A 144,179-nucleotide genomic window follows, 5' to 3' on the forward strand; every position below is an offset into this window, starting at 1 on the left:
GTTGTTGAAGTTCGTCTGCTTGGTAGCGTCTAGACTCGTGTACCAGATCCGCCGACCCTTATCTCCTAAGTATAGACCAAAAACTTGTGATTGCTGAGTCAGATCAGTGAGACCGTTGGCCTTGCAGACTTGCTCAAACTGCTCTATGAAGCTATATGGATCATCGTTTGGTTGATACTTGTCTAGCTGCTTTATGACTATCGAGATTTTAGACTGGCTCTTGGAGTTCTGAGTAACCCCTAATCCTGCAAGCAACAAGGTTGCCATCGCAATGGCACTTCACTCGGCGGAAGTGTTGTCCAGCAGTCACTTCGTAAGAAGCTCGCTCACAACATGAGACTGCCTTCTAGAGCTCTTTCCCTCTCTAGATTAGGGCATATCGTATTTCTGCTTGCTAGGGCTAGCACTCGCTGAATCTCGTGCATTTCTATGGTTTGCCGCAAGCTTCTGGCTTGATTGTAGGTCGCTATGCCATACAAAGCTTCTCGCGCTAGTCTCCTCTCCTCTTCGAGGTCTACTATGATGTCCTCGGATATCCTACTGTGGTGGTCGGTCCGAGTATGTAGATCGTAATTGGCGACTAGCTGTTGGATTTCAGTCAAACCCCCAGCTACATTTTAGGGCCTTCTCCTACTAGTGGGTTCATTCTAATGGTTAGGTCTAAGTGAGTTCCTTATTATTTATAAACAGTCTTGATCCGATTGGTCCGACTCTAGGAGTCAGACGTCGAATGTTGGTCTATCGATGCGACGATGCTGGAGATTCCTAGGGTTCGTCACCTAATTTGCAACCCTCCAGAACTACTGATTAGAACACAAGGAAGGCCGTGAACTACCTAGACTGCAAGATCGGGCTTGAAATCAGTGTGCTCGATTTGTCATGTACCTGCAACTCTCTCTCTCTCTCTCTCTCTCTCTCTCTCTCTCTCAAGCTCTCTTAGAAGGCAACACTTGCAAATGAACTCCTCCTTGACCTCTTGGGTCATAAACCCTTCCCCAACCTTTCTAGTCATTCTCATAATGATGTAAATCCTTCCAGCACTCTTTTTCCCTAATCTGTGCCCTGTTTGGGCCTATTTCATAGCAGCAAAACGCAAGTTATTGGTCCTAACCTACTCTAAATGGAACAAAAATTCAAAACAGAAAACAGTAGTGCTCCCTCCTACTTGCCTAATCATCAACAACACAAAATACTTACTTGTTTCCAAGATTAATCTCCCAAATATCCTACCTACAAAGAGCACAAGTTTGGGGGTAAACCCTACTTCGATAGTCGATTCAAAGCGCGCAAGCGCTCAAGCTTGAATCCGTTGGTCCCGACAATGGAACCAAAATATAAAGGGAGCTCTCATTCAACCGCCAAGACCCACGGATCACTTATTCCTTCAAGTGTCTCAAGCCAACACTAATCGTTACCTCTGACATAGCTGACGTGCTATCCCTTTATACAAGTGTAGTGAGCTTACCTTGATGCTCGATTGAGTTGCTTTCTCTCTCAAGCACTCCAATAGCTCCATGATTCGTGATGCAAGCTCAAGCATCCTCAAGCCTCTTTCTCCAAGCTCCATCCTCCATAGCCACGCGCAAGAGAAGAGAAGAGAAGAAGAAGAGAGGAGATGGTGGAGGGCTTCACCTCCAAGATCCCTCACCCTCACACACTCACACTCCCTCCCTTGAGCACTCACAATTAAGCAAGCAAGAGAAGAGAAGGAGAGAAGAAGAAGAGTCCCTTTGCCACACACCAAAGAATGAGCTCTCATTCACTTTTTGGAGTTTATATACAGGCTCTAAAATCCATTGGGCACCCATCCCTTTTTTACATGACAAGCCATTGTGGCAAGGTCCTCATTTCCATTTCCATTCTACCTGCCCTATTCTTTAGCCTATGCTTGCCTACCTTTTACATTTTGCACAGGAGGGAGCCTGGCACTCTTTTACAACAGTTTTTAGGGTGCCTTGCATTTAAAAACACACTTTTTGCCTTTGACTTGATTTTTGAGACCACCCTTGCACCTTGCTTGTTCTTTGTCCTGCTTCTTCCATTGCATCTGTATTTTTTTTTTTCTTTCATCTCAAGCTGGGGTTAACAAAAACAATCCTTTGAAATACAACTTCTTTGTTTATTGGAGAATCTTAAACAAGTGTTTACATTTCACCCACATAGAAGAATGACTTGAAGACCTTTATTTTACCAATATTTTTGCCCCTAAATAGTACTGATGCCGTTAGGAAGTCCATCCTGAGTCATGCAAGGTTTTGGACAGTTTCTAGGAGCCTAAGAGTGTATTGACCAACGCCCCTTGGCATCCTCAACTCTGGCCCAAGGATCCTCTATGAAGCGACATCTCACCATTAAGGTCGATTCAAACTCTCTAAGGCGGTAAAAAATCGATCCCCCTTGGTGAAGGGATTCGTACCTAGACTTGGAAGAGGTCTAATCCGCTTTTCTTTCATCCTATTGTAAATTTTGTGCATTAGGGTTTTGACTAACTCAATCAAACTTCCTAAGTGCATCAAGTAAACTAGTATGCACCATTTGCAATTACAAGCAATTCTTTTTCAAGCAATTTTTCTACACAATAGGGAGGTAATCAAAGTAAGGCTTTAACCTAGCTTCAATCCTTTCCAACTTGGTCTTGTCCCCTCCTTGGATTTTTCCCAGTTTCCCTTTAGATTTTTTTAGGTTCCCTTCAAATATTGATCCCAATTAGTCCTCTTCATTGGATCTTTTCTTGGTTTTTAATAAAATTTCCAATGTGTTTTGACATTTGCTCGTAATCTTCCTTGACCTAAACGTTTGTTGAAGGTCGGTTGATTGACCTTATTATACGAGACCTTTGCTCGCAATCTCCTCAACCTAAACCTTTGTTGAAGATTGCTCGATTAACCTTATTATGAGTTTTGACTATTTTTCTAGACTTCTATTTGTTGGGATATGATTAAAAATTGTCTTAATTTGTGGAGTTGGAAACCTTGGAATCTTGAATCTTGAAAGATATTCATATCTGATTTTTGATTACTTTATGAGCTAGGGTTCGTACTTCAATTTGTTAGGTTGGTAAAGTGAGTTGATTGGAATATCTTAGACTTTTAAGCGCATGTAATTCAAATGGCTATATACGCAATTCAATACTTTTAAATTAACTAATAATGATTGAATTTTCTTTATTAAACAGGGTACCTCTATTCAATGAATTTAATGACCTACTTTTGATTGTCTTAATTTACTTTTTTCTATTTTTACATGATTCATAAATGCTAAGAAAAAAAAAACTATTTATGCAATTACTTGACTTGTAATTTATTGTGGATTCTTATAATGATCCTTCATGAATGAAAAATTGATTTATTTTATGCACTTTGCTTACATGCAACTAAAGCAATAGTTTATTTAGTGCATTCATATGTCGTGTAAGTTATCATTTTTTTCAAAAATTAAAATATAAATTAATAGTTTCACTTTATTCTAACATTTCTTTCTTGTTGAATTCTCATTTCTGCCTATTTGTTAAGCTATATAGATTTTTTATCGAATATTGAAGATCTTTTATTTAAGTTCTTAATCCTTGTAATAAACAAACATCAACCTACGAAGGAACCTAGGTTTGCATTGCATGCAATGGTGTGCTGTCTATGCTTGCGACTCTGTTTGTAACTCCATGCTCCCCACTCCAGAGTATTGTCTCTTCGAGGCCATCGCGAATAAGGTCCTCGTATGCTAGCCTTCCAAGCTTCGTCAGGACTTGAAGAGACGATTGGAAACCTCAAGAGGTTAGATGGATTTCTTGCGAGATAGAGATCCTGTAGAGAGAACAAGGAGCTGTCCCATAGATGCTAGAGGTAAGAGGGTGGACATAGTTTCTGTAAGCTGGAAGTGGCGCTCTTTTACGTTGTGTTTGTTGGTGATGATGGACTCTTCCTGCTCTTCTCTTTCCTTACTACTGCCTCTATTCCTCTTGTATTTCCATTCTTCTCCTACTCTCCTTCCTCAATTATCCAAGTACAAGATCTATGGGCCCCCATTTCCAAGGTAATCAAGTTCACCTCTGCTTCATAGTTTTCAACCAATTGTATGTGAACATGTGGACACATATGGGTGTTGATTTCCTCTTTACCATTGGCTACTTGTCTTATGGGATGTTGTAAATCAGTGGGGAGACAATTTAGCCTATCAACAACGACTAACTTATTTACAAAACTATGTGTACTGCCATTGTCTATCAAGATAAACACATCTTCCCCATGAATGGTACCCTTTATACGAAGTGTATTAGGGCCCCTAGAATCTATCTAGGCATCCATGGAGATAGAACAAAGCGTCGTGGTAGTAGTATGCAAATTAGTCCCACTCGAATCAAATGGAATATGCCCACATGGGTCAAATGGAAAGCCATATGCTAGGTCATAGGACTGGTTCTACTCAATATCCTCATCATGATCCTCAAACTTTAAATGTGCGTCCACAATTGATTCCTCAATTTCTTCCTTATCAAAATATTCAAGCACAATCATGTTGTAATTTTTGACTTTTGCATTCTTGTAAGTATATTTGGATGCATGGTTAGCCATGTATTTTTCATCGCACTTAAAACATAGACCCTTCTCTTTCTACTCTCTAAAGAGATCCTTAGATATGGATCTCTTACCATCGGCCAAATTATTCTTGGGTCTACTATCACCTTGTTAGGCTTACTTTTATGGCTGATTGTTGGCTTTGAAGGACTTGGGATCTTTAACACTACCAAATGAAGTGCTAGATCGACCAAAATTGAAGGACTCGGGAACTTTGGGGCTACCAAATGAAGTGCTAGATCCACCAAAATTGAAGGAATCGGGAACTTTGGGGCTACCAAATGAAGTGCTAGATCCACCAAAATTGCCACAAAAGTTGCCATATCTATTTATAGCCCTTTGTTGTCCAAAAGAAGCCTGGATAGGGATATCCTTCTATACTTGTGAGCATACCTCTCAGCTAACTCAATAGCTTGGAATAGTGTGGCAGATTTTTGGACTATGACATTAGTTGACAAATCAGGCTCTAGACCATAGATATATTTATGCAATTTTACATCATCACTCACACTCTCTACATACATGATGATAAGATTCAAGAATTGGTTCTAATTGATAGGCTTCTTTGATCTACATGATACTGCCTCCTAGCCAATTTCCCTTTCTCTATGGGAGATAAAAACACTTGAGCCATCTTTGCTTTGAAATCCTCCATACTATCAACATGATGGTTCTCACTTTTCATATACATCCACTATGTATGAGCAAATACCTCAAGGTGAAGCATAGCAAAATGGATATTCTAATTATCAGACCTAGGGAAGATATTAAAGTAAGACTCTAATTTGGATGTCCATTCCTCCAAATCTGCTAAGTGAAGTTGAATTGCCACTATATTTAGTTAGCACTATCATATCACGAAGCTCCCATTCTATAAAGCCTTGCTACCCATTTGATTCTTGGGGATGCATGTCCATATATCTACCAATGGGAGTTGAATCCTGTGATAGTTAGTTTGAAATCTTCTTGGAGGAATAGGTGGCTGACTTCTAGCTCTTAAAGGAGGGTTAGACTCATGAATGCTCAAAATCAATTCATCAGCCCCCCTAAAAGATGTCTCCCCAATCTCATATGTAGTATGTGGTATAGCTTTCTTTCCAATGATACCAAGTTATGGATTAGGATTTGAAGGTTGAAATGATTGCTTGTCCTTACTTTCCTTGTCTACCATTTGTGTTGCCATGAGTATATATATGTGAGCACTAAGCTTGTCCAAAGACTTTTGTGAAAGAAGAAAATTTCTTCAGGGAGTCCTTAGTAGAGTGGGCCATTTGCTCTATTACTTCCTTGGTTTGGATATTTGATTGAACCATCTACTCCACCACTTGGTCTAATTAGAAACAAGCTCGATGTGTCTTATGGAATGTCTAGTTTGATGGTTATAAGGTGTGGCATTTAGAGTATTATATGCATCATACTCGTGATTTCTTTTCATCATGATGTGGCTCAATTATTGTTTCATGTCCTTCCTTGATTTGTTATTGGAGATCCTAATTGGCTTTGTTCTTTTCTTTTTTTCTAGCCATTTTTGTTCACTGTCAATGTGCAATCTAAATAGACCTCATGTCACAAAAATGGCTATAACTTTTCACCACAATATCTGGATGAGAAAGTTTTTTATTCAAAATGAAGCTAAGAAGTAGATCTTCGACATGAGCTATATTTACTTCAAAATCACATTAGAATATTCTAAAAATATTTTTTTCATATTGTATAAAACAATCTAGCACCTTGTAAACTCATTGTTTTGGCCTATCCACTACCTGTATGTCCGAACTAAGGTCTTAAAACCCTGTAGCACCCTAGATAGGACCTATAGGTATCGAGTATCACCTAGAATGACATGTATTAGCCCTATTTAAGCTCTTAGATAGCGTGTAACGCATGTAATCAAAGTGGGTAATTCTCCTAAAGTTACTCCTAGTGCCCTATTTCATTGCAACAACTTGTAAGCATCCTATACATGATGTGGAATAACCTACAGAACCCATAGATGATTGAAAATCTTCCTCAATAAATGCCCAAAGTGCCCTATTACTCCTACAAGTACTTGTACCTTGCTATTAAAGGAAAAAAGAACATGTGATCAACCTGTAATCCTTGTAATATGATCAACAAGTGTCCTATTTTAATGCTCTTCAGTTGAGATATTCAAGTCTTTATTAATAACTCCACTTGCAGTACCTATGCAAGGGATAAAATGATGGGATGGGCTCCCTACACAAGCTCCAAATCACTGAGAGGTGGGCAAAGTTCCTCCGAGTCGGTTGGTTACACTCCTTTGGGATCTTTGATAGTGAGGGAGGCTCACATATTTTTTGTCCCACCATCTCCCCCAACATCCACCTTTTTCCTTGGATGGGTATATCAATTGTAAGAGCATTTTACTGTATAAAAACAAGGATGAAATGCATATTTGAAATGAATCTTTTCGCCTTTTAATGAGATGCATGGATAGATTGATAAAAGAGAATTGAAATTGGAGATTGGATGAGGGCCTTACCACTACAAATTGGTGACTCACAGATTGCAATACTTACATTTTACAAATTATTTATTGGGTACAAGAGAATCAAAGGCACAAACGAGGGTTATGCATTAAAGCATGAAAAATTGAAACAATCATAGAAAATGAAATGAAATCAATGCTAAAAATTGATCTAGAATCTCTAATTAGTCTAAAGAGATCATTGATCTTGTCAATATCTCAACTAATCAAAACCCTATAGATTTGCTCACTAAAAGTCTCTCATTGGAGCGAACATTGCAATGTGTGTTGGGCACAAATTTGGGAAAACCCCCAAATTTCAAGACACAGATTTGCCTTCTGTGCTTGCAGGTGTGAACACTCGGTAACAGGAAGAGGAATTTAAAAATATTTGAAGGAAAAAAAAAGTTGGATGACGGGTTCGTTGACCCGTTAGGGATGACAACGCCCGTTTGCGAGAGTCAGCTGCCACGTTCATCGTCAGCCCCGCCGCGCACGCGAGTGCATCCACTTCCTACGAGGTTAGGCATACCAATAGGAGATAATGGCATTGCTCTTCCAAGCTTGGGCAAACTCCACTAGGATTTTAGAGATTAAAAGGAGATGAAATACCTCTTTAAAGCTTGAAGAAGATTCATGATTCAAAGAGAATCAAGCTTTGGCCACCACTCATTGAAGAAGAATCCCCTATTCAATCCATAATGCTCCATAATCCATAAGCTTCATGAATCAACCCATGCATTCCTTGAAGACCATGTTAAAAGCTTTGAAATAGAAGTGCCTTGAATCTCCTTGAATTCCTAAAGATAATAAATTCAAGCTAAAGATTCAAAATCCCCAAAATGTAGCTCCATTATGCTTGAAGTGTTGAAATCTCCTTCAATGTCTTCAATCTTGATGCCAATGTTGGATTATAATGGTAGTAGGAGAGCCTTGAAGGTTAGAAAGTGCCAAAGCTTGAAGAAATTTGAAGCTTCAAGGTTGAAGCGATGGCTGCACTGTTGTGTTTTTTCAAAGAGCTCTCACCAAAGGAATGAAGGAAAATGCTAAAGTTCACATAATTCTGGAGGTCCTTTGCTTGTTTAATGCCAAAAGAAGTCGGAAATGAAGGAGCAATGGCTAAGGACAACTAAAGCACATAGTACAAGCAATGTATTTTGTGCCAGATTTTATGGGCTGCTATTATGTGTAATTTGTGAGCAAGGTTGCTTCACATTGGTTGTTAAGATGCTTGGTAGGAGTTGCAGCATCTTTGCCCCAAGGTTTCATGAAGAGAAGGAGCGATCATAGAGCAAGGAGAAGGATCCTTTGCTATCCACCATGAATCACAAAGCTCGAAGGGGGAAGAAGAGAGAGAAAGCATGTCTTCAAAGAGCAACTGGATTTCTAACCTTAGCTAACTTCTATTACCCTTTCTTTAACCATTTTACCTCCAAAATGCTTTTTTTAAAACCATGACTTGTTATTTTGTCCATTGTGTCTCTATCTTGACCTCCATCTCTTGCATTTAGCTCTAACTAGGCTATTCCCTACACTTGAAAGCTCCTTGGTCTCTGCACTTGTCCACTTCAAGAGCTAGATACCTTGTCCTTGAGTAACTGAAATGTGACTAATTTGAGAGAGAAATCTATGGTTAGATTGTGACCAAATGGATCAAAGACTAATGCTTTGATGCCACTTGTCAAGAAAAGGGCTGAGAGTTGAGAGAAGAGAGTGTAGAAGAGAGAGAAATACAAGAAAGATAGAAGAGAGGTGAGAGAAGCCATAAAAATTGTGAATAAGAAGGTAAGATGGAGAGACTGTAATTGTATTAATGAAATAATAAAAAATTACAAGTCTCAGTACCTTATATACCTATGCTATTGTAACAAGGTATTATTAATAAACCATCTAAAAATAATGTCTCTTCCCAACTCCTTACAACATCAAAGTCAAGTGTGATTTGTATGAACAAGGTCATGTTTTCTGTTTGTTTTGGACTGAAGGCAATTAACATCTTGTTAGGCCTTGAGATGTATGAATCATGCATATTGTAGCTAGTTATATTGGAAATTTAATGCAAGGAACTATGTTGTTATGTCTTGACCTACTTGAAACTCTTTATTAGTCCAAGTCCTTTTCAACAAGTAAAGTTATATTGGGAATTCGATGCAAAGAACTACGTTTTTGATGCCTTAACCTACTTAAAATTCTTTATTTTGCCAAGTCCTTTTCAACAATTGAAGTATTGTCTATTGTTGTGTGTGCACTTTCTCGTGTCCTTTCGGTTAGAAGTTCAAATAGATTATGTATGTACCAACATAGTGTCAGGCCCTACAATGGGCCCAACAGTGGTTCTCACACACTCAAGGTCACTAACAGGCTTCACAAGACCAACCTCCACAGCCCTGCAACCATGAGCGGTTGGTAATAGACTAGGAGCTCTCTCTCTAAACCTTGACAAACTCCGTTGTAGTCTAATCTCCTATCTGCCTACCTTGAAATTAGGCCATCTTGCCACGCATCAAACTCATAGAGACAACTTACATTATAAGCAATGGGCTTTTGCATCCACTGCCCGAGTGTGAAATGGGCCTAAGATTCCTTACTTTGTAACTGTCATAAAATTTTAATATACTAAACAATCTTTTCTCGCGAAAAAAAAAGGCATTCCAAAATGTTAGTAACACCTAATTATTTGTGGTACACAACATTGATGCACACTATTAGTTAACGTGACATAAACAAAGTAAATAGAAAAAGGACCGAATGCTGACGTAGATTGTATTCTGCCTGGCTCCGTCTAGATTCGAAGTTCCTCCATGGGGAGCATCGACCTTCGTAAAGCTTGTCTGAATTCTCTGTCTCAGGTAAATTCGCACAGCTGTTGCGTTTTTCTCCAGGAGAGATGTAGCAGGCTAGTATTGCATTTTGAAAAAAATGGTTTCAATTCTTCGATACTTGCATTCGTTATACTATGGCTTCATGGATCCAAAACCGGCTCCAATTCCTGTTAAGCTTGCGTCCATGATTCTATGGCTTTACGGATCTATTGTTTCTGCAATGTTCATGGATCTGTTCGAGCTCTAAATCTTGCGATTTTGCTTACTCTCACACTCTATGAATGTTTTTCACGGTTGTGTGTCAGAACAGATTGCAGACGACTTACAGAATGCTCTCGTTTATATGGATGCTGGCTCAGGAGAGGCCTTACATTTTATTGGCGGTCTCAGTGCATTGCTACCTTTCTCCCCCAGAGCTGTGTGTAGCCTGGAAAATGCCTCACCTCTTGATGGGGTATGTTGATATTTCGCTTTGAAAATATGCTTTCAAAACTTAATTCCTGCCTTCAAGCAAATGCTCAAATCGATCAATAAGACTTGTTTTATAAACGAGGATGACTAGTTCTGTAAATAAGGATTCGTATTATCATGCCTTGAAAGCAAAACAACAACCATCAAAGTGAAGATCGAAAACCAGTTTTTGAAGGGATCAAAAATCTTATCATGTTGTCCTTTCCTCATTAATCGTTTCACTGCTATCTCAAAGATTCAGGAAGTCATATTGGAGTGTGCTCTTATATGGAAATTGGCACTTTAGGCTGCAACCAAGGCAAAGCCAACTTTCAGTCAGTAGGCATTATACTAGTCCTCCATACATATTGGCACATGAGAGTGAGTGGTGGCTTGTTGATCTTTGAAGCTCAACGTATGTCAGGTGCCTCCATTCCTTGTCTTTGGATTTCTTGATCATCTTCATTACAGGCTTTGTACACGGCCTCTTTCCTTTTCAACTTACCATTGCTATTGACATCCTCTTCCTCTATTACCATGAAGACTGTTATTTACTAGGTCTCTGGCTCAGTCTAATAGGGTGCATCATACACCTAGAGGCCATTCCCATACTTGACCTGCTCCTTCTCACATGCAAGGGGGGACTCATTTGGTTGATTTTCCAGAAGTAGATGATTCGTGTGACGAATATGCATTTATGAGCTCACTCATAGATGATGAGTAGGATGTACATTGGATGTAGGCCATGCAAGAAGAATTGGATTCTATTGCCACCAATCATACATGGGATCTTGTTGAGTTGCCGCATGGCAAGAAAGCTGTTGGAACCGAATGGGTCTATAAACTAAAGCGCAAGGTTGATGGTACTATAGACAGGTACAAAGCACGTTTGGTAGCCAAGGGATATGCATAGAAAAAGGGCATTGACCATGAGGAGACATTTGCTCTTACATCCTATACGAGTATAGTTAGGTGTATTATTGCAATGGCTACAAATTACGGATGGAAGGTACATTAGTTGGGTGTATTATTGCAATGGATACAAATTACGGATGGAAGGTACATTAGTTGGACATCAAGACGACATTCTTGAATGGTGACCTACATGAGAATGCTTATGTGTCACAACCATTAGGGTTTATGGTAAGAGGCAAAGAGCACATGGTTTGCAAGTTGCATAAAGCTCTTTGTAGTTTAAAATAAGCTTTTTGTGTATGGTATACCAAGATTGATGCTTACTTGGCCAGCATTGGATATGCAAATCCTCCAATTGCACCCACTCTCTACACTAAGAATGAAGGGGGGGGGGGGGGGCTTGCTAGTTATCATTCTATATGTAGATGATATGCTACTCACCGGACCGAAAGCACATAAAATTGTAGATTTCAAGGCTGAATTGAAACATACTTTCCCTATGTCAGATATGGGCTGTTTACATTACTATTTTGGGATTCAATTCACCCAAAATCAGCATGGTATTATCATGTCACGATTGCAATATGTGGATAAGCTTTTGCATAGGTTGAAGATGCAAGATTGCAAGTCTATGTGCACTTCTATGGAGTTAGCTCTTAATTTGTCCATGCATGATGGTGAAGAGATGTTTGATGTCATAATTTACAGCTAGGCTACTGGCTGCCTTATTTACCTTTGCAACATGTCCCGACATCATAGTAGCTAGGGGTTTTGAAAACGGCAAGGTAGGAAACGAGTTTTCTATAGTATCAATTTTTAGGAAACATCTAAAAAACGTTTCTTATCTATATAGTAAAAAATATGGATTATAGAATCCATATATATGAAATATTCAAATAAATATTCCTATCTATCCATTATCTACATCACCAATGATCAAATTGTATGTTATAAACATGCAAACAATGTCAAACCTTCAAGAAAATAGATGTTATGGGCTATTTTTAAATCACATTTCATTATAACTAATAACATCATTATCAATTGTTATCAATATAATATTTAAAAGGAAACATTAAATACCATTTTAAAACAAGGATAAAAGTAGCAAACCTGGATAGAATTATAGAAATAACAAAGTGTCATACAGTCCCAAGCCTCATGAACCTTGTCAAATATTGAATACATAGATGAATTATCTACTAAAAGTCAAATCCTAAGTCCTAGAGAATGTAGCATGAGTCATGACTCATGTTGAATGTCCTTACTACTATCCTCCTTCTCCTCCTCCTCCTTACTCTCGTTACTAGAGTTGGAGCTCTCAAGTAGATCCTCATTGGTAGCTTTGGTAGTACTTGTGCTAGCTACATTACGAGTACAAGCCAGTAATCTTGTAGCTTGAACATGCATCATAAGCTCCTCATAAGTTCATAGAGTGCAGATTTTCATTGATTGATTGGAAGGGTTGTAGTCTGGCACGATTCATGAATCCCAAGGTTTCAGGTAGAAGGTATGATTGCAAGGAAAAAGATGCCACTTTTAATGCTTTCACAAGGAAAAAAGGCGCTTTCATGATAGGCCATACTTTTTTGGGCCAAAACGTTACTTTCCAGCCTCATTGACCTTTTGTTGGTGTATAAGAAGTGCCTTAAAAAGATAAAAAAACGTTTCGTAACTTGCGAAACACTTTTCCATACAAGTATGCTTGACATATAATATGTAATATCTCACGTGATCAAGTTTATGCACATCCCATGGACAATACATTGACAAGTTGTCAAGTGGGTCTTCAAATATTTGCAAGATACTCAATCATATGCTTTATTATTTTCCAAGGGAGGAGACTTGCACTTACAAGCTTACAGTGGTTCAGATTAGGCTAGTGATTGAGACATAGACAGTCTATTGGTGGACATTGTTTCTTTTTGGGCCGATCATGCATTTTGTTGAGATATTTGCAATCACACCTACTTCAATCTATTTGTGAGAAACAGTGAGGGCTCAGGAGTAGAATCCCATATGCACAGTAGGAGAAAGTACCACCACTCAATTCCTATAAAGCATTGTACTTGCACTCTTTCTCTAATGCAATGATAGTACTCTTTTCTTTCCAATAAAGTATCATGCCATTGTCAATATACAAGATTGTGTTTAGGAGTCCAAGTCTCAATCTTAGAACCTAATTCACTTGTGTAACAATTTGTCCTTGCCAAGTTCAATGTCTTCATGAGTTCCTTTTTTCTCTTTCAACCTCCATAGCTTCCGTATCTGCCATGCTCTAGATCCCGCATATTTTAACATGGTATCAGAGCTCAGACGGACATGGCACTGCTCCTCCACCTTCATTCTAATCTCATCTAGCTCAACTTGAGCTCAATTCAACTCAGGACAAGTCCAAGTCCTCATCTCCCCCTCTTTCTTCTCCACTTGACCTTGTGGCAGCCATAGCCAGCAGTACCCTGTTTGCTTGAAGCTCTCATAACTTCCTCTATCGGCCAAATCTTACCGAGCTTTCTTCTAGAGAAGTGTTCCCTCGCTACTAATGGTTCTCTGTATCACATAAGATCCTGACATTGCCCTACCTGGAGCTCAGCATTGCCACTTCTGTCAGTTGTTGCCATAACCTCAGTCTGTGGCCTGCAGGACATACCCACCTTGGAGGAGCTGGATCTCTAAATATAGAGCATATCTTCTTGAACTTTCTTCTAGACAAATCATCCTCAACATCAGGCGCTCCTCTGTGGCACATCACGCTATAACATTGGTCCTTCTATGCTTTAGCATTGTTGAAGATTCGTCATGCTGTCAGAATCTGCGCCCGTGCTGATTGAAGGCTCTAATCCATCTTTGCGCAGCACAATGTCAGTCGCCATCATAGGGCAATGATAGCCCTTGAAGTAAGCTTCATCCTCATATAATTTTTTTAAAAAATGATCAAGTATAGCTCCCGCAATCAGGAAAAAACCAGGGCTGGGTTAAAACCCTAATCCAGGAAGCCATAGCCAAACTTCATCAAGCTCAAAAATCTCATCACTTTCTCTCTCCTGCCACCTGGAACAACCCATTGTCACTCAGATTTGAAGGTCCCAGTATCAAATCAAAAAGGGGAAGATTTGGATCTGAAAGATCTTGAAGGATTTTGCAGATTTGGAAAGATTTAAGGAAGAAACATAGTGTCTATTGACACTCATTTTAGTGCTCTAAGCACTTGCGTTCTTTGACACATCCCAACCAACTCTTTTGCTACTTAAATCTGATAACTCCGAAGCTGATTTGCTATTGTTCCCGCAAGTTTAACATGGGCAAAGATTCTCCAACTGCCCGTTTCAAAGGAGTCGGGTTTCATATCTGGCAGACCTGCATCAGACTCATCCTGATGAAGAAGGGCCTTTGGGCCATTACCACTGGAAAAGAAAAGAAGCCTCGTGATGCGGATCTTGCTGTCACTTGGCAAAAGAACGATGATAAGACTCAAGCCATTATCAAACTGGAGCTAGACGATAACTATATCCACCGTGTGGATAACTGTGAGACCTCACAAGATACATGGAAGAGACTTGACACTTTGTTTGGTGCACAGTCTAAATCATCAAAGTATGGTCTCGTGATAGAGTTTTTCAGGCTTGAAATGAAGTCCAACACATCACTTGCCACGCATCTAAATTACATGGAAGGACTTCTAACCCAACTTGCAGGAATCAACATTAAAATGGAAGAAGATGCTTGCATTGGTGTTCTACTTAAGAGATTGCCTCTTAAATATAATAATGTATCAACAACTCTAATTAATATGCCAAATCCTGAACTTGTTGATATCCAGGCATCACTGTCAGAGGAGGAAAAGAAGCTAAAAACTAAGGAAGGACCAAGCACCTCTAGAGATGAATATGCATTATATGTTGGCAACAGGTATAAAGGCAAGAAGGATCAGCTCTTCTGTGACTTTTGCAAAAGGACCGGACACACCAAGAAGTTTTGCCACGCCAAAAAGAGGTCCCAAAAGGCCTATCTAGTTGCAGTCAAAGAAGAAGAAGAAAACGGAGCAAAGGAAGAAGAAGAAAAAGAAGACCACCAGGAGAAGGACAAAACTCATCAGTCCTTCTATTCAGTTAGACTTTTTTAGTTTTGTATTTCCTAGCCCTAATGCCTCAAACATAAACTTGTAAACTCCTTAGTTAGCCTTGTACTGTAGCCTCTGTACACTTTGTGAGGCCCCTGCTACAGCCTTTGGATGTCCATCATGTTTGTGGTACCCACACTTAGCCTTTTCTGTGGTAGCCTTTGGTGTTTTTGCCATGTTTATGGTGTGCCCACACTTTGCAGGTGTTGCTTTTACTAAAGCCTCGATACGCTTTGTACTTCTAGTTGTGCTTGAGGAGGGGTGTTGAGATATTTGCAATCACACCTACTTCAGTCCCTTTGTGAGAAGCAGTGAGGGCTCAGGATCAGAATTCCATATGCACAATAGGAGAAAGTACCACCACTCAATTCCTATAAAGTATTGTACTTGCACTCTTTCTCTAATGCAATGATAGTACTTTTTTCTTTCTAGTAAAGTGTCATGTCACTGTCAATACACAAGATTGTGTTTATGAGTCCAAGTCTCAATCTTGGAACCTAATTCACTTGTGTAACAATTTGTCTTTGTCAAGTTCAATGTCCTCATGAGTTCCTTTTTCCTCTTTCAACCTCCATAGCTTTCGCATCTGCCATGCTCTAGATCTCGCGTATTTTAACACATTTCATGGCTAAGTAAGAAGCAACTTATAGTGGCTACCTCATCTTATGAGGCTAAGTACTACGCAGCCTTCATCGCAACAGTGAAATGTGTATGGTTGCGTAGATTGTTGGCTAATCTACAAATTTCTTTGGAGGGTCCTATATCCATTCTTTTTGATAGTCAGAGTGCTATTGTAGTGGCACAAAGTCCTGTGTTTCATGCTTGCACGAAACACATTGAGGTACATTACCATTATGTCAGAGAGAGGTGCTATGTAGGAGAGATCAATTTCATGTATGCCCCTACACATGAGAATGTTGCAGACATTTTCACTAAAGCATTTCCTTGTGAGAAGTTTGAGGCTTTTTGAAAGTCCTTGGACTTGCTATCCTTTGGTGATTGATCTTCTTGTACTTCCACCACATTGGCACTGCAGGGGGGGAATTAGAATTTGCCAATTCTATGGGTAGTGCCCAATGTTTTAGTTAGTTGGTTTGTAGTGTGAACACGGCTATGTTAATAAGTTGTGTCACCACTTCTAGAGTTAGTTCTAAAGTTAGCTAACTTGAGTTAAGCTAGGGGTTTGGTCTACCTTAGACCTAAGGTTGTACCTACACTCTATCACTTTTAGTTGAGCAAGTACAATCTATTGTTTTTAGCTCACACTGTCTAGTATTGTCTACTCTTACTCTCTTGTTTCTCTCTCTTCCATAGTTGGTCAGTTTCAACAGAAAGGATCATCTAGATGATATGCCGAATTGGAAGGAGTATTGTCTTGATGTCCAATTGGTAGGCCCTGTTTTGCTTGGTGATTGATTTGTTGTCATTGTGATAACTCCAACATATTCTTCAAGAGTGGGTGCAAATATCCCCTTGGTGGGATGACTTGGAAGAGGAAGAATGACTTGGAAGAGGAGGAGCATTTTTGATTTTAGGAGGTAGTTCCCAGCCGCTCAGAGCTTCCATGGAAGCTATATGTGCTGAAGAAGTTGGCTCTCGAGGAGATTACTTTGGTGATGGTGGAAGAGACATCTTCCCTTTTTGCATTCGTTGTTCACTTCAATGTCGAGCTTTCAGATCAAGGCTTACATGTCTTCAAAGCGTACCTAGCTTTGACAACACGCAAAGAACTGCTGAGCAAAGAAGATAACATAAAGTATATGACAAAACACAATGATAGACAGTAGAATTCAAAGGTAAAGAGCAACTCAGAATGAAGATGAATGCTGGAAACAAACTATGCAAAGCAAATACGAGATCTTGAACCTTTGTGTCTCAAAGTGGACCAGGGTAGAGATGAACTGGAGGGTGTGTCATACTCTGAACAGATGCTGAATTGCAGCAAGCAGTCTCTATATGCAATCAGCTGCTGTAAATGCAGATTAGAGTGTGGAATTGATATGGACCGGCCTGGTCAATAGCAGTGGCAGCAGGGTGGCTTGCATAGGTGAGAAATGTTAGCCTGCTCTATTATGTATCAGTCTGTCATCTCCTGGTTGTGAGCTCCAGAGTCTGGCAAGAGACAGAGGAGCTCTATTAGTCTAGTGTGTTGCTGTTTTAGTGTGCATTTCTTTTTTGGGTGGCAGTCTGCCCAATTAGGGCATTTCGTATGCAGTCCGCCCATTTCTTGGGCAGTCTACCAGTTTAGGGCTGCCGCCAGCAGGTCAGCCAGATCTGAAGGTTGGGGGCTATATATAGCAGCCCCCCCAGTCATTCTCATTCACTTCTTCTTGCAGATTCAGCACACACTGCTCCCTCTCCTCTCTGACATTGGTGCTGCCATCTTTTCCAGCCTGATCTGGTGCCCTCATTGACGCTCCGGGCTGCGTGCAGGGACTGATTAGTCCACAGCTTTGTATTCAGCATTCATTTCAGTCAGTGCAGTGTTTCTTCCTTCATTTTCTGCTCTCTCTCTCTCTCTCTCTCTCTCTCACAGCTAGAGCACGAGTTTTATCAGCTATTCCCAGGGCAGGACAGCAAGGAGGCATGGAAGGCGTTCCAAGCACCTTGAGTAGAGACACCCATTACCTCCCCACAGACGTGGCATAGCTATGCCACCTCACTGTACCACATGTCAGGACAACCCCCCCACCTCGGCCGCTAGAGGACATGCCAATTGCCTCCACCTTCTTCAGGACCGAAACGGTCCGTGATGCCATTGACAGACTCTAAAATGGTCGGCCCAGGACTATGCAGGACTAGTAGCAGAACACCTCTCATTCGCTAGAGATACATTCGCTCCCCTCTTAGCCCACCTATTCAATAGGGCACTACGTGAAGGCTTCCTAGCCAGTTGGTCAGCTAATACAATAGTACCAATCCTAAAGGCCGGAGTGTCAGAAGTAGTGCAGCAATGGAGCATAAACATGTGCTGAAATAAACTGCTGAACACAAGACAAAAGAAAAGAAAGAGATAACACAATGCAGATGAGAACTTAGATATATGCTCGGGAAATGGAATCCATATACCAAGACATGAGACAATACAGATACAATGTGAGTCACCGGTTGTGGAGGCACTGGCACCTGCTCCCTCTCTCCAAGAACTGTCTAGTGATGAATGAATTAAGTGGAGAAGGGAGCCAGACAATATATAGGATAAATAAATGCCCAAAATATGATTGGTCGGCCAGCATTAAATGTTGGCCGACTGGCTGCAAATAATGCCAATCCATAATAAACAATGGCACATAAAATGCCTAAATAATCTCTGATGCTAGCCACAAGTCCAAACTCGACCATGAATGGACTAATTTGCTAACACCCTCTCTTAGATCATGGGGGATTTGATACAATAAAATATACAATGATAATGTCGAATCATAGTACATACAACTATGTCCATCAGAGTAGAACCATGGATACCCAAGTAGTGGGTGTGCAAGCCACTACCTAGGTGCCTCAGAGAGAATCTGATGTCAATGTCGAGCGTACTAGCTCCTGAAGATAGAGAAGATCATAGCAGCTCTCAATGTCTGTCAACAATGCCTCTGATGTAGCATACCTGACCATCCTGTCACCAATGCCGCAGGGCATAAATGACCATGGATTCTGCCAAAGTGTCCCCTCATGTGAGCTCCAAACAAAAGCCACCCGCTCTCGGTCAAGAAACTAGCCCATCATGAACCTGGATGTCAATCCTAGCTCCAAGATTCGTACCTGCCAGACTTCGGTCAATGTGTCAGGGATGTCCCTCTTTGGATCATGTGGATCTGTATAGAAATATAGATGAGGCGTGGCTGCCCCATCTCACCACCCTCTCACACTCCCTCTTTGGCACTGGAGAGTCGTGAGGGATGACTGCGTCACCACTACTAGAAAGCAGCTGAGGAAGGGGCCACTAAGCCCTTTCCATGATCCGAAGAAGAGGATCCCTTCTGTGCCTTAGACTTTGCCTTGGCTGGAGGATTTGAGTCGAAATCTGAGGCAGATGATGATTTGTTGTTGGAGTCCGCATCCAGCTTCATCTTCTGCTCCCTTTTCTTTCTAGAAGCCGCTAACTCTGTGCAGTTCTTCCTTAAATGACCTTTCTTGCCACAGTGGTAACATTGGGCATTTGACTTCGTTATCTTCAAACCCCTCTCTGAAGCTGCAAGAGCCCCACTTGAACCTCCATGGAGCTTATCATCAGGGGATGTGCAGGGAGGAGCCATTTGGAGAGGATTGAGAAAAGAAGTAGAGAAAAGAAGGGATTGGGAGAGGGAACTCAGCCAAACCACGAGCACAGACTGCAAAAAACAAGAGTTCACATACAGTATAACCCAAAATCTAATCAAAATAAGCCAAAAGCTACTTCACAGAGTCAAAAAATTAGTGCAAAACTACCAGAAACAGCAAAAACGGCCTGATCTATCAGTTGCCCAGCCCAAAAGAGTGCTGAAAACAGCAAAACTCAGGCTGCACACTGCATAAACAGGTGTAGGGAACTGTCGCCAGCAGCATGATGATGAAAACACAGGCAGCAGGAGGTGTTGGACAGGCGAGTGATGCAAATGCTGATCAAAACGCAGAGTATGGAAGCCAAAAACTAGTCGCAATCAGGTTGACAGCAGTCACCAGGGCAGCAGAGGGTCAAATCAAATCTGATACCATATCAGAAGTAGTGCAACCATGGAAGCATAAACATGTGCTGAAATAAACTGCTGAACACAAGACAAAAGAAAAGAAAGAGATAACACAATACAAATGAGAACTCAAATATATGCTCGGGAAATGGAATCCATATACCAAGACATGAGATAGTACAGATACAATGTGAGTCACCGGCTGTGGAGGCACTGGCACCTGCTCCCTCTCTCCAAGAATTGTCTAGTGATGAATGAATAAGTGGAGGGAGCCAGACAATATATAGGACAAATAAATGCCCAAAATATGATTGGTTGGCCAGCATTAAATGCTAGCCAACTGGCTGCAAATAATGCCAATCCACAATAAACAATGGCACATAAAATGCCTAAATAATCTCTGATGCTAGCCACAAGTCCAGACTGAAACCATGAATGGGCTAATCTGCTAACAGAGACCCCATGGTTCCCACAAACTATTGGATGGTCATGGTCGGAGGCTGGCTAAGCTCTACGGATCCATCATGGAGTATGAGCTAAGAAAATGGGTGGAGACACACTATCGGGCACGGGGGCAAGGTGGCTTTAGAAGAGGCTATGTCAGCGGTGCGGAAGCGTAGGACTGAGAGAGAGAGAACACAGAGAGAGAAGAGAGAGAAAGAGACAATGGACGATGAAGATCTGCTGTATAAAGAATGCTGAATACAAAGATATACACGGGCGCAATGCGCTGGATTGCGTGTCTCCACCTCGACGATGCAACCTGCTGTCCACCTCGAAGTCCGCTGCAGTCTGCACGGTCTGCTGTCTGAAATCTGTGAACAGAGACAGAATCTGCGTGTCACCGGTCTGTAATCTGCGTCAGAGAAGTGTATGTAGACTGCTGGGAACGTCGGGTATAAATAGCCGACAACCGGGGCAAAAAGAGGGCGCCAAAAATAGGGCGCAACCAGAACAGGTCGGCTGCATTAAATGCAGCCGACTGGGCTGCAGGCAGTCGGACTGCCACGTGGCAGTCCGACTGTGCAGACTGCCACCAAACCTGCCCTGCTGCCCCTGATCCCCTGATCAGGCTATGATCTCTAACACCCCCTCTCAGAGCTTGGACAGGGCAGAAGCCTGAGGGATCTGGAATGTCTCCGAAGTAGAGCCTGAGGAAGTGCCTTCGTAAACAAATCCGCAAGATTGTCCTCCGTCTTGCAATACTCCACAGTGATGGTCTCATCCAAAAGCTTTTCTCGGATGAAATGGTACTGGATCTCAATGTGCTTCGTCCGGGCATGAAAAACAGGGTTCCTTGCCAAGGCAATGCAACTCTCATTGTCACATCGCAGCAATGTAGGACGAGTCTGGGGGCACCCAAGCTCCTCCAATAATCTCCGAAGCCACACAACCTCGCATGTGGTGGAAGACACGGCCCAATACTCCGCCTCAGTAGACGAAAGGGCTACCGTGGGCTGCTTCTTGCTACTCCATGAAATAACACCTGCACCCAAAGTAAAACAATAACCTGTAGTAGACCGCCTGTGGTCCACGTCACCGGCCCAATCCGAGTCGCTCCAACCTGCAAGTACAAGATCTGACCCATCTGTCCCTGCGGGGTAATGAATCCCTAAATCAGACGTCCCCCTCAGATACCGAAGTATCCTCTGAGCAGCCTGCCAATGCACCGTCTTAGGTTCACTCATGAACCCTGCCAAGAGCCCAACAGCAAAACATAGATCAACCCTGATGTTGAGAAGCCAAATCAAGGACCCAATCAACTGTCGATAGCGGGACGCATCCGCCAAAGGAGAAGCTGAATGGGAAGTGGCCTTCCAGTTCGGATCCATAGGAGTAGAGAGGGCCCGACAATCCTCCATCTCAAAAGACACCAAGAGCTCCTGTACATATCTCTGTTGAGAGATAAAGATCCCCCTCTGAGACTGATAAATCTCATGGCCCAAAAAGAAATGGAGTAGACCCAAATCCGTCATCTCGAACGTCCGATGTAAAGCTGACTTCGTCTCCTGGACCTGCTGTGCATCATCACCTGTGACAATCAAATCATCAACATATAATACAAACAGCACACAACCATCCGCGGAAGTGTGAACATACAGCTGCGGATCGGCCTTGGACCGCCGATATCCCAACTGAGACTGGAGGAACGAATCAATCTTCTCGTTCCATGCACGCGGAGCCTGCTTGAGGCCATACAAGGCCTTCTTCAACCTGTAGACTTTCCCATCTGAAGAACCAAAGCCAGGAGGCTGCTCAACATAGATCTCCTCCTTCAAATCACCATTCAGGAAGGTCGACTTCACATCCAACTGATAAACAGGCCATCTCCTATGGCTAGCCAAGGCAAGAACAACTCTAATGGTCGCCATACGAGCTGTGGGGGCAAAAGTGTCATGACAGTCAATCCCTGGGCGCTGTGCAAAACCTTTAGCAACAAGGCGAGCCTTGTGCTTATCCAAAGTACCATCACTGAGATATTTGGTCTTGAAGACCCACTTGACTCCAATCACCTTCTTCTTCGGGGGGCGGGGCACGAGTGACCAAGTGCCATTCCTCTCAATAGCCTCCAACTCGGCTTCCATAGCTTTCTTCCATGGGGCGGACTGTAAAGCCTCCTTCACGGAGGTGGGCTCTCGATCCTGCATAACACGGGTCATCAAACAATAGTTGGAGCAAACCAGCTCCGTAGAATGTGCCTGGTGCCTCCGTGACCACCGCGGACCATCTTGCGGTCCCCACTCCTCAGGAACCCCCTCGATCCCTGAATCACAGAGTGTGTCACGGGCCCAGCGAGGAGGAGGCCGAACCTCCCCTCGTCGTTCTCCATCAGCAGAAGACTCTGGAATATCCACCGGTGGTAACTCCTCAGAGGTGTCCGGTGGAACTGTAGACTCTGTGTCAGAAACAGAATCATAATCAAAAGGCACGGGCTCCAGTGGAACTGTAGAAGGAGCCCAACTCTCCCCTGGATCTCCAAGAACGGGATGCTCCTCACCCGTTGAAGTAGCCGGAACCTCCACAAACCGCACATCACGGCTAGTGTACACATCCCGCTTGACGGGATCATACAGTCGGTAGCCTTGGGACTGGGAGCTGTAGCCAACAAATACCTGTTTTCGGGAAGCTGCTTCAAATTTATCATGGTGAGCCTTGGGAATGTGAACATAGGCATCACACCCAAAGACACGAAAGTAAGAAACATCTGGCTTCGCCCCAAAATAAGCCTCAAATGGGGTCATCCCTTCCACGGCTGAAGTAGGGGATCGATTAAGGATGTGGACTGCAGTAGCCACAGCCTCGGCCCACAGAACCTGAGGGGTCTGTCGGTGCTCCATCATGGTGCGCGCCATCTCGATCACACTGTGGTTCTTCCGTTCAAGAATACCATTTTCTTGAGGAGTATTGGTATTGGCAAACTCCTGGTGAATTCCTCTATCTGCACAAACCGAGCAAACTCATTAGACACAAATTCACCTCCCTTGTCGGATCGCAAGGTCTTCAACTTCCGGCCTGATCGGTTCTCCTCAGAGAGAAGCCAATCCTTGAAGTGCGAGAAAGCTTCTGACTTTAAGGCCAAAAAATAGGCCCATGTCATCCTGCTATAGTCATCCACGATTAGCATGAAGTAGGAGCTCCCACGCAGGGACTCATTCCTCAGAGGGCTACATAGATCCGTAGATAGTAGCTCCATCGGTGAAGTAGACCGCCGCGAAGCTGTGTGGGGAATGGCATCTCTATGCTGCTTCCCCCGAATGCAGGAGACACATGGCTGCTGGCTCACCACTATATCCGGCAACCCTCGAAAAAGCTGTCCACGTGACGCCCTCCGAAGATAGTCATAGTTCAGGTGACCAAACCGAGCATGCCATAACTCAGACTGTGACTGTGAGGTAAGAAGAAGAGTAGAGAGGGCAGTGGAAGACTTCAGTTTGTAAATGCCGTTCTCCTCATATCCAGATGAGAGAACCTTCCTCGATCCACGATCAAGGACTCGCACCGTAGAACTGTCAAACTCCACCAAAAGACCAAGGGAGCAAATCTTATGAACTGAAAGGAGATGGTACCCTAATCCTGGTACATGCAAAACCTCTGAGGTATGGGTACCACCTCGTCCATCCGGAATAAGCTGCATCTTACCCCGACCTGCAACAGAAACTGAAGAGCTGTCTCCAATGAGAATCTGCCCACGCGAGGGTCGCAGCTAGGCAACACCATCTAATGAAGGAGTCATGTGCCGTGAGGCACCACTATCAACAATCCACTCTCGAGCTTGGGGAGCCGTCATCGCAGCATCAGAAGCATTCGGTGAAGCGTCCTCAATGACAGCTAGATGAAGAAATGCAGCTGATGAGGGTGCAGCCACCGCTCCAGAATCCTTGGTATCCTTCTTCTTGGTGTCCTTCGTGTCTTTGTCAGGGCAATCCTTCTTCCAATGGCCAGTCTTTCCACAAATATGGCATGTGGAGTCTTTGTCCTTGTCCTTCTCCTTGTCCTTCTTGGACTTGTTATCCCCCTTCTTCTTCTTTTGGTCCTTCCCCTTCTTCTGAGAGGCTTGACCTGTCAGCGCCTCCGACTTGGAAGCATTCTGTCCCTTTAACTGTTCCTCTTGGTCCAAGACCATAGGAACCAACTCTTCCCACCGAAGAGTAGACTCTCGCCCCGAAGCAATAAGGGCAGAGTAAAATGTGCCGAATCGTGGCGGCAACTGGGACAAAAGTGTGATCGCCATGTCTTCGGAGGAAATCGGCTTCCCCGCATTCTGAACCTGCATCTGTAGCTGCCTTAGCTTGTTAATGTGTTCCCGTAGCGAAGAAGACTTATTTACGGACAAGGTCCGCATCTGTACCTCCAAAGAAACCCTCTTCATTAGGGTCATCCGATTGTACATTTGATCAAGCTCTAGCCATATCTCACGAGCCACCGTCAAGTGCTCGATGTGAGCGATCACGGCTGTAGTGCATGATAGAAAGAGAAAGGATCGAATCCTGGCATTCAGTTTGTCCCAATGAGACTAGGCCTTGGCCAACTCCGCACGAGCATCGGAAGAGAGTTTGGACTTATCTCTTACCGAGGGCCGGTCAATCTCCTCCTGTACCAACTCCGCCAAATCATAGGACTCAAGGATGGCCAACATCATGACGCGCCAAATGCGGTAGTTGTCGCCGTCGAGCTTCTGATCTGTAGGAAGAGCCGGTAAGACAGGCACCTTCCGGTCCATAATCGCCTGGAACTCCAAGTCCATCTCTATAGACATCTTCACCTGCAATGCCTTCACAAACGCAAAAGCAGCCCCCTCTGACTGGGAAAACTCAGCCTGCTAAGGCTCTTCTGCGTCCTGAAGCTTCTTCACCTGCCGGAGGCGATGAAAAAGTAAAACCTGCACTTGTAGGCTGAAAACTCAAACTTCCTCCGCGTCAAACAGCAGCAAATCCAGCACCTGCTTTCCTGTGCGCCCACACTCGTTTCAGCCTTGTTCCAAGGCACAGCCCTCCTGTCTGCCCTTAAACGCAAAAAACACAAATTTGTGTCGCGATGGAAACTCCTCTTCAGGTTGATTCTGCGCTCAGTCAGCCCTCAAACACTGCTCTGATACCATGTCAGAGTGCAGCGGTGCGGAAGCGTAGGACTGAGAGAGAGAGAACGCAGAGAGAGAAGGGAGAGAAAGAGACAATGGACGATGAAGATCTGCTGTATAAAGAATGCTGAATACAAAGATATACACGGGCGCAGTGCGCTGGACTGCGTGTCTCCACCTCGACGATGCAACCTGCTGTCCACCTCGAAGTCCGCTGCAGTCTGCACTGTCTGCTGTCTGAAATCTGTGAACAGAGACAGAATCTGCGCGTCACCGGTCTGTAATCTGCGTCAGAGAAGTGTATGTAGACTGCTGGGAACGTCGGGTATAAATAGCCGACAACCGGGGCAAAAAGTGGGCGCCAAAAATAGGGCGCAACCAGAACAGGTCGGCTGCATTAAATGCAGCCGACTGGGCTGCAGGCAGTCGGACTGCCACGTGGCAGTCCAACTGCACAGTCCGACTGTGCAGACTGCCACCAAACCTGCCCTGCTGCCCCTGATCCCCTGATCAGGCTATGATCTCTAACAGGCTACTCTACACTTGACCACATCCTCACACTCCGAGCCATCATTGAAGAGAACAGGGCACAGGGAAAGCGGGTGTACTGTTGCTTTGTGGACTTCCACAAGGCCTTTGATTCAGTTTCCTGAGCCAAACTCATGCAGAGACTGCAGGCGCTTGAACTCCCGGCAGAGATGAGATGGGGAATCCTGGCTCTATTCGAGTCTATCATTGGATGGGTCCGAGCACCGGGAGGGCTACCAAAGGAGATTATTAGCACTGTTGGGCTAAAGCAAGGATGCCCCCTCTCCCCCACCCTGTTTGGGCTCTACATTGACGAGATACCAGATTATGTGGATAGATTTGGAGGGGAGGGGTCCTGCCTGGGGGGGGATACTGTTGGGCTAAAGCACTGTTGGGCTACCAAAGGAGATTATTAGCACTGTTGGGCTAAAGCAAGGATGCCCCCTCTCCCCCACCCTGTTTGGGCTCTACATTGACGAGATACCAGATTATGTGGATAGATTTGGAGGGGAGGGGTCCTGCCTGGGGTCCGAGCACCGGGAGGGCTACCAAAGGAGATTATTAGCACTGTTGGGCTAAAGCAAGGATGCCCCCTCTCCCCCACCCTGTTTGGGCTCTACATTGACGAGATACCAGATTATGTGGATAGATTTGGAGGGGAGGGGTCTTGCCTGGGGGGGGATACTGATACCCATGCTACTATATGTAGATGATATAGTTCTCCTCTCTAGCATGCCGGAGGGATTGTAGCACCACCTAAACGCATTATGGACCTTATGCCAGGACAGAGACCTCATAGTGAACCTGGGGAAAACCAAGATCATGGTATTCAACACATCTACCCAATGGATCCGCCGGTCAATGCCCCACTTCAAATACGGAGAGGATATAGTTGAGGTGGTCCAAAAATATGTTTACTTGGGGATCACATTCTTAGGGCCGAGATTCACCTTGAGGAAGGCCGCGGTGGACAGACTGACACGTAGCTACGCTGCCCTGGGATCCATGGAAAGCCAATGTGCACATATACAATTTCAGGAACATCGGATGAATCTCGACCTCTACCATACACAGTGAACCACACAAGATCAGCCATTGCCCGAAGGGGAGGAGAGATATAAAGGATGGGAGCAGATGGAACACCCCCTGGTGATGATGATCTCTTGGCTGATCAGGAGTAAACCATCAGTACCACACGAGATCGTGAGGGCAGAATTGGGAGCACCACCTATAGTGGCAGAGGCCCTATCCCAGATGGTGACTTTCTTGCACAAGCTTTGGAGCCTACCATGACACAGATACTCCTGCCTCGCACTAGAATCATCCAAACAATTTGCATCGCAAGGGGACACTGAATGCTGGTACGCCCGTACTCAGGCATGGCTGTAGCTGCATGGGCTACACATGGACCACCTCCTGCCCCTACAATATAGTTTGGATTGCCCCCACCTGAAGATTAGCCAGGAGGAGTTAAACCACGTCATCAGGGCAGATATTATTCAGCTACACACAGCCAGGACATGGGTGTTACCGGTTGAGGATCTGGGGAAGAAGATGGCCTTCTACCGAGAGCATCTCCTACGCCTCACACTTGACGTCTTAATTATATGCTCGAGATATATGGATGTACACTTGTCCCATGGGGTCCGAAGTGCCATCGGGCAACTCCTTACGGCATCACACCAGCTACGGATCGAGACAGGTAGATACGGAGCGGACTCTCCCCCCCCAGAGAACAGTGTTACATTAATAAGGTAAATTATGGGAGACAGGCGCGAGGGATGACCGTCCGGGGGCCTTGGGCACCCGAAAGGGGTCAAGGGGAGCCTAGAGAGTAAGAGAGTCCAAGAATAGTAGGACTCACCTGAAGCGGATGGCTGGCAGAGGAAACGGGGAGAGAGGTGCCAGCACTTATCTAGACGTGGTTGGGAGGAGAAACGAATGTCTCGTGCCATTGTTTTCAAGATCGTCAGATTGTTTCGCGAGTGATTCTGCTCTTCGTCAGTCGGGCTACCACGTTATACTCGTATCAGAGCTACCGGGTCCTGCTTTCGCTTGTCTCCCATGAAGGCTTTCTCCGGCGCCCACACGTCACACGTCACACGGGTATCAAACGAGAAGACGGTGGCCCACACGTCATACGGGTACCAGATTTGAGAAGACGGTGCCCACACGTCATACGTCACACTGGCTTGTATCTTGTTATACACGATTGAGTTCGTGAAGCGCAGCAATCGAATGGCAGTATTTTGTGAAGCGCAGCAATCGAACGGCAGTATTAAAACAATCTGACGAAGCCAGTCGAACGAAAGTCCGTTTGACACATAGTTGGGATACAATTGGTTCACGTGACCCGTTGGGGAGGGGGTGTGTTTAGTCCCCTCCTTATTCGTTGTTCCTGCCAGCAGGCTTTATTTTTTAACGTGACTGGCTCAGTTTTGGGAAAGACGAACTATTCCTCACTCTTCGGGTTATTACTAAAAGCCATCAACAGCTGCCCTATCACTATAACCTGGGAAGTACTTCACTTTGTACGCAAATTTCTTATATTTGCTTTCCAATTCCAATGTATTAATGGAGGGGAAAGGGAGAGAGGGAGTAATTGAGGGTTCTAGTTCTGGGGACCACCCTATGGTAGATCCCCATGAAACGGAGATACAAGAAGAGCAATGGGAAGAATTTTTTGCCACACGAGAATAAATAAAATCTCAATTAACTTTATTACTAGAAAGGGATAAAAATAGGTTAGAAACCTCGGATATTTGATCTTCATTGAAAGATTTGGATGTGACTATGCGAGAACCTAAAGAACCCCACCAAAAGTTGAGGGATAATCCAGTCTTAAAAGATACGAAACCCCGTCAGTTTCACAGGGAGGAAAAAGATATAAATAAAGACACTAAATTTAATTTTCTCCAAAAATGGGAGGATTACACAAACTTAAAAATACTCCACCACATCTCCAAGCGCTGGAGGCCAGTTTAACTTTGGGACCAAAGGCGTATAAATGGTGGCGAACTTTAAAGGAGGCAAATAAAATACCTGAAACTTGGGCTCAATTTGAATTGGTCTTTTTGAAAGAATTCCTTCTTGAAAATGGAATGGAAAGAAATTGGGAAGATTGGGATTATGTCAGACAAAAGGGAAGACCCCTACTGACATATTTGGAGGAATATCGTGAGATAATCCTCAAATTGGAAGGAATAGATGAATTTCAAAAGACGAGGATTCATTAGGGGACTAGATAAGGCCTGTAAAAAGGAAGTGAAAACGAGTTCATCTAAGATGCTTGAAGAGGCAATTAAATTTGCATTAATCAATGAAGATAGTACGCGTCCAGGTACACTCACTAGTCTCACTGATACGGAGCCCAAGACTAAAGAATTGGAAACCTCAAAATTTGTAGGCAAATTTAAAAGGAAAATGCCATTTCTTAAGGGCAAGAAACAACCCTTTGAAAAGAAACAATATGTAAGGCCAAAGTTAAGTCAAGATAACTTTGATAAGGCCAAAAAAGAAAGACTGTGTTTCAATTGCCTATCCCCTAACCATGTTGCTTGGAATTGCCCTCAAAGGAAAAAGGGGGAAGATAAAGGAAAGGATAAGGACAAGGGCAAGGGAAAAGAAAAACAAATCCATGTAGTGTAGACCCTAGAATTAAAGGGGCATGAAAAGTATAAATCTTTAGAGGTTTTGCACAAGGATGTACAACATAGGTGTTGTATGTCAACTTCTATGTGGCAGCCTACTTTTGGGCCACATGATTTAGTTAGAGTGCATGGATTGATAGTTGGAAAGAGGGTTAGAGTCATGATTGATGACTCTGCTACCCACAATTTCATAAATTATGCACTTGTTAAAAAATTGAAACTTCCCCAACAAAAGAGTGGGTATCAATATGTTGTTCGTATGATGCAAGGTCAGGATAATAAAATATGGGATACAATGGTATCCAATTTGGAAATTGAGATCCAAGGATATAAAGATAAACTTGATTTCCAAATTATGAATATGGAAAGAGCCGATATTGCTTTAGGGAGGGAGTGGCTATGGGGATTGGAACCATCCTTAAAACGTAGTTATCATCATAATACACTGGAATTTGAAAGGGATGGTAAGTTTTTTGTGATTCAAGGTGAACATGAAGTATCTGATGATCCTTTATTGTGTTCCACTGAAGTTCAGAAGCTGATAAAGAAAAAAGCTTGTGAGGTATATATGTTATGGTCTCTTCCTGTGCAAAACACTTTTACTTTCTGTAATATAAAGCAACAATTTTCTTATGTTTGTGAGTTAAATGTAAGTAATGAATTAAGTGGTTTATTAGATGAATTTAAAGATGTGTTTCCTTTTGATTTACAAGTGGCCTTCCACCAGATAGGGGTGATATAAATCACCCAATTGACACAAATAAGGATACACACCCTATTTCTAAACCACCTTATAAGTTAAGTGAAACACATCACAAAGAAGTTGAAAGACAAATTAATGATTACCTTGATAAAGGGTTTATACAACCGAGCAATTCACCTTGGGCTTCGCCAATTTTATTGGTAAAGAAAAAAGATAGTTTTATGCGACTTTGTGTTGATTATAGAGCACTTAACAAGATAACAGTGAAGAATAAATTTCCTATGCCCATAATGGAAGATCTTTTTGATCAATTACAAGGGGCAAAATTCTTCACAAAGATAGACTTAAGATCAGGCTATCACCAAGTAAGAATTAAGGCACAGGATGTTCCTAAGACAGCATTTCGTACTAGATACGGGCATTATGATTTTTTGGTGATGCCTTTTGGCCTCACTAATGCACCAGCTACTTTGATGAAGCTGATGAACAGTGTGTTACGGTCCTATCTAGGAAATTTTGTAGTAGTCTTTTTGGATGATATCTTGATCTTTAGTAAATCAAGAGAAGAACATTTGGAACACTTACGATTAGTATTCCAATTGTTAAGAACACATTTCCTTTATGCGAAGAAAACTAAATGTGAATTCTTCGCATAAGAGGTCAAATATTTGGGGCATATTATCTCGAAAGAGGGAATCAAGATGGATCCAGAAAAAGTAAAGGCAATTATTGAATGGCCATCTCCAAGGAACCTGGAAGAGCTGCAGATCTTCCCAGGATTATCTGGATTTTATCGTAGATTCATTCGAGATTATGCCAAAATAGATGTTCCAATGACAGACCAACTTAAAGGGAAAGGGAAGAGCTTTAATTGGGGAACAGACCAAATTGAAAGTTTTCAAAAACTTAAGGTAGCTATTGCTACAGCTCCAGTATTATTAATTGTGGATCCCAATAAACCATTTGTGGTTGAAGCCGATGGAAAAACGGAATTATTCTGTTTATGAGAGAGAGCTGTATGCAATAGTACATGTAATGAAGAAATGGAGGCACTATTTGTACGGTGCCAAACTTTTGGTCTTGTCGGATCATGAAAGCATTAAGTGGCTTAATGACCAACTGGATCTACAAGGACGTAAAGCCAGATGGGCCGAACTCCTCCAAGAGTTCGACTATGAGATAAGGTATAGAAAAGGGAATTATAATATAGTGGTTGATGCACTTAGCAGAATGCCCATCATAAATGAATTGAGTTTTACTCAGTTCACTTCTGATTTGCTTGAATCCTTAAAAGGGAAATGCCAAGTTGATCCGGCATATTCCAACATATGGGAAGCAATAGAAAATGGGGATCCAAATGGAAGGGCTTCCACCGAGGAAAGAATATCTAAGGATGTTCAATAAGGAAATGGAGCATCAAGGGTTGCTTAAATGGAATTCAAGTGGAAGAATTTTACCAACTCTACAAGGGTAGGGTATGTGTCCCGAAAGATAAAGAAATAAGGCGCCAGATACTCTTTGAGTGTCATGATACCCCTAGCGCGGAACATCCAGGAGTTAATAAGACTTATAGTCTTATTAAAAGGCAGTTCTTATTGGCTTGGAATGAATAAGGATGTCCTTGACTATGTGGTCAAATGTAATAAATGCCAGGTTAATAAAGCTGAAAGACTGAAAATGGGAGGACTTCTCCACCCATTAGAGATTCCTTCGGGAAAATGGGAGAGTATCTCCATGGACTTTATTGTTGCATTACCTAGAACATAGAGGGGACATGACTCTGTGTGGGTGATTGTGGATAGGTTAACCAAAATGGCTAGGTTTATTCCAACTTCAACTGATGTTAAAACACCAGAATTGGCTAGATTGTTCATAGAGAATATATACCGATTGTATGGCCTTCCGGCAAATATAGTTTCTGATCGGGATAGAAAATTTGATAGCCAATTTTGGCGTGCAGTATTTAGGAAGTTGGATACTAAACTTAGCATGAGTACGGCGGACCACCCGCAAAGTGATGGGCAAGCTGAAAGGGTTGACCAAATCCTTGAAGATATGCTCAGGGCATATGTAAGTAAAAGGCAAACTAATTGGGAAGACTATCTACTGATAGCAGAGTTTGCACATAATAGTGCCAAGCCCTCTTCCACTGGATATAGTCCATTTATGTTAATGTATGGGTTTCAGCCCAGAGCTCCTCATGCAGTGGGACTGCATAAGGAAAAGGTTCAGGCAGCCAAGGACTTTTTGGAGGATATGAATAATATGTTAAAATTTGCTCAAGAAAATATTAAGATTATGGGTTGAATCTATGTTCTTCAAGGCATCTCTTGTACGGATCAATAGGAAAATGTATTTATGTAGAAGAAAAGAAGGGCAATTTCTTACATAACTACAGCTTGATGAAGTCTCTCCTCCCTACCAAGAAGAGTTTTTTGGTAGATATTAAAATACTGATTTAAAACCTGTCATATTCAGCCCACTACAATCTTTGGGCTGATTTTTGATATTCCAAGTTTTACTCTTATGATTTATGATGAGAATATGCTCTACATACTCTTGAAAATGCTGCATCTAAACACTCTTGCCTTGAAAGGACGTTGAAGATACTCTTTGGTAGATTATTTGTAACTTCATGGTTTGTTCTGTGCTGCCCATAACAGGGAATTAACAAACTAAAACCATGAAAACGGGACAATGTCCAAAGCTTTCACCCAGGTATTGTGGTCCTTTCACAATACTTAAAAAGGTGGGAGAACATGCTTACAAGCTCCAACTACCTGCTAGTAGTAAAATACATCCAATTTTTCATTTAAGTTAAGGAGGAAGCTGGGTGATTTGGATAATTTGATCTTAAATGATAACATTGAGGAGCTATTAGATGACCAATCTAATCCACATGAACCAGAAAGAATATTAAATGTTCGTAACAGACGAACAAGGAATACTATTTATTAAGAATGTTTGGTTAAGTGGAAAGATTGTTCAAAAGAAAGCTCAACATGGAAGCAAGTAAGTACCCTAAGGAAAAGGTTTCCCAATTTACAGTTGGACCTTCCAAGTATCGTTTTTGAGGACGAAACCGATTCTTAAGGGGAAGGAAATGTTACATTAATAAGGTAAATTATGGGAGACAGGCGTGAGGGATGACCGTCCGGGGGCCTTGGGCACCCGAACGGGGTCAAGGGGAGCCTAGAGAGTAAGAGAGTCCAAGAGGACTCACCTGAAGCGGACGGCTGGCAGAGGAAACGGGGAGAGAGGTGCCAACACTTATCTAGGCGTGGTTGGGAGGAGAAACGAATGTCTCGTGTCACTGTTTTCAAGATCGTTGGATTGTTTTGCGAGTGATTTTGCTCTTCGTCAGTCGGTTTACCACGTTACAGACAGGATTTGCCAACTTTGTTAGTTGGAGCAAGAGACAGAAGAACATTACATATGTAGATGCCTAGTATACTATGAGATCAGAGGCCGCTTCCACTGTCTCTTCAAGGAGGGATTCAGGTCACGCTCCCAAACACTAGACTTCCTCGACCAGAAATGCCTCGGGCTCTTCCTCTTGGAGCTATGCCGACATAGAGACCACCTTCTACGAGTTCAGGACTAAACAGCCGGAAACACACAGCAACGCACCCTCCAAGAGTTCTATAGACCCTCGGCCACCCCCTCTAGAACGAAGACTGTAGCCAACCGACCAGTGGTCCCACCCTGAGGAGTCACCTTGGATAGAGCTACAAAGAGAGGTTGAGCTCGCCACCTGCACCTAGCAGGCCCACGCCCCCGCAGGAGACATCACCTACAAATACAACAGATACTACAACGCCACTGTGGAGCCATACCCCGCCGCTTCAACCTCTCCATGCTAGACAGGCCCATGTGGGACATCTTTAGATGACCATGCTCCATGAGCAATTCCACATTGCACTTGAAGTGCATCTAGATTGTATCGAAGTCTGTATACCATTTTGTACCTACTCACCTAGTTCACCATAACACTAGATAGTAGCTTTATTGGGACTTGGAAAACTTCCCAGACATTTTGTATCACCTTTTGGTCTCATAGGCCAACTTGGCCTTTTGTAGATGTTAATATAAATTTCTCTCTCTCTCTCTCTCTCTCTCTCTCTTCGTGTTCCTTCTTTTGTTCTGCTCTCACACATGGTATCATCGCCTAACTGAGAGCATGGAGGAGAGCTTCCATTGCAAAGGAGTGCACCAACCATCCAATCAGCCCTTTCTGCACTCATTGCAGCCAAGGCGGCGGTGCAGCTCTAGGCTCAAACACAGCCTCTGCAACCTGCGTTTTTCTTCTTGGAGGTGGAGGCGACAACTATTTTGGTGGTTGCAGCCTGTGTTTTCATCAAACGCAGCCCTTTGGGGCTTTGCAACATCAACTAAAGAGGAGGTGACTTCATTTCGAGGACAAATGACAGTTTTTCTCTCCAGTCGGCAAATTTTTCTCTCTCCTTTTGCAGGCGACAGCATTTACTGTAGTCTCTCTCGAGCAGGTGACCCATTCTACTTGTCTTCTGTTGTAGATTGCTTGGTGATTACAGATTTGAAGGATGTCTTACCGGTTTTCAGGCTTTGATGACTCAAAGGAGGAGCTTCTTTCTCGCCACTCCTCTGAACGGAGGCATGACTATCTGGAGTCTCATGATCGTAGACAGGATGAGCCTTCTCGATCCCGTCCTTTTGTCCAGGTCTTTCAGAGGGCTCCATCTACTGTGAAGGCCCGATCGGAGAAGCATCCATCGGATGTTTACATGCCTTCCTCAATTCCCTCTATATAGGTACCCATTCTCCCTTCATTTCCCAAGGAAGACAAGTTGGATGGTTCCAACTATTCCCTATGGTCATGCAAGGTGGAGCGCATCCTTGACACTTTCAGTCTATGGGCGCTTGTTTCTTCACCTATTACTCGTCCCAAGGAGGACCTTGCTGATAGGGTCTCCATGGACCATGTTGCCTTATGGGATCAGCTCAACTCTCGAGCATGTTCCTTTCTCTTCATGAGTCTATAGGATTTTGTTCTTATGCATGTTTGCAGGTTGCAGACTGCGGCAGAAGTGTGGGCGAAGCTTGCGTCTTTGTATCAGCACAAGACGTTTGCCCACAAGATCTCTTTGAGAAGAAGTTGCAGCTGCTCAGTCTTGATGATTCTCCCTCTTTGGAAGGAGCACATCATGAATATGGAGGATATGAGGGGTGAGCTTGCCTCTCTTGGACGGAAGATCTCCTGTGAAGACATGGCTATGATTCTTTTGACTCAGCTGCCATCTCCTCGGTTTGATGTCTTCTACACCAGCTTTATCACCTCAAGGACCCGCAAGACACTCTTATGGGAGGAGCTTTCACTGCTTGTCTTGGAGTATGACGAGCGACTCAGAGAGATTGGGGCCAGTGGTTCTGGCTCCATCAAGGCTTTTACTGCAAGTATAGGTGGTAGAAAGAAGAAGAAGAAGTAGAAGGAGAAGGCCAAGGACAAGAAGGATTCGAAGGAGAAGAAGCCCAAGTACCCACATTGTGGGAAGGGCACTCACCCTGAAGAGAAGTGTTGGCAGAAGTACCCTCATTTGAAGCCGAAGGAGAAGGATTCGAAGGCTACCCCCGCTACCACAGAGTCTACCTTTGTACATTTGTTTGAGATGGAGGATACAACCCTAGCTTCTACCACTTAGGAGAAGCCTTGGCTTGTGGACAACGGAGCATCTTCTCACATTACCTTCAGGAAGGATTGGCTTTAGGATGTATGTTCCAGAGGGGGCACTGTGACCATTGGTGACAATTCTACTGTCCTTGTTTGAGGCATGGGGACTTTACCTTTGTTCTCAGACAGACGGTGTTCTTCCGCCAAAGTTCTTTATGTACCTGATTTGTGTTTTAACCTCTTGTCTGCCCATGGTCTTACACAGCTAGGTACCCGAGTCATTTTCACCGAGGATGCAGACACTATGGAGGATTCTTCTATAGGTGTAGCTCTTTGGATAGGTACACAAGAGGGTGGGTTCTACAAGTTCACAGCCTTAGCTGCGAGGGATTCCCGCGAGCTTGGGCTGCTTTGGCATGCTCGTTATGGGCATCTAAACTTTGATGTGATTCGGCAGGCTTCTTGGAGGAAGATGGTGGAGAGACTCCTTGATTTCCCTCCTCTGCACACTTTATATCCCAATTGCTTGAGGGGCAAGCAACATAGGCAGCCTCACCCACAAGTTGCTTCTAGGAGGGCTTCTTCTACAATGGAGTTGGTTCATACAGATCTTTGCGGACCTATGGGCACGGCCTCCCTAGGGAAGGCCAAGTATCTGATGCTGATTGTTGACGACTCAGGAGGTGGATCACACTCGGACTATTCTTCGGTAGGAGTTTGACATGACGAATCTTGGGATCCTCCACTTCTTTGTTGGATTGGAGATCTATTAGATGGCATAGGGCATTTTTATCTTGTAGCACAGGTACATCTTCGAGCTTCTTTCGGAGTTTTGTATGGCCGAGTGTAGGCCTATTTCTTGCCCTATGGACCTTGAGTCCAAGCTTGTGGCAGATGGAGTTCCCCTTACTGATTCCACCCGTTACAGGTGCCTTGTTGGCTCTTTTATCTGACTTATCTACACTCCACCGGATATCTCTTTTGTGGTGGCTTTGTTGTCTTCTTTCATGCAGACTCCCACAGAGGATCACTGTGGGCTGGCTTGCATGTCCTGTATTTGCAGGGGACTCGATCCTACGGGATCATGTATTGTGAGGGGGTCACTCCTTCTGGATGGAGTGATTCTAATTGGGTAGGTGATGTGGCTTCGAGACGATCCACTATAGGTTATGCATTTTCCCTTGAATCAAGAGCTGTCTCTTGGAGTAGCAAGAAGCAGCCTACTGTGTCTCTTTCTTCTACAGAGGTTGAGTATCGAGCCTTATGTTTGACCGCTATGGAGGCGATTCGGCTCTGTCGTATGTTAGCGGAGATTGTCTTTCCACAGACAAGACCTACAGAGCTACGTGTGGACAACCAAAGTGCCCTTGCTCTAGCAGTTTGGCTCTGTCGTATGTTGGCGGAGATTGGCCTTCCACAGACAAGACCTACGGAGCCACTCATGGACAACCAGAGTGCCCTTGCTCTGGCTAAGAACCCGGTGTTTCATGCCCGTACGAAGCACATTGAGGTTCAGTATCACTATGTTCGAGAGCGGATTGTGGATTCGGAGTTGGCGGTGGCCTACTATCCCATGGCGGACAATGCGGCTGATCTCTTCACGAAGCCTTTGTCTTACGCTTCTTTGCTTTATCACATGAGATTGTTAGGTCTTCAAACCCTTCCAGGATCTGAGAGGGGGTGCTAGCCTGCCCTATTTTGTATGTCAGTCTGTCATCTCCTAGTTGTGAGCTCCAGAGTCTGGTAGGAAACAGAGGAGCTCTGCTAGCCTAGTGTGTTGCTGTTTTAGTGTGCATTTCTGCCCTCATTGATGCTCCGGGCTGTGTGCAGGGACTGATCAGCCCACAGCTTTGTATTCAGCATTCATTTCGGTCAGTGCAGTGTTTCTTCCTTCATTTTCTGCTCTCTTTCTGTGTGTGTGTGTGTGTTCGTGTTCCTTCTTCTGTTGCGCACTCTCACAAGAAAGTGCCAGGTTGCAACTGGAAAATGCAAACCGAACAGCTCCAAAAGATGGGCAGCAGGTTGAAGATAATATCTATGTTGCAGATGGCTGCAGTGTGCTGAAAACTCAGCCTCCCGCTGTGTCTGCAAGTGCTGGCGACTGCAGAGATGTTGATGTCAGCAGTCATGCTGCTCAGAACAAGTGGAAATGCAGCCCGAAAGGCTGGTGACAGCTGTAGAGTGATGTGGACAGGTTGTTTATGAAGCATCTGCAGCAAACACAGCAGTAGAGGATGTCTTGACAGGTTGCTTGGCAGCTGGGTGATGGCTGGCTGCACCTTAAATTGAGATATCGATGGATGAAGGGGTGTAGACAGGAGTGGATGATGGCAGCAACCTAATGGAGTGTCAATATATGCATAATAGGAGTGACCAAGTGGCTAGGCAGCCTCTTTATGTATAGATGTGGATCCAACCAGAAGTTTGGGTTTTTGCTTATGAGACATAGAAACATTGGCAATTTTCAGTTTTGGGGCTGTTTAAAATGAACTAATGAAGATTTAACTCATAATGCACCCTTTTTAGCCTAACACCCACACCCCATCTTGGAACATCTCCCCTTTTTCCACCAAGTAGGAGAGGGTCTTGATGAGCTAGTTGATGAGGCATACATTCTAATAGAAGTAGTATCCATATCACAATCCTTTTGAAGCACATGGTTTTTTCACCAAAGCAATGCTTGAAGGTCTATGAAAAAGGTTAATGGCGGTGCTAGCAAGTAGTCTCAAAACTTATTTCCTATATACCCCATTCCTAGTCCTTCCCTCTCAATTATAGAATAATTTTTTAAGTGCTACTTAAATTGCTACTTTGGATGCCTCAATATGAACATGGACCATTATTGACCAATCTTGGGCTTGTAAGATCAGTGCTATTGTAAGAGCCTTTTTTGTGTGTTTCCTAAGCAACATGCCCTTCTTTGGTGCACTCTAGATTATAAGGAGCTTGTAAAATGGACTTGCAATAGCTAGCATAATTTCTAATAATCTGCGTGGCTTGAGAAGCATTAAATCCATTTCAGATAATTGAGTGGAGGTCTATTCATAATAACCCATATCTCCATAGTATCACTTGCTATTGTTCTTGAAAACCACATGACCCAAGATGAGTCCATGTTTAACCCATTTTAAGTGATGGTACTAGCGACACCTTGCAAAGCCTAATCATAATTTCTTTAAGTGCTCTTCCCAAGAGAACTAATGTAGAGGTGATCACCAAATACTTTGAGCCGTTTTTCTTAGTATGTCCTTGAATATAGTGCACATCAGATGTTGGAAGGTTGTTGGTGCATTGGTCAAACAAAAAGGCATAACAATATACACAAACACCCCCCAATTCAATGGTGAAGGTTGTCTTGTGCCTATTGTCTGGGTAGGCTTGTAATTGGTTATATAAGGAGAAATCATCTAAGAAGCTACAAGCTTCCTTAACAACTACTCATTTGATCACGTGTTCAATGTTCAACAATGGATAGTGATCTCTCTTTGTAGCCATGTGTACCTTTTTGTCGTTCACACACTTAAAATTTTCCATTTTTCTCGAATACCATGATGATGAGTGATATCTAGTTCGTATGCTCAAATTTATAGATGAATTTGACATTTTAGAGCTGAGCTTATCAAGCTCTTCTCTAATGTGATGAAGATGGATTCATTGTGTAATGAGAGTTCCTAGGAATAGCATGAGTGAGAATACATGGCGGAACTCCCTTTAAATCCTTGTGGCTCCAAGAAAATACATCTTAATTTCTTTGTGCAGACTGATAAGTTTAGCTTCATCCTCCTTGATAAGATCTTCAGTTATATACACAGGTTGGGGTGTTTCTCCCCCTCGTGTAAGGTTAACCTCCTCCATTTGACAAGTCCTTCGATTGGTTTGCTTGTTTCACAATGTCTTTTGGCACCGAGCATTAAAATTACTTGATCCCCCTTCTTGAACTTTGTGAATCACTTTAGGAGATCACGGGCTTTCTTTAGCAGTCCACCTAACATGAGAAAGAAGAAGGATCAGGCACCGTGATTGTATAGCCAACCTCCATGACAAAGCAGAAAACCAACACAATTGAAGAATCAGACTGAATTGATTCAAATAGAGTTTTCCTTGCCAAATCTGCGACGTGAGATTTTCTTGCCAGGAAAAGTGGAGGAATAAAAATCAAAACAGCAAACACAATTTGAAAAACTCAAAGACAACTTCATTTTTACTTTTTCAATTCAAAAATTTTATTTCCTTAAATTTTAAAAATTAGAAAGCCACTTCCTTGTTCAAGATCTATAATTAAATCAAATGCCATATCATCATGTGATGTCAACAATGCTGTGGAACATATTTGAGTTCATAGTTAGATGAATCGTCTCGGAGTTCTCTTCCTATCCAGACTAATAACTATGTTGTCCACTATACATTCTTATATAATGACCAGTCTCTTTATCCTACCACTACTAGACATTAGGTGTAGGGAGTGCATAGTCACAATTTCCCAAAATTACTCAGGGTTGTAACAACTTCCTCTTATTGGAAGCCTGTACGCAGCTGTCCATTGAACACTGATCAAGTTGCAAGATTGGTCCAATTTGCCATCATTTACAGGCTTGATGTTGGTCTGCAATTTTCAGTTGCCTTGTTGTCACAAGGGGAAGCTTAGATTCTGATACCATATTTGAGGCTTACTTCAATTACTTCCTCAATGAGCACTCAAATATGCAAGGTGGACAACACTGAGATCAAAGAATGTGGTAAGAGGGAAACAATTGTTCCAAAGATGACATTTAATATTGGTGAGAAGTACATGGCTGAAGTTCTACACTGACATGGAAGATGGCCGGCCAGAATTTGGAAGAGGAGAGGCAGATGATAAAACTGGGGGTTTAATTTTGAGCCACCAAAACTTGCCTCTAATTTATCATATTTTTATAGCATTATTTGGCTCATCAAAACAGCTCCCAAAAGGCATTTAGCCATTTTGTATGACACGAGACTTCTTCTGGCTCCAATAGTCCCTATAAAAGGGACTTTGTGTGCACACCGTCGTTATCTCTGTTTATCCCCATTCTCACAGTTGTTGCCATTATCATCCATCATCAGTCTAACCTCCTCAAGCTGATGCTAGCCTGATCGTGGCTCCTATTTCTGCGTTTTTGCTGCCAGCACTTCATCTACTATTGCTACTGCCGGTTCATCAACAGTCAGCCTGTTTTGCAGTTGAGCAACCTGTTGGACATCTTAGCTCCTTGAGAATCTCATTTGTTGCGTCATCTTCTTCACTCATTCATATTCAAATTTCATTTGTTCATCATATTCTACTCTCTGTGCGTTTTTGTCTCAATTATTGTGCTTTAGTTTTGTTCGTACATTTTGTGTTTTCTCAGTGCAAGCCCTAGCATATCTTGACATTTCATAGTAGTAAAGGAGCCCCTTTTTTATGGGGAGAGAGGGATTGCTTCTTGTCAGCTGGTCTAACCCAGCAGCCAACCTACTGGCCTCCCTGTAGTCACAGACCTGCCAGTGAGATGGAATCCGCTAACTTGATGCCATGTGGCAGCTGCTGACCTGCAGCCCATGCCATCACAATCAGTCTGTCAAGAGTCTGCCTCTATGTCCACATTGCCAATGTCCTCCACTTCTGTGTGGCATATGAAATCCTGTCTCTCCATATATGAGGAAAAAAAGAGAGAAGACAGAGAGACGGAGAAGGAAAGTATGACATGATGAGGGATGGCATAGGGTGGGGAGGGGAAGGACAGGAAGGAGCGGGACAGGCGAAGAGAGGGAAGAGGGGCTGGAAACAAAGAGGAAAGGGAGGGGCTGGAAACAAAGAGGGAAGAGGGGCTGGAAACAAAGAGGAAAGGAAGGGTGAGAAAGGAGGCTGGAGGGTGAGAAAGGAGGCTGGAGGGGTAATGGGAAGAGAGGGAGAGGGATGCAAGAAGGGCAAAGAGAGGTTGGAAGTAGTGAAGTTAGAGATTGGGGGCCTGGGGATTTGGATTAATCAGTAGTGTCCATTTGAAATGAACATTGTGAAAGGAGTTTTTAATGTGGCCAATTTTCCTTGGTAAATTTAGTTTCTAATATCAGGATAGCAAGAATCATTCTGTAACAATAAGGTTCAAGAGGTTGCCATTTTCTGCATGCTTTTAGCAAAGGTGCTCATTGCATACAAAGTGGTTATAAAAAAAAGGGAAAGGAACCCTGTTTGAGCAATCAAGATCATTTACCGCCGATCAAATTCTCTTTAAAAAGCACAAACATCTAGTAGAATTTTTGTGTTTTGTTGAAATTTTGGAAATAATTTTGCAATGGGTTAGAATGCTATCTAGATGTATGCTTACTCATGGAGTCATGTTGTTTTCTGATCTCTCCTACAGATCTCCAACTTAATGGCTTGAAACAGAATATACATTTTGCATGTTGATAGGGTATTTCACCCTTTCTCCTCCAATTAACTGTTTCAAGTGTTTGTTTTAGGCATCGGAATGGAACAAAGATCTCAAGATGCCTGTTGAGAAGGTGCTTGTTATAACCAGTTGTCTTTTGAGCGAAGCACATCGATATATACTGCGCTGTTTACACACACACACTGCCATTAAGAAGTTTACAGTTCTAACTTCAATTTCAGAGGTAATGTGTTTACATTTCTGTTAGGACATTTAAAGGAGCTAATTGAGCTATGGCTGCTGTATGGTATCTTAGGGTTATGCTAATAATCAATTGGTAGTAGGAGATGGTTATTTATATATACTGGTATTCCTGCAAACAAATTTTACTTGCTCTTTACTTTACATGTGCATTCATGCAAAGAAAGTAAAACCTCAGGAGTCAGGGTAAAGAGTAGAGTTGTCAATATTCAAGCATTGTGGCGTGAGACAATGGTCACAAAGTAACTGTGTGCACTAACAAACGTGTTGCAGCCTTAAAGCTGCTGGTATGTAAGCTTAATAGACCCACTAAAAACAAGAAGAGAGACCACAGATGCACAAAATAACCACACATTATTGTTTGCAAGTATTTTTAAACTTTCATTCCTGGGATTGTGTAGTATGAAGATATTTTAAATGTGAAATGCATCTATGCAAGTATTGATGAAACTACTTGTGGATAAACATCATATAGCCTGGGATAACAGCTCCTGGAGTTATACTATTCTGTTTAAAGATTGCAAAAAAAAGAAGAAGGTGGTAAACCAGGGGGCAGCTGAAGCAGAGGAGGAAGATGCTTGTAGATTAAGTCTAAAAGTGGATGTGCTCAAGTGCTTGCTACAGTGGGAGACAGCAATTTGGGTTGGACACTTAGTCTTATTGATTTGATACTGCCCAAAATGTCCTTGGTTAGACATGCTGTTGGAGCATAGAGGATTCTTATCCCTACATGTTTAGATGGGCTTGGAGGGGAGTGAAAATGGGCTGTCATAGATAAAGAGAAATCTGCTGTACATTGAAGAAAAGCTGAAAAAATGAAGAAGACAGATTTGTAAACCACAGCGTAGTAGTAGGCAGCTCACAGCAAAGTAGTAGCAGCTCTTTGTTGTAATCCTGCCAGGAGAGGATAGGTTCAATTAGCTATTGTGATCCTTGGCATGTTTGTATTATTGTGTTGTGACCAGGGAGATGTCCAGCAAGTGGCTGCCCAAAATGTCCTTGGTTAGACATGCTGTTGGAGCATAGAGGATTCTTATCCCTACATGTTTAGACGGGCTTGGAGGGGAGTGAAAATGGGCTGTCATAGATAAAGAGAAATCTGCTGTACATTGAAGAAAAGCTGAAAAAATGAAGAAGACAGATTTGTAAACAACAGCATAGTAGCGGCAGCTCACAGCAAAATAGAAACAGCTCATTGTTGTAATCCTGCCAGGAGAGGATAGGTTCAATTAGCTATTGTGATCCTTGGCATGTTTGTATTATTGTGTCGTGACCGGGGAGATGTCCAGCAAGCGGCAGTGGTCTGTGCTGTAGTTCCTGCTGAATGTGGACCATAATACCTACTAAAGTTGAGCCATTGAAGTCCCATGAAACAAGTAAAGATTTATGGGGAACATGTGGCGCAAACAAATAGATTGCCTGCTCAGCATAATTGAGAATGAGAAATGGTTGATTTGGAGGCTTGGCTGCAGATTCAGAAGGCTTTCCAAACAGCAGTATGGCTGCACCTACTCTCCTTGTAACCAAAACCTGCATGTAGTCCTCCTTAGACCTTCAGAGACCAAAGTGTTTGAAACTAGCCTTCCTCCTCGGATAGGGTCACACTTTACCTCTTAAACCTTTGACAATGGGCAGCTTGTTGGCTCCAAAATTGATGTCCCTTTTAGTATTTCTTTATCTTTTATTGCAAATGGATGCAGTACAATTGAGATTCATCAATCTCCTCCGCTAATCCAAGTGCTATTTGCTGTCGTTAATGACTAGTAAGCCTTTGTCGAGTCTAGAGGGCACGACGATCGAGACATGCAATGCTTGCTAGCAGAGAGAGAGAGTGTGTAGAGTAGTGAGGAGAGTGAACATGATTTTTGGGTACATCTCTGTCCCGCCCTTTGCTTCCATTGTCCCCGCTATATCGTTTCCTGTTGTTTCTCGCCCACCCTCTCCCTCAATGACGAGTGTACCTCTTTAGGTTTTTAGATAGATATATATATGAAGTTTAAGTGCTAAGGGTGTGTTTATACCCAAGCACATTTAAAAGGCACGAGGGCCTTTATTCCCAACAATCTCCCACCTAAAGGCAGTGTGCCTTAAGAGGAGAAAAGAATTAGCTAAGTCTAGGTATGTACAAAGCTGAAATACATATATCTATCCAACTCCCATCATCTATCGGCAATGAGCAAACCGCTCTGCTGGAAGACCCTTCATGAGAAGGTTTGCAGGATTATCATCTGTATGAACTTTGACAAGCTCAATGCTCTTGTTGTCAAGTACATCTCTAATGAAGTGATACTTCACTTGTATGTGCTTCGTCTTTGCATGAAAGACGGGATTCTGTGCTAGCATGATAGCACTCTGACTATCACAATGGAGAATAGGTAACTCTGTAATGCCAAGCTCTCCCACCAGACATGAAAGCTATAAAGCCTCCTTGCATGCCTTAGTGACAGCTACATACTCTGTCTCTGTAGTAGACAATGCAACATACTTTTGTAGCCTGGAGATCCAAGAGACTGCTTCTCCTGTGAAGGTAAACACATACCCAGAAGTGGACTTTCTGCAATCCGCATGACTAGCATAGTCTGCATCCGTAAAGCCAACAACAGATGCCTTCTGCTTTTCAAAGCAGATGTACAACTCCTTTGTGCCTTTGAGGTATCTCATAATACCTTTCACTGCATCTTAATGCTTCTTGCCAGGGGTTGCCATGTATCTACTAACCACTCCTACTGCAAAGGCAATGTCAGGACGTGTAGCAACCATATCATACATAAAATTGCCAACAACTGAAGCATATGGTATCTTAGCTTTTTCAGCCTTCTTATTATCAAATGTAGGGCTGTCCTCTATACTAAGTTTCACATATGGAGGCAATATGGAACCCCGATTGTTTTTCGCCCCTCCATATTGAAACGCTACAAAACCTTGGAAATATACTCCTGTTGAGATAGATAGAGTAAGCCTTTTAATCTATCTTTGAGTATTCGCATGCCAAGAATGTGATTTGCATCACTAAGATCCTTAATGTCAAAGCTGCCATGAAGACTTTGCTTCAGTGAGTCTAAGGCATGAGTATCCCTGCCAGCAATCAGCATGTCATCTACATACAAGACCAAGATAATCAGGCTGCTATCTGCTGTCTTCTTAGTGTACAAGTAGTGATCCACTTGACTTCTATGGAAACCTTGAGACTGCATGAATGTATCAAACTTATGATACCATTCTCTTGGTGCTTGTTTTAGTCCATACAAACTCCTTTTGAGTTTACATACCATCTTTTCTTTCCCTTTTTCCACAAACCCTTCAGGCTGCTGCATATATATGTCTTCATGCAGATCACTATGTAAGAATGCAGTCTTTACATCCATCTATGTATGAGCTCCATATGTTCAGCTGCAACCAAGCCCAAAATGGTTCTCAAGGTAGTCATCTTGACTACAAGAGAGAATATCTCATCAAAGTCAATTCCATGTTCCCGCTTGTACCTCTTTGCAACCAATCTTGCTTTGTACTTTGGTGAGGAACCAGAAGTGACCATCTTGTAAACCCATTTGCATGGAAGTGTTTTTTTCCCTTTAGGCAACTGCACCAAGTTTCAAGTGCCATTTTTCTCAAGAGATTCCATTTTTGACAACATGGCTTTATACCATTTCTTATTGTCCTGTCTTTGAAAACATGGCTTTATACCATTTCTTATTGTTCTGTCTTTCTCAAGAGATTCCATTTTTGACAACATGGCTTTATACTATTTCTTACTGTCCTGTCTTTCCATTGCTTTCTAGAAGCAAGACAGTTCACCACAGTCTGCCAACATGACATAATCAGCCACATTGTTTGCACCAGGAATGAATCTATCAGGTTGTCTAGTAGCCCTAGATGATCTCCTAACCCAATGATCATTATTTGCTGGTTGTTGAGCATTTTCAGCTTGCTATCTTGGCATTTCAGATTGCAAATCAGCATTAACAGCTTGCTGTCTTGGCTGTTCCTGCATATGTAGTGGCTCATTATCATGGGCAATAGCTGGCTGATCATTTCCAACATTATTTTTTGCATTTACAGGTTCATTTATAGCAGGTATTTGCTGCTGTGTAGCGGGCACATTTTGCTGTCCAAAAGGTATTTCTTCCCCGAATACAACCCTATAGACCTCCTTAGTCTTTTCGGGCTGTTTATGCATGTGATCTTCCCGGAAGATAACATCATTGCTGCATACTACTTTCCTTTTCTCAGGATCCCATAATCTGTATCCCATTTCACCCTCGTTACCATATCCTAGGAAAATGCATTTACAGGATTTTGCTCAAATTTGCTGCGTTTTTCTTTACGAATGTGCACAAAAGCCTTGCAAGCTAAATATTTTCAGGTGAGCATATGAAGGTGGCTTGCCCGACCATGCTTCTTGGGGAACTCCCTCCCCCAAAGACCTATTTGGTGACTGATTAATCAAGTGTAAGGCTGTCATAACAGCCTCTGCCCAAAAACCATGGGATAATGCAGCATGAGACAGCATTGTATGAACCTTATCCTGTATGGTCCGATTCATACGCTTTGCACCTCCATTTTGGGGTGGATTATGAAGAGTAGTGAGCTTCCTTTGTTGTCACAAAATGCCTGAAAGGCCTTGGACACATATTTCCCACCATTGCCAGAGTGAAGACACTTAAGTGTCTTATCAGTCTGATTTTCAACCAATGCCAAGAATTTTTGTAACTTGTTAAGCATTTCGTATTTGCTACGAATGGGATAAACCCATACCTTCCGTGTAGCATCATCGACAAAGGTGACAAAGTATTTCTTTCCCCCTAAAGATAACCCTGGCATTTGACATACATCAAAATGTACTAACTCTAGAGGAGAAGATAACCCTGGCATTTGACATACATCAAAATGTACTAACTCTAGAGGAGAAGATTTGAACGAAAGAGACTTATCATGAGACGTCTATGCATGTTTACCATAAACATAATGATCACAATGCTTTAAATTAGCATAACGAAGACAAGGCAAGTAACCCAAATGAGAAAATACTTTCATTTCAGTTTGACTAATGTATCCCAACCGGCCATGCCACAAAGAAACACTTGGTTGCTTGGTCACGGCAACAATATGATCACTCACACTAGATACATGGAGAGGTTACAAGGTATCACTTTTACAACCTCTGGCAGTCACTCTAGATCCCTTACAGATCTTCCATTTCCCATCATCAAAGGTGGTATGAAATCCATCGTCATCTAGTTGTCCTGTGCTAATCAAGCTTTTCTTGAGTTGATTAGGACCAAAATCCCTAGGCTTTCGTCCAATGTCCTGCATTGTCATTTTGGATTCCAGCAAGTTGAATCTTGTGTCTTCATCTTTCTTTCTTCGTTCATGCATCTCTTTCAGAGAGTAGATATCCTCTGTATGGTTCTTCCTCAAACAGTATGAATAGAAGGCTCCAGGAATGGTTGGTTTTCGGGCACATTCAGTGGCTAAATGTCCCACTTGAAGGCACTTTCTGCACCATGTATTAGAATGCATCACATCTCTCCCACCTCCCACATGAGTGGATATATTGGTGGTATTCACCTTTAGCATATGTAACTACTCTGTAATCACATCCATAAGCTCTTTCTTGATACTTGCCACTGAATTGGACAGATAGTCCTTCAGATTTTCACCTCTTGAAGTACCTATAGTAGGATTTTGGGATGCTTCTGTAATTACTGCATATACGTACATGCCATACATGTTGAAGTGTGAAGACAGAACCATGCTGAAACTGCAACTGCACACTGCTAACACCTGCAATGTCACATGCATAGTTGTCCCCAAGATGGAAAACACCATGTCGATCCCCTGTATAGACAGAGAACCACTCACAATGAGGGGTGACATGAAATGAAGCATCTGAATCGAGGATACAAGCATGCATGTCATTATCTGTATCTGCAAGGGAAGCATGTGCACCAAAGTGTGAAGAGACAAAGAGTATGTCATTCCCACTGTCATTGTCATGAGTGACTTCATTCACCTCTTCGATTTTAACACTGCTCTTCTTAGGCTGACTCTCTTTCTTCTCTTCCTTGCTATAATTGGTCTTCTTGCCCTTTTCTTTTTCTTTCTTCCATTTGTAGGAGTTACATTTAAAGTGACCCTTCTTGCCACAATGATGGCATTTAACATCTTTGCCACGTGATTTACTGCGTCCCTTGCTATAAGATTTTCCTTTTTGCTGTGATCTACCTCTAGTATGCAAAGCATTGGAAGACTTACTGGATGCATTGTTCTGCCGATTCATTTCTTCCATTAGTAGAGCACTCTCTACATCAGCATACAAAAGAATCGCATTAGAATTGCTCATAGCAGTCTTGAATGTATCCCAACTCTCTAGCAGAGTGCAAAGCAAGAACGTAGCCTTAAGTTCTTCATCAATCAAGAACTTCAAGGCAGCCGGCTGGCTAAAAATGGAGTTAAACTCACTCAAGTGAGTAGACATTGCTGTACCCTCTTTTATATGCAAATCCATAAGCTTTTTCAGCCAATATACTTTGCTTGCGGCACTCTTCTATACATATAGTTCTTCCAGTCGAGTCCAAATAGCATATGTAGAATCCAAACCTTCAATGTTAAATAGCAAGGCATCAGAAATCGATAGCTCGATGGTTGAGCGTGCAAGCTCGTTTAACTCATCCCAATCTTCTTGTTCCATGTCTTCAGGCTTTGCCCCTTTGGTCTTAATCGGCCTACTTGCTTCTTGTGCAACAGGATATTGTAGCACTGTTTTTGCCAGATTGCAAAGTTATGTGCTCCTTCAAGCTTCTTTATGTGCATGAGATTACTGTTGTCACTGCCGCCAGCCATGATTTTCAGCCCAAATGTGACAAGAAATTCAGCAAAGCAGGCCCAGACTGTCACACAAGTGACCAAGGTAGAAGCAGAAATTTCAGATTTGTAAGTAAATTTTCAGAAGCACCAAACCATGTGCTACAACATTACACAACTGATTACAGCTGTTCTAAGGGCAAATACATCACATTACATAAAAAACCCAAATTTTAGCTGCAATTTCTGTTGTATATGTACCCATGGGCATCAAATTTGACACGCACGGTCGAAAAACCCCAAAATTTTGTGCTCAAAGCATCAACCATACATTTGCACTGTCTCTAACATGCATAGAACAGACCGATTTTGCCAAAATAGAGCAATTTCAGCAAAAACACCAAATTTCATTGACCGATCTGTCCCGATCGCATTAATATATGCTCCTGAAAGCATAAAATGGGCAAAATTAGCAAAATTTCACAAAATTTTGCAAAAGCCCCAAAATTCTCAGGTGCAAATGTGCACCAATGTCAGCCAATCTGGCCAATTGAACAGAATTTTACCAATACAGTAAAAGCCCCAAATTTATGGGTCCAATGTTGAGAAATTTTACTCAGATGAGCAAAATTTCAATAATTTTAGCGAAATCCCTAATTCAAACGCGCACAATGTCTGCAATTTCTGACGCAGATATCTCAATTTTGCATGAACAGTACTGAGTCTAGAGAAGCCCCAAGTTTCTGGGCCAAGATTGCACAAATCTGACCTTTTGTGCTTGTGTGTGCGAAACCCCGGTTAGGAATTTCCAAAAAAAAGATTTTTTGAAAAAAATAATGTTTTTGGATGATGGGTCCGTTGATGTCAGGATTGTCAGCGCCCCGTTGGTCCTGTCCGTCCTGCGCCCGTGAAGTTGCCCGCTGGTCTCATCGCGTGCTGTGAAGTCGTTGCCACACTGGTTAGCTCCTCGCTAGTCTCGTCCTGCTAGTCGTCAAGGCCGCTGGTCCTCTACACGACTGCTGTTAGTTTGTCGCGTGCCCTGTAGCCTGTCGACTGTCACACTCCACCGTCTGTTGACGCTTGCCTGTGCTTCTTCTGGCTCACTTGTCAAGTGCTGCGACTTGATTCTCCTTGGAAACGCAAACCTTGTAACCAATGCTCTGATACCAGTTTGTCGAGTCCAGAGGGTGCGAAGACCGAGATACGCAGTGCTTGGTAGCAGCAGAGAGAGTGAGAGAGAGAGAGTGTAGAGTAGTCAGGAGAGTGAACACGATTTTTGGGTATAATGACGAGTGTACCTCTTTAGGTTTTTAGATAGATATATATATTAAAGTACAAGTGCTGAGGGTGTGTTCACACCTGAGCACATAGGGTGTGTTCACACCTGAGCACATTTAAATGGCACGAGGGCCTTTATTCCCAATAGCCTTCAAACCAATTTGTCCCTTGGTTTGATTGGGCCCTTCGCCTTGATCCTTGAAAGACAAATTAAGTCCCGAATTTGATATGGGTTGACTGGCTTCTTGAATCTCCATGAAATTCTTTAATTTCAGTTGCCAGAATTCAAGTATTAGGGACCACTAGAAAGATTGCCGACCCCTCTTGTATGCTGCCACCTACACTAGGAGGACCTTGGGATGTTATCATCTGCACTATCTCCATCATTAGAGGCCGTGAGGAGGCATTATGGACTTGATGAGGAAATTGACATCCCACCTTCACCTTCACCTTTACCTTCTTTTTGTTCTCATGTTCCAGATTTTAGCCACATGAGAGAGGAGTTTTGAAGAGTACTTGTGCATCATGTATAGTTGAGTTTATATCCCTCTTACTAGCTTTGCTACTACATTTGGATTGGTTGGTGAGGTTGGCCACCTCTCCGATTGTGGTGGACGTATGACATTTGGAATGACTGGCGACCCCACCTTCTTCATCTCAGCTAAGGGCCCAGTGTAAGGTTCGTACTGTTAGAGATTGGTATTCCTTGGACAGGCAGTTCCAGTTCTGAACAGTTTTCTGTACCAAGCATGCCATGTGGCAGCCAGTCCGTACAGGTGATGTCAGCAGGCTATAGGTAGCGCAGGTGCCATGTGGCACAGCAGGACATGTTGGGTAGTTTTCTATAGGTCGGTCAAGTGCAGGTCGGGACAGCTGCTGTACAGTCGATTGCATTTAATGCAGCCGACCTGCATTATTTATTGCGTTTTTTGTTGGCTACTTATTGGTCCCAACCTCTACACACTTTCTCAATTCTGATCTTAGGTTTCCAGGTTGCTGATCGTGGAGATCGCCCTCGGGGTTCACAGAGTGTGAGATCTTCAAGGTGGAGACATACACAAACATACTCTCTGCACCCATGTACATATCTGCATCCTTATACAATATCCTTCATTGGAGATTTTCTATGTTCCATTGTCTCTTTCTCTCTTTCTCTTCTCTCTCTGTTCACTCTTTGTCTTAGTTATACGCTTGCGCACTGCTTCATTCTGACATGGTATCAGAGCATTGAAGGACATGCCAAGGGTGGACCTACTTGAAGAGGAGATTTTAGCACGACACAAAATTGCGTTTTCAACGTTCAAGGGCAAGCAGGAGGGCTGCGCATTAGAGTAAGTGTGAGGTGAGCGTGGGCGTGTGAGAAAGGAGCATGTTGCTACTTATTTTTTGTAAACGCCCCGAACAACGTAGTATGCTTAACAATTATGATATTCACTTGTTTTCGAGATTTAATATAAAAGAGAATGAACACTTAAAGCTGAAAATGAAAATTACTCACAAAATTACAGCCATGAAAATGTAAAAGTAATGGAGACAAGATTGAGGGTTGAAGATGGGCAACCCTCCCCCGAAGGAATGTATTTCTGCTCAACCCAAGTCCCTTAGGGAAGAGCTCAGTTACAATCAACCTGAGAGTGAGGAGAAGTAATTCTCACTCTCACAAGATCATGCAAAGATGTACAAACACACATGCATTATCTATTATGCAATGATAAGAACTGATTTCTTTACAGTATGAGAGAAGAAAGAGGGGAAATCAGCCTTTCTCCATCGTTGAACAGTAGTACATGGATAGGGCTTGCTTCTTGTTGCTAAAATGGAAGAAAGAGCTTAAGAAGGAGGTGCTGTAATGAATTTACAGGCTTGCTGTCCTGTAAAACAGCAGTGATAGAAGAGGGAATATGGAGGAATTTGATAATGGAGAAGTGGGGGATGATGATGGGGATGGATGGGGCCAGTTTCTGGCTATCTGTGGGTGCTGTACATGAGTTTACAGCAAAGAAAAATGATGCTGAATGAAGAAAAACGAGCTCTTATTTATAGAAGAGGGAAGAGCTAGTACAAAAGGGGAAAGTGGAGTAGCACAAGACAAGTGTCGAGCCACATGTCATGAGATGTGACAAGTGGTGGGACACTTGGAAACTTGTGTGACAAGTGTCTTGACACTTGTCTCTTCTGTATGGCCTTCCTTTTTGGGCTGAATACTGTCAAGAATAGAAACAATCAAATTTAGTAAGCACAGTCAGAGTACAAAACTTACTATTTTTAGAATGACATCCCTATTTTTTAGGACTAGCATTTTTAGGCTAATTCGAGGCTCCTAAAATTTAGGGACCTCCTAAAATTTAGGGATCTCCTAAAATTTAGGGACCCCCCCAATATGGGTGTCATATGAAAGCTTTTTCGGTGTACATCGCAAAAACGGTATCAGAATCTTCATGTGACTTTTCTATGCAAAGAAATGTGCATTTCAAGCTTTCAGCCCACACATGCACATTATACAAGCATTTCATGATCATGCCATCTTGTTGATTGTAACTGTCTGTTTTGGTGGATCTAGCCCAGACTTCAAGGCATCAATCTTTTCTATGTGCGAGTCTAACCTTGATATGCGTGAGTTCTGGTCACAGGCGCCCAATCGGGCCATATAGGTGGAAGTGTGAACTATCTTTTCTCTAACCCACCGCGTGGGTCCACCATAACCTGTGACCACTCATCAGTGGCCAGCTCCAATGCACTTTTCTTTATATCTAATTAGTGCAAAGGAAATAAATTTAATAAATCATTATATAGACAAATTAATGAAAAAGGATACAAATTCTGTTTCTATAGAGTTGTGACAGCCCTCTGGCTTTTATTCAGCTATCCTCAGCTGAAAAGCTTCTTGATATGGCTGAAGAATGTTTGGGTAATCCTTCATGAATTTTTCATCTACCCAGTGCATCTGTTGTGGGTAGATTCTTGAATTTTAGTAAGAATTTTCGTGTCACAAGGCCACTTCTCGTGGTTCGATCCTTGTGAAACAAAATCTGTTCAGGTTCCAAGAGTTGCTTTGTTTCTTCAACTTCTCGGGGATCTTCAGTAATGGGTTCCTTTGGTTCTGGTCCTATGTAAGGTTTTAGCAAACTTACATGAAAAGCATTGTGTATTTTTCAATGAGCAGGAAGCTCAAGTCGATAAGAAACTTCATTTATTTTCTCAATCACTTTGAAGGGTCCAAAGTATCTACTGGAGAGCTTTGGAAAAGATAAATTTTGACCGGAACCTTGTTTGAGCCTGCTTTTATCAAACTTTAGCAAGACATATTGACCTTTTTCAAAAGCCAAAGGTCTTCTTCGTTTATCTGCTTGCTTCTTTTGTCGTTCTTGGGAAACTTTGATAGTGGCTCGAACTTGATCCATTGCTGTTTTTAAATCTGAAGCAAACTTATCAGCAACAAAAATCTTATCTTTAGTGCGAATAATTGGAGGAGGAATCACTTTACCCTGTACTATTTCATTTGGAGCTTTCCCTGTGGATGAGTGCACTGTATTGTTGTAAGCAAACTCCAATAATGGAAGATATTTCTCCCATTGTGACTTATGTTTACTAACATAAGCTTTCAACATATCCAAAAGAGTGAGATTCATCACCTCTGTTTGGCCGTCAGTTTGAGGATGAAAAGCTGAGAACTTTAAAGTGGTTCCCAAATTCTCAAATAAAGCACGCCAAAAGTTACTTGTGAATTTGGAGTCTCTATCTGAAATGATCTCAGAAGGCATACCATGTAATCTGAAGATATGTTGAATGAAAAGTCTTGCAGCTTGTGCGGATTTCAATGTTTTATGACATGGAATAAAATGTGATTGTTTGCTGAATCTATCAATTATGACCCAAATCATATCATGACCTTGAGGTGTTCTTGGAATACTTGAGATGAAATCTATTGTGATAGATTCCCATGGATCTTTGGGCACTGGAAGAGGTTGCAACAATTCTTGGAATCTTCTGCCTATCATACTTGGATTTTTGGCATACCAGACAAGCCTCAATGAAGTTATGTGTATCTCTTCGTAATGTTGGCCAATAAAAGTAGCGCTCAATTGCACTTAGAGTGGCTGCCCTCCCTCTATGCCCTGCATAAGGGGGTTCATGACTTTCTTTAAGCACCTTTTGTCGAACAAGAAGAGTGACACAAAGGCGATTATTCATGAGAAGGTAACCGTCTTTGATGGAATAATCTGGATGAGAACCTCCTTGCTGTAAATTTGACCAAATTGTTGCAAAATCAGTATCTTCATCATAAGTATTCTTCATCGTTTGAAAATCTTCATGATGAGCCACTGTAATAGTTGCAATGCGAGGCACTCTAGAAAGTGCATCAGCAACTACATTTTGTTTCCCTGGAGTGTACATAATTTGAAAATGAAACATAGACAAGAAATTTTCCCTTCTTGCATGTTTCTCTTGCAAATACTTTTGAGTCTTGAAATACTTCAAGCTTTGATGATCAGTTTTAATAAGGAATTCATTGCCTAAAAGATAATGTTTCCATATCTTTAAAGCATGAACCACTGCTAAGAGTTCATTTTCATAAATGTCATACATTTTCTCCACATCATTTAGACGGCGGCTTTCAAAGGCTATGGCATGGCCTTCTTGATTTAGCACTGCATCCATACAATCACCGCAAGCATCTGCTTCCACCACAAATGGTTTTATCAGATCTGGAATGATAAGAACAGGTCCAGAAGTAATAGCTATTTTCAGCCTTGTGAAGGCTGCCTTCTCTTTTTCCTTCAATTGGAAAGAGATCTTCTTCTTTGTAAGGTCATGAAGTGGAGAAGCCATATGTGCAAAATGCTTGATGAAGCGGCAGTAATAAGAGCATAAGCCAAGAAACGATCGCACCTCATGTACATCATGAAGATGAGGCCATTCTTGGATTATCCTGATCTTTTCAGGATCCATCTGAATCCCTTCAGAAGAGATGACATGCCCAAGGTAATTTATTTTATGCAAGAAAAATTCACTCTTTTTACCATTTACCAAGAGTTGATTTTGTTGAAGTAATTGTAGAACAATTTCCAAGTGTTGATGATGCTCCTCTTCATTCTTGCTAAAGACAAGAATATCATCAAAGAAAGTACCGACATATTGTCGATGCTCTCTAAAGATGCGCTCCATCATTCGATTAAAAGGAACCACCAAGAATTCATAAAGACCGTATGAAGTGCGGAAAGCAGTTTTGTGTACATCTTGTGGTATTATCCTAATTTGATGATAACCACTCTTTAGATCAATGCGGTTGAAAACCTTTGAGCCTCCTAGACAATCCAAAATGTCGTCAATTCTGGGAATAGGAAACCGATTCTTCACAGTGATTTTGTTGAGGGCTCGATAATCAATGCACATCCTGAATGTGCCATCTTTCTTTTGAACAAGAAGAACCGGTGAACAAAATGGTGAGCTACTTGGCTTAATTAGCCCACGGTTGAGTAGGTCTTTGACTTGCTTTCTGATTTCTTGTTGTTGAGGATGACTCACACGGTATGGTGCTATATTAGGAGGAGAACTGCCTGGGATAATATCAATATGATGGTCTTCTGGCTCTCTGGGGGAAGCTGATAAGGAAGATCTTCCGAAAAACAATCTTTATACTTTTCCAAGAGCTGAAGTCGCTCTTGGTTTTCAGCATTCATATTATCTTTTACATCAGTGACATAAAGCAAATAACATTGAACACAATCCTTAATTGCTCTAGAGACTTGCATATGGCTTACCATAGGTATGGTGTCTCCAGAAACTCCAGCTTGGATCTTGTACTTCTTGCCTTTGTTGGTGAGTTCTACCTTCTTTTTCTGAGAGAAGATGGTTGAATCTACTCTATGATTCCAGATGACTTTGAAGAAGAGGATGAGCTTCGACGCGATCTCTTTCTTTGTCTTGAAGTAGAATGGGACTGCCTCTTAGAAGTAGTTGGACTTCTTGATCGGCTGCTTTCATTGGTATGGCTTTGTCTCCTTGAAGCAGATGGGCTTATTTCCTTGAATTCTTTGGGATTCTCAACTTTTTCTAGTTTGAGAAGTTGGTCACGAATTTGCTGATTCTCCTCTCTAAGACTTTGAATGGCTTGAAGGATAGCACTCGACTGATCCATTGAGACTCTTAAGAAAAAAAAAAGCTCAAGCACTCAATGCAAGGGCTGAAAACAAACAAACTTATAATGTAAGTACTAGCAGTGTTGGGGTGAGGACCGAGCCAAAGCTCTGATACCACTGTAAACGCCCCGAACAACGTAGTATGCTTAACAATTATGATATTCGCTTGTTTTCGAGATTTAATATAAAAGAGAATGAACACTTAAAGCTGAAAATAAAAATTACTCACAAAATTACAGCCATGAAAATATAAAAGCAATGGAGACAAGATTGAGGGTTGAAGATGGGCAACCCCCCCCCGAAGGAATGTATTTCTGCTCAACCCAAGTCCCTTAGGGAAGAGCTCAGTTACAATCAACCTGAGAGTGAGGAGAAGTAATTCTCACTCTCACAAGATCATGCAAAGATGTACAAACACACATGCATTATCTATTATGCAATGATAAGAACTAATTTCTTTACAGTATGAGAGAAGAAAGAGGGGAAATCAGCCTTTCTCCATCGTTGAACAGTAGTACATGGATAGGGCTTGCTTCTTGTTGCTAAAATGGAAGAAAGAGCTTGAGAAGGAGGTGCTGTAATGAATTTACAGGCTTGCTGTCCTGTAAAACAGCAGTGATAGAAGAGGGAATATGGAGGAATTTGATAATGGAGAAGTGGGGGATGATGATGGGGATGGATGGGGCCAGTTTCTGGCTATCTGTGGGTGCTGTACATGAGTTTACAGCAAAGAAAAATGATGCTGAATGAAGAAAAACGAGCTCTTATTTATAGAAGAGGGAAGAGCTAGTACAAAAGGGGAAAGTGGAGTAGCACAAGACAAGTGTCGAGCCACATGTCATGAGATGTGACAAGTGGTGGGACACTTGGAAACTTGTGTGACAAGTGTCTTGACACTTGTCTCTTCTGTATGGCCTTCCTTTTTGGGCTGAATACTGTCAAGAATAGAAACAATCAAATTTAGTAAGCACAGTCAGAGTACAAAACTTACTATTTTTAGAATGACATCCCTATTTTTTAGGACTAGCATTTTTAGGCTAATTCGAGGCTCCTAAAATTTAGGGATCTCCTAAAATTTAGGGACCCCCCCAATATGGGTGTCATATGAAAGCTTTTTCGGTGTACATCGCAAAAACGGTATCAGAATCTTCATGTGACTTTTCTATGCAAAGAAATGTGCATTTCAAGCTTTCAGCCCACACATGCACATTATACAAGCATTTCATGATCATGCCATCTTGTTGATTGTAACTGTCTGTTTTGGTGGATCTAGCCCAGACTTCAAGGCATCAATCTTTTCTGTGTGCGAGTCTAACCTTGATATGCGTGAGTTCTGGTCACAGGCGCCCAATCGGGCCATATAGGTGGAAGTGTGAACTATCTTTTCTCTAACCCACCACGTGGGTCCACCATAACCTGTGACCACTCATCAGTGGCCAGCTCCAATGCACTTTTCTTTATATCTAATTAGTGCAAAGGAAATAAATTTAATAAATCATTATATAGACAAATTAATGAAAAAGGATACAAATTCTGTTTCTATAGAGTTGTGACATTTTTGCTATTTGAGAAGGAGAAGGATGCATTTTGGGCCTTCAAGTGCAGATTTTACATTTTCATCGCCTCCGGCGGGTGAAAGAGGAGCGGGGCGAGCGGCGAAGAGCCCTAACAAGCTGTATTCACACAATCAGAGGGTGTTGTTTTTTGTGTTTTGTGTAGGCATTGTTGGTGAAGATGTCTTCTGAGGCCAAGACAGAGTTTTAGGTGATCATGGACTGGAAGGTGCATGTGTTACCAGCTCTTCCATCAGATCAAAAGCTCGATGACGAGAACTATCGCATTTGGTAGATTATGATGCTTGCCATTTTGGAGTCCTATGATTTGGCGAAGCTTGTTATGGAGGCTATCCATTGTCCTTTTTAGCGAGAGGAGTCCATACTCTCTTTAGGTGATAAGTTGGAGTTGGCAAAGGCTCAGGCACATTAGGACAAACTCAATGCTCGCATTTGCTCATTTTTATTTCTTTCATGCACTATAGCTGTGATCTCTTAAATAAAGCATTTGACGGTGGCCTGGGAGATATGGCTGGAGCTTGATCAGATGTATAATTGCATGATCATCATGAAATGAGTTTCTTTGGAAGTGTAGATGAGGACCATGAGTGTCAATAAGTTGTCTTCCACGCGGGAGCATATTAACAAGCTGAGGCAGCTTTAGATACAGGTGCAAAATGCAGGGAAGGTGATCACTTCTGAAGACGCTGTGATAGCTCTTCTTTCATAGTTACTGCCCCATTTAAGTGGTTTTTATTCCGCTTTGATTGCTTTAGGGTAGTCAGAGACTCTTTGGTGGAAGGAATTGGTTCCTATGGTCTTGAACCAAGAGAAGCAATTGAAAGGGACCAATGCTTCTAAATCCGAGGCCTTTGTTGGTTAGTCCTCTTAGAAGAAGGGGAAGGACCAAAAGAAAGAGGATAAATCCAAGAAGGACAAAGAGAAGGAGTCTACTTGTCACATCTGTGGCAAGATAGGTCAGTGGAAGGATTGCCCTTGCAAGGAAAAGACGGAAAAGGAGAAGAAGGAGAAATCTTCAAAGGATTCTGGAGCAGTGGCTGCTTCCTCATTAGTTGCTTTCCTCCACTTGGAGGTGGTTGAGGCATTGACCTTGAAGGCCTCTGATGCTGTGTTGACGGCCCCATATACTTGGGAGTGGATTGTTGACTGTGGTGCCTTATGGCACATGACTCCTTCTTTAGTAGGTGTTGCTCATTTGTGGCCTTTGCATGGCCAAATTCTCATTGGTGATAGTTTTTCTATTCCTATTCAAGGATGGGGTAATATGTATCTTATTCTAGATGGGCAAGGTGGTGCCCATACATCCGAGGTGCTTTATGTGCCAGCCTTGTGATACCATCTACTTTCGGTGCACAAGATTTGTGCCCTCGACCTCTTGGTCAAGTTTGATGTGGATTCCTTTCGGATTCTTGATCGTGGATCGAGATAGGTTCTTGCTTCAGGTTATGGGGAGAATGGACTCTGTAAGTTGCGGTGTTCTTTTGCCTTGACTTCTCTTCTTCTTACCTCTCAAACTCAATCTGAGCTTTGGCATGCTTGACTTGGCCACCTCGACTATGATTACATGCGGAAGGCATCTAATGGATAGCTTGTTTGAGGCTTGCTAGATATTGTGGTGAAGCAACATCCTTGTGTATCTTGCATTCGTGGAAAGTAAACTCGTGATGCTATTCCCAGCAAGGCTTCTAGGCCATCTTCAGCATCCTTGGAGCTTGTTTCTACCGATCTTTGGGGACCAATGAGGACGGAGTCCCTTAGAGGGAGCTTGTATTTCATGCTAATTGTGATGATTAAAGCAAGATGACATGGGCTTATTTCTTAAAGTTGAAGTCGGAGGGTTTTCTTCAACTTTTACTCTTTGAGGAGAATCAATCAGGTCGAAAACTAAAGACCTTATGATCGGGTAAGGGTGGAGAATTTGTTTCTAATGAGCTTACTTGCTTTTATACAGATCGTGGTATCCATCAAATGTTTGTCAATACAAACACCCCTTAGGAGAATGGCATATTGGAGCGGAATAATTGCAGTGTGATCGAGATGGCCTGTACCATGATGGAGTATTGCTAGCAGATCTCTGAATTCACTGTTCTTACTGTCCAGCATGTCTTGAATTCACTATTCTTATTGTCCAGCATGTGCAGAATTCACTGCTCTTACTGTCCAGCACACTATTCTTACTGTCCAACATATGTAGAATTCACTGTTCTTACTGTTCAGCATCATGTGACCAAAACTCAATGATTCGTGTGCAAAATTGCAGTCTATAGATCTCTGAATACACTGTTCTTACTGTCCAGCATGTGCAGAATTCATTGTTCTTATTGTGACCAAAACTCAATGATTTGTGTGCAAAATTACAGTCTGCAGATCTCTGAATTCACTATTCTTACTGTCTAGCATATCCTGCATTTTCTGCGATCAATACTCAATGATTCATGTGCAAAATTTTAGAGAAAACGTAGAATTGTACCTTTGATGGAATCAGCCCACCATGTGAAGCATTTTCTCTGAGAATAGAGAGAGAGTTGATCAGAGGGAGCATGCTCTACCTCCGTACTTGAGTTAGAGACATAGAAGTACTCTCCATGGCTGATTTTCTTGCAGCAATTTGCCCTCCACTCAAAACTTCATTTTCCCATTTGCCCCTTATGCCTATTACGTTTTTTTTAATGCTCTCTCTCTCTCTCTCTCTCTCTCTCTCGGGAATTTGTGCCATATAGCATACATGTAACAATTTTCCCGTTTAAACCTTCTGGTCTAAAATTCTCCATGATCGGTGCAAAATTTGACCTCGGTACAGATGAGAGAATTAATCCTTGTGCAAAAACGAAGACACAAAACAACAAAGCGATCAATCACTCAAACAACTAAGCTAGTAAAAATCAAACCTATCTACGAATGCTTGTAGTATTGATACTTGGGTGGTTGTTTCTTGGTGTAGAAGGCTGTCAGTATTGTATAAGCATCTTTGTCGTGCATTTTGTTGTCCAAAGGATGGTGACTATTTCTTCATATTTCATCTCTTGAGCCACCTTAAGAGTTATTACGGTTTCTAGAATTGTACTTATTTCATCAAGCTATTAAGAAGTATAGCCTTCTTATCATCATCATCCAGATGGCTATTGAGAGTGCTCAATTGTTGGTAAAGAAGACTTAAATGATCGAGATGTTGCTTAAGAGTCTTCAAAGGATTGTAGGAGATACTAAACAATTGCATCTTGATAAATAGTTTGGAATTAATAATATTTCTCCCAAATGTGGGTTGAAGGCCATCCCATACCTCTTTTGCCGTTTTTGTAAGATCAAGGTGATGAAGAAGGTTGTCAAACAAGTTGAGCCCAATGATGGTGAGTGCACTTTCGTTCTTCGTGAGCATTCTTCATGAAGTTGTGCGTTGCCCCGCGAATGTACTTTTGCTCGCTAGTGGAGACGACTCACCATGTCCCTTCTCGCATAAGTATGAGCTGAATCTTTGTTTTCCAGATGGAGAATCCGATACTTGAGAATTATTTAGTTGTGATGCTATATCTCGACATCCTGATGGTAGGTGCCATGGGGAGAGCTCAAGTTGAAAAGGGATGAAATTTCGATGAAGAAATTCGAAGAAAGTAGGCTCAGATTTGAAAAGCCCCTAAATATATTGGATGAATGACAGGAAATTTTGATAAGAATTGAGAATCCCCAATTTCATGTGAATTGCCTCTAACAAGCCAATGTTTCAATTTAATTAATTAAAGTTGAAGCTTTTAATTTTGAGCTCAACTTTGGATGATAGGTCAAGTTGGTGATGGGACGTCAAATTTGACGGGATAGAAGTTGTCGTCAACGTGGCGTTGAGACGTGATAGATCAATGGGTGTGATAGATTGCCAGGATGGGGCTGGTTAGGTTGCAAACGATGCTTCTAGAAGCCTGACTGATTGAACTAATAGGGTGATACTTCTGCTACTGCTGTTGTAGCAATAGTCGTGGGTTGTAGATCTCCTTCTTGTGGCATGGACAATGAAAAGAATAGAGGCCAATAAGTAGAACAAAGGAGCTGGCACAACAAGCTGAGATGACACTTGAACCTGCTTTGATACCACTATTGGGTAAGGAGCTCCTAAAGATGGACTAGTAGGCTATGGAGGGTGAAGCTCCATGGTGTGGGGAGAGAGAACTCTTGCAAGTACAAAACAAGCTGAATAGATTGATGCAATAGTTTGTGATAAAAGTACAAGTAATAGGGCTTGAATATATAGGATGAGGTCTCCACCTGCACCTTTGACCCTTATTAAATGCTAAGTGATGTAAAAGGTGTTCACACCTAAATATGCACATTTATACATAATAATGTGTATTCACACATAGGGATAAATAAATCTAACAAATCCCCCCTTTGGGTCATGGGTGACCGAACCCGTGATACGAAACATATGGAAAAAGGAAAAGGGAAGGTATTACCTCTAGGAGGTAGTGCCTAATCCTACACAATGATTCTAGAAAGGAGATACATAAGTGAGAGAGATGCATTTTTGAGGAAGATCGTGACATGGTCTACCGAAAAGCTCAAGGATCCAAAGTAAGGCATGGTTGCGTGTGCATGGATCAAAAGCTAATCAAAAGCGAGCGTGGCTCCAATACACTAGGTACATGACTAGAGGCCAAATAGATGGATATAGCTTTCGGGATTAACTCAAAGGTCATGCTATAAGTGGTTACAACTCCCTCTTTTCTTCTTGTCCACATGGACATATGCGTCGCACCCAAATATGCAAAAGTGTGGAAGGTTTCTTTCCAAAGAAAGCTTGGTAGGGAGTCATATCCTGCAATGCCGACGTAGAGGACTTGTTATGGATATGTACTACGATAGCCACTATCTTCCCCCATAAGGAATGAGGAAGACTCCTATGCTTCAACATCGATTGGCCCATTTCAAGCATGATTAGATTGGTATGCTCCACCACCCCATTCTTTGATGGTGTATTTGAATGGGAGTACTTCACCCGAATACCTTGATCCTTGCAAAATTGAGAAAATAGGTTAGAACAAAACTTGCTGCCATGGTCTTCTCATACAATGTGAACTTTGAAAGAGGTTTGCATCTCCACAAACACTTTTTGAAGCTAGTCTTCCTTCTTGGAAAGGGTGGTGAAGACTTGATTAAGCACTTAATTACAGCAATGAATAATTTCACAAAACTGGAAATGCAAACTTTACTATACAATCTTGGACATTGGACACCCTATTGGCCCCAAAATTGGCACCCCTTGCGGTATTTTTTTTTTCTTCTATTGCAATTGGATGGAGTACAACCGAGATTCTTCAATCTCCTTGGCTAATCCAAGTGCCCCTGGCTGTCATGAATGACCAACAAGCTTTTTGGTCAGTTTGCCCCTTGATTTTCAGCCAAGACTTGTCTCAAATTGCCCCTTAGCTCGCCAAATGCTCCCCCAAACCAATTGGGATGGGCTGGCTGCTGAAATCATTGGCAATCCTTCAGATTCCAGCTGCTAATTTCAGTCTTCAATGCTTCCAATTGTTGGCACGGATCCCAATAGAAATTCACTCGCTCTCCACCAAATCTGGCTGAGATCTGCTCTAAATGACTGAGAATTGGTGAGAATGGCTGAGCATAGACTGGAGAAGGTGAGATAATGCTGTAGAGAGAGAAATCTCATAGTTTCTTCGCGGAGAAACCCCCATAAATGGCTGTTGCCTTGTCAAGACTGCCCCATAAGTTGTCACTTGTTGCCAGAGAGCCAGAAACTGCTGTTGCCAGTTGCTGGAGGAGTCATAAATATTGTTGCCTTCTCTTGGAAGGGTATTTACTGCAGTCTCCAGCCTTTGGAAAGTCCCCAAAGCAGGGAAATCTGATCAGCAGCCTCTTCTTCCTCTCTTTCTCAGCTTTTATTCCCAGAATGAGCCTCCAACAGCCCCAAATAGCCTTCTTCCCTCTTGCATGGATAGTTTTGCCAAGTGGTAGCCTTCTTAATCCATTTTCCAGCAAATTTCAGCCATTTAATTAAATTTCAGAATTAATTAATCCTATCTTTTTGACCTTGCCCAAAATTAGATGTGCGCATCCACAAATTAATTGGCTAGGCCATTTAACCCCAAGTGGTCTCAAGCGTTAATTGACCTGTGGATGCCTAGTCCGTAGTGTTACCAATGACACTTATGAGCCAATTAATTGTTTGAGGGCCAAACTGACACCAACATTCACTTAGAACTTAGCTAACATAACTTGTTACATTTTTTATCTTTGATACTCACTATTTCCTCGTGGTTCTTGGCTTGTTATTGTGAAATACTAGCTTGCACATCACATTGCATCTCGACATTGCACATTTGATTATTAAATTAATCAAATGTCAATCTAGCATAACCAAAACATTCAAAAATTTCATGTCCGCGTGACAAACCTCCCTTGTGAAATCCCAGCAATAGTCCCCGATTGCACTGCAATGTGCCAAAGCAAAAGGATAGTGCATTGGAATTTCCATAAGGCATCATAGTCAGTACAACATTCGCCACTTTTGTTTAACTATGCCACATGCCCAACACTTGGTAGAAATTTTCCAGCCAATATAAACATAGCATAAAAATTGGAAAATAGTTCATAACTATTACTAGAAAACCCATCGGATGCATCCATTTGTCTTGTTCTCAACTCTTTTGACTAAACAACCATAGTAAAGTATTAACTGAGCATAAACCATGGCTGAACTGTCAATGGCATTAATTAAACATGTTGTTTATGAATGCAATTGAAAACCATTGATAACTGAGCATACATTGATCATGATCTGATCATATGTTGATCATAAAACTAACTATAAACTGATTTCAAACAAATTTCAAGTTGATGCAAATTTTTAGTTTTAGAGCTGTGGTAAAGACCATACTCATTTGCATACATTTCATAGCGACTAGTACACTGAGTAGTGACCTCATGGCAGACATACTGTTAGCACAGTACCTTGGATGCATGCTGAATACATTTGAGATCCACTACATATGAGAGCTGTCCATTACTAGCGGAGTGGAAGTGCTACCTCCCCTTGAGTATTAGGCACTGCTTTGGACCCCTGCTCCGCTGAATTTGACTGAGCCCGATAAAAAATCAGCTCTAACTGAAAGGCATCAAGGTAAAGCTGCAACAACTGAGGATGGTCTGCCAAGTCATCATCTTCCATCCACTTAGTATTGATTGGTGAATAGTTTTGAAACTTCATCAAATACCTTTGGAAACTTTACCTCTAATATTTCTTTCTTTATGTACCAAAATTTGCTTAGGTACTGATATCTCATTCAGCTCCTCAACTTTAGGATGAATTTCAATAGATACATCCTCTAGTACATCGCCATGAAAAGGCCTTAACAAGCTAACATGAAAGGCATTGTGTATCCGCCAATGTGGAGGCAACTTCAGTTGATAAGCAACATTGTTGATCCTCTCCAACACTTGGAAGGGGCCATAGTATCTCATACTCAACTTCGGATACGACCTCTCTCTACCTTTTATCTTTTTCAGCCTTGCCTTTTCATATTGCAGCAATACATGATCACCCTCGGCAAAGTGCAAAGCACATTTATGGTGATTAGTTGCTCTCTTTTACTTTTCCTGATATCTCTGAAGTGCATACTTTATCTTTGCATAGGTTGCATCCAAGCTTTCCACCTAGCAATCAGCCTCAAAGGTCTTATCCTTAGTGTTCAAGATAGGTGGTACCTTCTTACTACCCTTGATAACCTCAAATCGAGTTTTGTTGGTGAAATTATGCATCGTATTGTTGTATGCAAACTCTACCAAAGGCAAGTATTGCTCCCACTGTGTCTTATGCTCTGATACATAACACTGTGAAATTTACCTCTTCAGACTTACCATTTGTCTACGGATGGCAGGATGGTGAGAATTTCAGTGTGGTACCCGTATTCTATCCCTTTCAAAATAAATAGGTCATTCAAGGATCTTAATCACAAACTATCGATTTTGGCATGCCGTGGTATTTAAACACATGCTACAAAAATAAGCATGCCATATGATTAGCCTTTATATTCTTTCTCAGTGGAATAAAATGGGCTTGTTTGCTATTTTTGAAATAGGTAGGGGCTGCAACAAATTTGACATGTTTTGCCTATCATGCTTCACTTTTTGACATATGATGCATGTCTTGACAAATTGCTCTGCATCATGCCTCAAAGCTGGCCAATAGAGGAAATGCTCCATTGCCTTGACTATGGCATCAATCCCTCTATGCCTTGTTCTCACTCATTATACTAGGCCTCAACTGCTTTGTGATACACAATCATCCATGTATCATCAGAAAACCATCTCTAAGTAAAAAGTGCTCATGCTTTTGGCTATTGTAAATCACACACATTGGCAAAATCTGAATCAGTAGCATATTGGTTCTTCATGGCATTCAACTTAGTGTATTAAATCATACTGATGGTTGAAATCTGAGGCTTACGTGACAGTGCATCAACCATCTATATGCACAATGTGGAAGTAAAACATAGGTAAAAATTTGCCCATCTCATGTGCTTCTCAGATAACTTCATCTGAGTTAAAAACTAACATAATGTTTAATAGTTCGTTTACACCATGAAATCAGCCCCTAAAAGATAGTGTTTCCATGTTGAAAGTGCATGAATTACAACAAGGAATTCCTTCTCATAAACTTACCAATTTTTCTCTACACCGTGGAGAAAACAATTCTCATAAGCTACAACTCGGTCATCTTGCATTAAAACAGTCCCAATGCTGTTCCCACATGTATCACATTGAACCACAAATGACTTTCTTAGAGCGGGCAACACAAGCACATGATTTGAAATTATATTTTCCTTTAACCTAACAAATGTTGAAATTTCCATTGCTATCCCTCTAAGTGGTACATTCTTCTTCTGCAAAGCATGCAGTGGGAGATGCAATTTCAACAAAACTGCGTATGTACTTCTCGTAATAGGAGCATAGACCTAAAAAGTTACAGATCTTATGTACATTCCTCAAAGGTGGTCATGAACGTATTGCCTTAACCTTTGCAAGGTCCATATGAATATCATCAGCCAACACATTGTGTCCCAAAAAGTGTATCTCATGCAAGAAAAGTTCACTCTTCTTGTTATTAATAACTAGTCTATGCTTATGTAGTTCATTAAACACAATGTTTAAATGCTTTCTGTGCTCTGCCTTATTCTTTGAGTAGATAATCATTTCATGAAGGAAGGTGTCCACAAATCCCCTATGTGGCTTGAAGATGTGATTCATCATTCCATTAAAAGCGCGAGAGCATTCGTAAGTCCAAAAGGCATAACAAGGAACTCATATAACCCAAAAGATGTCCTGAAACCTATCTTAGGCGCATGCTAAAGAAGGGTACCTTGGGTCCTCAAAGTCAAAAGACTAGTGGGGCAAGGCCCTAAAGAATGGTACCTCGGGTCCTTAAAGTCAAAAGATTGGTGTAGAATACATTGAACTTCGGGGATGGTAGTTGAGCCAAAAGAATTATGGCGATGTCCTTAGAAGATATAGTTCGTTCGAGAGATGCAAGCTTATCTCTCATGTCCTCCAATTTGTTAATATGGTCCTTCGTGGAGATCATCAACATTGAGTATCCGAAGCTTTTTCTCAAGGGATATGCGGTGGGCGAATGTCTTCTGATGGTAGAGAGATGCTAGCTTCTTCCATACCTTCATGGCAGTCTTCAATTTGCGAGCACGCACTAGGATAGAATCTGTCAAGCTCATAAAAAGAAAAGATCTAGCTAGAGAGTTGAGCCTATCCCATAAGGTAGCATGATCCATCATTGATCCCACTATGGTATCCCCCACGAGACCAGGTATGAGATGGGATTCTGATTATATGAAATGCCGTTTCTGGCGTTTTAGAAACGCTATAGCGTTTCTAGAAACGGAAACGCCCAAGAAACGACGTTTCTGCAGACTACGATTTGGGGCAAAACTTTGGCCCGAACATGAGCGCGCCCTGACTCCCACATTCCAGTTGACTTTTTACCTGCCTACGTTTCTTCTCTCCACTCTGTCGGGCCTGCTCCTTTGTCGACTGAGGACTCCAGAGCCACAGCACACACACACACACACACACATTCTGTCTCTCTCTCTCTCTCTCATCTCGAATCTTCTATCTCAAATTTCTGTGTGGTTGTAGGTTGTAGCCTGTGAATCGTGATTTTGATTCGTGAATTTGTGACCATCTCACGCTGTAGCCTGGGCCTTGCACTCATCATGGTGAAGGATGTTGCATGGGATCATGTGACGATTCTCACCGAGTATAGAGGTGGTGGTGGCTCCAAGCGATGGAGATGTAATTATTGTGGCATTGAAAGAGGAGGGGCAGCCACAAGGATCAAAGATCATCTTGCACATGTGGCAAATAAAGACATAGGTCCGTGCCCAAATGTACCCGTAGACGTGAAGGATTCTCTTCAAGCGTGGAAGCTTAGTCGGTTAGGCAATCAAAGTGCATCAGTTATAGGGGAGAGGGGAGTAGATAATGTAGCTTCTGCAGCAACAGGGCCATCAAAGAGGAGTAGAGCTACATTGGAGTGAGATGCAGCTTCAATGGGAGGGGCTGGGGCGCATAGGACTCCATTGGCAGGGTCCACTAGTAGTGGAAGTGGAGTTGGTACAGGTACAGTGGTAGGGCCGGCAAAAGGGTCACTTCAGAAGGCAAGCATTCAGGCAAGCTTGCAAAAGCAAGCTATTCAAGAGGCTACTAGGGAGCTCACTCGCTGCTTTATACAGTGTACTATACCTTTTTATGTATTGCGAACACCACGATGGAGATCAGCCATGAGGGCCATTAGCCGTATTGGATGCAAGTGGGAAGGTCCATCCTATGATGGTATGCGCACACGAGAATTGAAAAATGAGAAGATGCGTATACAGGCTCAGTTAGAACCATTGAAGGCCACTTGGGTAAAGTATGGATGTACTGTGTTATGTGATGGGTGGACAGATGTACGTAAACGCAGTGTCTATAACATTCTAGTGTCCTCATGCAAGGGGACAATGTTCTTGAGAGCCATTGATGCTTCAGCTCTTGGTATAGTGATCACAGGCTCGTACATCTATGGGCATATACGCACAACCATTGAGGAGATAGGGCCAGAAAATGTGGTGCAGGTGATTATGGATAATGGTTCCAATTGTGTTTCCATGGGGCAAATGCTTGAGGCTGCCTATCCCAAGATTAGATGGACTCCGTGTGCATCACACTCTCTTGATTTATTGATGGAGGACTTGCAAAAATTGAATTGGGTAGACACTATTCTTACTATTGCAAAGTCCATGGTGAACTTTGTCATCAAGAGGCCTAAAGTGTTGAGCATCTATCGTGCACATAGTGACCTTGAGTTGCTGAAGCCATCTAGCACACGCTTTGCGTATATGTTTATAGTTGTTGAGCGGATTGTGCAAGTGCGCCAGGGCTTGATGCGCACAGTTGTGTCCAGAGAGTGGTCAGCCATGCCTGAGCATCAAGATACACACTATAGGGCTTTTGCACGACAGGCTATGGATGAGACATGGTTCTTGGAGGCTGAAGCTTTTGTGAAGTCCATCAAGCCTATCTACTCCGTTTTACGCATCACTGACATGGAGGGGAGTACCATGTTGTATGAGTACATGGATAAGATCGGAGAGGCTTTTGAGAGCAATGCCTATCTTTCTCGCTCAAAGTAAGTTCCTTTTAAATTTTTAACTTTTTCTATTGTGGTATTAACTTATTTTTAGAGTCTAGAAGACACTAGTTGTGTACGTATTTATGATTGTAATTTGTTATAAACTTATACATGTGTCAATGTAGGATTGAGGAGCTTCAATGTGTATGGAACACGCGATGGGATTGGTTTCATAGACCAATCCATGCTGTTGCACACGTATTGCATCCTCTATGGCGTGATGAGATGCAATACGAGAATGAAGAGCTAGAGCATGGCATTGAGGAGTACTTCTCAAAGTGGACAGGAGGAGATGTGCAGATGCTGAGAAGGCTAGAGGATGATGATCTCCTCTTTCGAAATAGGAGTCTCTCTTTTGGTCGCCCTACAGTAGAGCTTCGAGAGAGACAGTTGCAGCTTGTGTCTTGGTGGGAGAAATATGGGACATCCGCACCTACCTTGGTAAGTAGGCTAACCTATAAACCATAGTCTAGACTCAACTTTCAAGCTTCAGAACAAACATGAATCATGATACAAGAATCAATTATAATTTTTTTTTCTTGTTTTTATCATGTGATTGGCAGAAACGTCTTGCCATTCAAGTTCTTTCACAAGACTGCAGCTCAGGTCCTTGTGAAAGAAACTGGAGCACTTGGGCCCTCTTCCACGCAAAGAAGAGGAACCGTTTGACTATAGCACAGCTTGAGAGACTTGTGTACTGTCATTGTAATCTTCGCCTCCTCGAGCACACATCTTCATCTCCTGAGCCTTGCCAGGTGAATGTTGACAAGATTGACATTGAGAAAATTAAGGACATTCCAGACATTCCCAGAGAGGAGCTAGACATTTATACCATGCTATATGAGGAGATGTCAGCTCCAGTGCACCACACACGAGCTTCACCACGGAGGTTAAGATCGACAAGCAGGGGTGCCATCACTTCAACAAATGTACCCTTGCCCTCATTTAGTAGTGCCGATGACCACTCTGAGTCAGATATTGCTTCTGTCAGTGCATCTAGCAGTGCTAGTGGTAGTGATGCAGATGCCGAGGAGGGTGATCACTGATGAGACTTGAGTCTTGACTCTTCAGAGTTTAGACAGCTGCTCTCTTGTATGACTGTGTCTTATCATTTATGTTTACGGTCATTGACTGAGGACTCAGTGGACCGTGGTGTTTTATGGATCATTAGTTATCAACTTATCTTTTATGCTCTTGTATCTTTTTTTCATGATTCATGAATATTATCCAGCCTCCAGGTGTTTTTGTGATTCATGTATATCTATTATCATGTTACATGTAAATTGTAATGATCTAATCTTTAAAGTGTGATCTATGAATATCTTTAGAGTGTGCTTGGCACTTGCCAATTCAAAGTTTTAAGTATACTGTATGAATCCTGATGTATCTTTCGATTTTGGAAATTGGTGCAAGCTATAGGTAACACGTTATAGAAGTTAGGATTTAGGACCTCCGACCTAGTATGATAGTATCAAATTTCAATGTCAATAATCAATTGTATGTTAATCATGTATGTCAAGTATTTCTCGATCAAGTGACAAGTGTGGCTTATTGTCATCTATTATCTATATTATATATTAAATCAGGGTTACATATTTCCTTGTATCCCTGTTTCCCCGTTTCCCCGTTTCTTCCTGGAGACGAAACTCCGTTTCTACCGTTTCCCCACCATTTCCGTTTTGCCGTTTCCGAAACTCCAAGTAACTATGGATGGGAAACAAACTCCCAAAGGTTGAAGGTATCAATAATACACTCCACCTTACATGACCACAATAAATAGTTTGAACCATCCAAGCGGTCCTTGGGCAAAGAAGTATCAACACCTACACTAAGAGTGCCATAGGAGGCATCTTCGGACCAGGATGTCAGGTCTTTTGAGAAATACGTAGGGAAGGGAAAGGAGAAGGTTGCCAGACAAACAAACTAGGTGACCTTTGTTCTGCGTAGTCTATGCAAGAATCATTGCAATAATCTTGCCACCTTTCAGAGGAATGGTGTGAATGCTCATCCTCTGAATCATCGAAGCCTGCAAGCTGGTGATAAGACATCTTCAATGACTTGCAAGATACTTGGAAAACCTGCGTTTACTGTAGATAGCCCCTCGAATAGTGACTATCACTTAGCACCTGGATGGCTGCGTTTTAATAACACGTGGATGGGGAGGGATGTGTTAGTAGTTTGAGAAGGGCTCCTCAACATTTATCACCTCTATGTCCTCTCGTTTGGTGATGATACCATGTGAGAGTGTGCAATGGAGGAAGGACACGAACACAGAGAGAAAGGAAGAGAGACATAGTAGGAAGAAGAATAAATAAATCTGCGTTAATTGAAGATGAATGCTGAATACAACAATGTGGATTTATCAATCTTTGCATGCAGCCTGAGGCATTAGTGAGGGCACTAGATTAGGCTGAAAATGGTGATGGCACTAGCAGCACTAGAGACAGAGGAGTATGCTGTAGATGGAGTGTATGAATCAGCAAGCTGCAGAATAATGTGATCTGCCAGGTGTGGGGGACAGCTATAAAAAGCCAAAGTCCCCAAAAATTGGCTGACCTGAAATCTGGGCCAAAAAAATATGGCTGATCTGTTTTAAAAAAAATTGTTGACTGCAGTAAGTGCAGTCCCACTTCACAGGCTGCTTGCGAAAATGATGGTGGTAGTACGGATGCTGATGTGGCAGTCTGGGTGATGACATGGTAGTCATAGTGTGACTGAGAGCAGTAGAATGACAGAGAAAACTGAAAAACACATAATAAAAGCACACTAAGCTGTTAGAGCTCCCATGTCTTTGTCAGGCTCTGACAGGAGCTCAAAACTAGGATATGATAGACTGACAACCCTAAAATAGGCAAGCTAACAATTTCATCTTCTTAGGAGATTTGCTCTTCTATCTACATGGAGGCTTCCCCTCTTAAGGCAGATCATGCAATCTCTCTTTTGATGCTATCATGGTGGTGACTTCTACCTTGCTCTTCCAGTCGGGTGTTTTATCCTTATACTCATCTATCATGGTGGTTCTTGGCATCACATGAAGACCGACATCAAGCTCCTCTTTCTACTTCGACCTTGACATCCAAGGTTAAGAGGGAATTCCTACCTCTTTAAAACAGCCCCAAAATAGTAAACTACCAAAAGTTTCATTAAATGGGGAGTGGTTCTAGAGGGTTTCTATGTCCCACATGTAAAACCCTAATTTGGGAGGATTCTTCCACATCTATAAATAGATAGGTTGCCCACAATTCAGCCCCATTCTTGGGTGTAGGTTTCTCACTCCCACGTGCATATTTGAGCCATTAGCCACCTTCTTTTTGCTGTCCAGCTCCTGTCTACTATAGCACCATCCTGTCTTGTACCTGGCATCTCTATCCTTGCTGTCACCTTGCTGCATGGAGGCCTCACATTGCTATGTTTTCAGCTGCCATCTGTTGGATGTAGTTTCCTCATCATCAACACTTGGATCAGCTTGCGTTTGCAGCTCCAAACTTGGCAATAGGCTAATCTCCACCCGGCAACTACATTTGCTTGCATTTTTGCAATTGGTGTGGGCGCTTGCATTATCATCCACTTCCTTAGCTATTGCCTAGGTTTCCTACTGCCTTGGTGATCAATGTTTTGTAGCTTTCCATGCTCTAACATCTCAGATTGGTGGTTACAACACTCGAGATGTGTCTTTGGTGGACGTTTGTGTTTGTTTCCATGTTCGAGTTTTGAGTTTTGCATTAAGGGTTTGAGTTTTGTACATCATTGGTTTGAGTCTTTGTGTTTTAGTTGTGATCGTCCTTTCTATGTTTTCTCAATGCAAACTATAGCATATCTTCACAAATGTTAGGATGGTCTTATAGTGTAAGTGCTCATAGGGCACTTTAGGGTTAACTTGATGTTTGTTTACTTATGCTAGTCTATGTGCGAGTATAGCTTGTGGTCCTAGTGAGGTGTAATCAAAGCCACTTCCTACTCTTCGCGGCACATGTTGTGACAATATGCACAAAACCATGGAGCTCATGGGGTCATGATGGTCCAGTGTGACAACCTTTCTCCACTCTTGCATAGGGTGGTATGGGTTGCTACTAGCATAAGAAGAGGGCAAGGGGGGCACATGCAAGTTGGTGGTAGGAATGAATTGTGAGTACATTTCTATTATTGTTAAAGATTTTTGTAGAAAATGGTGTGTTATGGTTGCTACTTTGGTTCTGTATATTGTCCTTTACATTTGGTGCCTTGAGGGTGTCCCGTATGACAATGAGAGTGAATTTTTAGTTTCTTTGTTGTGTTTTGTTCAATAATTGTGATGAAGAATGAGGAGAGGAGAATAATGGTTTCTATGTGCTCATCCATAACATTGAGTGGTTCTTTTCTATTGGCAAGCATGCTTAATTTGTTATATAGCTGGTTTTGCCTTCATGTGACTATTCCTTGGTTGAGGCGACCATTTAGTGGAGTAGTAGCAATTGGCTACAATTGTGTGTCAAGGAGGAGACATCACAGTTTAATGCATGCTAAAGGCAATGAATCTAGTTGATGGATGGGTGCTATGATGAGTTGCTATGCTCGTTCTAGCCAGGAGGATGGCAGGTTGCAACACAACGAGTATCTTTCGTAGCCAATAGTGCTCTTGGGAAACCCTTGCCACATTGACGAGCCTTTGAGCTTGCAATAGGGCTCCTTTTCCTCCCTTTGAGCTGGCTGTCTTATTGTTAGGCAGTCCCTTGAGAGATGGTGTTTTTCCTCCAATGGGCAATGTGTTGATAGTCATGTCTATCACCTGCACTTGGAGGGTTTCAAATTGCTACCACTTGTTGTAGGACGGATCATGGTGGTTGCAAATTACATTAGCAACATCTCTTTGCTCTCTAACAGTCTCCTCCTCTATCAGAATCACTGCAATAGACATCTACCAATCCCCAAAAATAATTTTCCCACTCGTACAAGCAAGTTTTACCAAGTGGCAGCCTTCTAATCCAAATTTTTAGCATTATCCAACTTATTAAATTAATTATCAAAATATTAATTCTAACAATTAATTTAATAATCATTATAGTATCCAAAAAAATAATTCCACCAGCCAATAATTAAATTGGTTAGACCAATTTATCTTACAAGTATCCTTGAGCAGTTATTAGCCCTTGGACTGACGTTAATTAATTAATTAATGCCTAGACTCTAATGCCACCATTGACAGTAGTGGCCAATAAATTGGTCTAGACCAAAATCTAACATTGGATACCACCTAGGACTTGTCAGACATAACTGCTTACAACTTTTTCCTTTGGCACCAAGTGATATTTCAAGGTCCTAGGTCCCATAGTTTGAAATAATTAACTTGCACCTCATATATGCAAGTCACATTAGCACATTTGATTAACTTTTAATCGAATGCTAAGCAAAGCAAAAGATTTTCATGTCCTCGTGATGTTCATGCCCGTATGAATCACATAGAGGATCAATACAATTATGTATGGGAGTGCATCATAGACTTTGAGCTGGAGGCAGTCTATTGTCCTATTGTGGACATATTCATGAAGCCTCTTCTAGAGGTCTTCTTCCATGCTTCATCACATGCACCTCCTTGGCCTTTAGACACTCCGAAGGGCTGAGAGGGTGTTAGCATTCAGTGTTTTCATGCATGTCATATTTTGGTTGTGAGTTCTATGAGAGTTTGATGGAGAGGGAGGAGCTCTGACTGTCCTTTTCATTGAGCACATCAGTCGCATGCATTAGCATTTCGTCTCCAAGCTGATCACCTGTTGTTGAGTCCTGTTCACACTGTTTGTGGCAGCATTTCAGATTTATGCCATGTGGCACAGCAGGGCAGCGTGATTTCCAGCATTCGCATTGTCTAGGTCCGACCTGATTTTTGGCATGTTTGGGGAGCAGCCAGCCAGTTTTATGAATGCCGCCTATATATATTGCTGCTTCCATTCAGGACTGAGCAATGCCAGATCAGATCACCTACCATCTCAGCATTCTATTGCCAGATTCTAGCACCCTTACTGATGCAGATTGGTGTCATGCAGGAGTTGTCTGTAGCAACCTTGTATTCTTGTGTTTGTGATCTACATCTGTCGTGCACTCTCACATTGTTGTGGTAGCAAGAAGATATGTATTTCTACGGTGCGCAGGTTTGTCTTATCTGTTGAGTCTCAGGTTGTGCATTTGTGTATGCTGTGAATGTCTTTAGTAATCTGCAAAAAAGAAGTTTTGCCTTTAGCTATGCACGTGTGGGTGATCTGTTCAGGAGCTTTCCTAATAGGTTGCTTGTTATGTTCCAACTGTTTGCATGTGCAAATGATGTTTCTCTGATTATGCATCTGTAGCAATTCAATGTTTTTGTTTTTGTTGTGCACCAGTGCTATTGCAGACGTTTTCAGTAATTTCACTTCTTGAATTGCTCTTATAATGAGGTTATTGACAGGAAGCACATTCAGCACATCCAGACACTCCTTTAGGAACCGATGCATTCCATGATTATAAGAAACTACTTCTGGAGCACTTCCACTCTATCATGCAAACAGAAGAATCAGATCTTTTAACGAATCTAGAAGATGCAAACATTTCAGGTGGGAAGCACAATGAAACAGATCCAGATGTGAAAGAAGAAAAATCTGGATCAGAAAATCTTGAACCAGAATTGGACAAGGGAGCTGCAGTGGAAACTGAAGGGTTAATGATTGAGATAAAACACTTTCCTATGCTCATCTGTCCCCTTTCAGCAAAGGCATTTGTGTTCCCCTCAGGAGGAACATTAGCTGGAGCTCTGTTATCTGGAAAAACAGAGAAGGGTGTAGGTTTTGGCTTGCCTTGCATTGACAAGGGTGTCTTGGTAGATGATGATGAAAATATTCCTGTTGGTGGGATGTTGCTTGCTCATTTTCTTCAGCATCTTGCTGGACAGGTTAGTTGGTTAGAGGTTTTCAATAACTTTCTTATCTGGTTAAACATGTCTTTCTGCATCCTGTAGAATTCTTATTAGGACTAATAAAAAAGTTTTGATTAAAGATAATCAACATACTCATTATATAAATAGGAAGGTGGCATCTGCTTACTGTCCAACCATAGTATATCTGGCCCTCCATTGAGCCCTGTAGTCGGCCACTGAGACATGCTAATGCAAAGCCTGTGAATTTTCTTGTGATGGTGAATACCCCATGAAGGTCTAAAACTACACAGGCTTGGTATAGAGTCCAGGAATAAGGTGTACAGAATACTCATGGATTTTATAGAAATAAATGTCTTGGTGCCTCCTTATAAATTTAAGAATTACTAAACCATGGTCTTTTGACTGCTGACTTTAGATTGGACTCTCTTTAGTTGATCAGAGTATTCAGACTCCAGAGTGCTTACTGTGCTGACGTAAATCTACCCAGGTTCCAACAGAACATAGCTGGCTTATCTTTATGATCAATAATCTTCTCCACAGTTGCTTTTGGACATTGCTCCTGTAAAACTGATTCAGTGCTAGGCATAAGATTGCACTTTTGTTATGCTCTCAGTTAAAATTATAGCATGAATTGCAACCTTGTCCAACTACAACATGAGTTCTTTTGTGGTGGACCTTGGTTGTACATCAGAGTTGCAGGATGTGAAAAAGAGGCTGAATTCTGTGAGTGAGTGAATTGTGAAACCAAGAAAACTCAAAAGCACTTATGAAAAATACCATACTGAAGTGTTCCCAATCCTCGATGACAAGACTGTCAGGAAGAGATTGGTGTCGAGATGTTCTAAAGTGTAGCCATCAAAACCAGTGGCCTTAAAGATGGCCGAATTGCAAAATTCCATATTGTCTAGGGAGTCTAGAAATGCACCCAACAAAGGAAAGTGACATAAGGCTTCAAGAAAACTAGGAAGGATCTAAAAAGCGAGAAGAACTTGCCAAAGTTAAATGAAGGAAAACCTAGTCTAACAGAGGAAGACATTTGATGAATATGCTCATGCCAGGGAGAAAAACTTCAAAAAATATGTGGTGTGTTCTTATTCAAAGCATCTCATCTATGACAAGTAGCTGAGGCAACCCTTTTGACAGAAAACATAGAATCCAAAGGAAACATCAAGCATATTTTCGTGAGAACCTTTGCAAATTTAAGAACTCTATGAGAACATAAGAGAATGTGTAGAATGCTTCACCAATCCAGGCTATGTTGGGAATAAAGGCCCTCATGCCTTTAAATGTTCTCGGGTGTGAACACACCCTTAGCACTTGTACTTACACATATATATCTATCTAAAAACCTAAAGGTACACTTGTTATTGTACCTAAAAACGTGCTCACTCTTTGCTCTGCTTTGCTCTCTCTCACTCTCTGTGTCTCTAGCTACGCGTAAAGACTGACTGTCTCGATCTTCGTGCCTAACCTGCCACTACAAACTGGTATCAGAGCGTAAGGTGCAGACGATCGTCAGGCGTGCAGATGGCTGGCATGCAGACAGCTGGAGTTCGTGTTGAGCAGGGAGTCAGCTGGACTTCCTGACCAAACTGGAGTTGGAGTTGGGTTCAACAAATTGCTGACCAGGAGGACCAGCGTGGTCCAGTGGGCGTGCAGTAGGTGCAACGACCAGCGGATAGCAGGCAACGAGGACCAGCGGGCAGGGAATAGTGTGCAATGGGCAGTGGGTAGTGCGCAGCTTGCAACGAGGACCGGACGACACGGGCAGGACCAGGAGACTGGTCCAGTGTGGACCAGCAGGCGCCAGCGTGACCATCACGGGCGACTTCATAGGCGACCAGGCGGCGATCTGCATGGCATGCCCCCCCCCCGGGGTCACGTTCCTTTTTTCTTTAAAAAAAAAAGAAGGAAAAATCAGCTTCTACCCCTTTCTTGATGGGGTTTTGCGGACGCAAGCACAAAATTTCAGATTTGTGCAAAATTGAGCTAGAAATTTGAGGCTTTTCTTGAATTTGGGGATCTCAACGCAGAATTGGACAATCTGATTGAGAAATTGCAAAGTCGGTGCACATTTACCTGGGAATTTTAGGGCTTTTCACATTTTAGTGAAATTCTTTCAATTTCACTGAAATTAGTGCACGCAGGGCTTGGAATTTGCCCAGATTTGGTGCAAGCAAGATGCAATAGTGATATCTGTCTCAGAAATTGTAGGAGTTTTGTGACATTTTGTCCCTAACATTTGGGGCTTTTCATGTACATGCACAAATTGGGCTGACATTTACCCAATTTCTCGACACTAATGCACATTGGACCCCATGCAATTTACAGCTTTTGCAGTTTGGGCAAAATCTATGCAACATTTGGTCATTTTATGTACATGTAGGTTGAATTCCACGCAATTTGGATATCAACACTTGGTAAAATTTGGGGGTTTTACTGAAATTGCTCTATTTTGGAAAAATTGGCGTGTCCTATGCATGACAGAGAAAATGCAAATGTGTAGTTGATGCTTTGAGCACAAAAATTTTGGGGCTTTTGACTGTGTGTGTCAAATTTTAGGCCCGTGGGTACATGTACAACAGAAATTGTAGCTAAAATTTGGGATTTTCCATGTAATGTGATGTATATGCCCTTGGAATAGCTGTAATCAATTGTGGAATGCTGTAGCACATGGTTTGGTGCTTCTGAAAATTTAATTACGGATCTGAAATCTGTGCTTCTACGTGGTTATTTATTGCTGTTTGGTACTTGTTTGTACCTTGGTCACTTGGGTGACAGTTTTGGGTCTGCATGTGCTGTTTTTTGGTCACATTTGGGCTGAGAATCATGACTGGCAGTAATGACAGCAGTAATCTAATGCACAGAAAGAAGCTTGAAGGAGCATACAACTTTGCAGTTTAGCAAAAATAGTGCTACAATATTGTGTTGCAAAAGAAGCAGGCAAAGCCGATTAAAACCAAAGGGGCAAAGCCCGCGGACATGGAACATGAAGATTGGGATGAATTAAATGAGCTTGCATGCTCAACCATCGAGCTATCGATTTCTGATGCCTTGTTGTTCAACATTGAAGGATTGGATTCTGCATATGCTATTTGGACTAGATTGGAAGAATTGTATGCACAAAACAGTGCTATAAGCAAAGTGTATTGGCTGAAAAAGCTTATGGATTTGCGTATGAAAGAGGGTACAGCAATGTCTACTGACTTGAGTGAGTTTATGATGAGAAATTTAAGGCTACTTTTTTGCTTTGCACTCTCCTGGAGAGTTGGGATACATTCAGGACTGCTATGAGCAATTCTAATGTGATCCTTTTGTATGCTGATGTAGAGAGCACTCTACTCATGGAAGAAATGAATCGGCAGAATAATGCATCCACTAAGTCTTCTAGTGCTTTGCATACTAGGGGCAGATCATAGTAGAAAGGTAAATCTGATAGCAAGGGACGCAGTAAATCATGTGGCAAAGATGTTGAATGCCATCATTGTGGCAAGAAAGGTTACTTTAAACGTGATTGCTACAAATGGAAGAAAGAGAAAGGAAAAGGCAAGAAGACAGATGATAGCAAGGAAGAGAAGAAGGATAATCGGTCTAAGAAGAGCAGTGTAAAAATTGAAGAGGTGAATGTAGTCACTCATGACAGTGATAGTGGAAGTGACGTACTCTTTATCTCTTCACACTTTGGTGCACATGTTTTACTTGCAGATACAGATGATGACATGCATACTTGGATTCTCGATTCAGGTGCTTTCTTTCATGTCACCCCTCATCATGAGTGGTTCTCTGACTATACAGGGGGTCGGCATGGTGTCGTCCATCTTGGGGACAACTATGCATTTGACATTGCAGGTATTGGCAGTGTGTAATTGCAGTTTCACCATGGCTGTGTCTTTACACTTCAGTATGTACGGCATGTACCTGAGCTCAAGGGGAGCTTGATTAGCACAGGGTAGCTAGATGATGATGGTTTTCATATCACCTTTGGTGATGGAAAATGGAAGATCTGTAAGGGATCTAGAGTGATTGCCATAAGGTACAAGAGTGATACTTTGTATCCACTTCATGTATCTAGTGTGCGTGACCATGTTGTTGTTGTGACCGAGCAGCTAAGTGTTTCTTTATGGCATGGCCGTTTGGGACACGAGTCAAATTGGAATGAAAGAGCTTTTTTGTTTGGGTTGCTTGCCTTGTCTTCGTTATGCTGATTTTGAGCATTGTGATCATTGCATTTATGGTTAACATGCACACACGTCTCATAAAAAGTCACTTTCTTTGAAATCTTCTCCTCTAGAGTTAGTACATTCAGACTGAAAATTAGACTAATAAGACACTTAAGTGTCTTCGCTTTGACAATGGTGGAGAATATGTGTCCAAGGCCTTTCAAGCATTTTGTAATAGCAAAGGGATAAAAAGGGAGCTCACTGCCCCTAATAATCTATCCCAAAATGGAGTTGCAGAGCGTATGAATTGGACCATACAGGATAAGGTCCGTACGATGCTGTCTCATGCTGCATTACCGCATGGTTTTTGGGCAGTTATGACAGCCGTTCACTTAATTAATTGGTCACTAAACAGGTCTTTGGTGGAAGGAGTTCCCCAAAAAGCGTGATCAGGCAAGTCACCTTCATATGCTCATCTGAAAGTGTTTGATTGTGAGGCTTTTATGCACATTCGTAAAGAAAAACACAACAAACTTGAGCCAAAGTCCTGTAAATGCATTTTCCTAGGATATGGTGACGAGGGTGAAATGGGGTATAAATTATGGGATCTCAAGAAAAGGAAAGTAGTACACAGCAATGACGTTATCTTCCGGGAAGATTGCATGCATAAACAGCCCGAAAAGACTGAGGAGGTCCATAGGGTTGTATTCCAGGAAGAAATACCTTTTGGATAGCAAAATGTGCCCGCTGTACAGCAGCAAATACTTGCTGTAAATGAACCTATAAATGCAAAAAATAACGCTGGAAATGATCAGCCAGCTATTGCCTATGATAATGAACCACCATATGTGCAGGAACAACCAGGACAGTAAGCTGTTAATGCTGATTTGCAGGCTGAAATGCCAGGACAGCATGCTGAAAATGGAAATTTGCAGGAACAGCCAGCAAACAATGATCATTGGGTTAGGAGATCATCCAGAGCTACTAGACAACCTGACATTTATTCCTGGTGCAAACAATGTGGCTGACTATGTCACGTTGACAAATTGTGGTGAACCGTCTTGCTTCAAGGAAGCAATGGACAGACATGACAGCAAGAAATGGTATAAAGCCATGTTGTCAGAAATGGAATCTCTTGAGAAAAATGACACTTGGAACTTGGTGCAGTTGCCTAAAGGGCAAAAAACACTTCCATGCAAATGGGTTTACAAGATGAAGGTCACTTTTGGTTCCTCACCAAAGTATAAAGCAAGATTGGTTGCAAAGGAGTACAAACAGGAGCATGGAATTGACTTTGATGAGATTTTCTCTCCTATAGTCAAGATGATTACATTGAGAACCATTTTTGGCTTGGTTGCAGTTGAAGATATGAAGCTCATACAGATGGATGTAAAGAATGCGTTTTTACATGGTGATTTGCATGAATACATATATATGCAGCAACCTGAGGGGTTTGTGAAAAAAGGGAAAGAAAAAATGGTATGTAAACTCAAAAGGAGTTTGTTTGGGCTGAAACAAGTACCAAGAGAATGACATCATAATTTTGATACATTCATGTAGTCTCAAGGCTTTCATAGAAGTCAAGTGGATCAGTGCTTGTACACCAAGAAGGCAGCAGATGGCAGCCTGATTATCTTGGTTTTGTATGTTGATGACGTGCTGATTGCTGGCAGGGATACTCATGCCTTGGACTCATTGAAGCAAAGTCTTCATGGCAGCTTTGACATGAAGGATCTTGGTGATGCAAATCACATTCTTGGCATGCGAATACTCAGAGATAAGTCAAAAGGATCACTCTATCTATCTTAATAGGAGTATATCTCCAAGGTTTTGCAACATTTCAATATGGAGGGGGGGAAAACGATTGGGGTTCCATTGCCTCCATATATGAAACTCAGTGCAGAGGACAACCCTACATTTGATGATGAGAAGGCTGAAATGGCCAAGATACCATATGGTTCAGCTGTTGGCAGTTTGATGTATGCTATGGTTGCTACACGTCCTGACATTGCCTTTGCAGTGGGAGTGGTTAGCAGATACGTGGCAACCCCTTGCAAGAAGCATTGGGATGTAGTGAAAGATATTATGAGATACCTTAAAGGCACAAAGGAGTTGTGCATCTGCTTTGGGAAGTAGAAGGTATCTGTTGTTGGCTTTACGGATGCAGACTATGCTGGTCATGCGGATTGCAAGAAGTCCACTTCCGGGTATGTGTTTACTTTCACAGGAGGAGTAGTCTCTTGGATCTCCAGACTACAAAAGTGTGTTGCATTGTCTACTACAGAGGCAGAGTATGTGGCTGCCTCAGTAAGGAGGCTTTAGGGCTTTCACGTCTGGTGGGAGAGCTTGACAACTTTTGGCATGACTTCTTGCATGGCAATTTCTTATCCCATCAGTCCATGGTCCAAGTTGTCCCAAATTGCAGAGCATGCAGTAACGAATGCCACTAGATCATAGTTGCACTCATACTATGTATGGACTGTCTGTTATGTACAGTTTTTATTGTACCATACAACACACGTGTACTTGGGCTTGAGGTGGTTCAGTTACCATAGGGTATTTTTAATTTGTAGCGAAGGTGTGCGGCTATTGATAACTTTTGGCATGACTTCGTGCATGACAATTTTTTATCCCATCAGTCCATGGTCCAAGTTGTCCCAAATTGCAGAGCATGCAGTAATGAATGCCACTAGATCATAGTTGCACTCGCACTATGTATGGACTGGTCCATTGTGTACAGTTTTTACAATATCTTCCAACTTCCAAGACTTATATTTAGCAGAAGGTGGCTTAGACCAAGTGGTTGGGAGAGGGCATTTTTGATAGTGAGAGAGCATGATATCTTAGAACGTTACTTTAGATATTCTGATCTATGAGACAAGCTGAATAGGCTCCAGTAAATTCCATATTTGCCCCAAGTGGACATGTGATGCGTATTGAGGTCATGTGTTTGTCATGAATGCAAAAAGAAAACATCTGACCATCATCATCAACCACACTAGTGATATATCTAATGCTTGACTTCAAAGGATTATGAACTTCAACATGCTCTTGAAATATGGAAGGTTCTTCAAGTGTGCACTTCATTGTATGCTTTCCCCATGCATAGCATTTCCTTGTGGTGGTGGCCTACTAGACCACTAAATGTGGGATTGTATCCTTTTGCAATCTTGTATGAAAGGAGTTGGAATATAGGTAGCCCAAATTTCCCTTCAAAAGTACCCCAAACCACAATGATTTGTTCCAGTGACCATAGGCCTTCAAATTGAGAGACATGCCAGCCAACATGATTGTCCAAAGCTATTTTTGCTTGAAGAAAATGGTTAGAAAAGTGGCCTTCCTTTTGCTAGTACATGATCTTGTATATATTAAGAGCCCCATACATTTCTGGAGTGCAGAAAAAGCTTGCTGAAACCATAAAAGTCCCATTTCTTGAGACAAACAAATTCACGTGCTTCTTGTTTTAGGTTAAAAGTGGAAAGAAACACTGCACATGAGCCACGACAGTTGATTGGGCTATGCAAAGGCAAACATACAATGGCCAAGTTGATAGCTGCAATGAAGACCTCCCCCACCCAAAAATTAATAAGAAATCCAAAAGACCCAATCAAAAAACCCACCCACCCACTGATCCACACTGCCCCCTCTCACCCAAACAAAACAACCTCACCGATAATAGTTGGTATAGAGGGCATGAGACAATGGACACAGACTTTTTCAGGGCTTGACCAACACCACCAATATTGGCGCCACCCTACAAAGGACCGTCTGAAGCGTGCCATTGATAGATCCGTACAGAATTGTAGAGCTAGGCAATCCTGCCCCTTTTGGGCCAAACAATGCCCACAGGACTATATGAGGATCCGTGCTATCATGTTGCATCAACATTGGACACTCTTGAGGAGACTTGCTTCAGGAGTTACCATCATAGATGTACAGATACCTCCATCACAAATACATGTTTGATCTTTTAGAATAGCAGGAGATCTGGGACATCTTGTACATGTAAATTTCTTTCTTGTTGTTTTACCAATGTCATGGATCAGTTGTGTTTCTTATTTTGACGGCAAAGGTCATTTGACCTTCAGTTGGTGTCTATCAGTAGTTAGTTAGCTGTTTAATTGATATTTATGTGCACACACACACACACACACACACACACACACAGAGAGAGAGAGAGAGAGAGAGAGAGAGAGAGATTTACGAAAAAAAAAAGAGAGAGAGAGAGAGCAGTTCATTTTTTTTGGAGCAGCTTGATGTAAAACTGGATGTATTCACTCTGGGACCTCTTGCACATGATGTTGGGAAGTTATTAACAGAACTTGCAGGGCTAGCTGATGTCTCTGTAAGGTCAAAAAGGTCTGCAGGGCTTTTACTTATTGATCGCACACTTGATCTTATCACCCCCAGCTGCCATGGTGACTCTTTTATTGATAGATTTTTTGCCTTCTTACCAAGACGAGAGTGTGAAAATGATGTCCGAAAACTAACATACAAATCCAATTCTTTGGTGCTTAAACGCCGTCCTCTTGATATAAGGGTGTCAAATACAAACCTTTCACATGGTGAAGATGTTGATGAATTTGGCTTTCTAAACCAAGATTCTTTTTCCAACTTGACAAATCATTCAAATCAAACTGGCTTGCAAGCTTTGGCATCACAGAACAATGTAGATTCAGGCAAAGAGGAGGTTGAAAGTAACAGAAGGCCTCTTGACCGAACTGTTTCGCTGCTGTCTACGATGGGTGGTTCACTTTTTGATTCTGTAAAGGGTCATGAGAAAGGGTACCTTGATCTACTGTTTGAGAAGAGGATCAGTGAGGCTGCACTCTCCATCAAGAAATGGCTTCATGAAGCACTTCGACAAGAGAAAAAGCATGTCTCTACGAGACGGCTGGGTGCAGCGTCTGCAGAGGATATTCATGCTTTGCGGAAGCAGCTATTTCAGAGCTTTGGTGCTACAGTGAGACATGCAGAATTAATTCAGATTGCAAATGCAGCAGAGCTTGCTATAGGATCTGTGATGGGTACTAGGTGGGAAGCTCTTAGCAGTGCAGAAAAGGTTTTGACCATTTGTGCAGGTGATAGCCAGAGTGTTGCTTTTCAAATCCGTGATCTGGTAAATCAAAGCATTCACAGAGGAGATAACCGACCTCCTTCCCATCATAGCTTGCTGTCACTTCGAGATGCATTAACTCTTGCAATTGTTGGGTATGCCTTGGCAGGGGACTACTTTGGAACTTCTGGTTCTGGGGGTCCCTTCTCATGGGAAGAAGAAAGGGAGTTGAAACAAACTGTTATTGATGCTATTTTACAAGGTTCTTGTGATATGAAACTTGGCTTCCTTTGTGGGTTGGAGGACTCTCTTGCTGCACACTTGCAGCATAAAGAGTCCAGTAATCCAAGCACTGAAAGTTTTCTTCATTCTGATGTGAAGGCAGAGAACAATGTGCAAGATGCTGAAGTGAGTTTTGATGATGGATGGGAAACATGGGACGATGAGCCTGTACATGATGGTTTTCATGCTGGTGAGATTGGAGATGGGGGGAAAGGTTATGGAGAGATGCAACTACAGTTGGAAGTCCGGGACAGAGTGGAAGAGGTATTCAAGAGATTGCACAAGGTTTCAGAAACAAGGAGACATCTTAAAGTGAAAGAGAAGCCACTGTCTTTGGAAGAGGGTGAGTTTGGTGGTTCATCTCGCAGCCACAGAAGTTTAATTTATAAAGTGCTTTCTATGGTATTTGCAAAAGCTGATATACCGGGACTAAAGCACCACTCTTCTGCCATTGGGCGCTTTATTAAGAGTGGACTTGGCAGGTTTGGATTAGTTCAGGTGATGTTGTCAAACATTTTTCCATTGAATTTTCTAATTCTTGTGTTGGATCAAATCATTAAGATGTGTTGATTTTTTGGACAGGCAAAATCGAAGCTGAGTGACAGCAAGGTGTTACTGGTGTTTGTGATTGGAGGGATCAATGGTGTAGAGGTATGATTTTTAGATATGTCTCTTACAGCAAGCTCTTTGTAGGAGACCTTAAACATGGTGTGAATTTGTAGGTCACAAGTTAGGTATTGTTAGAATATGTGAGGCTACAATAAGTGTCTTGTGAATTGGAAGTTGGGGGTCTGCATAACTTTCTGTGCTTAAAAATGTTGGCAACAATCAATAGAAATTGATGGCCTTTTACAAGCTATGCACTACATTTACTCAAGTGGATGTTATAACTCTTGAAATTTCATGCTGATAGTTTCCTTTTCCCTTGATGACAGGTCTGTGAAGCTAAAGAAGCACAAGCAGCTTATGCAGCTGCAAATGGATTTGATGTTTTGCTTGGAGGAACTTCTTTTTTGGCACCGGATGATATTTATGAGCTTGTGATAGGATCCATTGGAGCTCCTTAAACATGGAATAGACTGAAAATGATCAAACTCATTATGTGCTTCCTTTTCCAAAAGAAAGAAAGGTTCACTGAAGTTTCATGAAAATGTGGGCTATGAGAGAGAACAGTCACCAGGCTAGAAGTGATGTACGAGCACTGTCCCAATAGTCAGAGTGCAATGCATCACAGGTGCAGGCTGCAAGAAGACATGTTGTTTATGTTTAACAACTTCTGCAATCAAAGTAAGTATACACAGTGATATTCAGAATAAAATACCTTTTATCATGCAGTGATCATTCGTATTTCTTTTAGCACTTGGATCAGTAGAGATACTGTGCGAAGGCTATTCCCAAGAGGTCATTTATTCTAGCTTAATGACTTACATACTGATCGTCAACAGGCTGGCAAAGCATGATATGAGAAGAGTGGTGGCCGGTGGGTGCCTTGAAAAATTGTTCTTCAACAGCTCTTGAGACATGAAATTCTTGTACACATTTTGATTTTTCCCTGGAGGGATATTGGTCCAGAATTCTTATATAAAGTAATGCCCATGCTTGTATGTTGTCTGAAATTTCATCTGGACACCAGTTCCTCCAGAATTCCTTCATTATTTCTTTTGTATTGGTAGCATCAACACTTTGGTTAGATGTTTTCAACTGGCAAAGATCAGAAGTGACAAGATGCTACATGGAGAAAAGGCTCGGCTTTTTAAAATAAGGAGTTTTAGAGCCTTCTGGAAGATGCTTCTTCACCATGGGAAATGATGGAAAGAGTTCAGTCATCCTTCTTTCTTATGTGTATGTGCAAGCATGTTCACTATGTTGTGATGGAGGCTCTGAGGGAAAGCTCATATGTCTTTTGAATTCAGAGCTAGCTATGAAAGGTGGATATTATGGCGTGTGTGGTTTTGTGTTCTATAAACCTTGATGGCATGCAATGCTATCGGTGTGCTGCTAACTGCCTGTTTTGAAGGCTGCATATATCCACCATATTTGACTTGGTTGACTCACCAAAGTAGTAGGGGATTGCTCTTTGTGAGTTTCTTTGGTAATCCCAATTAGGAACTGCGATATCCTGGACAAGGGACCACAAATAGGTAGGAATGGATACATATCTCACAGTTTTCGGACTCTTATCTCTTTTGATGTCACTGCTATAGGTCTGGCTGCTGGTTATGGAAGATCTTCTGCCTCTATCCTTGATCAATGTGAGGGATTGAGTCTGACTGGATGCTACAATATCTTGGATGTTTAAGTCCCTGTATAGAGGTGGTGTGTTTATGTGCAATAGAAAGCTTCATAATGCTAAGCCTCATAAGGTCACTATTGGCAAAGCCTTAGTTGGCCACATGTTCAATATGTAATTAGCATACAAAATAGCTCCCAACAATTGAATTGTTTAGCGAATTCTATGCTTTCACCATGCATTGTCCCATATTCATGAGTCTTATTTTTCATCTCATCCACTCCATTTTGGTGTGCAGTGTAAGGCAATATATGTTTGATGCTGTATACCTTATTCAGCCATAAATGCATGAACCTCTTTAGATGTGTATACTACCCATGGTCTGTATGTAACCATGGTCTGTATGTAATGTACTAAGAGTACGAATCTCAGTTTTAAAGGGTAAATCCATGTAATATTTCTATAATCATCAATCAGTATTACAAAGGACAATATCCACCAGTCGAAGATATCTACTTAGGACAACAAACATCATTGTGTACAAGTTGTAACTTCTTGGTTGCTCTAATAGAGCCATCCTTAGGGAGTCCTATACATTGTGGTTTACCAAGAACATGCCTTCACATTTATGTTATTCAAGAAAACACAAATTGGGTAAATTAGATACCATGTCTTATCTCTAACAAGATGTAGCAAGGATCCATAGTCTAGCATTGGTGATTCTAGAGATTGAAAACATGTTATTTATGCTTGGTACGCAAAGTATCAATGAGAGCATAATTGCATTATCACCTCGCACACTGAGCTGGGCGTCACCAACACTTGTGAGATTAGCACGTTGAATAGCGCCTTTTCGCAAATATACCTCCAAAGCATAACTACTCCTTATAAGGATTAATATGCTTATTGGCACCATTGTCAAAATATCAAATATTAGAATTAGGAATTTTTATATGTGTACCATGATGCATAGAAGAATCATAATTCGAATGGATGGTAAATGCATAGTATTTTAGAGAGAATGCAAAAAATCATTTTTTTCAAAACCAAAACCAAATATATTGAATCCTACTCTCTTTGTTGCTTCTTAGCTTGCAACTATAGTCATTGATAAAGTAATTGTTATGTTTGCAACAACACAAATGTCTCTTTTTCTTGTTACTATGATGGTTATATTCACTAAAATTTTATCTAGACTTCGACTTTGAGGAGCTGCCAACAACTGATGCATTTTTGCAATAAATGTTGGATTAATTATAGACATAGAATGATTTAGCTTGGGTTGTTTACTCGTGGATTTTCCTTTGTCATGATCCAAAGAGAAGATGCAAAAGCTTGATAAGAGTTTCAAGAAGCATTTAAGACATTGAAAACTAAGATACCATTTGGAAAGTTACTCCTTAAGATCTTTAATCTTTGTGAGAAATGTATCCAAAGATGTAGTCTTAGATATATGCTTAGAATGCGGTTATTCATGTAGGTACGTGGATGTATTCCAAACATGCTTGGTAGTTTTTGCATGAACAAATATGGGATGCTATTATTATCTTGGTGGATATAGTCAGTAATCTATGAGCTTGTGCATCCTTTGCATTCCATGTAGATGGTGGTTGAGTGGGTTGAACATTTAGTGCATCATTACTTAAGACTTGTCTCATTATCCACTATACCTTTAGAAGCAATTATAGCAACAAAAGACTTTTGTGACTCCTCAATATGTGTAATAATGTTTAATAGTTATTGTCCAACAAATAATACAAAACCATGTTGGATAGTTGGTTCCATTGAGATTCTCATTGATGTTGGGGTAGGGGCCAAAAGTTGGGTGGATGACCCTTGTATTAGTACACATTGTTTCTTTGATAGGCACTTTGCCAAATACAAAATGAAATGCTTTTGTAAGAGTTAGCATGATTGCTTCCACATTGGAGAAGAGATGCTAGCCATTGACACCCCTGAACTAGTAATGACTTTGTTGGGCACCAATGGGGTAGAAGTCTCCTTTTGAAGAAAAGGGATGATCTTCTCACCTGATAACATATGGCTACCACTAGGCATAGGGGAAGCAGTGAGAGGTAAAAATTATTACTTTTTGACATTGGTAGAATATAAGCAGAAACTACCATCCTATACTTCATATACCAAGTTGGAATATTTTTTATAAGATTCTAGAAAGGAATAAAAGTGTTAAGCATCCATAGATAAGAATGTGAGCGCAACAAAGTGAAGAAAACTTGCTGGACAGATACAATCAGTTTCCAGTCACCATAAGGGCTAATTATGAAGTATTGGTAGTAGTGGGACATGTTGAGCCACTATCGGTGGGGGCGCCATTTAGACCTCCCCCCCCCCCCCCACACACACACACACACACACACACACACACACACACACACACACACACACACAAAGAAAATGAAAACAAGAAAGTAAATTCCTATAAAAACAACATAGGAACCATGATTGAGAGACCATTGGGAAAAATACCAAGATGGATGAGGAGACAAGATCAGACAACCCCCAAATAATCCACATCCTACTTAAAAAATTTTGATGTGATCTATGCATGTACAAGATTGATAGCTTCATGATATGCAAACAAACAATCAACCTGAAACCTCATAGTCAAGCACTCGTAAGCACATTTCATGAACCTATAATGTGATATAGTGTGAGTGGGTGAAGGCTATACAAATTCCTTTTATGAGTTCAAAAATCATATAGCAATTTAATTTAATTTATTTTGTTAATGCATAGTGAATTGGATTGCGAAACTCAATCCCACTCAAACTTCGACTTGACAAGGGTCTCTAAGATGTAGTTGGTTTTTACAATTACATGATGTTTGGTGCAAAATGCATGCATATGTGACGACATAAGTGAATTCTACTACAATTAAATGTGTTGTGGTACATGTGTATGTGCATACGTGATATCAAGAATTTATTTTTAATTAAAAAATTAGATGGAATTATGGTGCAATGTGGTCGTCATACGATAGGGGTTCCTTTTACAAAATAACAATTAGGTTGATTTTAATTAAATATTATGGGATTCATTATGTTCATTTGGTGGCGTAATGGTCAGGCCAATTTTATTTATAATTTAGTAATCTTATGGTGCACATGGAGAACGAAAAGAAAAAGGACCTAGTAATGTGTAGGACACTTGCAAGATTTGATCGCACAATGAGGAAAGGAATGCAAACCCGTGGGACTACGTTGTCCAAAAATCCACAGATAGGAGAGGCAAACGGGCGACTAACAACAACTAGTTATCCTTGTGTGTGAAAAAAACAACACTTCTAATAAAAATTCTAATTTAAAAAACAATGTAGTGAAATAGTTTTTTTTCGTTGAGGGATTTTTAGAAATTTTAATCTATATTTTTTAAGTCTTAGAGATTTTTAATGGATTTTCTAGTTTTTTATTTGGGTTTTTCAAATTAACCATAAGTTCTCTTTTCTTGACTAACTTTATTGCAGCTACTTCCAATTCTACTAAGTTGGAGGCATGTTCTTGCTTCTTCTGTTCGATTGATGGTATTAGTCTTGATAGGACTAAGACAATCTTTAGCATTGTGGCCTTCTTGACTGGCTTTATTGGCAACTATTTCTAATTCTATTAAGTTGGAGGCATGCTCATGATTCTTATGTTGGTTATCCGTGGCATTAGCCTTGGGACTGGGACAATATTTAACATTGTGGCCTTCTTCTTTATATTAGCTACAAAGGGGCTTGTAATCCATGGATCTTCTAGGGTTTGGATGATTTGGGAAGATATAACCTTTCTCTCCTCATTTGTAACATTCCACTTTTGATCTTTGTTCACAACTTGATTGTCTTCCTCTCTGTAACTTTAGGAGAGAAACCTCCTTGGACCAAAATTAAGACCAAACTCTTTGGGCTTCGGGCCAATATCTTGGGCTGTCATCTTGGATTCAAGCACGTTCTTCACTGAAGTACTTTCAATTAGCTTTTTACAATGCAAGCAAATTCCATCTATAATTTGTGGGTATGTACAAGTAGTGGTTAGAATTGGCTCTTTGTGATGGAGAGACTTTGAGCTGAGTAGAATGACTAATAGAAGATGCCATAGAGATGCTTTTGAAGGTTTGGAGAACCTAGAAGGTTGACCTTCAGATAAAACCAATGTTTTGCCTTTGATATTTCTTAAGCTTAGTACTTGTAGACGAAGTAATTCTTTTTTTTTGCAAATATTGGATGTTTAGTTGCTATTCTTGTGGAATCTCAATATCTGACCAATTGACACATTCTGATAGAAATCTTTGTGCACTCTCATTTGCCTTCATAATAATGGTTTGTTCTTTTTCTTTTTTTAAATTTGTTCCTTCTAGTACTCTAAGGATTGCAAGGGACATGCATCTAAAGACCATTCTACATTGGATGGCTAAATGTGTAGAAGAAGTTTTCATATGTAAGTTAGAAGTTCTGATATGTAAATGCACTAACTTTGAGAGATAAGGATCATCTATAGAGATAACATAAATATGAAGCCCTAAATCAAAAAAGATTGGACCATATGAGAGAGGAGAGACAAGAATACCAACTCCATCATATGGGTACCTATTTTAGAGTATCCTACAATTGTAATGTCCACCATTGGCACCGATGATGTAGCCAAGGGGATAATTTCCCAAATCAATTCAAAACTAATTTTTTATATCCTGATTATGTCGTCACACCACATGCTTATGAGTACAATAAGGGATTGAGGGGTCCAAACCACACTTGAACATAAAGCATCTCCTTCCCTTTGTAATTATGGGCTCAATGGAAGAATTGAATTATTCCACTTAGATCCTTCTTTGTTGCAGCCATCAGTCTTTCTCATTAATAGTATTAAAGTAGACCATGATAATAGCTAATGTCTGGATTCTCCTCCTCAAGACCATGACTATGTTGCACAATTGGCTAGAAATCGCCATCTTTGATAGCCTTATCTTGGATCTTGATGGTGCGTGCAAAGGCAGCTTGGACCTTTACATGGTTGTTCTGATAATCATTGAGTTGATCATGCATTATTGCTGCTATCAAGGCATCCTACGTGGAAGTGGCGTACAAAACCACAATGTTTTGCAATAGGTACAACATGCTAGGTACTATGGTTGAGACAACAAATCATGGCATCTGATAGATATGAATAAGGTTAATTCCCAAATTTCCATGACCTCGCCTTTGTTGCTATAAAGTATCTTCAACATCCCATCTTTCTTGTCAAAGTAGACTCCACTTACTACTACGAAGAGCATTGCTCTCTTTTGCGACATCAACATGGAATCAATCCAATCACAAAGGTGAGACTTCAATCTTAGAGCAGTACTACTTCCTACCTACAATTTTGAATTGCTTGGTGACATACATCAATGAGAGAAGATTTATGCTTGCTCTCTTGTGATCAAGCCATCAAACTTTGCACAAAGCTACACAAAGGCTCAATGTTAAAATTGAGTCACGTGTGAGATGGCGACTATAGTAGCCTACTTGGCTTTTTATTAATGTTTTATCCTCAACATGGTGGTAGCTGCTGCTTCTTCTTTTGGTCCGCTTGGTAGATATTTGGCAAAGGATAATAGAATGGTTGCTCAACTCGAGAAAGCTTGGGGGCTTGGCTATGGCTTCTGCCGAGGCTGAAGAAGCAAGCCTCCTGGAGCAAACCTTTGGACTCGGCCGGTAGTGCCACTGTGGATTCTTACAGTGCCCTCCCCCTCCCTTGCCCTTCGCTCCACCTCCATGCAAGCCTTGACGCATCCATGGAAGTCTGTGCCTGTGGCGTGCCTACGCCATCGAAGCTCCGCAAAGATAGGCAAGATTTGCATGAAGACCGTGCCCCTGTGGCTCCACATGAGCCATGGAAGTTCAACGAATGCGAGGATTTCCATGAAGTCCGTGCCTCTGCGGCTCGGCCTACACGATTATCATCACTATGTGGATGTCGGGTGTGAAGGCTCAGGCAATGAGAATCATCATTATATGATTCATGATGATGATCAGCCCCAGCCATTAGATTGCGATTTGCACGGCCCGTGTGCAAACCCTAGCGATGCGCTCATGTCCATATACCCCGAATCTTGCACTTGACAATCTTTCCATTAGAGCATAATTATGTTGCTCATCTTAGTGTAGGAGAGCCACATAGTCGATTTATTCATACACCAAAGCTCTCTAGCTATATGATCACACACCCTCATGTAGCATCGATAGATATGGGTATAAATACATGTGCATACATACACACATGTAACACCTATACATACATCATACATCTATTGATACCAACACGTGCAAATGTGGAAGTTAACAAAATGCAAGCATCTATAAAGTATATGATGCAAGAGAGAGAGAGAGAGTGTGTGTGTGTGTGTGTGCGTGTGTGTGAACATGTTGCTATGTTGTGTTTGGAGTTATGAACTCTGATCTTACCATGTATGGTTGTGTAGATGAATTGTGTTTAGGCCTATGTGATAAAGCGAGAAGGTAGAGAATGAAATATGAGTGCTAAATTTAAGACCATGTGCTATTGGTAGTGGTGCTTTATGGTACTTTGATGCTTTTACTAAGAGAGATATATCTATATACACATTTTTTCGAAATGCCAAGTGTTTTGGTAGTTATTGGTAGACCAATCAAAATATCTCACCATGAGTACTTTTCACACATAGAAATATTACAGTACACTCTTGCAAAGCCAAGTAATATATCATGTACGTCATGTAGTGCCTTAATGTGCTTGTGGTAGTAGTTTCAATCCACAATTATGCTTCATTGCAATTTAAAATGCATAGATATTTTGTACATCAACTTATTATATGGATTAAAGTAAATACATCTACTTTGAATAAATACCAATATCATATGAATAACATAGATATGCGAGTGGGAGGCATACATATAATTATCACCAAGTATGTTGTCTATGTTAACGTTTGACAATGAATCTAATAAGCATAATGAAGAAAACACATAACCATGCATCACAAATTATATACAAACATTCAGTATAAGAATTGCATGAGAGAGAGAGAGAGAGAGAGAGAGAGAGAGAGAGAGAGAGAGAGAGAGAGAGAGAGAGAGAGAGAGAGAGAGAGAGAGAGAGAGAGAGAGAGAGAGAGAGAGAGAGAGAGAGAGACTTTACTTAATACATATAGAATAGACACCAAGTGGTAGAGCCTCAGTGATAGGGACGAAGAGACCTACTATTGTGGATATAGAATCTAGAAAAGACCCAAAGAAGTCCAAGGTCAAAGCATCGGCAACATCCATGCCATTAGCCATACCAATAGCAACCAACTATGATGAATACGTGCAAGAGCTCCTAGGCCAACTCGAAAATATGAAGGAAGACAAGAAGGCCACTATGGTAGAATTAGAGATTGAGAAGGATGCGTTCATTGCCTACCAGTAGTTAGAGAAAAAAAAAGTAGGTAACCATCTATCAAAGGCAGGTGAATGATCTAAAGAAGAAACTAGAAGCAAGGAAGAAAATGGAGGTGGAGAAACAAGAAGAGAGTGCAGAGGAACTCCAAATGGAAAAGCTAGAGGGAGAAATGGGGCTAGAAATGGACTTCTCAAGCCTTGTACAAGGGAAAAGGGACATGGAATAGCAATTTGAACAACTTAAGAAACTCGAAGAGGAGCTCACTGAGAAGCTGAAAAGGGTGAAGATATAGTCCCATGTAGAGTTCCATAAGGAGAGATGAAAAAAGGAATGATCACTGAAGAAACTGCAAGAGGCTAGGGTATAGAAAGACAATGAGTCAACTAAAAATCTACTAGAGGCGAAAAACCAACACCTTCGTATCCTTCAAGAGCAGGAATGACTGAAAGAATGTTGAGATATTTACAATCACACCTACTTCAGTCTCTTTGTAAGGAGCAGTGAGGGCTCAGGACCAGAATCCCATATGCACATTAGGAGAAGTGCTACCATTCAGTTTCCTATAAAGCATTGTACTGGCACTCTTTTCTAATGCAATGTCATAGTATTTTTTTCCTTCAGTAAAGTCTTAGTGTCATTGTTAGTCAATACACAAGATTGTGTTTATAAGTCCAAGCTTCCATCTTGGAACCTAATTCACTTGTGTTAGAAGTAGTCAACATCCAAATGTTGCAAATTGAGGAATAACTGCCTATCAATTAGGCACTAAAATTCAACCATTGGGAGTAGTGGGAGAATGAATGTAGGCCATTTGAATTTGAATTCTTCTATCCTTCTACCTTGAATCGAGTGCTACCCCCACAAGTGGTTGAAGGAGCCATCTAGGTCTCAAAGAGGCTAGGGAAGCAGTGCCTAGACGAGAGGGTTAAAAATCCCATGTTATAGAGAAGAGAGCCCATAAAGTATTGGGAGGACAAGGCCATGGAAGGGCCAAGAAAACTCAAAGACTATGAATCCCAACCTAAATGGTACCAAAAGATCTGGGACAACAATTTTGAGGAATGGATGGCTTTTTGCAACACGCTACCGGCGCATGAAAGGAATGACCCCACTTCCAATGCTTACCCAAGGTGCCATAGTGTGGATGTTGATCGGGAAAAGCATGGTAGGCATGACTTTCGTTTGATCTACAATGTCAATGCTGCCACTCCTGAAGAATACTTGACCTTTGGGGCATAAGACCTCCGACCCTCCATCACTCACTTCTTGGATGAGTTCATGGCATGCCTTGAGCTCGCTCTTCTTACCACTTGTAATTACCTCCACCTCTTACAAATCATACTAAAAGGAAAACTTGCAGTTTAGGAAGAGTGTCTACCACCCCTCTATTTTGATATCAATGTAGGGGTAGGTAGTTATGCAATGACCCGTCTGATGTTAAGGCCATTTGATGGGACCTAGAACGAACCATCGTGCACTAGCCAGACCTCTATCTCACGCGCTCAACAACCCCACGGCCTCGCGGCCAGGAGCGTTGATGACACATACATTGCCTTCCCAAACATCTTGCGTTTGTATTACGTTGTTTGTAGTCCACTTTTCTCTCACCCACTACTTCTCAGAGGGAATTCCTTACACATTGCCTAATGGCATGAAGCACAGACATAGGGGGTCCTCCAACGGTTGAGTGCCGCCACCCCTTTGCGACTCTCCTACACCTTGGGGATTGGCCCCTCGGTGCGTCGCTCAACATATAAACATTTCGCACAAAATCCACTCAAGGTACCAATTGATCGTATACAGGAATGTACCATTGTCCTTACTTCTCTTTCCCTTAGACCCCATGACTAGCCTATGGCTTAGGGTGTCCTGTCTCTCACTCAACGTGGGTCAAGGTCCTAATGAAAGCAATTGCTGTGCATCCAGAATTTCTGATACCTTTAAATATTTCCATGATTTATGCATATTGTGGATGCTAAGTGCTCAAAAAATTATAAAATCAGTATTGTGCACATGTGGAAAACATCCTTTTAATGATTTTCAACTACCATTCTTATGCGGCGTTGCATGAACCTAGCACCGGGGAACCCCTTGTGCTACTAGGCCCTTATTTTATAATTATTCACCGACCTATATGGTATGCAAACAAAAACCAGCAAGCTTTTCATCATTTCACTCAGCATTTAGACACATTTTAACCACTCTACCCTCCCATCGATCAAATGTTGCATTGTTACATAGATTTATAAGGCATTTTGCCATCATTTTATGTGTAAAAAGCGGAAAAAGACACACTAGAACAAGAAGATGGGGCTGAACTGAGGCAAATCCTCATGCTTCAGTCCCCACAAACATTCACGAACATTGTTCTTAATTTTCATTAGTTTTCGGCACCCGAAATGCATTTTTCCCCTATTTTTAGTGGTTTTTCTCTATTTTCCTTGTATTTTTCCTTATTTTAGCATTATTTAATTACTGAAAATTCAAAATAGGTTATGGGCTGTGGCCCTTAGTTCCTTCTTGTAACAAAAATGAAAATTTAGTTGGTGTTCCTATTTATTCTTCCAATTTTAACATCATTTTCCCTTGGTTTTCGTATTTTACGTGTTTTAGTGTATTATTTTGGGCCACAAGATGCGTGTTTTTCTGATTTTCTGATTATGATCAACAAACACTCATGGAAAACAACTACATAAACAATTTTTAGCCCACATGAACAACATTTTATCAATCAAAAGCAAAACAAAATTGAATTACCGCTTATTTGCATGTTTTGAGTTTCATGTCTATGGCTACAAATCTGAAAATCAACAGCACTTCATGCTCATGGTGATCACACGTCACCATTTCCAGCCCGTGGAGCGATCCAATCGATGCCAAACAAGCCTCCACCATTATTTCTTCTTCCTTTCTCTTCCCGCATGAATCCCCCCTTAGAGGAGAGAGAAAGACTGATTTTCTCTCTCTCTCTCTCTAGAGGCTGCCATTCTGCGCGCGAAGGACGGCGATAAGAGGCCGAGAGAACAGGGATTTCAGCCCTGGCTTTAGATAGCATGGGTGTATTGTAGTGCCCAAGGCCCTCCCTCTCCACACGTCGCTCTGCGCCCCCCCTCCATGGTTTTTTTTTCAGCCACGAAACCCCCCCCCCCCCCCCCCCCCCCCATTCGCGTTGAATTTGGGGCCCAAAGGGGCCCCCAAAGGGTGGCACCCTTTCATTTCTCTTTTGACCGGCCGGTTTTTGGCCTAACTCTAGTGTCCGGCGTTTGTTTTACAGTCCGAAAATTTCTGTGAGCTCATCTTGAGGTCCCGCACTGCCTGCCAATTCCTGTGACTTGTACTGGCACACGGAAAAATTACTAACAATTTGGAAGTGTTATACGGGCATCCTTAGAGTACTTTGATGCTTAAAATCGTCCTAGATCGAGCTGCCGTCTTTGACATTGAATATTTTTCCCTTGATATTCACAAATTTTAGCTATTTTTAAGCACTTCTCAGCACCAAAATTCCGCTCTCATTGGCGACCACGGGATAGGACGACTCAGCCTGTTGAATCCACGAACATATCTGCACATAAGCAACCAAAGAAGCATCAAGCTGATACAAAACAAATATGCGATAAAACTCAGCACAACGCTCACCCTACCCCGTGACAGAACCAAGGCATGACATCCACAAGGAGTAGGCCTAGCATCATCTAATAGAAGATCCGAAGCGAGTCACTAACCAACTGCTCCAACACAACCAAACTAAGAAGAATTGTCAAAGAGGTTACTCTAAGTGGTGGTCTGAACTACCTACCAACTAAGGACAACACAACTAGGAGCTCTTACTAGGTGAGGACTCCTATAGCCTGATCAAGAAGTATGTTCTTTTAGCACCTTTTCCTTTAGGGCTTTATTTAAGTGACATACTTGGGTATGTAAAAAGGAGGGAGCTGAGCGTAGTGACCCAAGGAGAACAGGGCATCGGGCTCAGGACCTGTCTCGGCACCCAAGAACCTACCAAGCCCTCGCAAGGCGACACTTAATCCTTTTCTAATGCTCACTTTTATTTTTGCTCCAACCTTCCTTGTTTTGTTATTCTTTTTTTTTCCAGCAAGAAGCCACCCCTAGGAAGACAAGATATCGGCCACGGGTCTGACTCGTCCCCAGGAACCTACTAGGTCTTCGCAAGGCGACGATCAACTGCTTATACATTTTCATTCATTTTCTTTTCTTTGAAAGGGGTTAGAACTCCTTTTTACACACCTTCATATTTATATTCATCTTTTGGGATGTTCGGGGTTTCTTGGCATCATCATTATTATCTTTTGGCAGGCTTCTCTAACTGCCTCACAACTAGCAGTGACTCCTAGAATGGCTGCCTAGCAAGCGAGCAGAACAGGGCCACTAGGACTTCCTTCTAAAACAGGTCTTTTAATACCTGGCAATGCCTTAATAGGAGGTACCGACTACTCAGACCTCCCTCAGACATACTTAGCCTAAACCTGGGACTTCATGCCTTGGTTGCCGGTCCCCAACAAAAATATACCCCCTCGACAAGTACAAATACACATATAACAGGAAAGAAAAGTACTCGTAAAGGAGAGGTATCACCTGGATTGGCCACAAGAAGCTTCCATCGCAGCAAAGGCTCCTCCAGGCTCCACCAAATTCCACGAACCACGAAACCTGTCCAGCACAACACTTAAAACAAAAACCCAATTAAACGCACCCGCACTAGATAGGGAAATGGCCCTCTTGGCCTAATGAAATCAAACATGACTTTGCCAATAGATTGGCCCTCTTGGCCTAATGAAATCAAACAATACTACACATAACATCCTCCTGGAAACAACTATGATAGACATCAAAGCATAACATTCCCAGGGGAACAGAGGCTCGTAGCCCTAAACTAGGTGCATTAAATTATAACCCATCTCTCCTGCGTATATCGCTAGAGGTGTTCGCATCACATGTCATCTAATCAGTATGTGGGTCCAAGATAATAAAGGCAGATGAGTCTCGCCCACCCTCTGCATCACCCAGATTAGCCATCGTCTGCCAAAGAGGGCATGTTCAGAAAGCATACCCCACAAACGACCAGGTCCTGTCTCATCGTCAATAGATATATCGGGACAAGGACCACAATTAAAGAAGAGGTCTTCTTCATACGCAAAATTAGCCAATGAATCGGCAAACTGATTCCAATTTCGTGAAATCAGCTGAAAAGACACTCTATCAAATTCGTCTAGCAGGGCTATGGCAGTATGATGGTACATGCAAAGGATGGGGTTTCGTATTGTGTACGTCCCATTGAGTTGATTTAAAACCAACTGAGAGTCCCCTTTCACCAACAACTGGTGGATACCACCCTTCTTTGCAATATTCAAACCCCATAATCGGGGCTTTGTATTCCACCATATTATTGGTAAAATTCACCCTGAGATAAGCAACTAACTTCATGACAATGCGTCGTCGGGGGTCTCGGATGACAACTCCTACACTTCCTTTTTTGCATGGACCCCTGGACGCCCCATCAAAGTACAAGGTGTACGTCCATAAAGGGTTTACATATCCCGCCATCCTGAACTCTACTCGTAATTATGGTAATCGAAATTTAGCATATTCAACGGGTGGACTGTAGGCTCCATCCCTCCATCATCATTGAATTCAACAGGGATGCTCGTCAAAATTTGTAGGCAGTGATGGCAGAAGACCTTGATCTCCCAAATAAATGTCCTGCCTTCTTGCTCAGTCACCTTGTATCCTTTGCTCCACCAAATGAGCTTTTCTTGATGATACCTCTGTTCTAAGTATGGGTGTTCTAAATAAGGGATCGGACGACCCATCAACCTCTATCATGATTTCCTTGCAGATGTTTGATCGATCTTGCCTAGACCTGCAAGGTAGTCATAGTATTAGTGCAATTTGAAATAATAAGTTTTAATCTTATTAAGATTAACCTTATTTTTAAATTCTATCCCCTCAAGATCAGCTAACAAGACTGTGGATTTATTCTTTCCTATTCTAACGATCCTATAGGGCCCATCCCATTTGGGCTCTAGCTTGCCTGGAAATAATTCGCGTCGTGCGTCATAATACAGAACAAGCTGTCCTTTCTTGAAGGTGTATTTCTTGGCTTTAAGATCGTGTAGCTGCTTCATTCGGCGCTTCGCCACTTCTTGGTGCAATAAGCTCTACAGCTTAAGCTCATCTAACTGTGCCAATGTTATCAAGCGCTCAAAAAGTGCGTCTTCATCACTCAAAGAATGATTGATGGAAAACCGAATAGTCGGCAGCTCAATCTCTAAAGGCAAGACACACTCCTCCCCATATACTAACTTGAACGGGGTATGGCTAGTGGCTCTTTTGAAGGTCGTATTGTAGGCCCACACTGCCACGTATAACTTTTTATCCCAATCCTGTTTCTTTTTCGACATAATTTTGGACAGGATGTCCACAAGCTGCTTGTTGGTGCTTTCAACTTGCCCATTGGCTTGCGGGTTATATGGGGTTGTCTTGTTATGCTTGATTTGCCAAGTCTTTGTCAAGCTTTTGATCACCTTATTCAGGAAATGGGTTCCGCGGTCCGACACTAATTCTTTCGGCAGACCAAAACGGCATATTATCTGCTCTAAAAGGAAACTAGTAGTTTCTTTAGCATCATCTTTCCTTGTTGCACGTGCTTCTAACCACTTTGTGAAGTAGTCAGTTGCTACAATAATATAGCTTTTTTGCGCAGTCAACGACGGAGTAATAGGACCCACAAAGTCTATTCCCCACTTCTCAAATGGAAGTATCGCCATAATAGGGGTGAGTGGTCTTTTCCTATTCTCTCGACTATCATGTCGTTGACAAATATCGCATCTCTTAACATACGCAAACGCATCCTGGAAGATGGCAGGCCACCAATAACCTGCTCTTAAAGCCTTTTGTGATGTAAGCCGTCCAGCAAAATAGCCGCCGCAAGCAGAATCATGGCACTCTTCCAAAATGAATGGCACCTCGTCAGGCATCACACATCGGCGATAGATGTCATCAACCCCTTGCCGATATAATGTACCTGCGATCAAGGCAAACTTTAACGCTTGCTGCCTAATTTTCCTTCTCTCAGCTTTAGATAATTCGGATCCCGCCTCTCCTGTCGATAAATAATGCGTTATTGCAGCGTACCAGGAGGGAATAGATGCCGTATCTATTTTAAATAACAACTCCATGTCACTACCTTCAGCCACAAATTCTTTCGGCTCCCCAAAGTCCACAAGACATTCCACGATGCCTTGCAACCTTGGTGGCTTACTCCTGATTTCATAATCAAACTCCTGTAAATTGATTAACCACTTAGCTAGACGATCAGGCGGCTGTAGCTTATTCATCAATAGTCGAAGCCCCTCCGCCTTCGTATAAAGCACGACTTTCTCATAGAGAATATAATGCCTGAATTTCTTGGTCCCAAAGACCATCGCTAGACACAACTTCTCCATGTAGGTATAATTGATCTCTGAAATGCCCAATTTTCGACTAGCAAAGGCTATCGGATGATACCACTTCTCTTCCCAAATTTGGGCTAAACAGCAGCTGATACTATACATGGTGGCTGCTAAGAATATATAGAACACCTCACCTCTTTTAGGTGCTTTTAAAACGGGAGCTCTTGCTAGCTCCTGTTTCACATCCTCGAATGCTACCTTACAAGGGTCACCCCATACAAACAAACAGCTAAAGGACAATAAATTTGTAAGCGGCAACGTTCTTTTTGCCAAGGCATTTATGAATCTACGGTAATAACCAACCGAAGACAGAAAGCTATGAACTTCTTTCGGAGTGCGTGGTGGACCCATGGCAACTATAACTTTGACCTTCTCGGGATCTGTCGCAATTCCTACCGAACTGACCACATGACCCAGCAATAGCCCATAAGGTACTCCAAAAACACACTTCCGTGGGTTTAGGGCGATGCAAAATTGTCTACAGCGCTCAAAGCATTTTCTTAAAATGATCAACTGCCTTCCTCTCAACTGCCTTCTTCAGGGGATATGTCACCGAATGTCTTATCTGCTGTTCGTTGCCACGAACCAGGCGCATTGCATAAACCAAAGGCCATCACATGGTACGCAAAAGTACCAAATACAGTAATAAAAGTTGTTTTCAACTTGTCCTCTTCTGCAATTGCCATCTGGTTATATCCTGCAAAGCAATTCATAAACGAATATATCTCCCTACCCGCTAATTGATCCAAAATCTGGTCAATAAATGGCAACGGGTAGCAGTCCTTAACTCTCTGCTTATTCAGCTCCCTAAAGTCTACACATAATCGAATTTGATTATTTTTCTTCTTTCTGATCACAACTGGCGAACACCATTCCGTGTGTTGCATATGAAAAATCAAACCCGCTTTTCGAAGCTTTTGTAACTCTTCAAACAGCCCGTCCCTCAGTTCGAAAGGCATACGCCTTACTTTCTATCGTACACGACGATTGCCCTCTTTCAATGGAATTGTATGAACAGCAAGACTAGGAGGAATGCCTCTCAGCTCATCATAACTCCAGGCAAAGATATCACGGAATTCCTAAATCAAGGCCACATAGTCCTCCCTTTCTACTGTGCTGAGCATAGAACCTAATTTGATTGGCCGCGAATCATCAGGCGTACCAAGGTCTAGCTCGACAACATCTGCATCTCTTATACGATCTTGGGCCTCTATCGGCTCGTTCAAAGTGATCTGATAGATGTCTTCCGTCGTGGATCCCTCTTTGGACTCATCACTCGATGATGTCTCACTGGCAGATAAATCTTCTAATGTCTCCAATTCTGTAGAGGATAGAGGAGCTCTCTCACTCTGCGGGGACTCAGGATAAGCATCAACCACCACACGCTGGGCACCTCTGCCAAATATTAGCCGACCGGCGGGTATATCTACTTGGCAGTCCGCTTGCAAGATCCAAGGTCGTCCAAGTAATACTTGGTAACTTGGACGCCCTGCAAAACAAATCACCCTAAAGTCCAACATGCATTCTACATTTGCAACAGTGACATGGACCTTAGTAATGCAGCCTTCCGGCTGCCTCAAACTATCATCTGCCATTCTGAGAATTGTGGAGGTATCTTTCTGGATCGCAAGACCCAACCTTTCCATCAGTTCAAAACTCATAATGTTAAGAGATGATTCCGTGTCGACAATGGCATAATCTACTAATATCCCATCGACATAGGCTGCAACCCTTGGGCAATGCTTCTCAGCATGCTCGAACCAGTCATCACCAACTCGTGCAATACCCAAAGGTTCTACGATATACCCGGTATGGAGGATCTTTCTAAATTCCTTACGTACTCGTGGAGAAAGCTTAATAAGCTGCAAAAGATTCACATCCGGCTTGACTTCACAAAGAGAGCTCGCCAAATCGAATTCATGATAGTTCGATAGAGCTCGCTTTTCACGCCAAACCATCCGCTCTTTAGGTCGCTGAACCGGCTTTATTGCCTCTTTTTTAACTTTTACCTTCTTCTTTGGTGATTCCTTATCGGCTTTACTTTCCACGGGCTTCAAAGGTCCCCCTTCCATGGCAGGATCCAAAACTTGCGTTCCTTTGTCGCCTTGTTTAGGGTTTCCATCGACAGGCTTATCCTTGTCGGCCTCTCTACCCTTTTGACCTCTTGTAAGAATAGCTCGCAGATTAGAGGTTTCAGCATCATTAACACGTACAGCCTCAATCAAACTAACCCCACTAACACTAGGTAGCTCCTCCACTGTAGTCTTTGGTCGTTGAAGTATTTGTTTAGGGCCGTCTTCTCGTTGGGAATCATTTCCTTGCACACGATGATTAACAGGCCCCGGTTTTGCCGACTACCTTGCTGGAGGGAACTGATCTTACTCTAGCAAGTAGCTGCTAAATGGCCAAATTTTCCACAGATGTCGCACTTAACATTTGGGCAATTTCTTGGATAGTGTTGCCCACCACACCATTTGCAGCTAAACCTCGAAGGTGCACCCTCATCTGGGTATCTACTTCCTATCAAATTTTGTTGTTTTTTAAGGAAGTTGACATCAACGGCTATTTGTCGATACTGCTCCATAATTATGTCGGTATAATGCTTCATCATATCCTTAACCTCGTCAAGAACATTGGAAGCGCTCGACTCATAGCCTTGGTCATTACCATGTCGTTCCATCGGCCTAAGAATTCGATTAGGCACTGGTTGTTGAGCCACATGCATGGTATTAGAATTGATTGCCTAGCCTTCACCATTTGGAGGCATTTGACTGCCCGTAGGCATCGACATGCTAGGGGGAGCTGGTAATAAAGGCACATTCTGCATCATGTTCCCTCTCCCATTAGGATTAGCCATCGCTATCCCTTGGCCATCGCCATATTGTTTCCCAATACTAGACCCATATTCGAATTGCCTCGAGAAGCATAGGCTGCTTGTAGTCGAGATTCCACCTCTTGTGCTCGTGTAATGGCAGTATCTATATCCCCCAAGGGGACACTACTCAACTGCAATTGGATGTTAAAGTCCAAACCATGTAGGAAATATTGCAATTGGGCAGCTGTGGGGATAGGAATAGAGGTGTCCAACTTACGGAAAACCTCTTTTATTTTCTTCGCATAAGCACGAATATCCTCATGTGGTTCTTGGTGGGTCACGTTGAGTACACGCAACCAATATTGCCCACCCCTTTCAGGGGCAAACTCCCTTTGAAAAGCTCCATAAAATGCATCAATATTCAATATGGTTCCGGCTTCTAAACCATGATACCATATGGCAGCTCTTCCTTTGAGAGTCATGTTGAAGAACATCATTAAATGTCCTTCTTCTTGGATGCGACAGTTAAACATCAGCTTTTGAAACTCCCTAATGTGGAGTTCTACATCTTCCTCAACTAACCCATTAAAAATGGGTAGCGGGTAACCTAGAGCCGGAAAATCCGTCGTTCCTGCTGGAATTGCAATAGGCTGCGCCATGACGGAAATTGGATTTGCACTAGGAATAGGGGGCGGTGGGGTTGCACCTCCCGCACTTGATGTAGATTGGCTTATGGAAGGAAGGCGAGCATTAGAGCTCCCCCCTTCTCCTAACTTACTACTTGTGGCACAAAGACCACTAGATCCACTCCCTCGTAAGGGTTCAGCACCGTTACGCTTAGGGGAATATCTCCTAAAAATTTTAGCATGTCGCTAGCTCTTTTGTCTCTCTCTTGCTTTTGGATTTCTGCTAGACGATGCTTATCGATAAATAACGGATCAATCACAGTATCCTTTGGCATAAACTGCTAATTGGTCCCTAGACAACTAGGATTCGAGGGCCGCCACTTCTAAGCAGCTCCCGGCAGACGCACCACTGATGGGACCTAGAACGGGCCGGCACTGGCTCGTGCACTAGCCGGACCTCTATCTCACGGGCTCAACAACCCCACGGCCTCGCGGCCAGGAGCGTTGATGACACATACATTGCCTTTCCAAACATCTTGCGTTTGTATTACGTCGTTTGTAGTCCACTTTTCTCTCACCCACTACTCCTCAGAGGGAGTTCCTTACACATTGCCTAATGGCACGAAGCACAGACATAGGGGGTCCTCCAACGGCTGAGTGCCGCCACCCCTCTGCGACTCTCCTACACCTTGGGGATTGGCCCCTCGGTGCGTCGCTCAACATATAAACATTTTGCACAAAATCCACTCAAGGTACCAATTGATCATATACAGGAATGTACCATTGTCCTTACTTCTCTTTCCCCTAGACCCTATGACTAGCCTATGGCTTAGGGTGTCCTATCTCTCACTCAACGTGAGTCAAGGTCCTAATGAAAGCAATTGCTGTGCATCCAGAATTTCCGATACCTTTAAATATTTCCATGATTTATGCATATTGTGGATGCTAAGTGCTCAAACAATTATAAAATCAGTATTGTGTACATGTGGAAAACATCCTTTTAATGGTTTTCAACTACCGTTCTTATGCGGCGTTGCATGAACCTAGCTAGCACCGAGGAACCCCTCGTGCTACTAGGCCCTTATTTTATAATTATTCACCGACCTATATGGTATGCAAACAAAAACCAGCAAGCTTTTCATCATTTCACTCAGCATTTAGACACATTTTAACCACTCTACCCTCCCATCGATCAAACGTTGCATTGTTGCATAGATTTATAAGGCATTTTGCCATCATTTTATGTGTGAAAAGCGGAAAAAGACACACTAGAACAAGAAGGTGGGGCTGAACTGAGGCAAATCCTCATGCTTCAGTCCCCACAAACATTCACAAACATTGTTCTTAATTTTCATTAGTTTTCGACACCCGAAATGCATTTTTCCCCTATTTTTAGTGGTTTTTTTCTATTTTCCTTGTATTTTTCCTTATTTTAGCATTATTTAATTACTGAAAATTCAAAATAGGTTATGGGCTGTGGCCCTTAGTTCCTTCTTGTAACAAAAATGAAAATTTAGTTGGTGTTCCTATTTATTCTTCCATTTTTATGCTCAAAAACATAATTTTCCCTTGGTTTCCATATTTTACGTGTTTTAGTGTATTATTTTGGGCCACAAGATGCGTGTTTTTCTGATTTTCTGATTATGATCAACAAATACTCATGGAAAATATCAACATAAACAATTTTTAGCCCATATGAACAACATTTTATCAATCAAAAGTCATGAAATCTCAAATTTCCTTTGAAAAAAAATTTGAATTACCGCTTATTTGCGTGTTACGGGTTTCATGTCCATGGCTGCAAATCTAAAAATCAGCAGCACTTCATGCTCATGGCAATCAGACGTCACCATTTCCAGCCCGTGGAGCGATCCAATCGATGCCAGCCACCATTCTTTCTTCTTCCTTTCTCTTCCCGCATGAATCCCCCCTTAGAGGAGAGAGAGGGAGGAGAGAGAAAGACTGATTTTCTCTCTCTCTCTACAGGCTGCCATTCTGCGCACGAAGGATGGCGATAAGAGGCCGAGAGAACAGGGATTTCAGCCCTGGCTTCAGATAGCATGGGTGTATTGTAGTGCCCAAGGCCCTCCCTCTCCACACGTCGCTCTGCGCCCCCCCTCCATGGTTTTCTTTTCAGCCGCGAAAAAAAAAGCCCCCCCGCCTCCCCCATTCGCATTGAATTTGGGGCCCAAAGGGGCCCCCAAAGGGTGGCACCCTTTCATTTCTCTTTTGACCGGCCGGTTTTTGGCCTAACTCTAGTGTCCGGCGTCCGTTTTACAGTCCGAAAATTTCTGTGAGCTCGTCTTGAGGTCCTGCATTGCCTGCCAATTCCTGTGACTCCTACTGGCACACAGAAAAATTACTAAAAATCTGGAAGTGTTATACGGGCGTCCTTAAAGCACTTTGATGCTTAAAATCGTCCTAGATCGAGTTGCCGCCTTTGACATTGAATATTTTTCCCTTGATATTCACAATTTTAAGCTATTTTTAAGCACTTCTTAGCACCAAAATTCCGCTTTCACCACTCTCTTGCTAGGTTTTTGCATGAGCCTTTTAGAAGACATGAGTGACAACAGGTTCTCGAAGTATTATCACCCTTTCCTATCTACTACCCCTCTCCATATAAGAATTAACCAAAAGGGGTACATGCAAAGCCATGCATTCCTTAGCAAATCTCTTAGGCCCCCTCAAAATATAACTATTGAGGAGCACTAGAATGATGTCTAGCATACTCCCTTCCAATGTATCTTCAAAAGAGAGAGAGAGAGAGAGAGAGAGATAAAAAGGGAAAAAAAAAAAAAGAAATGAGAAAATAAAGAAAAGACTCATATGAAGCAAAAGGGAAGGAACAAAGAGCTTTCCCATGTAATATCACAATGCCACAAACATTGCACCTAGGGGTTCTCAAGTTAGGTGTGTCCAATGGCCTTGATTGGCCACACAACTTTATACCTAACCCCCTAGCCCTCACTGTCCCCCCACTTCACACTTAAGGCACATCAAGGGCAAGACACACCCAGGGAGTTTGCACTCAGACCTGTTGCCCTAAGTCACACCCACAACACCTCCCCTTGTACACAAACTGGATCCTCAAGTGTGGGATAATACCACATGCTTCCCTGAGGTTCTCGACCCAACTTTCAGCTTCACTGGCATGTGTTGAGATATTTGCAATCACACCTACTTCAGTCTCTTTGTAAGGAGCAGTGAGGGCTCAGGATTAGAATTCCATATGCACAATAGGAGAAGTGCTACCATCTAGTTTCCTATAAAGTATTGTACTTGCTCTCTTTTCTAATGCAATGTCGTAGTACTTTTGTCCTTCAGTAAAGTCTCTATGTCATTGTCAGTCAATACACAAGATTGTGTTTATGAGTCCAAGCTTCCATTTTGGAACCTAATTCACTTGTGTAACAGTCAGTATGTCAGTGTCTTCATGAACTCACTCTTTCTCTTCCAACCTCCATAGCTTCTGCATCTGCCATGCTCTAGATCCCACACATTTCCATAGCATGGACATCTTGTAGCACTGCACAGTGAGGTAGGCACACCCCCAGGTAGTGCACCCCATTTCCCTTTTCAGGTACAATCAATAATCCGCAATTTCCCATCAACTTCGGAGGCCACTGTCACCCACTCAATCTACTCTCGACTTCCATAATCTCAAATCCATTTCGTGATGCTTCTTCTCCACATACAATCTCCATGAAGTCCCATCGTTGATCCACACATGGCAACCCTTCAACCAGCCAAGCCCTCATCAACAAGTGCCAACTGTTGAAATATCAGAGTGAGAGAAAGAGAGTGTGCACAAGAGGGAAAGAGAGAGCTCAAGGACAAGAATATGATCTTGCTGAATGAGTTGTTCACAAGTACAACCGGTACACTCTCCTCTACATTAAGAGTGACCCCTAGGCTATTTAAATAGCCTCTAGATGGCTAGGATTAGGGTTTTTTGTGCCCTGCAATTCATTCACACCCAGCTACCCTTATCCACCCTTGCATACATGGGTTTCACATGCCTATCACTCAATATCCCCACCCACCCCCCACCCCCCCAAATGCCAAAGTGGCATTGGACTACAAGACATTTCATGCCCCCTCTCAAACAAAATGGGATGCTTTTATAAATCAGGCTACAAGGGTAGTTATAAGTAGAGGATTTTATGGTTCTCTTAAAGGTGATCAACAGATGTTTTGGAGACAAAGTTGGCCTCCAATTCTTTTGGTACTTCAAGGGTGGTAGGACATTTACTGGTAATATGCCTTGTCTTCTTACATTTACTATACTTCATTTTGTTAGGATATTTTTTCTAACAATTACTAACAAGATTTCCCTTCTTATTGCAAAAGGAGCATTTGGTGGAGATAATATGAACCAAGAGTTGCTCATCACGGGCTATCAAAGTAGATCCCTAATTGGTGCTACCTTCTTTCTGATTTCTTTTCTCCTCATCTAAACAAGATTGGATGGTACTTTCCAAGGTTGGATTTGGGATATTTGTAAGAGTAGTTACAAGGGTTGGGAATACCTTCTTTACAACTTTTAAGAGAATTTTAATGGCATCTTCCTCATGAATTGGAGCTTGAACTAAGGATAGCTATGCCATGAGCCCCTTCATGTGAGAAATGAACTTACCTAGATATTCTTCTTGCTTATACTCTAGACTAAAAAAATTGATCTTAAGGAAAATTTTAGAGTTCTTTCCTATAGCACCATAAAGCTTTTCAAGCTTATCTCATTTCTCCTTTGTAGTAGAGAGTTGGTCAATGTGATTATGGCTTGGGCTCTTTCATCATCTTCTACATCAAGTGGGTTTTATAGATCAATAACCTTGGTCCATTTGATGAAGGGCTAGTAGCCCCATTCCGTCATTTTATACTTTTGCCATGGATGAAAGTATTTTCCATCAAACATATGGATTTGAGGTCTAACATTGGCATAAGCCATGCTCATGATAGGAAAGTCTTACCAATTGCTGTAGGGAATGGTAGTGTCTAGTCCTTTACACAATGGAAAGTAAGTGCAAAAGTAGAAAAAGAAATGATTAATACATAACTAGCTCAATTGGGATGTGTTACAAGATGAGATGGGGGATGAGGACAATGGTCTATGTGTTTATAACCTACAAATAGCCTCATAATGACATTGAAGCACTCAATGCATATGCTTAAGATAGAAGTTAATCTTCTCAAGATTGAGATTTAGTGTAAAACATCTTCCACATGCTGATTAGAAATAGGATCATGACTATGAGATGTAAAATTAGAGCTTACAAGCACTCATCTCATAGTATATGCTTGCAAGTCGACTTTCTCACAAGCTTAATGATGTTTAACAAGCATCCTTGAGCTTAAGATGGAGCTTCAAATTTGCAAGACACTCCTTCTAGGACTTGAAACACTGATTAGAATCACTATTAGTGTCAAACAAGGTGATTAATGTTGAAAAGAGAAAGCTTGAAGATTTCTGGCTATGGTTGCTAGACAACCCACAGTAGGGGCTTTGCTTTGTGTGAGCAGCACAAAAAGAATTTTGCCAAACCCTCTTAGGTGGAGATAGCTCACTTGGGGCGCTAACAAAAGCCTATGGTGGCTTAGGTGATTATACCCTCTGTTTCCCATGTTGGAGCACAACAGTTCATGCTGTCAAAACTATGCTAGATCCACAAAAACGAGCAATGCGGCCTTCTTGATTGCTCAATGTCAGGGTTTGCTACAATGTGCTAAAGTGATCTAAGTCAGGAAAGAAGTTTCTAGAAGAAATCAAGAGCTGATATGGCCTCCTTTGCTCACATCAACTCCTCCAATGGAGGTAGGTGTTGGCTGGCTATGGAGGTTTAAAGACCAAGATGGGAAAATGAAGCTTCTCTTGTGCACTTAGGTTTAGTTGAGGTTTAGGGAACTTCAAGGGATCAGAGATGGATCTGATACCATGTTGAAATATCAGATTGAGACTAGGAGTGTACATAAGAGGGAGAGAGAGGAGCTCAAGTACAAGTAGATGATCTTGTTGTTCACAAGTATAACTAGTACACTCTCCTCTACATTGAGAGTGACCTCTGGGCTATTTAAATAGTCTCTAGATGGCTAGGGTTAAGGTTTTCCCTATCCTCGAGTTCATTCACACCCAACTACCCTTATCCACCCTTGTATACATGGGGTTCACATGTCTATCTCTCAATACCAACAACAAGTGCCATGAGATTGGCACTCAGCTAAGAGGGAGGTAATGTTAACCCCAATGCAAAGAAAAGTAAAAAGACACAAGGCAAAGTGGAAAATGATAGCTTGACTAAAGAAATAGGAGAAAAAAAATGCCAAAAGCATAAGGACAACCTTAAAATTTCAGGGCAAGTGTAAAAGAGGAAAGGCACATTTTAAATGTGAAGGCGCACCCTAAAATTTTTTAAGGAAACGCCAGGTTTCCTCTTGTGCAATTTGTAAATATAGACAAGCATGAAGGCATAATGTAAATAGGAAGGAAATAGGAAAAGTGGACCTAGGCTAAAATGCATTGTCATGTAAAAAAGGGGATGGGTGTCCAAAAAGGATAAGGGCTTGTATAAAAGGAAAAAAGTGAATGAAGAAGCTCATTCTTGTGTGTGGCCAAAACTAGCTCTCTTCTTCTCTTCTTATTCTTGCTTGTGCTTGTGCTTAAGAGAGGGAGAGTGAGGAAGCCAGGGAGTGAATGTGTGAGGGTGAGGGACCGTGGTGGAGAAGCCCTCCATCTTCTCCTCTCTGTTGAGATATCGAGCTCCACTCGTGATATGCCAGGGTGACCGTTGTGCATTTATGTCACCGACGTGTCAGTTACAGATGCGGTTGGTACACCACCCATGAATAATAGCTACATGACAGCTATCCTTATCTACTCTAGTTCGTGGCTTAGTTAGTATGCCACCTTAGTTAGTTGAGTTTGGTTTGAGACCCATATATAGGGTTCTTCTATTTCTTTGTATGAGACTTCTTTTTGGCTTACACAACTAAGAAGAGGAGAACTGTTTTCAGCCTCCACCTTTGTGTGTATTCCCCCATTGTGCAAGCAAGAAAGCTACAAGTGAGACTCCTTCCTTCTCTCCCACAATCTTGACATGGTATCAGAGCCTTGTTTGTGGTAAGGAGCTCAAGAAAGCAAGCCAAGCTCGCGGTGTTTTGGTAAGAGGAGCAGTGTTGCTTTCATTTTCTGTTTTGGGAGCAGATCTCTGCAGGTAGCACAGCCGGAACGTGCAAGAGTGCATTGTCTCAGGTTGAGACGCCCTTTGCGGTGAAGCAAGAGGGCAGTATATGCTGCGGGAGAGGGCTTTAGCACTTCGTGGCCTTATTTTTTTGATTTGAGGCCATTTCGGGGCCTGTTTTGGAGGCGGAAGTTTTCTGCACGCACTCAGAAAAAGGCCCAGTTTTATGCTGTGCAACCACTGTTCTACAGGTTGGTGAAAAGTTACTGTAGAAATTGCATCGTATGCCTGTGCGTAGAGACATTGGGAGTTACAGAATCATCCTTGTTGCCTGTTGATGCAAAATCGTCACTAGGAAGTGACGGTGTGGTCAAATACCACTTTCGTCAGTTTTACAGATTTGCCCTTGTGAGGCTGAAGCTGTGTTCTTTGCAGTGACATAATTTTTTGCAGTGTTCTGTAATGGCGTCTGATTCTCTTTCACAGATTGTCACTAAAAAGCTTGACAAGAACAACTTCCAAGCATGGAAGTTTAGAATGGCGAATTTCCTTATGGGAAAAGGATATTGGGAATTTGTTGCAGGAAATGAAGAAGAACCAGTTTTTCCTGATGTTCCCAATCAACAGCAAATGCAGGCATTCAAAGCATGGCATGAGAGAGCCAGGAAAGTTATGTACTGGCTGTCTATCAGTATTTCAGACTCTATGATTGTGCATATTCAGAATGCAAGTACGCCAAAGGAGGCATGGGATACTTTGTCAAAAATGTATAGCACAAATATGCAAGCCAGGAAAATGCAGCTCAAGCAAGAGTTGCATAATGTGCAAAGAGAAAGTATGAGCATCAATGACTACCACATGAAGGTGAAGAAGATTGCAGATGCACTTGCTTCCATTGGGTCACCAGTGGAAGATGATGATTTAGTTTCTATGACCTTGAATGGTCTAGGAATGGATTATGCACAGTTCCGAACATCCATTTCCGTCTGTGAAAGATTTCTTGATTTTGAGGAGTTGATTGCTCTTCTAATTTCTGAGGAGCAGAGAAATGGTGGTGCATCTTCTTTAGGAGGAACTTCAAAAGAAGTTGTCTTCTACTCGAATTCTGGAAGAGGTAGAGGCAGAGGTAGAGGAGGCCGATTTGGAGGCCGTGGTAGAAATCAGAATATGCAGCAAACTCAAGAAAACCAGTCCTATGGAGGAGAACATGGTAACTTTAGAGGCAGGGGAAGCCAAAGAGGTCGTGGTGAATGGCAAAGAGGCCAAAATGCAAACACCAATGTTGAATGCTACTACTGTGGTAAAATGGGTCATATGGCTAAAGACTGCTATAAAAAGCAGAATGACATCATGAATGGGAAATTGCAACAAGAGAATTATGCATCTTCTAGTAGACAGGGTGATGACAGAAATGAGCATTTGTTTATGGTGCAGCACATGAACAATTCTGTGACAAGTGCAGAAGAAAGCAATGATGTGTGGTATGTTGACTCAGGTGCATCAAACCACATGACAGGTCATGCAGAATGGATGGAGGATGCAAGGAAAATGGAAAAACCAAGATTTGTGGAGACTGGTGATGATACTGCACATCCTATTGTGCAGATTGGAAAAATTCCTTTGTCTATGCAGGATGGAAAAAAAAAATACATGTCCGATGTATTTCATGTCCCGAATATCACCAAGAATCTGGTTTCTGTTGGTCAAATGGTTGAGCAGGGCTTGGAGGTCAGATTTAATCCTCATGGATGCTTTGTTGAGGATATGAAAAATAAGGGTCGCTTGATAGCAAAAGGAAAGAAGAAGGACAGAATGTTTACATTGGATGCAGACATGTTTGAATTGAGTGCAACAATGTTTGCACATGGGACCGGTGTAGTTGCAGATACTGATATCTGGCATAAACGCATTGGTCATGTTAATGTACAACGACTTAAATCAATGCAGGCCCAAAATATTGTTGCAGGATTGCCTAAATTCAAGGTTGCAGAAATGCATAAGGTATGTGAAGCCTATCACTTTGGAAAATAGGCAAGGAAACCATTTCCTAGACATGTTCAAGAGAGTAAGAAGCCATTGGAATTAATCCACTCTGATGTGTGGACTACTAAAGCTGCATCTCTTGGAGGCTTTCATTATTTTGTCACTTTTATTGATGACTATAGCAGAAAAGTTTGGGTGTATTTTATGAAAAAGAAAAGTGAAGTTTTTGGGCATTTCAAAACTCTTAAAGCTATGGTTGAAAAAGAAACAGGCATGCAAATAAAATGCCTAAGGTCAGATGGAGGGGGAGAGTATCTCTCAAATGAGTTTGCAAGGTTCTTGCAGGAGCATGGCATAAAGCAGCAATATTCATGCAGTCATACCCCACAACAAAATGGAATTGCAGAAAGGAAAAACAGGCATATTAGAGAGGTATCTCATGCCATGCTCAATGAAAAAGACCTACCAGATTTTTATTGGACTGAGGCAGTTGCTACAGCAGTCTACATAATGAACAGGACTCCCACTGCAGCAATACATGGGATGACTCCAAAGGAGAGGTATACTGGTAGGAAACCATATATTTCTCATTTGAAGATTTTTGGTTGCATTGCCTATGTTCATGTGCTAGATGAGTTGAGATCCAAGTTGGATCCAAAAGTTGAGAAGTACATCTTTATTGGTTACTCTCTACAATAGAAAGGGTATAGATGCTACAACCCTTCTACTCGTAAGTTTACAGTGAGCAGAGATGTTGTTTTTGATGAGATGAGTAGCTGGTATAAACGAGTAAATGTGATTGATGATGTAGATGCACAAAGTGGTAATGCTGCACAGAATTCACAGCAGCAGTCACAAAATATTAGTGAACCTGGAGCGTCCTCTAGCAGTGGTTCACATTCTTCGCCATGGACAGGCAGATTGAGATCAGGAGAATCTTCTCAAAGCAATGTAGATAGTGGTATGCAAGTATCACAAAAAGGAAAAGAGAAGGTAGATCAGCCCATGTTTGATGTGAATGCAGGTCACTCTTATGTGGATGGTGAATCCAGTGGCTCAGAACAGAGCATTGATGATGAGTTGGGTATTCCTTTTATTGTTACACCTGGATTTGAGAGCACCTGGGAGTGAACCTACTTTGCGCAGGTCTACGAGAGCTAGGTATCCTGTGGATAGGTTGAAATATGATGGATTTACAGCCATTCACTATGCCTATATGGTCAAAGTGATACAGGAACCTGAATCCACTTCTTTTGAGCAAGCCATGGGAAAAGAAAAATGGGAGAAAGCCATGGATGAAGAAATGGATGCCTTAGAAGCAAATGCTACATGGGAATTGGTACCTTTGCCTAAAGGTAAGAATGCAATTGGTTGTAAGTGGGTTTATAAGGTGAAGCACAATGCAGATGGTTCTACGAACAGATACAAGGCAAGATTAGTAGTCAAGGTGTATGCACAAACATATGGCATTGACTGTTTTCAGCCTCCACCTTTGTGTGTATTCCCCCATTGTGCAAGCAAGAAAGCTACAAGTGAGACTCCTTTCTTCTCTCCCACAATCTTGACACTCTCCTCTTGTCTCATGTGCGGCAATGGAGCTTGGAGCTTAAGGATCAAGCTTGCTTGGGGCTTGCACCTTGGATCGTGGAGCTACTGGAGTGTTTGAGGCAGGACGCAACTTGATCAAGCATGGAGGTAAGCTCACTACACTTGTGGGTGTAAGAGTGCCCACGACTATGTGAGAGGTAGCCATTGCACTTGGCTTAAAACACTTGAAGTAATAAGTGGTCCATGGGTCTTGGCGGTTGAGTGAGAACTCTCACAATCCTTGGAGCATTTTATCCATCAAGTCCTTATGCCTTTCTACATTCCTTGCATCAAGCCACTATAAAGTATGGAGCAAGGCTCTAGATTCTTGGTCACTAATCTTGATTTTACCCTTGTTCCCTACCGTTGAAGGTACAGTCCACACAGACCCCTAGTCACAAAATTTGGGATAACTTTGGCGAACACTACAAGATATAAACCTTATACCGATGTTAAAAGCGACGAAAATGTAAATAACAAAATTTTCCCCCGTCGTCGCAAAAAGTGTCGTTATTGGCGATGCCATAGAACATTCGATATCAGTGTCGGTATCAGCATCGCTATTGGCATCGGTATTAGCATCGCAAATCAGTGTCGTTATTGGCGTCGGTATCAGTATTGCATTTGTGACGCTGATACCGACGATCTGCGACGATAATAATGATGCCAATAACAACGCGAGGAATAAATTTGCGACGCTAATAGCGACGGTAATAGGGGAAAAAAAATTTGCACTGTGTACAATACTCATGTAAATAAAAACAAAGTATACTGAAATCATAACATTGATACATGAAATAAATACATGATCGTATAATGAAAGCGACTGGTACAATCATGATAAGATATCACTACTACATAGAAAATGTCTACACAGATTAGGCGACCAAAAAAGAAAGGTGTGTGAGCTCCAGGGATCCAAGTGCGAGCTACATATCCTCGCCATCCGAAAGCTCGTCCCGTCGCAAAGGAGCATCGAACGGACTCTGCAAAAAAAGAAACAACAACAATCAGTCCACCATACAATAATGCATTCTAATTAAACATGGTAACCTACGGACAAGAAAGATGAGTGACTTAGTCTATACAATCGATCGATCAATGCAGTGAGACCGTGCCTCTTTGCATATCGAGTCTCAAGGCCGGTTGGATTGCGATTTGTAATGGAGTGCTGCAAAGAAAACAAAATACTAACTGTTAGAAACATGATTGTCAGTACAAAGGATATTGCAAAAAAATAAACAAGCAAAACAAAAGAAAAACTTACAAAGTCCTCCAAATATGTCCTGTGGCCACCACTCCCAAGATGATAGACCACTCCGGCCTTGAGTCATGCCCTCGTTGCCTTGCACTGTTGACTCCAACATCCTAGAGAATATGTAGCCTCCTCCCTCAGTCAACGCCAGTCGTTTGCGTCTAAAGCCACTCGGGCTTTGCAGCCCCACTCTTGAGTGCCTTGCGTGCGTCCGATCGTCTATGTGACATATATGCACGTATACAGTCTATCATCCAACCCATAGAAAATCTATCTACTAAGGCTGGAATCGGAAACTCCTCATGCAAGGATGCTACGATGTAGTCCTTGCTCTCCTCCGGTATGTTCTTCCAATGATCTAAGATGTTGTGCCGAAAAACTTATTGGCACAACTCTCTCATGCGAGCCATCACCCTCCTCTCCTCATCATTCATGATGATGGCTCTTGACCTATCATTGACTAGATAGGCATATCCCCCTAGGGTATGCCTAAGATGGGTCCTCTCCCACTTGCATCCACGCTCCTGGGCATATCCAGGAGACCCCTGTGTATCCGGTGTACCGACCGGGGTAATATCTGTTGGAGTGGCATCCATAGATGTGCCACCTGCAAACGACTGAGCAAAAGCCAGAGTAACTAGAGTAGGCATCCCCATAGCTGTGACAAATCCTGGAGATGATGCAACTCTAGTTGAACGATGAGAAAGAGACATCGTGTCTGTGCCTCCACAACATCCACTTGAGCCTGAGCCATGCTCCCTGGAACCGCCACAAGAGCGAGGAGTCGCACTTGTATCTCGTGCCGACCGCACGCTCATTGCCTCCCTATCTCTACAGCATCCCCCTAACCCTAAAGCACTCCCTCCCTCTGGCCCAAGTCTGAAGTGTCGACCTCGTCTGCTTGAAGCTGAAGCATCCGATCACGCTAAAGTAGATCTAGCAGAGCGGCCTGACAATGTCCGAGACAACTCCTGGTCTGCCATGTCTCTGAATCTCGCGATCTGGTCTGGAGACATGCGCATGAAGATATCTTTCAACTCCTCATCGCTCATCCCTCGACTCATCCTGAAAATGTCGCCTGCACATACAAAAAATGATGTTAGAATAATCAATTTAAATCATACAAAGCATGGTAATATAAATCCTAAAAAAATGATCTCACTTAAAATGCATATCTTATGTACCTTTATAAGCGATTGGTCAATGAATTGAGTAAGTGGATGCTCTAAGTATGAAGTATCCTATGGTTCCATGTCAATCTCCTGACACAACTCTGCATACAGTGGAAGGTCGATAGACATGTCACCACAAAAGGACGAGTCCACCTCGTTCTCAAAGGATTCTTGAACTCTTGTATTTCCATCCTTGTTAGCCGATGCTTGCTCCAAGATTTCGGTGGCCTCCACCCCTTGCAATATCAACCTCTCTATCAACTATGCTCAGAACATCGCTTTGATCATATACTCTCGCACTTCGGGGAGCTGAAGGTATAACATATCACCATCGAGGTTGTCGAGGGTTTGGATAGAAGATTACCTGTTCACAAACACATATAAGAGAGTTTAAACTATTGTGACATGTACCATGTCGTAATACAATTAACAAACAAATGAGTCCATGCACCTGTTCACAATGGGCCAGCAACACAAAGGTGGTGCAAATCCATCTTTTTTTTTTGGAATCTATTTCGAGAAATCCAGATGGACCTCATCGAATTTTTACTCCAACTACTTCAAGTACCACTTTGAACCACTGCACATTGAATAGTATCATGGAGAAGCTATGGTAATCCACCGTAACAATACTTTGCAAGTTCCCAAAATACTCCATCTCATCTATAACCGTGTTTGGATCCGTTGCTCGTCGTTGGCTCTCCTACTCGAATCTTGCCATGATACCACAGTCCATTATGGAGCGCATTTTGTCAATACGCTCCACTTGAAAATGTCATCCACACGACCACCCTATACTATATATTTTGTACTGTACATTGAAACACTCAAATTAGATGTCGCATATAAAGTATAGATACGACAAATCCTAAACACCTCATTACCTTTGGACTACATCCCCTCGAGCATTCCCACTCCTCCATTGAGACATCTGCCCCTTCGTGAGACGCTGCGGTCAAAGCTCCATGCAACCATTGCGGTGACATGAACCGCGGCATCTCCTCCATGCCCTCTGGATATCGAATCGATCGATGATGCACACTACGTTGGAATTCAGATCACGCTTCCTCTCGATCTTGCCTAGCGATCTGGTACTTGGCGAAACATGTCTCCATAGAGGCATGGTGCAACATACAAAAGCAATTCACCTTCTCCTCCATTGTAGCATCCATTCTTTTTTCTACCCCATTTTCAACCATCACATCTCTAGTCAGTCTATCATCATCCTTCAGTGACCATAGCATTTTGTTGTCTGGATCCACCATTAGTAGCCATTATGAAATATGCACTAGCACCTCAGACACCAACCAACCTTCAGCCATACTACCTTCTGACCGAGCTCGTTGTTGCACAAAGCCTTTCAGGGTTTTCATGAAGCGCTCCAAGAAGAACATCCATCACGTATGGACAGGTCCAACAATCTCCACTTCATCTACAAGATGCACAAGAAGGTGGATTTGTATCGTGAGCATGCTGGTAGGCAGGTATTTCTCAAAGAGACAGACCGTCTCCACTGCTCCCCGCCTCGCGGATTCAATAGAGGATGTCTTAATCTCCTTCTGTGAGACCCATTGTACCAAAGTTGACAACCTGTAAATGGCCCCGTGTATTTCTGGAGTAAGACATCCTCCGATCGTGATTGGTAGTACAAACTGCCACAAATGAGAAAGCATTATGAACAATGGCTACACTCCAAATAGCAAAATGCACACACCAATTGCAATCCATTCGTAGTACAAATCAGACATATCTTATGCCAATCATCGGATTTTAGCCCTGATAATTGGTTGTCTTTAGAAAATGCAGTCCTGAGAGAACGCATCATACCCGTCGGAGTGCGGATAGACTTGACTACTTGCTTCACAATGTGCTCTTCTTTAGTGGACAAAACCCAAGGAGCGCGAGGTAGCTGCACGCAACCATCAGCACTCGACTGTGGCCAAAGCACCTCCATCTTACCTACCTCCTTCAAATCTATTCGTGCCCTTATAGTGTCTCTCTTTCATGTGATGTGGTCCCATAGCAAGCTGCCCACATTCTTGAAAATATGCATGGGATCCAACAAGTGGTTGACCTGTAAGTGGGTCCAATATGGCAACTCATAGAAAACTGAGAACTACCGCACTCCGTTTGGATGTGACTCCGCGTAGACCATTTTTAGCTCGTACCAACTTGCGACGTTCATACGTGTTGGAGGTTATCTAAGAAAACCTTTCCTGAGTTCATGATTCTCTGGCAAGAAAGCGGCATGTCCTTGATATACCATCTTCTTCATGGTTCGTGACCTTCGGGAGTCTAAATGCGGCCCGCACAATGGATATGCATGATAATCTGAGGTAACCACACATGTTCCAACACCACGACCTAGTGAATACAAGCTTGAACGAGATAAAATATAGATATTACCAACGAGAACGGAAGCCTATTTGCCTGAGCACTCTCCAAATCCCAGAAAGTCATGCATCATCCACATGAGAATGGCTCGAATATTGGCAAACCGCCGACCATTGCACTTGCTCATATCTTGCATGGTGACCCCCTCCTCCCACAAAATCTTAAGCTCGTCCTTTCTTCGTAGAAAGCCATGGAGGGATATTGTAGTTGACAAGCACTATAGGCCATACACTGTAAGAAGTTGAGCGCAGACTAAATGGATTCATGCCATCCATTGCAAGACCAAGCCGAAGATTCCTTGGCTCTCAGACAAAGCCTGGGAAGGTAGAGTCAATGTGGCTCCATGCACGTGAATTTGCTGATATTCATTGAACTCCATCCGTGGACCTATTCTACGCATGCCACGTTGTCAAGCTCGCCATGCCAGACGTACAAAACATGCGGTTTATGCGGGGGATAAGCGAAAAGTGTTTGAGAACTTTTTGAGGGATGGTTTGTCCTTGCAAGTCCTGTTGATACCTACGAGCACCACACTTTGGACATGTCTCCATAGTCTCGTATTCTCCTCAAAACAGTATGCAATCGTTGATACATGCATGGATGTTGTTGTAGTCCATGCCAAGCTTTCGTAAAACATATCGTGCATCATCACGAGACTCAGGCATGGTATTTGCAGGTGGTAATACATGATATTTCAGTAACTTGAAAAAAATCATAAAACACCTTGAAAAAGCACAAATGTTTTTAATAATAGTGCTGAAAAAAAATCAACAAAGCATATGTAGAAGGTACCTGAACAACTCGGTCACACTCGCATTGCTCCACCCGTATTTTGCTTGCACACTTAAGAGTGCAAGTAGTGTCTTCAGGCGAGATACTCGACACCCATCATATAATGGTATGGATGCTTCCTCTCTAAGTGGATCAGAAGTCTCGACATCCATGGGAATCAATACATCGATCATTGCCTCCAACTCAGGCTCCAAGATTGTAGGTAGGTCTGGAAGGCTGCCTGTCTCCTCTGAAATTGACGGTATAGATTGGCCTTGCAAGTGGTAGATTGGCTCATGCACTCCATCCATCGCACGCCCATGAACTCTTCTAATTGGCCGCAAAGGGTGCACTCCTCCTTAGGACGAGACATCACCTCCTTGGATAGAAAATTTTCCAGCCAGACCCAATCTTATTGTATATGGTATTCAATTAGCTTGCGAGTACAATGCATGATTGATATTAACTTTTCTTACCATTTTCTGAAAATCCGCAATTGCCTGATCAATGATCTTAGATTGAAACTTGCCAAATCGTCGTACGTGTTCTATAGACAATCGACGTTTTTGTCTAATTGTCATCTTGCATTGAGAGCAAGGACATGGGACACGCTGATTAAGATATGCCTCACGATCTTAAACAACAGGACCTTCATCGTTTTCCATTTTGTCTATATTATGACAAACAATTTGTTTTTATTATCATTCTTTTTTTCTTTCTTAAATTGTTCTCCTCTCCTTTCATCTCTTTCTCTTTTTCTACGTTACGATTACGATTACGACCACGACCACAACCACGACTACGACCACGACTACAACCATGGACACAACCACGACCACGACCACGACCACGACCACGACCACGACGACTACGACTATGACAATGACCATGATTACGACTACGACTACAACCACGACCACAACCATGACCATGACCACGACCATGAACACGACCACGACCATGACCACGACCACGACCACGATGGCCACGACTACGACTACGACTATGACCATGACTACGACTATGACCACGACCACGACCACGACCACAACCACGACCACGACCATAACCATGACCAAGGCGACTATGACCATGACACGACTACGACTATGACTATGACCATGACTACGACTACGACTACGACTACGACCACGGCCACGACCACGACCACGACTACTACTACAATGACCACTATCGCGACTATGATGACCATGACCATGACCATGACCACAACCATGACCACCACCATGACCATGACCACCACGACCACCATGACCATGACTACGACTACGAATATTACTATGACTACGACCACGACTATGACTACGACTATGACCATGACCACGGTCACGACCATGACCACGAACATGACCACGACTACGTCTACAATGACCATGACCACAACCACGACCACGACCACGACTATGACGACCACGACCACGACTATCACTACCACTACCACGACCATGACCACGACCACGATCACGACCATGACCATGACCATGACCACGACTACGACCACGACCACGACCACGACCATGACTACGACTACGACTACGACTATGACTACTTATATAGAGATGAAGAGAGAGACAAGAGTTGAGAGAAGAGAGGAGAAAGAGAGAGAGATCCGACTAGAGCATTTGATACCCATAGTCAACACACCGTGGAAAACACAAGCACAAATTGACATTGAATTATGGCAAGAAAATCCACCACAAAATAATAGTTATAATACTCGAGGTAGGATTTCAAAGTCTTATTGATTTCAATCGGTCATGGATGCTATACTATGGGTAGGTTGCACTCACTAAGAATAGAATTGGCGATTCACCTCATTTTCTCTCCATCATCAATAGAATTCTCCTTTACCATTTACAACTCACCCACCTTCTCTCCACACTATTGAACACTACAATCTCTATGAGAGCATAAGATTGGGATCTCCACAAATACCAAAGCATGATCTCTAGCTTGATGGTTGTATATATACTACTACTACTCGTGGAATAATCCTTAAAATAGTTATTATGCTCAAATATATGCTTGTTAGAGCAGAAATTTGTTCCTAAGACTATTCGAAGGAAGAAAGAGGGTTAATGATAAAAGAGTGTCTTTCCTTGCAAGCGATTTTATATTACATTTATTAATTAAAATTGATAGTTGAGGATGAGTTTCTTAAGAGATCTTATGGTGATGTTGTTTTAGTTTTGCGAAGCATATGAATGATGCTGTTTTAGTTTTTTGTATTTGTCTTTTTAAGAAGAGATTGATTTTTATGGAATATCCAAAGTTATTTTTGGATTAACGTTATAAAAAATGAATGTTTTTTATACTGATAGGTTGATTGCCTTCGTTGTATACTTGCGTGGTGGAGGCTAGGACAAGCCCCATGTATCTCTTTGCAGGAAGAACATTATGCTAGGAGGCACAAGTATGCTAGGGTTCTCTAGCCATATATCCCTTAGGTTTGTTGAGGATCAGCCTAACCCCTATGAGCCTAGGATGAGCTTATTGTAAGGTCTTATTTACTTTTCTCTCTTTCTCTCCCTCTCTCATTTCCTCTCTCTCCCTCACCCTCACCCTCTCTTTCTCTCTTTCCCTATTAGGTTTAATGATTTTTCTCTCTTTTTCTCTCTCCTCTCCCTCTCTCATTTCCTTTTCTCTCTTTTTCTCCCTCTCTCATTTCCTCTCCCTCCCTCACCCTCACCCTCACCCTCTCTTGCTCTCTTTCTCTATTAGGTTTAATGATTTTTTCTCTTTTTCTCTCCTCTCCCTCTCTCATTTCCTTTTCTCTCTTTCTCTGATTCCTCTTTCATTTCCTCCCCCTCCCTCTCCCTCTCCCTCTCCCTCTCTTTCTCTCTCATTTCCTCTCCCTCTCTCAATATACACAAATTATATAAAAAAAAGTAAAAGAGAGAGAGAATGCACTCTCCCTCCCTCTCCCTCTCTCATTTCCTCCCCCTCTCTCTCCCATTTCCTCCCTCTCCCTCTCCCTCTCCCTCTCTTTCTCTTTCTCTCCCTCCCTCTCCCTCCCTCATTTCCTCCCCCTCCCCCTCCGTCTCCGTCTCCGTCTCCGTCTCTTTCTCTCTCAATATACACAAATTAAACCCTAAACAAGTAAAAGAGAGAGAGAATGGACTCACCGTAAAGATTCGAAGAAGGGTTTGGTGGCTCCTCTTCGCGACGGTGGCTCCTCCTCTTCTTCACGAATGATGGCGGCGACAGCGGTGAGAAGCCTTCTTTCTCTCTTTCTCTCCGTCCAAGCAAAATGTCTCTCTCTCTCTCTCTCTCTCTCTCTCTCTCTCTCTCTCTCTCTCTCTCTCTCTCTAACTTTCATGAATGCGTGAAATGAAACGCGCTCGGGTTTCGGCCCGCGTTTTTTTTTTTCTGTGGAGCGTCGCTATTTACAACTCTATTAGCGACGCATTTGCAACGCTAATAGCGACGCAAATAGCGACACCACTATTTATCGTCGCTAATCGGCATCGCTATGGCTTGATATCCTTATAGTGTAAGGAGCTCTAATTGAGAAACTTTTTGATTCAAAAGAGAGGGAAAAGTGCTCTCTACGATCATATAAGAAGTTCTATGACATAACATTTTCAGAATTGGTTGTAAACAATACTCTGTGGCCGTATAGAAGGGGAATGCAACCTGTGTCCTAGGACCACTGCACACAAAAATTGTTGTAACTCTCCAATGGGAGCTTCGATTGGGGAGATTTCTAGCTTTAATCAAAGGGGGAAACGGAAAAGAGCTCTTGAAAATGAGATATTGGATTTTATCTCAACCCTCCAATTCCTTTTTACTATAATAGGTTTTCTAGAGTAGTTGTGGAATGACTGCACCCTGTCTCACTATCTGTCTTGGTCCAAATCAACACTGTTTGACCTTGTTATGATGAAAAAGCCTTAGATAACTAACTTTAGCTTATACATAGCCTCCAAATAATACCGTAGCATCCATACATAGCATGTGAGTGCATGCAATGATTTGGTAAACTCAACAAGAGTCCCAAGTTGCATACATTCAATTCATTGCCACAATACATGTGTGACATACAACCCATATACATTTTCAATGTTCTTCTAATTGTCTTTGGGGTAGGGATGGGTTATACTTGCACTTGCAAATGAATTCTTGGGATTGACTCGAGAGGTGTACAAAGTTCCTCCTCAAACTAGGTTGTGCACCCCTTTAGGGTTGTTAATGGTAAGGGGGGGTCACCCCACTATTGTCTTACCATCTTGCTTGGAATTGGCGTTGATTACATCAGTCAAAAGAGATATGGCAGGAGCATTCTAAGCTAATCAACCAACATGAAATGCATATTTGAAAATAGACTTTTAGTTTTGATGAGATGTAGGGAATAATAGAAAAAATGGATGGGGAAGGATGTTACCTCAACAATTTAGTGACACATTGATTGCTTACTTACCCTTTTACAAAAAAAAATTAGGGTTACTTCAAAATCACAGCCAACAAGGTGGTTATGGTTAGGATTATGATACTCAATTGAAGAGAGGGATTAATTGAACCACAGACATGAATGCACTGCTTAAATAATTGAGTAGATGGAGAAGTAGGCCAATACATTTCTTGATTCAAGCGATGCCAAGAGGGGGGACTAATTATCCAATATCTCTCAAACAAGAGGATGGAGCTCAACAAATGGATAAAGAGAGAGGTCAAGAAATATGAGGCATACCTTACATATGCTTGAAGAAGTGTTGGAACATTGCTTGAATTGAAAACCCATGCTTCTTCTCTAATTCAACTCGTGAATGGGAGAAAGTCTTCGATCCTTTGAAATATTCAAGGGGAAGAGTCTTGAACTTTTGCCAATGGCTCCCAGGGCAAGAAATTGAAGACTCTTCAAGCAATATTGAGTTGTAGAGGGAAGTTGCCATGGCTTCCATTGATGTTATCCACCCCAGAGTTTCAAGAGAGTGCCAAGATCAAAGATCTCAGTCAGGGGGGGTCGAACCTTGCTCATATGAGTGCCTAGATCTAGGGATAAGGCTAGAGATCAGTGCCAAGTGCTAGAGCAGGAGGAGAATGGCTAGGAAACTCATTGCAAAATGCACCAAAATTTGCGGGTTGCTTTTGGGAGGCTTTAGTTGGTTGGAGTGCAGCTCATGGAAACTCTACAAGCTGTCCACACACAGTGTTAGGAAGGCAATAGGAGATGGCATGCAAGCCTAGGGGGGAGAGAGAGGAGGAATATTTGAAGAGTTCTTGGACTAGAGGTTGCATTGCTGCTTCAAGAAATTGTGAGGAAGAAGAGGGAAGCTCGCTTTTGGAAAAAAACTAGTCACAATTAAGCCATCCTCCAAGACTTGAGTGTCCTCCCTAGATAAAACACCTCTAAAATTGAACTGTAGAGTAAAAATGAGTTGCCATCTTTGTCTATTTGCCTCCAAATTTATTCAAAGCTCCATTTAAACTCCAAGAAAGGCTGCTAACCTGCTTGGGTACTCCCTGTACACTTGTGTACTTGAGTAACTAGGGTTCTTGAGACTGAAAATAAACTAAATCTAAAGGAAGGAGAGAGAGAAGAAGGATCAAATATTGGTGCTTTGATACCAACTGTAATGACAAGGTGAAGGGAACCTAACAAGACCTAAGAGAGAGAAGAAAGAGTGCAAAAGAGAGAGAAAGGGAGTGACAAGGAGAGAAAAAGACCAGAAGAAGAGAGAGAAAGACACAAAGAGAGAGAGAGAGAGAGAGAGAGAAAGATGAGGAAGTAAGCCATGGAAGCTATGAAGGTAAAGAGAGAGTTTCTTGATTTTTGCATGATAACTGACCTAACCCTCTTACACCTTAAATATCGTTAGGGTGATTGGTATATTTTCATGTATATCCCACTCGTTACACTACTTGAGACATCCTTAGTAGCACAATTTAGTGATCCATCATGATGATTTTCTAGGCGATGCCACTCGGTACTCTTTTGGATAACATGAGATTCGCCATCTAAACTCTTTTGAGTGTACTTTCACAATGGAAGGTCTTGGCAATTTCCTTGAGAATCGACTTGAATTTGAAATTCTGAGTAAACTAAGGACACCTATCTAAGTTTACTAGCATTGGTCATCGAGCAACTGCTTGTGCTAGATTGCTCATGAAGCCGACTCGTATCACACTTGGTTCAAGGAGAGTGAAAAACGAGGGGGAGTATGAGTATGTCAACCCCTCTACCTGTAAGGCAAAGTCCACACCGTTCCCTAAAACGATACAGAGTTAAGATTCTAATTGATTCTATGGGTCAATATTTCTTAAACTCTAACGCATCAAATTTGTAAAGAAGCTCTCGGCTTACTGAGACCACCCTACCTTAGGGCGAATTAATTAGGAATCATGCCTCCCACTTTCCTCAGTTGGGTAGTTTTAGTTGTCTACTTACCTAGCACATTTATATTATACGCATAAAATTACATTATTTGTTCATGTAATTTAAATCACAACGCACAAACAATGAAAACAACCCTTTTGAAAAACAACTTCTTATAACAGTGTTCATTACCTTTTGCCCATCTGAAAAAATGGTACAAAGGACTTTATTTTTCCAAGATTTCTACCCCTCACTAGTATCGAAGCCCTCAAGAAGTCCATCCTAAGTCATGCAAGGGTTTGGATGATTCTTAGGAGTCAAAGAGTTTACTAGCTAGAGCTCCCCTAGCATCCTCAACTCCTCTTGCCCAAGGATCCCCCTACTACGGAGCAACCTCTCACCATCGAGGTTAGTCCAAACTCTGTGAGGCAGCAAAGCTAATCCTCCTTGGAAAAGGGACCCACAACTAGCCTTGGGGAAGCTCTGGCATGCTTTCCTTTTTTATCCTATTGTAAACTTGGTAAATTAGGATTTTGATTCAATTGAATAAACTTCCTAAGAACATTAAATTAAACTTGTATTCATTGTTACAAGCACTAGCATTTTTTCCTTAAGTAATATTTCTACACAAATAGGGAGGTTGCCTCAAGCAATGAGATCTTATCATAGCAGCAATTCTTGGTTCTATTCCTAGCTTCTTGGATTTCTCCTAGTTTCCCTTTGGAATTTTTTTCTCTTTTCTAAGTCCCTTTTTTAAATATCTAAATTCTAATTAGCCTTCCTTCATTGGATCCTTTCTTAGTCTTTGTTTGCAGTCTTGCTCATAAGCCTTGTTAAAGTTTGATCGCTTGACCTTATTACAAGTCTTGAATATTTTTCAAGACTTCTATATGTTAAAAAATGATTAAAATTTACCCTGTTTTATGGGATCTAAGTTGGAATTTGAAATCATGATTTTTCCTTGAAAACTAGGTGGGTCAACAAGGCGAGTACTTTTCCTAGGAATTTTAGATTTTTCTATTTTTGTCAAATGAGAATCATATCGTTCTTTTTGTTACCTCATGACCTAGGGCTCATGTTTCACTTTGTCAGGTTGGCAAATTGAATTTCTTCGAATATCCTAGGTTCTAACAGCTACGTACTCAATTCGATAATTTCTAATGAACTATATACACAATTTAATAATTTAACTTCATTAATAATGGTAATTTTTTTCTCTAAAGAGGGTATTTCTAATCAACATTTTTAATCACCTACTTTAATTTTCTTAATTTACTTTATATAGTTTGTATATGTCAAGAAAAATATTTTTTAATGTTTATATGATCTATAAATACTAAGAAAATATTTCTCTATATCTATGAATTTGGAATACTAAAGAAATATTCTTAATGCAATTTCTTACTTCCTAATTCTTACTAATTTTTTAGGGATTTTTCTAATGATCCTCATTAAATAAAAACTTAAAAATTTGACTTCTTTGGTGCTCTTTATTTATATGTAGTTAGAGAGAGTTTATTCAATGCATTGCAATATCATGCAAATTATCCTATCTTTTAGAATTTAAACTCTAAATTAATAATCCTACTTTTTCTAACATTTCCTTCCTATTGAGTTCCCATTAAGCTATAACTTCTTCACCAAATAATAAAACTCTTTTACTTAGGTTTCTCTTCATGTATTAATAAATAATCATAAATCTATGAAAAAACCTAGTTTTGAGTTGTGTGTGATGATGTATTAACCACGTTCGCGAGTGTATTTGTAACTCCCATGCTCCCTACTCCAAAATACCATCTCTTCGAGGCTAGCACAAGTAGGGAGTCTGAGTGTGCTAGCTTTGGACTTTATAGTCTTAATCATGAGTTTTGAAGGGTAAGGGGATTCCTTGTGAGATGAGAATCTTGCAGAGAGAAGAAAGACTATTCACAGTGAACATAATTGCATTGAGTTATCATATACCAAAGGAGTATGTTGTCAAGCGCTTTTGCGTAAAATAAAAACGCCTAGAAAAATATTAGATTGGAGTATTTTTGTTAGCTTAGCCATTTGTGAGACTATTTGTTTAGTTTTTTGGTAGTTGGATTTTTTGTGTTTGTCTAGATCAGGAATTGTTCTTGACATTTTATGTGGATTTTTTGAGCATGAAAACTTGATAGCCTTGGTTGAGATTGGAGTCTCCTTGGACAGGTTGAAGCTAGAGTTTGTTGGTAGCTGTAGGACATCTTGAATAGGTACGTTTTCTTGTAGATACTCTTGCACATCATAGGCATTATGGGTTCACAAGCACTTGATGTTGCACTTGTCAGATACATTATTGCAGTTGGGGGCCATCTCCTAATTTTATCAATTAGTTCCATGCCATGGGTTGGTTTGATACACATTTTGCACCATCGTTGAGCACTAGCATAGCATGATGCCCATTGTAGCTATATGTAGTAAATCTTAGATGTGTGCGAACTTGAGAGAGCACTTTCATTGTGCATGCACTTTTTTTGCATGTACGAGAGTTGGGATATTCATCTCCAAATTAGGAGCCGTTGGATGAGTGGGAAAGGTAGATGGGTGAGTTTTGAGGGATATTCATCTCCAAATTAGGAACCGTTGGATCAGTGGGCAAGGTAGATATGTGAGTTTTGAGGGTCATGAAGGATGCCTACATTTGTGAGATGGGTTAGTTTACATGGTCATCATCATGAGGACTACTATTTTCTTGAGAGAATGTGAGATTTCGGGAGGGTGGAGTGGAGTACAACATGTTTTTTCTTGCTGAGTGATGAGAGGTGAGGTTAAGGATCTAAAGTAATCAAGCAATTGTGTTTGCATCTTACACGATGCACGGCCACTTGGAGATAGGCTAAGCACAAATTTTTTCAATGCATCCATCTTTTCATGTGGGGCATTGCTTGTATGATTGTATAGCATGGATCCGACTTTGCATTTTTTCTCAAATCATGTATGATGGAGTACAAAGTTCATATTCAATAGCATATTCTTGCTAGGTCACATTGCATTGTGACAAGGCATGTATATCTGAAGAAAAAGAATAAAATACTCAAGGGGGATCTATGGAAGAATGGTTTTTGGAGAATTATGTAGGAAACTTCTACTAGCTTGAGACATTTTGGAGGGTGTCATTCACAGATGTTCTTGTAGAAATTTGAAAAAAGGTTTCGGTCATCTTTTGAGTTTATTGTAATGTGAATCACTAGCATCAATGAATAAGTTATTAGCTAGAATGGCCATATAATGTTCAAAGTTTTAGTAATGTCAAAGATTATTGATTTAATCGGACCTCTCTTGATGAAACTGAGGCATTGTTGAACATTCAAGGAGCATAAAGATCTAGCATTATCTGGGAAGTGATTTGAAAACAATCATACTTGTAATACTCTTGAGGATAGATGAAATGTCTACAAATCTTTTCTAGAGATGCAATGTAGATGGTGATGGTGTAATAAAGTGATAGACTGAGGTGACAACCTAAGTTCATATAAGTTGCAGGATGGCCTACTTGCTTTACAAAGTTGATAACATGAATAAAGAATAGTTTGACTCAATCAAAGATCAAGGAAAGCTTCAAGTTGAAAGAAGGATTGAATTCTGTAAAGTCATGGATTGGTTTGTTGAGTTGGCTCGGGGGTTATTAGTTCAATTGGTCGAGAGCAAGACTTTGTGTTTAGTGGCAATTATCATGGGACAATGCCTTTGATTATGGAGGTGACAGTTCAGACTAAGCCACTCTTTGAAACAGGTTGACTATGATTACTATAGTCATAAGAGATCTAGGCTATGATGTGGTTGATGTTGGAAAGTTGTGCTAATTACACTACTATCTATGTGTTTTATGTGGGGGAGATGAGTTACATCATGATGCAAGTTGGAGAGAAACCATTGTGATGAAGGGAGCATTCCAAGATCTATGGGAGAATATTAGAGTTAGTACAATGTAGTGAGATTTGGGGGAAAATAGAAACTTGTGTGAAAAAAGAGAATAAATGTATTGAGGATTTTGCTGGGGATTTTGAAAGGTTGTGGGAATGATAGAGTTTGAAATTTCTAGAAGGTGAGAAAGCCCCAAGTATATTGAAAATATTTTATTTTGTAAATGGATTAAAATCAAAAGGTTGTAGAGTGAAATTAGAGGTTGAGAACCCTAATACTTTCAAGGAGGCAGTGAAGATAGCAAAATATCAAGAGAAGAAGACCAAGAGAAAAAAAGAGTTAGGATTAACCTTGGGGCTTGAAGAACCATGGGAGAGATTGAGTTCAATGCAAGTTGAGAGAAAAGTCTTTGAGGAGAAGAGAGTTAGTTATGCCTATCTCCTAAGAGGGGTTTACTATATTCTCTATATAGGTGAGATGAGTTGACTTATGAGGAATCAATCAAATTCCGTGAGGAGAAAAATACTTATTTGACTAAGTATGATTGGAGTGAAGAATTCAGGAGTGTGAGCTCTTATCCATTGAGACCACGGATAATTCTAGTCAAGTGATCAGTGACTTATCTGATAAGGAGGGATCTACTGACATTACTTTGGATCTTGAGGGCTATGCGGGTGAGTTCTCGATAGATAGAGATGACCTGGAGATGGAGTTGAGTCTTAGGGGAGATAGGGAGAGGTTAGATTGTTTAAAGAGCCAAGATATTTCATGTTCTTTGGGGGAGGATGAGAGTCAATATAGTTTTGATATTGTTGATAAAAAAAGGAGTGATGATAGTTTTGATAGTCTTGAGAGTGTTGAAGAGAGCAGTGAAAACTTAGACATTGAGCTTATTTGCCTTGATAGTAGCGAGGGCACAGATGGACCTAAGTGTTTGAGAGATAAAGAAAGCATTGAGGAGGATTTTTTGGGTTTTTTAGAAGATCATGAGGGGTAGGGCTTAGAAATAGGAAGGTTTAATGATGAAGTTGATTTGTTGCCTAATGAGATTGATGTGTTTGAGTGTGGTAGTGCGTTTTTGGATGTAGAGGCTAATCAAGAGAGTATTGAGGTTATGGATTCTAACTCTTATTATGATGGTGTTGTTGTTACTAACTCTGGTGAGTCTTGTGAGTTGGTTGATGATGGTTTGAGTAGCCCTAGAGAGGCTTCTATTTGTGAAGCTGTTGATGTTGTTTTGACTATACCTAACCTCATACTTCTTGATGATTGTGTGGATGTTTGTATGATTGATTTAGGAAACAATGATGAAGAGACAATTTTGTTGGAAACTCTTGTAGTTTCTTTAAGTTCTCCTAGAGTTTTTTATGATGGTTGTGATGATTTTGTGGGAGGAAAGGTTTAAAAATAGGAAAAATGAGTCAGAAGGTAATTGTGAGGCAGTAGTTGAGGAATATTTGGCTGAGGATATTGACATAAATTTGTTGCATTGTGAAGATGTTGTTGACATGGAAGCTTCTTCAATTTCTTGTGAGGTTTCCTCTAAGATTATTTGTAAGGATACTATGGAAGGTGTTTACCACTCTTTTCGTATGAAAGACTCAATGAAGTCAAGTATTGTTGATGAGTTAAGTGGTGTAGTTGGGTATCTTGGAGTGACCCCCATGTCTTGATGTATTGGTTCTTGTAGTGTTGTGAGTCTAAAGTTGGCTCCTTTTGATGTTGTGTTTGATTTGGATATTGAGGTGGTTGACCCTTGCATAACATCTTTTGAATAAGCTATTCATGATTGCATAGATAAATCTATGGATGAGTTAGAGTTTGGCAACAAAGAAAGAGTCGAAATTTTGTTTAGAAACTCTAGAGTTATAATGTTTTCTTCTAGGGTGGATGCGTGAGATTCGATGTTTTTTGTGGATGATGTGTTTTTCTTTGATGGCGAGGAATGTCTCAAAGTTTATAGATTGAAAAATTTTGGTGATTTTGATGAGAATTTCATGATTGGTTTTTGTGTGCTCACCGAGGAGTCGCTTGAGAGAGATGTGACAGTGATTTTGTTGGATTTTGAGTTTGATGAGGAGCTTGGGGATAGATTGTTGGACTCAATTTTATAGCATCGTTTTATGAAAACAATTGTTGTGTATAAACCCCTAGAAAAACATTAAATTGCTAGGATTTTTGTAACTTAGTTGTTTATGTGACTATTTATTTTGTTGTTTTGTAGTTGGATTTTTTTTTGTTTTTTCTAGATTAGGAACTATTCTTGTCATTTTATTTGGATTTTTTAAGCGTGAAAAATGATGTCCTTAGTCAAGATTGAAGTTTCCTTTAACATTTTGGAGCTACAGTTTGTTGGTGTAGCTGTAGGACATCTTGAAACATGTGTGTTTTTTTACCGATACTCTTGCACATCATAGGGATTATGGGTTCACAAGCACTTCACGTTGCACTTGTTAGATACACTGCACTCAAGGTTCCTCTCTTGATTTTGTCAATTACTTCCATTTCATGGCTGGATTGATGCACATTTTCCACCATCATTGAGTACTAGCCAGTGTGATGCCCGTGCTATATAGCTATAATATGCAATAAATCTTAGATGCATGTGCACTTAAGAGAGTACCTTCATTGTGCATGTACTATGTTTTGCATGCATGAGAGTTGGGATATTCATCACCAAATAAGGAATTGTTGGATGAGTGGGAAAGGTGGATGGGTGAGTTTTGATGGTCATAAAGGATGCCTATAGTTGTGAGATGGGTTGTTTTACCTAGTCAACATCATGAGGACCACTATTTTCTTGAGAGAATGTGAGATTTTGGGAGGGTGGACTGGAGTACAACATGTCTTTTCTTGCTGAGTGATGAGAGGTGAGGTTAAGGATCTAAATGAATTAAGGAATTGTCTTTGCATCTTGCACGATGCACGGCCACTTGGAGATAGGCTAGGCACAATTTTTTTTATGTGCATCCATTTTTTCGTGTGAGGCATTTCTTGTATGATTGCATAGCATGGATCTAGCTTTGCATTTTTTCTCAAATCATGTGTTGATGGAGCACAAAGTTCATCTTCAATAGCATATTCTTGCTAGGTTACATTGCATTGCAACAAGGCATGTATATCTAAAGAAAAAAAAGAATACTCAAGGGGGGTCTATGGAAGAATGTTTTTTGGAGAATTATGCAAGAAACTTCTACTAGCTTGAGACATTTTAAAGGGTGTCATTCACAGATGTTCTTGTAGAAATTTGGAAAAAGGTTTCAATCATCTTTTGAATTTCTTGCGATGTGAATCACTAGCATCAATGAATGAGTTATTAGCTAGAATGGCCATATAATGTTCAAAGTTTTAGTAATGTCAAAGATTATTGATTTCATCGGACCTCTCTTGATGAAACTGAGGTATTGTTGAACTCAAGGAGCATAAAGATCTAGCATTGTCTAGGAAGCAATTTGGAAACGGTCATACTTGCAATACTCTTGAGGATAGATGAAACATCTACAAATCTTTTCTAGAGATGCAATGCCAATGGTGATGGTGTAATAAAGTGATAGATCGAGGAGAGAGCCTAAGTTCTTCAAGCTGATTCGTAAATACTACAATTATGATTTTTTGGCTCATATAAGTTGGAGGATGGTCTACTTGCTTTACAAAGTTAATAACATGCATAAATAATAGTTCAACTTAATGAAAGATTAAGGAAAGCTTCAAGCTAGAAGGAGGATTGAATTCTGTAAAGTCATGGATTGGCTTATTGAGATAATTGGGGGGTATCAATTCAATTGGCCTGGAGCAATACTTTGTGTTTGGTGGCAAGTATCATGGGACAATGCCTTTGATTTTGGAGGTGACAGTTCAAGTTAAGCTATCATTTGAAACAGGCTGACTATGATTTCTATAGTTGTAAAAGATCTAGGCTATGATGTGGTTGATGTTGGAGAGTTGCGATGATTACACTGTTATCTATGTGTTTTATGTGAGAGATGAGTTACAGTGTGATGCAAGTTGGAGAGCAACCATTGTGAGGAAGGGAGCATTCCAAGATCTATGGGAGAATATTGGAGTTAGTCCAATGTAGCATGCCATGTAGTTGCAACTAGTGTCTAGCTAGCAACAAGGTTTGATGTGGTTGATGCCTTTGGAGCAAAAATCTCGGGTTATTGATGATCAGGATCAACTACACTTATCACCCTACAATAAAAAAGAGATAAGGATTATGAATGAGCATGCATCTAAAACAAGGTAACAGCCTACTCATAGAAAGAAAAAGCTTCAAAACATTAGTGAAAAGCTTAATACTTTTCATTAGCAAAACGTGAGGGAAGCATTAAGTTTTGAAAAAGCGTAAGACGAGTGAGAGAACAAAAAAACTATAAGAGGAGGGTAACTTAGAGAGTAGAGGCCCTTCTCTTGATTGGTATTCTTGTCTCTTGTGTGAGGAGAGAGGAACGTCACACATAAGCTTGTGGAGATTTGTTTTTGTTTGTCAAACTTTCAAAAACTTAATGCTTAAGGCTCGAAGTATTATCACAACTCCAAAGAGGTAAGTATTTATTTTTTTGAAGCTCATTGAGCATGTCTTTATTGTAATTGAGGTTACAAGAGGAAAAGTTGTTGTATCTTTTGGATCGGTTGTGTTGGTGTTATGGTTGTAAAGAATTCTCAAACAAAGTCAATTCAATAACTGGCACACCTTGTCGTCTCATTTTTGGGTTGTGTGAGGCACGTTTCTCTTATCACCGCTCATGAAACAACGTCATGTAGTGGTTGATGATGACTTCCTCTCACTCTTCTTCTTCTCACTCCTTCTTTCACTCTCTCTTCTTCCCTTCTCCTCCTCTATCCTCTTCTATCACTCTCTTCCTTCCTTCTTCTCTCCTTCTCCCCTATCCTCTTATTTTTTTCTTCCTCTTCTCCTCTTCTCTTCTTTTCCTCGTCCTCTTCTCTATTTTTCCACCTCTTCTCTTCTCTTGTTCTTCTCTTCTCCTCCTTCTCTTCCTTTCTTCTCCCTCCCTCCCTCCCTCCCCCCCTCTCTCTCTCTCTCTCTCTCTCTCTCTCTCTCTCTCTCTCTCTCTCTCTCTCTCTCTCTCTCTCTCTCTCTCTCTCTCTCTCTCTCTCTCTCTCTCTCTCTCTCTCTCTCTCTCTCTCTCTCTCTCTCTCTCTCTGTGTAGCAACTAGCGGGTCAAGGAAAAAGCATTAGCCTAAGCTAAGGCTAAGGCTTTATAGCCTTTGGCTAAAGCTATAGCCTAAGGCTATTGGCTACTGTTTTTATTGAATGGCATCTTCTCAAACTCCTCCTCCTCTCAAAGTGATGCCCTTGAGGTTGATTGACCAACGTCCTCCAATTGTGTGATTTGATGTGATGATTGCGAGGAGCAATTAAGTGGCAATCAAACTCGAAACAATCGACACAATGGCAAAATGAGTTTGAGGGAGTTGGTTGCATGAATGAGAGGTTATTCGATAATGGTGTGACTGAGTTGATGAATTGCATTCTCTAATATTATAATTTCTTATTTAACCCCCCCCCCCCCCCCCATAAGCCTTATTTTTATGTTTTGGGGTATTACACTTGCACGCACTCATCTCTTCTTTCGCTTCTTGGGTGAAAGGTGAATTGGAAGGAGAGGTTAGGTTGCTTCTCTTCTTCTTTACATTTTCTCTTATGGATGGAGTGCCTATGGGTCAAAGCGAGAGCTGTGGAGTAGAGGTGGTGCACCAATTACCATCACATAGATCGTAGAGCCACCATTGATCTTTCACTTCACCACATTGAGGAGAAGGTAAGGCAATGAGTTTGCTACATTGTGTTTGTTCTTTCTTTCGTGTGGTTTGGAAGAAGAATAGATAGATCAATAAGTGCAAGAGATATATTCGCTACGTGAGAGGTAGCCACTGTTGAGAATTGGATGAACTGTTGAAACAATAAGCATTCCATCATATCCAATGGTCAATCTTGTAAAATCTATGTCATAAATCCTTAAGATCCTAAAGTAACCAACACAATACACCATCATCAAAATTGAGAGTATTAACATGTTTTGGTAGTGATATGTGTTAAGATTGTTGGAGCACATCTTTCCCTCACTAGGAAGTTTATTTTTGCCAACTTTGTATATATGCACATTCACTCTAGGGCAAACTTAGTCTTGTAAATTTTCTATATTTAGACTTCCTAAAATACTTTATATTTTGTGATGTCAAACTTCTTCTTCTACAAGCTATGTGAGTGTAATCCTACCACTTAAATCTAATTGGTATTAGAGTGAGCTTTGACTTCTAAGAAAAAATCATTAACACCCTCCAATGCATCTCCTCAATTGGGACAAGATTCAAGAGAATTCACAGTTTAACTTATTTTGCAAGGAGGCCCATTATAGAATTTGATATTGTCAGATATTTTACTCAAGTCTCTTTTGAGCTCCATTTTCATTATTGTCAACAATGTGTAGGCTATTTTATCCTATTGTGCGAAATTTTTAACACTTATCTTTTTTTAAAGTAAGGCCTTTTATTCTACTTTTTGTTGAAGAAGGATAATGAGAATAAAAGCTTTACACAAAGCATCTACGGCAAAAGTCATTATAGATTTAAAAACAAAAGAGAAATACTAGTTTGGTTTTTGTAGATTTCTCTTTTTCTAACTCAAAATCTACAAATGTTATATAGGACATATCGTGGTGCACAATGCAATTATCATTATTTTCTATATGATTCTTATATCTCTATTGTATATTCCAATGTGTGGTACTTTGACAATGATGCCGCTAAGCACATTACTTCACAATGTAGTTTATTCTCTTTAGTAGTGTCTGCCGCCTTGAAGATTAGTACTATCACATGCACCGGTAACTCCTCTCATCCTTTTGAAGGAGTTGCTAAGATTATGTTGCTTATGCCAATGGAAGTACTTTTACACTTTTTGATGCTTTATATATTTCAAATATAAAAATTAATTTACTGATAGTTCCTACACTTGCCTAGATTAGCTTGATTGTCAAATTTCTAGATGATAGATGTACTATCTCATGATCTCACATGTGGTGATATAATTGTTACATCTGATTTACTATGACATGGGTTTTATAAGCTCAAAAGTTATGGAAAATACATCATCTACTCTTGTAAATTTTAGGCCTATTTTGAATGCAAAACTTTGGGATGCATGTTTTGGTCATCTAAAATTTGATGATTTGCTATGCTTGTAGAGCTTTGACATGGTGTCTAATTGCCTGCTCTTGAGATACCTATAAACATATTTGTGATGGCTACACATTGGATAAAATGCATCATGTTTCCTTTTCAAATGATTGTTCATTAAGAGTTTTTTGCAAATTGCATCTTGTACACATAATATTTGTGTTATGATACAAAAATGATACATTGGTATCTATACTTTGTGGCTTTCGTTGATGACTACTCTAGGTATTCATAGGTCTATCCTTTGAAAGCTAAGGTCAAAGTATTCTCGTGCTTCAAACAAGCCATGTAGATAGATGGTTGAAAATTTGTTGGGATCTAAAATGGGCATTGTCAATTCTTATCAAGTGGAGTATATGCTTCTTGAGTTTAATATATTTCTAGTTGAACAAGAGATAGAATGCCAATTAAAAATGCCATATAACACCTCAATCAAATGGAATATCTAAGAGAAAGAATATATCTCTCATGGAGATGACACAATATATGATCAAGAGTGGAGTATATGTCTACCGATTTTAATGTGTTTTTAGTTGAACAGGAGATAAAATGCCAATAAACAATGCCTTATAACACCTCAACAAAATGGCATATCTAAGAGAAAGAATAGATCTCTCATGGAGATGGCACGATATATGATCAAAATTCACGCTTTGTGATAACTTATGTACTAAATAGGTGTCCCACCACAGTATATGTATACTGAGTTTAATGTGTTTCTAGTTGAACAAGAGATAAAATGCCAATAAACAATGCCATATAACACCTCATCCAAATGGCATATCTAAGGGAGAGAATAGATCTCTCATGGAGATGGTACGATATATGATCAAAAGTCAAGCTTTGTGACAACTTATGCACTAAGTAGGTGTCCCACCAAAGTATTGCACTTTGTCACAGCATATGAGGTTTGGCATGGTAAAAGATCATCATTGCTCACTTGCATTGCCTAGATTATGCATTAGTACCTGGTTGGAAATTCGAAACACAAGCTGGATAGTAATGTTGAACACTATAAGGCTAAACTTGTGGAAAATGGTTATGCTCAATGTAAGGGTGATTTTGATGAGACCTTTTCTCCCACTTATTGTATGAGGATAGCTCATAATATTTGTGTATTAGCATCTCATGATGGTTAGAACGTACATCAATTGGACATGAAAATGGCATTTTTAAATAATGGTATATATGAAGAAGTATATAATGTATTTCAATCTCATTGTTTTGTTTAGAAATGGCATGAAAGCAAAGTATATAAACTAAAGGAATTATTGTATTGTCTAAAGAAAGCATCTCTCACTTGATGTTAGAAAACATATGCATACTTGACTACATGTGGTTTTTAGAATAGTCCACCAAATAGTAGATTATATGTCAAACATGTGGGTGATGTACTCTAATCATCATGCTTTATATCAATGATATACTACTCATTAGTCTTAATAAGACACATATTGATTATTTTAAAGCTAATTTGAATTTGGAATTTGACATGTGAAATTTGAGCTTATTGTGTCATTATTTGGGCCTTCGATTTTACTATGATGGAGGCATTTCTTTGTGCCAAACAAAGTACATTGAGACATTATTGCAAAGATTGGACTCGAGGACTACAAGCCTAGATACTAGTTTAAAGTTGAGACTCCATGATGCCAAATAATACTTTCTTTAATTTATTTATCACCAGACTCTTGGATGCTCAATTGATATATTATAAGACTTCAAATTTGGTCTATAGTCTCAAGATCATCAAGTATATGCATAGACCAAGCACCAAGCATTGATAGACAATGAAGCATATATTTTGCTGTTTAAGTGGTATTTGGAACCTTGGGTTATTTTATCCTAAAGGGATATCATTCCCACCAGATTTATATATCTTTCCATATTTTAATTGGGTTGCTTGTTACAATCCACAAAAGGTTTTTGCTTTATGCTTGGTAACTCATGCCTATTATGATTGAGCAAGAAGAAGCCTACTATGGCTGCTTCTAGTTATTAAAATGAGTATAGGCTAACTTTCACAACTAAGGTCAAGTGTGCTTGGCTCAAATGCCTTTTTTGGATAATTTGGGTGTTGGGCACTCATTTGCCACCGGTATCTTCACCTAGAGCACATTTGCAGTCGTACGAAACCAAATATTCCATGCTTGCACTAAGCACACTATGATGCACTATCATTATGATAGAAAGACACTCTCTATAGGAGAGATCCACTTGGTCTATATGCCATCATCATTGGATAACCTTGCATATCTTTTCACAAAGGCTTTTCCTTGTGAAAAGTTCATATATTTTTGTAAAGCTTAGGATTACTCCCCTTTACAGATGTATCATAATCCACCAAGCTTGGCACCTCTCGATATGTGAATAGTAGCTCTTGTTCACTGCAAAATTATTTGGGGGGATTTGTTACCTCATTTTGGTAGTGTTGTGCGTGAATACACTTAGGACTACTAGGGCACTTTTTTCCCTCACTAGGATGTGTTTTTCCTTTGGCTTTGTATATACATTTGTTCACTCTATGGAAAACTTAGTCTTGTAAATTTGTTACATTGATACTTATTAATAAATCATGTGGAATGCTTTCAAGCTTCTTCCCAAAATGTGTGCATTCTTGCAACCCTAGATCCAACAAGAGCAAGAGCAACAAGCACATCATCTTGGGTCATTGTAACCGAATCATGAGCCTCTTTTCTCCACCAAGCCTTTATTCTCCCATAGTCCTTGGAGAAAGCCACACTAATATCAAAACAATGCAAACTTGTCAATTGCAATCCAAGGGTTGGGGGATAGCATCCCTACTAGTTAGACAGCACACTAAACTATAGCAACATATAACCAAGTATTGGTTCAACAACAAGATGCCCACAAACATTTTCTAAATCCTCTTAGGCTGAAGCCACCAAGCTCTACATCAACATATATCTTATTGAGCCTATCAACTCTCTAGGAAAGGCCTTGGTGCTAGGCTATGCCACATGTGCATCATCATCCATAGGCCATGTTCTTAGTTGACAAGATAATCCAATTATCTCCTTTCTTCTTCAGTCATCTGACACGAACCTAGCTTTTTAATGACCATAATGCTACCCTTTCCCCAATGAATTGGGATCATAAATAAAAAATCATTGGAACATATTCTCTATCTCATGTGAAATTGAAAACAAGTGCAAAGGCTCTACCATTAGCCCAAATAATCTAGGCCTTGAGATTGGCTTTGACAAAGATGATAGTACCACCTCT

At 41.5% G+C, this 144,179-nt stretch overlaps 2 protein-coding genes across 6 annotated transcripts; both read left to right on the forward strand.

Moving 5' to 3' along the window:
• Positions 1 to 9,773: 9,773 nt before the first annotated feature.
• Positions 9,774 to 89,146, forward strand: LOC148010729 (vesicle docking protein). Of its 5 annotated transcripts, none has more exons than XM_087671249.1 (8): positions 9,774 to 9,908; positions 10,192 to 10,335; positions 42,599 to 42,751; positions 76,669 to 77,148; positions 85,546 to 87,129; positions 87,214 to 87,282; positions 87,567 to 87,918; positions 88,077 to 89,142. In XM_087671249.1, the coding sequence occupies exons 1-7, from the start codon at positions 9,861 to 9,863 to the stop codon at positions 87,696 to 87,698; spliced, it is 2,610 nt and encodes an 869-aa protein (XP_087527375.1). In that variant the 5' UTR covers positions 9,774 to 9,860; the 3' UTR covers positions 87,699 to 87,918; positions 88,077 to 89,142. The 5 variants fall into 5 exon arrangements, with proteins under 5 accessions (XP_087527375.1, XP_087527376.1, XP_087527373.1 ...); XM_087671250.1 differs by having other exon boundaries at positions 10,187 to 10,335; positions 88,077 to 89,141; XM_087671247.1 differs by lacking the exon at positions 9,774 to 9,908 and adding an exon at positions 9,944 to 10,050.
• LOC148010730 (uncharacterized) lies at positions 69,191 to 71,299 on the forward strand. Its single transcript, XM_087671038.1, has 3 exons — positions 69,191 to 70,250; positions 70,379 to 70,694; positions 70,817 to 71,299. The coding sequence occupies exons 1-3, from the start codon at positions 69,364 to 69,366 to the stop codon at positions 71,297 to 71,299; spliced, it is 1,686 nt and encodes a 561-aa protein (XP_087527164.1). The 5' UTR covers positions 69,191 to 69,363.
• Positions 89,147 to 144,179: the final 55,033 nt, after the last annotated feature.

This window comes from Lygodium microphyllum, chromosome 29 (genome assembly GCF_053477565.2).
Source record: "Lygodium microphyllum isolate KBCC chromosome 29, Lygodium_microphyllum_v1.1.10, whole genome shotgun sequence".
NCBI lineage: Eukaryota > Viridiplantae > Streptophyta > Polypodiopsida > Schizaeales > Lygodiaceae > Lygodium > Lygodium microphyllum.

Excerpts from the sequence above, each read along its gene's own strand:
- LOC148010729 (XM_087671248.1), top strand. The coding sequence starts at position 9,979 with ATGGTTTCAATTCTTCGATACTTGCATTCGTTATACTATGGCTTCATG. Across the intron at positions 42,752-76,668 it reads TTCTAACTTCAATTTCAGAG|GAAGCACATTCAGCACATCC; the intron begins GTAATGTGTTTA and ends GGTTATTGACAG. Across the intron at positions 87,130-87,213 it reads GCAGGTTTGGATTAGTTCAG|GCAAAATCGAAGCTGAGTGA; the intron begins GTGATGTTGTCA and ends TTTTTTGGACAG.
- LOC148010730 (XM_087671038.1), top strand. The coding sequence starts at position 69,364 with ATGAGGGCCATTAGCCGTATTGGATGCAAGTGGGAAGGTCCATCCTAT. Across the intron at positions 70,251-70,378 it reads GCCTATCTTTCTCGCTCAAA|GATTGAGGAGCTTCAATGTG; the intron begins GTAAGTTCCTTT and ends GTGTCAATGTAG. Across the intron at positions 70,695-70,816 it reads GGACATCCGCACCTACCTTG|AAACGTCTTGCCATTCAAGT; the intron begins GTAAGTAGGCTA and ends TGTGATTGGCAG.